This window comes from Argentina anserina, chromosome 3, assembly GCF_933775445.1.
Source record: "Argentina anserina chromosome 3, drPotAnse1.1, whole genome shotgun sequence".
Classification (NCBI taxonomy): domain Eukaryota; kingdom Viridiplantae; phylum Streptophyta; class Magnoliopsida; order Rosales; family Rosaceae; genus Argentina; species Argentina anserina.
The window spans coordinates 16,638,229-16,780,934 of NC_065874.1; the positions used below are offsets into that span (position 1 = coordinate 16,638,229).

The window sequence follows — 142,706 nt, forward strand, 5'->3', positions numbered from 1 at the left end:
GGTTTGTTTGATAAAACTCAAGGTAGATTAGTTAGTTGGAAAAGTAAGACTCTTAGCCTTGCTGGTAGACTCACTTTGATCCAATCTGTTACTTCTGCCATCCCAACTTATGTCATGCAGACTACTAGATTTCGCATCAGGTTTTGTGAGAAGATGAATAAGTTAAATCGAGATTTCCTATGGGGGGACACTGAGGCTAAGAAGAAAGTTCACTTAGTCAATTCGGATATTGTTTGTCAACCTAAGTCCATTGGGGGCCTTGGTATTAAGAAAACTTCTCAGATGAATCAAGCTATGTTGGCTAAGGTCAGTTGGAGATTTCTATAAAAGGATGTTGGTCTGTGGGCTAATATGTTTCAGGAGAAATATTTAAAGGATATGGACATCACTGATCATGATTTTTGTGCTCCTTCTGATTGCTCTTCAGTTTGGAGAAGTATTTCTCATGGTGCTCATTTATTTAGGAAAAATCTTAAGTGGAGAGTGGAGAATGGTAAAAAGATCAATTTCTGGTATAATGTGTGGGTTGGTTCTCTACTTCTTATTGTATGTGCTCTTTCTTATGCTCATATTCATCATAATGCTCTGGTGTGTGACTTCTGGTTTGATTATGGGTGGAATATTCAGCTTTTAAACTCTGTGCTGCCTTCTTATGTTGTTCTTCAAATTGTTAATTTTCCAATTGGTTTTTGTGATAATGCTGTTGATCGACTTATTTGGGGGTCTACTCCTAATGGTTGTTTCTTTTTTAAGTATGCTTACAACTCTCTTTTTGAGATAAATGGGGCTCAAAACCCTCTGTGGAGATTTGTTTAGAAGGTGAGTTGTCCTCCCAAGTTGAAAACTTTTCTTTGGTATGTGATTCACAAGAAAATTCTAACTAATGTCCAGATTTGAGGGGCTATGATATCCTCTAAAATTGATCTGAGATCCGGTTACCATCAACTCAAGGTGAAGAAGTTACAGGAATGCTAACTGGTTTGAGTAAACAGATTTCCATTAGGGTAGAGACTAACTGCATTGAGGGATAATGAGTGTTCCAATGCTGAGCACTGGATTTTAGTTATGCAACTAATCCAAGTTGAGGCACAATGAGGTTGAAGTATTGTTTTCAAGGTAAGGGATGTGAACACCATATGTTGGAGGTGGTTTAACGAAAATTTTCGTGACAAACATTTCTAACATTATTGGTAATGGAATGGTAGGGTGTGTGATAGATCCTTAAAGTAGTAATGTAATTATTGAGTTAAGATTCACATTATGTCGTCGTAGCATTTCAACTTGTTTTGGTTAGGCCATAGACTTGATGTTACTCATTGTTCTTAGCTGACCAAGAAATCTAAGGTGTTGGGAAAATTTCATTTATGTCGTCATGATTTAATTATTTGCTAGATGAGAATTTAATTGTGAATGCTAATCTGTCGTGAAATTAATCATTTGTTTGGTGTTGAGAATTAGAACGTAGTTATGCCACTGATCCAAATGAAACACAGTGGCGGTGAAGTAATTCTATTGAAGGTAAGGAATGAGATGACCTTAGGAGTTCTTGATGAAAGTAAAGAAACAATTATTTAGAGTGGTAGTGCATCGATAATTTTGGGTGAGTCTAGAAGTGATGGGAGACCCAATATCATGTTTCTGTTGAAGTGGTTACTGAACTTATTAGTACTACAACTGTGGGGAAACCAATACTTTAGATGGTGTCACTGGGGCATTTGTGTGGGGTCATGTGTCATGCCTTTGAGGCATGCATGAAGCATGAGGTAGGGTATGTCTCAGTTGTGGTCGTGATGGGATTTGTGTTGTAAAGTCCACCTAATTTTCATGTTCCACCTATTCTTTGTTTGTCCTGCAAATTGTGGCATACCGCTCATAGAAGCATGTAGCTGTAATTGATTTCCGACTGTAAGAATTAGTGAGGGTGGTAGGATGCGTGATCCGTCTCTCTTGTGGTGGTGGTAGAGGTTCTCTACTGCCTTGTGCCTGTGTTAGTCGATTCTCTGGTGAATTGTTCGAGAGTAATTCTTAGTCCAATGTGGTGTTCTTTTGTGGTCGTGGACTCATTGAGTTAGGATTCTTATCGTGTTGCCTTTGTGAATAAGGTGTTTATGTGGGCAACATGCACAACTTTTGTGACTTTATAATGAGAGGATCATGAAAGGAGATTATTTTGTTGATTTGAAACAAGGGTAGGTTCGTGGTTCTAGCGACGCATTTTGGTGAAGTCATGAAGGTACTGTTGTGGATAAAGTACGATTTCTTTGACAACCATTGTTGGTGATGTAAGTAGTAGGCATGTGTTAATCATTGATTTGACTCATGTTAGATGTCGAGAGTTTGCGACCATGCTTAGTGGTAGGGGCTAGCTTCTGATGTGAGTATAGCCTGTTAATCGCAAGGGATTGGTGAATTAGACAAAAGGGTATGTTGACGTCTCTATATCATCAATTATTAAATCAATGGTGAACTTTTCTAAAATTTCTTTCTCAATATATCATCGCGTCGATAAGAAAGTCATTATCCATTCAGTTACGTAGCCTTGTTTTGACTATATGCATAAAAAATGATATATATATATATATATAGAGAGAGAGAGAGAGAGAGAGAGAGTTTGTGGCTACTTTAACTCTAAACCCATTTACATAAGGATTATAATTTTCTTTTTACTAATATTATGTTACTTATTTTCCTATCTCTAAACTGATTAGTACTCATGAGGAGATCTAGTAAAAAAACATATAGTGTAATTAATAGTGTAACAAAAAATGAGGCATTTTGAAATATTAAAACCTCATTGACTGGGTCTTTGTCAAATGAGTTTCCTCGGTGCGACCGTGCATGATCGGTGTCAAAAATTAGATGATTTCATATATGCAAACGGCTTTTGACGTTCGTATCCTGGTAATGGGTCCTCCCTTAGGACATATTAGTGGTGTTTTCGGTTTATCGGAAATTCTGACGGTCAGACGAGGTCCGAATTAGATAAAGTTTTAACAAGGTCCCTAATAATTAGTACCGATAACATCAACTGGTGTTGATTAATCCCGATAAGTTTACTTCATATACTTCATATAGTTGTTTCATAATACTATAATTTTATTTTAAATCTAGTATAAAATTATAATATAAAGAAATATAAAATTTTAAATATAGTATTATTAACATATATAATATTTTATGTATAATTATTACCAAAAAAGACATATAATTGATATATGTATAATATATTATATGCATATATAATATTTTATTTTATTCGCAGGCTTTTACGGCCCGAGTTTCACATATCTAAACTAAGCCCGGCACTCTACCCACGGAAGCGGGATTTGGCGGGGTTTCTCATAGGTCGGGCCGGGTAAAAGCCCATTATGCTTGCGGGGCTCCACAGACTTTTAGAATCCGTAGGCTAAATGATGAGGCCTACATTCATATATACTCTATTGTTAACCCGATCAAGTGGCGATCATGACTCATGAGATTTAACTTCGATATTGGTACAAAATCTGTATCAAGAAGGCTAATAAAATCGCATATTGCCTGTTGGTAAGGGCAAATGTATATGAGGTCAAGTTTTAGTAAGGGAAAATGTAGAGTATCGTACCCAAGGGATTGGGAAAAACTTAACTCTAACTAAATTTCCGCAAGAAAAACTAGAAAAATATGATTTCTAAATTTTTACAAGTTTACAACCTTAGTCCTTTAGAAGCTAAGAGTCATGGAGATGGTATTAACAAGTGGTAGTGAATTGGCTTGGTTGATTTTAGAATTAAGCTAAGCAAACTAATTCTTGCACAAAAACAACAAAGAAAGGTAAATGTAGAGGTAGAATCAAAATAGGGGTAGAGACTTAGGCATTGCACCTAGCATTACTCATGCACAAATGTAACTCAAGATTAATGCATAAACATATTTGACAAACTTCCTCCTAGTGCTTTGGTGAAGCTACCCAGAAACAAACTAATCATGCAATTTAACAAGTCTTTTGGAGCCAAATTAAATCACACAATCTTAGTCCCAATTATATTACCTTATAATACAAGTGGGCTATGTACCACAAACATAACACCCCCTTAGAGCAATTACATTCATGACACAAGCATTAAGTTTAAGGTAAGAAATTCAAGCAACTTAATATTTCCCGTAAGAAACACTAAGCCACCACCTAAAGGTTACCCATGCTCACGGATTCAAGAAGTTGTCAAGTTCTAATTCATTAATTACCTAAATATGTTTCTAGGTGACAAAACTAGCAACACATTTAGTAAGTATTTTAAGTGTATAACCCATAGATTCAACATGCATCAACATTTATTAAGAGTAAAATGAATTCATTAGCACATGAGTTTGGCTAGGGCTAGCCTAGCCTCAAATCCAACTACTCACAACCCACTAAATACAACAAACTCTTGAAATTGAAATACATCAAAAGAGAAGTAGAGTAAAGAGAGAAGAGATTACCAAGGGTTTGGTACAAATGATACTAATGGGTTCTAACAAAGGAAGAACTCCATGAACACCATACTTATGGACACAATGTAGGAACAAAGACCAAGGGTTGAGGATGACTATGAGTAGAGGACGAAGAGAGTGAAGTGAGTATGGCTTTGGTAAAACCCACACACTATCACAACTCTTTACTCCAACCCAAATCTATGAAACAAGTTTGTGATTGATCAAAAGTGTAAATGATCTTTGGTTTTTGGTGAAAACCAAAGACACTTTACACTTCTCTCTACAAAACTTGATATCAATGACTTAGGCTTAAGAAAACTATGTTAAAATTATGGAAAATATGAAGTTTTGATGGAGTTTTAGTGTTGTAAAGGGTGCATTCTGTTTTTGGGGAGAATGAATGTATTTAAAGGTCTTAGGGTTACAAATGAAGGGTGCAGATGTAAGAGGATGAATGACTAGATATGGTGGACAAAGGTGGAAGCACAAATTGTGGATCTTGTTCTTGAAATGCTCCCATTCATTTGTCTTTTTCTATTATAAATTTGAATTTAAATTTAAATCCACCATCAATGCTATATTGACTTATTGACTTCAGCCACCACCATTTTCGGTAACCACATTCTCATCGTCGGAGTTTGACCAGTATTTTCCGGCGTTGACTTTTGTCTTCTTGTGAAATTTTCACATTTGCTCCTTTTTGGCTTGAAACTTTCACATAATCAGAATGTGAGCTAAAACCACTCATGTTGACATGTTTCCGATCATTTGCACATTTTCCTAGTATGAGTAGAAAACGTAATAAGAAATAATAAATATATAAAAGATAAAATAAAAGAATAAGAATAAGGCAAACATTACTAGGTTAATATTAACCAAACATTGCTTCTTTTGAATTCTTTTTTTAGGTCGAAAGTCATGCGTTGCTTAGTTAGGCACACAATATTGTTCAATTAACTCTTGCCATGCAGACTCCATCATTGCAATATTCAGTTCATCGATCAATACATACAAGCTTCTTTTATTTAATTTTTCCGACAAAACCGAACTAACTTATGAGAAGCGATATCATGAAGTGGTATAAAAACAAGCAATCTCGATTGTATATAGTACGGAGTGGAATTAGAAGACTTGCATCCCTGTTAAATTGTACAAACTATCAAACGTATATTGAAATGTACAAATGCAACATGTGTCATTTGTGTAAAGAACAAACAAAAATTAGGAATAGAAGTCGAGAACCCATGCTGAAAGCAAAAACAAAGAATCTTATGAGGAAAAAATTTCGCATCAGATCCTAAACTATTGTGGTAAGTCCAATGTAGTACTAAACCTCAAAGTTGTACTAGTGTAGTACCAAACTTGTAATTTGATATCAACAAAGGGTCTGAGCTTAATTTCCATTACGGCTCCGTTTTCTCAGTTACGTGTCCCGCACGTGACCACAAAAAAAATTCGACATTGGTACCCAAATTCTTGTGGCAAGGTTAATGTAGTATCCCAACTCTGATTTGTACCAATGTAATATCCAAACTTGTTTTTCGCTATCAATGAGGGATCTGAAGCCAATTTTCGTCATGGCTCTTTCTTGAGGGTCAAATAAAAAGGGTATTTACCTAAATAATCATATGTGCATTCTAATGCCCCAAATAAGAAACTCTTATTATAAATATCTGGAATTTAGAAACAACTTACAGTAATTGGGTAAAACACAAACTCATTCTCATTACACTCTGGACACCTCACCACAATGGTGCGGCATCCTCCTCCTCCACCTTCTCTCATCCTCACTACCTCTTTCTTCACCACCAACACCATCTTCGAGCTTTTCCACCTCTTTAGAACCCCCGATCTATCGTCACATCACACTCGTAGACCTTCACTATGAGATTCTTAACCGCCGACTGCACTACATTACATGCCTCGAATGTCGTAGGTAGAGTGAGAGAATGTCGTAGGTGGATGAGGTGAGGGAGACAATGTGGTGGCTCAAGGCGGAGCTGGGAGAAGTCGTCTTCGTCATGGTTGAAGAGATTGGAAGAAACATAACCCGTAGTGTTGCTTTGTCTCGAAATCTAAGTTTATAAATAAAGTGTGGAAGGACTGAGAGTGAAGGAGAAAAAGAAGAAAAGGGGAAGAGACAAGAGGTTACAACACATGACCCATAAGACCGAGTTGTGATAGAAATTGACTTCAGACCCCACGTTGATAGCGAAAAATGAGTTTGGGTACTACATTTGTACAACTCAGAGTTTGAGTACTACATTGACCTTGCCAACAAGAGTTTATGTACGAATGTTGAATTTTTTTTTGTGGCTACGTGAGGGACACGTGACCGAGAAAACGGAGTCCTAACGGAAATTGGGCTCAGATCCTTTGTTGATAGTGAATTACAAGTTGAGGTATTACGCTGTATAACTTTGAGGTTGTGTACTACATTAGCCTTGCCACAATAGTTTAGGACCTAATAGGGAAATTTTTTCATCTTATAACTCCTCCGGCAACCGCCACGTACGCCGTGCGCAAATCAAAGAGCAGCCATCATTTGGAGTCGGATTCGGAGACGGAGTTCTAGTTGCAGTGTTGGACTGGGAAGTCGACTAGGGTTAGAAACGGAATGTCAGTGTGTTCCAAAAGCATCAAATATCCTCGCGAAAAAAAAGAGAAAACATTTATCCATAAAAATAGGTGTCCCCCCTGCCTCTCTCTTTGATCTCTCAATTTCACCTCGTTTCCTCTCAATCGCCTCCAATTTCTCCCCAATTCTCTCAAAACCCAATTCCCCAATCCCCTCACTTAGGGCTCCCCCGCCCCCGATTCAATCCACCTCCCGCCGCCGCCAACCGGTAAGTAAAAATGCGACAGTTGCTTATTACCATTAGCTGATTATGATTCCCGTAAATTCATTACTTCTAAGCTCCAGGGGTTTTCGGTCTTGCTAGATTTTCGGCTCTTGATTTCGTCGTAGATTCTAGAAAGTCTTGAAATCTATATATTGAGCTCAGCACTTGACTATTTATTTATTTTACTGTTGATGTTTACTGTTTAGAGAAGTGATTCAGTCGGCGGTGGAGCTCGATTTGTAGTGGCTAGTGTAGTTTGATTATAGCTACTTTTCGATGACGATATGTGTTTAGTGTAGTTGAAAGGTTATGATGTTTTATGTTGTTTTTTGTATCGTGGAAGCAGGTAGAGGCGAAATCGAGTTGAATTTTTTTCGGAGTGGGCGATCGGTGAGTTGAGGAGGTAGGGAGTTGAGATACTGATGTTAAGCCCCGGGAGTAATGTAAGACGGGGTAATGCAGCACAGTCATCAGCGATGCCTCCCTTGCCGCAGTGTTTGCCGTTGGAGCCGATTATGTTAGGGAATCAGAAGTGCACGCGGTCGGGGGAGCTGAGGCGAGTTCTTGGATTCCCGCTTGGGAGTGCGTCGGAGGACCATTCTTTTGGAGCTTCGAATCCTAAGCCTACGCCTTCCGTGGCGACGGAGGAGCTGAAGAGCTTTAAAGAAAGCGTGCAAGATGCCTCCAGGAAGTCCAGGTTCAGTACATTTTCCGTATCGCTACCTATTTATTGTGATAAAATTACACATTAACGATGGTTTTGTTGTCTCAAAAGTAATTGTTATCGTTGGTCGTTTAAATCGCTAATGCATATTTTTAAAATCCTTGTAGCATTTCGTAAGTGATCAAAGTTCGCCTACCTTATCCTAAAATGAAAACATTGCTGTTTTGGTGACTGAGGATTGCTAGTTTTAATTTGGGAATTGTCCCTATATGATGTACAGGCTTAATAAATGGTCCCCATAATCTTCTCCTAGTGGAACACAGACAAGAACTTATGTTCCGTATGCTAACATGGTTTTTGATTACCAGGGACAGAGCAAAAATGCTGCGGGAATCCATATTCAAATTGGATAAGTTTAGAGATGCTTTGACCTCAAAGAAGCGACAACGGAGTGATCTTTCATCAAGTGAGAGGTCGAATGGAGTAGGTTTAGTGAAACTGGGAAGTCAAATACCTAAAAATCCTCATGGAGTTATGACTCAAAGACTAGAAGACAGATCCAAGGGTGCTGGCCTTAGTAAACGCGTTCGTACATCAGTGGCTGATGTGCAGGTTCGCATTTAAAAGTAACTCTGAATTTTTGTATTGAAAAAAATGCATGTTATCCCAACTTTTCTCCCAAAGTTTGATCTCGTAATCTCTGTGGTCCATGTATGCTCACCACATCATTTATAGAACTTGTTTGAACCGATGTGAACTTACTGAGTGTGTTGGGGAAAACAGTTGGGTCCCTTATCATCATCCTTGGCAGATTCCAAACATGCAGTAGAAATACATGTTATGTTTCCTTTCAACAACTATTTAACTAAGGTTACTATCTCTAGAATACTTATGTAATATAAATAATCCCAGTTTGGTCTTTATAGAAGGAATAGAGAATGAAACAAATACATAAAAAAAGAAGTTTCCTGTCCCTGTCTACTTTTCAGAACAGAAACAAATTACTGAATTGATTGGAGAGTTTGATGCCTTTAAGGTTGCAAGCAGCTTTCTTTCCATTCACTATGCTTCATGCCTTTGAGTTGATGAGTACAATGCTTCTTCCTCATTCAGCTCTTTAAGATGTAAACTCTTTCTAAATTCTGCAGGGAGAAGCTAGGTCAGCTGCCACCTCAAGGCAGAAGGTGGTCACAGACAAGGACGAAAACATGCTTCATGCTGTTGGTGGGGCTTCTGTTCGGATTGAAGAAAAGACCCATGGATTGCCTTCTGGAGGTGAAGGGTTAGATCAAAAAACAAAAAAGAAACGGTCTGTGGGATCAGTGAGCAATAGGGTTATGGGTAATGAACAGGATGTAACAAGAGCTACTCACCCAAAACTGAATGGTGATTCTAAGTTACGATCTTGTGATTCTAATATTTTCAGGTATCATGTTAATTTGATAATTATCTTCCACCCGAGGTTCCCATTATCTTAGTGCTTATCAAGTCTCTACCATGAGTATTTCTTGAGAATAGATATACTTCTACTGTATCTTGCAGTTATTCTATATGATGATATGAACATGTACAATTAAAAAGAGTATGAGGGAAAATGAACTGTTTTATAATGTAAAGATTATCATTTTTTTAGCAGATTAAAATCCTCTCCTGGAGTTAGCGGAAACAACAAGTCCGACGGGTCTGTAGAATCTATGACTTTTAGTACCTCTACAGTACTCAAGAACGGGCTGGAAAGTGCTGCTATGAAAGACCGTTCAACTGTATTAGAGCAGAAGGTTGTCTTGAAAGCAAACCATAGGTATGTATTTCGTTCTGATATTTCCTTATTTATAAGTTCATTTTGACAGTGCATTCATTTGGACAGTTAGTAAACTCTTATTTGATTAAAAGCCGATTTGATTGCCGATAATCTAGGTTTCGATTTGTTAATATGAGGTTAATGATTTCTTCATGGCTCTGCACATCAGGATAAAAGTACAAGAGGATAACTCCACAGGCAGTCCTAGTACTGTGATAAAGGGAAAGGTCTCCAGGGCACCACGAACAGGTTCCAGCATGAGTGTAGACTCACCTACTGTTCCTCCTTTATGTGGAGTTCTTCAGGCCTGGGAGCAGCATACTAGTCAAAACAAAATCCAAGCAGCAAGTGGGATTAATAATCAGAAGCACACAATGCCTAACGGTTCTTCTATAGCTATGGCCCAGTGGGTTGGTCAGAGAACACATAAAACCTCCCGCGCAAGGAGGACAAATCTAGTCTCTCCTGTATCAAACAATGGCGAGGCACAGATTTGCAATCAAGGCGTTGCAACTTCTGATTTCCATGCTAGAACTTCCTCTGTTGGGACTGGTGGAGCACAACTTGCCAGCAGTTTAGATAATCATACCCCCAAATTTAAAAAGGAACTTCAGAATCCTTCGTCTCCTTATGGGTTGTCTGGAAGTGAAGAACTGGGAGCTGGTGAAAACAAGTGGAGAGATAAGGGGACAAACAACAGTGACATTGCCATAGCCACAGAGCAAAAGGCTGGGGCATATTTATCACCCATGAAGAGGAGTAAATTACCAAATAATGAATCAGGAGATGGTGTGCGAAGACAAGGAAGAAGTGGAAGGGGTCCGACTACATTGTTGACCAGGCCTGGCATTCCTCCAATGAGGGTGAAATCAGAGAACATACCAACCAAAAAGCATCTTGAAGACATGAAGCCTGTGACTGATAACAATAAAAGGTGTCTAAACTATTCTGTTTTTTTTTTCCTCGTGGAGGTCTTGGTTTAATGATTTTATTATAAATACTGACTGGTATCTTTATATTGATGGAATATAGTAAAATAGGCCGGCTACCTCCAAAAAAGCAGAAAGATCGCAAAGCCTTAACTCGTGTTCAGTCAATAAGTTCATCAGATATTACAGGTAATGTTGACATAATATATGTAGTTTCAGCTATGTTGATTTTCAAACTTTTAGTGTGGTCTATAGTTATTCAATGTAAATTATTCCATGGGTGTGATTGCAAATATAAAATCAGTATTCCGACAGCATGGACAACACTGGATTTTCTCATATGTTCTTGATACTCAACTGAACATTTTGTATTTACTAGCAATTTCATGTAGTTAGAATCATATATGCAACAGATTCTCCATCTCCTTTTCTCTTTTCTCTCTTCTATTCAGAAAAGAGGACAATGATAAACCTGTGTCTAGTGTAAAAAGATCTGTTACTTGCTTCTTATGCTATACATCTTTATATTTTCAGGAAGAAGTTTATTGTTACTCCTTTTGATCATGAGTTTACAGTATCCATTTGTTTGTCATTTGCAGTGTTTGTTTTAACTTGTTCTATCTGAAATATATTGCAGAGAACTGTATTAATAGACCTTCGTTGTGTTACCTTTTAATTTGTATTGGATTGTCCTTTCCAGGTGAATCTGATGATGATCATGAAGAACTGTATTTGGCTGCCAATTCAGCTCGTGATGCTAATAGTATGCATTTTACTCTTTCAGTACATGCACACGCAATTCAACAGTTTGCTGCAAAATCAGCTTGGTTATGTTAGATATCTGTACCAGTCACTAACAATGTAGTTGGTTTCTGTAGGTCTTGCATGCTCTGGTCCATTTTGGAAAAAAATGGAATCCATTTTTGGTTCTCTAACCTCAGAGGACATATCCTACCTGAAGCGGCAGGTAATGAATTGTATACCCTGATGCATCTAAAATTGTATAAGGTCTTGTCGCATACACTTAAATATTCCTTTCTTCATTTTTGGACAGCTAAGTCTTGCTGAGGAGCTTGATGAGAGTTTGTCTTGGATTCTTGGTGATGAAAAAAATGTTACGGTATACATCTGGCCATGATTCAATAAACTTTATCTGTTTATTAACTTTGAGATCTTCAATCTTTATATTCACTGAAAACATGCAATAGGAAACAAGTCTATCTCTTTCATGAATATTGAATTTTGTTTCGTTATACAAGTAGCCATGATTCTGTAAGTTTCATCTGCTGATAAACTTTGAGATCTTCACTCTTTATGTTCAACTGAAAACATGTAATAGGAAACAAGTCTATCTCTTTCATGAATATTGATTAGTTGTAAACTTGTCATTCAGGGTGCTATTAGGCATAGAGAAGTGCCTAATTGTTCAGGGGAAAGACAAGGGAACAATTTTAATCAAGACTCTTCGAAGACTGAATCTTTATGTGATAAATTTGGCATCAGAAGGTTGGATAAAGTTACTCCACTATACCAAAGAGTTCTTTCTGCTTTGATTCAAGAAGATGAAAGTGAAGAACTGTACAACCTCAGGGAAGGCAAAAGTATGCACCTACAGTGTGCAAGTGATGATTCTCATTGTGGTTCATGTAACCAGAGCGATGTTGGACCCAAAGATTGGGACAGAATGGAATCAGAAGTTGAGTCGAAAGTGGACATTCAGAATCAGAAAAGTTGTTTGTTGGACAGAGTTTCTTTTGATCTAAGTGGTGGAACTAATACATTCAGGAATAGAAATCGGGAACAGTGGCACGGAGATGACGAATTTTCTCATTCTGATGCGGCTCATACCTATGAAATATATCCTGGTCAATTACAACATAGGGATGCAAGTACTCCTAGCTATCCATCTGATTTCCAATATCAGTCTATGTGCCTGGATGATAAGCTTCTTCTGGAATTGCAGAGTATTGGGTTATATCCAGAGACACCGGTAAGATCTTATTTTGCACATGGTTTCAATATGAAGCTTTTTGGCAAGTAATGTGCCTTTATTGTTGTTAAATATGTTATCTATGGTTCTCACATTCGTCATTGTAAATTAACCATTTCTGTAGCCGGATCTAACAAGTGGAGAAGAAGTTATTAATCAAGATATAATGGAACTCGAGCAAGGACTACATCAACAGGTTATATTTTCTCAGATAGTAGGCTATATGAATCACAAACCTGTACTGAATTTTACAGTGAATTTAATGACCCTCTCTAGATTCTGTGGTTTCCATTCGAACTTCTCTTTCTGTATAAATTTCTTTTCTCCCCTGTTTCTCATTATTTACATTTTCTTATAACTGATAGATTGGGCGGAAGAAGAAAAGCTTAGCAAAAATTGATAAAACCATTCAAAAAGAAGCATCTGCAGAAAAACGGTATGTTCCACATTGTGGGAGTTGTCTTACTGATTGGATCTTTTTCTCTCTTTTGGTGTTGTTCACTCGTGAAGTTTTAAATTAATGTGGTTGTATATACAGGAGAATTGAACTAGTTGCAATGGACCAGCTTATTGCAATGGCTTACAGAAAACGAATGGTAATTTGTTTAATCCTGTTTATCAGAATTTATGCTTGGTAATTTTGCAATGTCCAGATGTCTTCTTGATCCAGACATCTTATGGGAACTTAAACACATATGCTATGTCAAATCTCTTTAGGCGTAACTCTAGTGTGGTTAACTTTGCTATCAAGAGGTCATTCTGTGAGTTAAATTTATCCTGGACAGAGTGGTGCTATCTTCATCCACTCATCTATGTCCCAACAGCTGATTACTTCTAGAAATCCTGGGACAGAGATGTGGCAACATGGCACTTTTTACACCACTTCCGTTTTTCGTACCCCAGTTTAGTAATGATTTGAATCTTTCCATGCACAAAATAATGTAAAATGAATTATGAAACTTGAAAAAGAAAAAGAAAAAAAATCATTTCCAAAAAAAAAAAAAAAATTATTGTGAACAATGCCTTTGCTTATTGCTATCATCAGGTAGAAGGTGACAGGGTGGCAAACTCCCTAGGCGCACCGGAACCTTCAATATTTAATCATATGAACCACTGACACTTTTGTCACTCCCATTTTTCAGGCATGCCGTGGGTATAATGGTTCAAAAAGCGCTGTCCGCAAGGTTTTGAAACACGTTGCAATGGCTTTTCTCAAACGCACACTTGCTCATTGTCGGAAATTTGAAGAGAGGGGCATAAGTTGCTTTAATGATCCCGCTCTGCAGAATGTCTTCTTCTCTTTGCCAACAGGCAACAATCTTGGAAAATCTGTTGACTGTGTTGGCTCCGGGACTGCTAGTAATACGTGCAATGAAGTTCATCAAACCGAAGTCAGAGGATCAGGTATGTTGAGTTGGACTTGATTGTATGATGTCAATGGAGCATTTATACAAGCAGGGATCAGATATTACTCATTGAGGAGATTACTTTTTTTTTGGCACGCTTTCTTCTCCAGCTCATTTTGGAGTCGGATTTTTTTATTACTTACAATATGGGATTGCCTTTTCAATTTCATCCTACATGTGCAGTTTCCAGCGGGTTGGGCAGATATGATTCCCACAGTGATAATGTTTACAAGGGTTCATCAGAGGCTCTACACGTTATCGTTGACTCATCTGCAGAAGATTCTTCCAAACAGGGATCCATACAGACCTTGAATAAGGACAAGGGCAAGAAGAGGGAAGTGCTGCTTAGTGATATTCTTGGGAGTGCTTCCTCAAGGATAACTTCAACCGTTGACTCCAATGAAATAAAAGAAAAGAGAAGCGAGAGAGAAAAAGACCAGAGTAGAGATAATTTGAGAACCAGTGCTCAGGGTGGAGCCGGTGAACGCAAAATGACAGGGATGCCCCAGCAGAACAGCAATAACTTATCAAGTCACCCAGTGCCTAATTCGAGTAATAGAAGAGGGAGAGTAGGGCCACCATTACCTGGTCATACTCCTGTACATTCATCTAAAGAGCCAGAGGAACCCATCGATTATGCAAATTTGCAACTAGATGAATTTAATACGATGGAGGAGTTAGGCCCTTCTCTTGAAATCAATGAAAATCAAGATCTTGGTTCATGGCTGAACTTTGATGACGATGGACTGCAAGACCATGACTGCATTGGTCTTGAAATACCAATGGATGATCTCACAGGCTTGAGTATGCTTATCTAAGATGGTACTATCTACCACCCCATTGCCTGTGGTTGCAGACAAGGATGTAACTTTCATATCAGGCTCGGTGCACACTGATGATCTAATTTGGTTGCTGCATGTGTCGAAAGTGATTAGTCTCCACTGCTTGTCAAGATTTCTGGTCATGCAGTAGCTTCTGCTGTAGACAAGGAGTCGATAGTGTAATTGCTAGAATTGTAACTGCAATTGAAGACAGTATTTGTTACTTGACCAGAGATGGTCCAAGCTTGAATTCTGGAGCATACCCAAGGTTTTAAACATCTCCGCAATTGCTGAAACTCTTGTAATTGTTCAATGCACCAATATTTACCAAACTCCCAGAATTTGTGTAAGTTTGTTTACAAAAGTAACATATAATCGAAATTATTTTAACCGACATTTCTGTACAGTATTCATTTTCCAAAATTCTATGTACTCCAGTTTGCTCCAGGTTCGGCACATACCGCACAGAAGTATGGCACAGCCGTCAAAAGCAAACTAGTAGAGTTCAACACCCGACTGTAGCCACTGTTGCTGGTACCTATAAGGCTATGGAACATGCATCAGCATTTCTTGTGGAAGACAACAGTGTCATTTTTGTGATGACTTCGTGAGTGTGCCATGCGATAGTTCAAATGAAAAACAATAGTATGAAATGAGTAATTGAATCATTCTTAAGTTGGTTGAGATTCATCTCTAACATTTCTTAGAAATGGTACAAACTAGATTATCAACTATCGATCAAGATAATCATAGAGCTAATTACTTTATTGGCCATACATGCAAGTTAATCATATCAATTATCATAGATCACGGTTGGTTTGGTTAGTAATTTGTATTATTGTGTGCGTTTTTACTGAAAACTATACGACAAACAGATGTATGCTTGTTCTTATCACCAACTAAAACAGTTGACCACAAATCTGTACTATGGTTTATGTATTACTCAAATCACCATCTACCAACAAAAAGTCAATACGAATTAAGTTTAGATGATAATGTCAAATTGTCAATCAATTGGAAGCACTGGATTTGTTCTGTTAGCTACTACTTGTCCCTCTCGCTATATATGTTTATAGGAAGATCAGGTCGGCTAGCTTTAGCAATCATGCTAGTCAATGTCAAGAATAATCTCTTGTATAATCACAAAGGATATTGTTTAAAAACAATAGTGATATACAATTCAAGTCCATGAGAATGAAAATGAGTTTCTCTTCATAGATCAATATGAAGAAATATTTGACAATAATAGTAATAAAGAAGATCAACTACGTAAAATGCATGAAATGATGAACATATGAAAATTAGATAATTGAGAAAGGTTAATGCCTCACGGACCCATTAATGATTTATCAAGGCAATTGAGCTAGACAGGTTTTGGATATATATATATATATATATATAATGAGTTTTTCAGGTGCGAAGGTCTGTATCTTAAGTTAAGGTACGGATTTTCATTTTTATCAACTTTTCGATCGATTTTTCACATCTGCACCGTCCAATATCTAGGTTATAATGTATAGATCATCTCCATAAAATTTCAGCCGATTTCATGATCGTTAAGATATCAAACTAATCAAAACCAATGGACGTATTGAATTTGCCGAACCTGAACCGTTCGTATTTTGAGTAGAAAATCGAAGTTATGAGTACCTTAACGGTGATGGAATCTGGTGAAATTTTTTGAAGATGATCTATATGTTATAACCTAGATATTTGACGGTGGAGATGTGAAAATTAGATCGAAAGGTTGGTCACAAATGAAAATCCGTACCTTAAGCTAAGATAAGGGTCTCGTTACCTTAAAAACCCCGCATATATATATATATATGTATATATATATATACTCGAACATCAGGATGATCGACTTTCGTCAACTCTACGATCGAGTCTCGACTTAATTGTTGCATGAATTATGTGTAGCATTGGTTAATTTGATTGGACTTTGCATGTTTTCTTTGCTATTGTACAGCAACTAATTCGACCGTGCTCAGTTCGGAGATGCAAATGGACCATAAACTATATTTTAGTACCATTTATTTAGCCATTTTATTTCCTATGTGGGTAGTAGTGTAATGATATTGTGTTTCACACATGGGACATAGCATGATTAGCAAGTTTACCTGAAATTGGTTCTAAATTAACATATGCATACTTTGCCTTCCACTTTCTTTCACTGAAAAGTAATGACGAATGCACCATTAACCTTTGATAAAACAAACCTGATAAAAAAAGACATACTTTAGAGTAAAGGAAGATAGGATTATTAATTTGTAGCCTCTTGATACTAACGGGGATAAGAAAGTTATACTGATAGTGATCGATATATTGGCCTACCCTAGCCTGCTTGTCTGCTTATATATTCTATATTTATCGTAATGGAACAAAAAGTGAAGTGTTCAATCAACAAATAAATTAAAGCAGTATCATCAATAAACAATCCAATGTGTGAGAGTAATTTAATCAACTACAGAAACATGTCATACTCGTCGTAAATATTCTAGCTTCTGCTCAAAGTTATGCAGCAAAATCTTCACAAAAAGATTCTTTATCAATCCGCAGCTATTTTAGTGATTAATTAAACTCGTCGATTATTTTACAAGCAAGGCATATAGATATTGGACGGTTCTAGCTTGTATCTATATGCATGCATGTAAGCATGTTTCAAACTTTAAATTGTGAGGTGTATATATAAATAGTAGCTATCCAGAGTGAAGCTTCACTATGAAATTACAGAGTGAAGTTCCAATTTTGACACACTTTTCGGTCAAATTTTTTCACGATAAGTGATTCAATATTTAGGTATGTTATTCAAGATCATCTCTACAAAGTTTCATCCAATTTAACAATGGTTTGAGCTTTCAAAATTGAGATTTACACGAACGGTTCATGTTGAACAGTTTTAATTCATTCATTGATTTAATCTAATTTTAATACCTTAACGATGTCCGAATTAGATGAAATTTTGTATAGATGATCTTGAATAACATACCTAAATATTGAATCACTTATGGTAAAAACAATTGATCGAAAAATGTGTCAAAACTAGAACTTCACTCTAGTTAGAGACTGTATATTATATATATATTCCGATCCAGTCAATCAGAAAGTAAACCTCATCGATCCTGGATGAAGGCTAGGGCAGGCAAACTATAAACTCGTTTGTTGAATTGCTAACTTTTATATCAAATTTTAAGCTATCCATTCATATTTATGAGGAAATAGGAGTAATAACGAATTACGTCAAAGTATCGAATCGAACAGGTCTGTTGAACTGCCCAATATGTCAGCCGTTTTTTTTTTCGAATTTTTGTACGTATGATGAAAGCTAAAGATAACGGTATATATATAACACCCTTATTATATCTGTACTGATCATAGTCTAATTGAAAGAGAGTAACAAGATCAATTCAGGGAGAAGTTTTGTCCATTTAAATAATTCTAGTATTAGACTTGAAGTACGTACGTGAAGTGTAATGATTTTAGTATTGACTTGTTGTTTCTTAATCTTTGTTCTTGTGTCACGAAGTTGTTTTTGATGAAAAAGATGATACGTATGCTGCAGCCTTCAGGCATGAAACTTATCGACAACAACAAATAAAACTAATTGTAATGTACGTAGCCAAGTGCTATAAAGCTAGTTCAACCAATTGTAACATTATCAGTTATTCAGTCAGCAGCGAAACGAGCTAACGAGTAACAGAGTAACAGGCTGCTTAAAGAAATGTGCAATTAATGTGGGGTTGAAACCATTACCGAAAGTTGATGTTATGGCCAAAATCCGACCGACCATCCGATTGTAAAAATTTATTCAAACTTTAACTTGGTCAAAATTGCAACTATATAAATCATGAATATTGACATCCTAAATGCTTTTGAGACGGTGCCAGAATTTTTAGGGTCGTCTATGATATCTTGATGTATTTAATACTCTTATTTACAACTAATAATACAAAAATTACAAATAATTTGAAATAGAATTTGCAACATTAACAACGAAGATACACTTAGCTGAAAAAAAAAGAAGCAAAGGCGCCATCTAGGGTTTCTCTCTAGATTTTCCTTCTGTTTAGCATCCTTTGTTGTCGTCGACCATCTCGGAGGGTTTTAATGCTCGATTTTCTGCCGCTCTTGCCATCAAAGAGAAAGGCAATGTGGCTTTTGCAGGGGCTGCTGGCAACACTACGATTTCACGACAACCTTTTGCCATGGGACGTTTGCTCGCTGTGAAGAAGAAGCCGGCTCTGAAAGCGGTGATCGGTGCTCTGATGTCTGTTTGGGGATACAAGCATTGTCTTCAGATGCGTGTGCATGGGGATATATACGTGATGAAGTTCAGGGAGGCTAAGAGGGACTATGTGGTTGCTAACGGGCCATGGTATATAACAGGGTTATGTTTGTTGCTGCGGCTTTCGACGGACTTTGTGATCCGGCTAAGGTTCCGATTTGGAGCTTCTTCGTCACGGTGGAGGTTTTTGGACTGCCGCCGACTCTTATGACTCCGGAGGCGCTTGAGTTGATTGGAGAATCACTGGGAGTGGTCGAGGAAGTGTTTGGGAAGGAGATAAACACTTTGACTTTCCATTAGTAGATCTTTTAATATATATTGTCTTACCATGTGTAGATCTTTTTACTTTCCTTTAATTCGAATCGAGAAATTCATCCCAATCTATAGGCAAAAGTTTAAAACCGGGTTTTCACTAAGAAACCAGTCCTCATTTCCGGATAAATCTATCTCCCCTACCGGGAAAAGTTGTAAACCGGCTTTCTGCCCCAAGTAAATCGGATTCTTCTTCTTCTTCTTCTTCTTCTTCTTCTTCTTCCTTTCCAATAGTGACAGTCTGATTCATAAAGCCCAACAGCTGCTTCAATCTAGATTGGATTCGGGTTTGGGAAACCTGTAAACGCCTTTTTGCTAATAAAGCGGGTTTCTTTTGACACGGAATCTGTTTGCATGTAGCGTTAACGGTACGGCGCTGCAACCAGTAAGCCAAGAGGTGGAATACCACAAAGAGAAAGTGTACCTAATAAAAAAGAAGTTTTTGTAATTGGTACATGTTTTCTTAAACCGCCCATAAGAACCATATTCTGACTTTTATCTGGAGAATATCCAACAATAGCTTCCATTGAGTGAATAATAGATCCAGATCCTAAAAACTATTTATTAGCTAATGCAATTATGCAAGGAAATAAACATTTTCATAAATAATGTAAATTTTCAATAATATATTATATTATTCACATATTCGAATAAATATGCATTCAAAAGGTATACATATTTTTTAAACGATTTTATTTTTGGGAGTTTATTTGGTTTATTTTTTAATTTTTTAAAATCGAAGAAAATAAAATTAAAGAACAAATATTTGAGAAAAATATATTGAGGAAACAAATATCAAATGTAGGGAATAATTCACAACCATTAGATATTTAAAAAATAATAATAACCATTAAATTTGAAAATGATTTGATAGTCTTTTTTCTTAACAATGATATTGCATAAATTTAGAAAAAATATGATGTGTTTATGTGACTGGACTTGACACACAAGATTAAGGCCTTTAAGACCTAAAATATTAAGGACCTATATCACTTCCTACTCATAAAAATTGATGTTTTTTCTCTATAATATAAATTATTTATGTTTTACAGGAGTTGTTGAGATGCTGAGTATCATATACATTGAACTACGGTGGAATATTTCGGATTTTTTTGTTCCAATTTCCCGCCCCATATTGTAATGTAGAACGGACTTCCACCATTTACGCAAATTACTACGTTTTATACTTATATTCAGGTCAAGTAGAAACACTAGCTGCTTCTCTCGAACACATGAATGCATGCACACCCATTTTTCGTCGTCCTTTACTGGATTAAATAATCTGCACTTGCAAATTAAGTTGTAACCACTTGATATAAATGAAGACCGAGTACGTAACAGCAACCCCCCTATTTTCGCTATATACATACAACATTTGTACCCTAACCATTAGGAAAAAGACAATTCATTGAGTCTATATCCCTTCCCCACGATCAATATAATACTCTTCTAGAGCAACCACCTCTTATAAATGAATGAAACCATTTTTCCTCTCTTCTCTGATAAATTATTAGAGACCATGACAGCATCCTCCCTCTCTCTCTCTCTCTCTCTCTCTCTCTCTCTCTCTCATCCTGTATCGTATAAGTCGCATTGTTTTCTCGATTGCTTCTTCGCTCTTTGTTGAAGCAAGAGGAACTGGAAACTTCGGCATGCATACATACTTAAATGGAACTACGTACACTTACGTACAGGATAAACATAGAAGTTCACATGAATTTAGATACTAGTTAATAAGGCGGAAAATTGAGAGAAGAAGAGAGAAATATGTCCTATATATCTCTTTAAATCAAGAGACTTAGTTCATTCATTAATATAGAGAGGCAGCTAGCTCTCTTTATCTCTCTAGCTGGCTAGCTACTAGTACTACGTACGTACGTACATCAATTCATCGATCCTGAATTATAATCAATAGCTAATTGATCAGAAGGATGGGAAATGATTTTGAGAAGGTTGAACCATTTGCAAGTCCGTCGTCGTTTGGCACGAGTTATCATCACTCATCATGCTCCTGCACAGATACTTATCGGTGTTAATTATCAGAAATGTTCGGGCTGAGTAAGCCTAATAATTTAAGTCATTTATGTAATTATTGGATAATGATATCCATTAAATGTTTACAAAAACAGGAAAAATAGTAAGTACTAAGATGCTATGCATTGAGGTCTTACTCTCGTGGTCTTGATGCCCAAAGAGAACTAAGTGCTCTCAATCTTCCATAGTACTCGCCGATTACCAGAAAGCACCGTGCTGCTTGGCGAACAGTCAATATCCGACGCAACTGGTGAAGGGTTTGTTGTCTCAAATTGTCAGCCTAAGTAAAAATTAGAACAAGGGAATTATCAGTAATTATCTACTGTTAAAACGAACAAATGCAAAAAGAATCTAATTGTTTATTAATTGGGAAATTAAACAAGAAGCATAATGTAAAAGTTGCAATGCATGGGGCCCTAGTGAAAGGGCCATGGGCAACAAACCTTTAAACATTTCAAAGGATTTGAAACTGGGAAGGAAAAAAAGAAATGTGTTCCATCAAAGGATTTGGATTATTCCATTGCAATCATAGATTAGAAAAATAATAAATTAGATAAATTAATAAATTAATAAATTTAAATCATTAGATAGACCTAGCTACGGTTTTCATTTCAACAAACATCACACTCAAACCTACCTCTGAAAGAAACATTTAGGATGGAAAAACCACACCAGAAACCCTAGCTAGCTTTCAGCAGATTTATTGACACCTTAGCTAAAAAGAAAAACCAATCCAAACCCAAAATTATGGGTGCCAAATTGATAGTGAAAAATAAATTATATATGTCGAGCATGTAGAAGATCTGATAAATCTAAGCTGGTTGCATGATATATATGGCATCTGTCTCATAGTTTTGACCAAAGCATGCATGACTGTGACAACCCAATCGACCATCAATAGAGATATTCATGATCATCAAGACCCTAATTGTTAGATATTTACGTATTGGGATGAGCTTGAAGAGAAACGCTGAAAATAGATACGTTAGTATAGTGTCTAGTTGACTATACTATAGTTTTGTAGATGCTTTTATCTGCATTTGTTTATAAAGTAGTAGAGCTTCCGGCCAAGTACTAGAAGTCAATTAAAATTTTAAATCAAGGGTGATGTAAGAAAATGAAAGCCCCTTTAGATTGTTAGGCTTCATATATCAAGTGTAGGTTTTCCTTCAAAACAAAAAAATTCAAGTGTAGGTTAGAGAATATGGCGGCGCAAAACAAGACATGAGGCATGTATAGGATCAAATAATAGACTACAAAGAATCAGATCAACCACCATGCATGTCTCTGTGAAATTACCTAACCAAAATTTATCTTAGTATTCTTAATTTGTATTCTTGACCACATATATGAGGATGACCGACAACTGTTGATATGTGAACACTGAACCTAAAAAATATTTGCATATTCGTCAAGCAAGATCATTTATAAATTTGAAAGGTGGATTAATCTAAGTAAGACTAATTACGTAGCTTGACCATCAACATGTACGTGTTAGTCAATTCTTGTCTGCACCATGGATTAGAACGTACAACTTCCAACACTATTGAAAAACCACCTGAACTTTGATCATGACCGGCTTTTATTTGTCAAGCTTGAAATAGACACCAATGAATTATCTCTACACACTTTTTTGTTTTAAAAAACACCAGTAAAGTTGGCCAGTTATCACCTCTCAGTGTTCTATAAAAGAAAATAAAGATATTATAACGTATTATATCTTCTGCATGTATGAAATTGGATGAGGCATGCAAAATGGCTTTTAGTTGGAAAAAATTTCAAGGTGATAGTAACAATATAATGCTATACTATGATGCTCTACTGGTTTAAATTTACCTGGCGAACAAAGCCTTCAAGATTACTGAGCTTTCCCAGAGCCACAGCCATCTGTTGCATGCCGTCTACGACTGGTCCACCGGCGATGGTGTCGATGAGAGACTGATGAAGCTGGTCTAAACCTTGGGTGAGAGCCTCTTCAGCTTGTTGTGATGAATGTTGGAGGCTGCATATCCCCATCACTTGCTGTTCAGTTATTGGATCCAACTGTTGTGTCAACATCTGTTTGCATACATGAAACAAAAAAGAAGAAAGAAGAAAACAAAAATTCAATCGCTCTTAATGGATTAATAACATCAAATCATCTCTATGCGATGTGTATATACAATAGGTTTTCGATGCTAGATGAATCACATTTTCGGACCACGTTAATGTTGTGAAGACAGATACTAAGTAGCGGTGGAACCTACCATGTATCTGATGTGGTCCGCTTTTAATTTTTTTTTAACTAAAAAAAAGTTTGTATGACACTATTATAGCAGTACAGTTTATTAGGATGAAGGACATCAAATTGGAATGGTTTTGAAATGATTTAAGCTATCAATAAGTTCAAAAACTTGGAAATATACCTTGATGAGGTCAGAGGGTCTAAAGCCACCCATCCAGAGGAAGCAACGCTCAGCTTGAGAAGCCCACATCCCAGTTATGAGATGGAACACATCAGATTTAGCAGCCACTCCTTTGAGCTGAAAAATCTCATCATAATGAGAAATGTATCCATCTACAACAATTCGGAGATCGTTATCCGACAAATGTGCTTGCAGTCCGGTTCGCAGCTCCGACATGTGACGGTGGTCATCTTCTAGCCATCTTGCATATTCCATATCAAATATAGCAGCAGCTGCAAATCATAAAAGCAAAACAAATATTTCAAAAGTATTTAAAAAATGATAATAGAAAATGACCTCATGTACTGGACCGTTTTTATTGCTGGTGCAGGAAATCAATTACATGATTTCAGAGTACGTTTTGTATTAACATGGTGAAAAAGAGAGAGAGAGAGAGAGTACAGTAACTTGCTGAAAGAATACGGGAAACGAATAATGCATTCCGCAGAAAGAAAGTTAAAACCCAGTATGGCTTTTATGTTTAGAAAAAGCCAAATACGAATAGTCAAATTTGTATGCAGGACAAAAACCAAATTATATAAATAACATGGTCAATTTTCTCATTGTCTACCAAATTGAATTAAATTTCTACAAAATACGCTGAAAAATGATAGCAAGAACCAATTATCTGTAGCTAAAACAATTGAAAAAAAAAAAAGTGTTGATGTTGTCAACTTTGGTTTTTGTTTACTGATTCTATTTTAACAAAATAAATAGCTTTCAAATTTCAAGCTCTCATTTTTGTAGCCTAAGTTTGACTGATTCCATACATTTATTGAATAAAATTACCTGAGCTGATATTGCCAAATCCACCTCCACAGCCACCCATCAACAACCCCTTGTAAAATACAATGTTCATGATAATTAAAAAAGTAGTTTTGGAAAGATAACAAAAAAAAAAATACCAGTGTAATCAGATGAAAATTACCTGAGCACGCGCTCTTTGAAGATCTTGTTCAAGCTGAGTGAGCTTGATCCTACTTGACTCTAGCTGTTGCACATAAGCCTGTATATTGATATTGACAAGGAGAGAGAGAACGAAACATTTACGTTAGTGGGCGTATACTGGGAGACAAAAGGCCGGAAAACAAATAGTGTAAGCTATATGTGCTTGAAAATGAAATATTTTGAGTCTGGAAAATGACACTACCTTTTTCCTCAGTCGGCTTTTTCTCGCAGCTTCTCGATTTTGGGCTAAGCGCCTCAGTGTCTGCACAAATACGCAACTTAGTTAGTTTAAACATTGATGCATCAGATAAAAAGAAGAACAGTGAAAAATTAACCTTAGCATCAAGCTGTTTGTTCTCGGAGGTAGAACCAGCTCCCTTCCTCTGGAACAACAAGAAAGAATGAATAAGAAACACAAATATCTTTGATAAATTAGTGGGGGCTTACAATGTAAAATTAACTAATGTATACAAAGGTCGGCTGGCATCTATATTTGGTTGCATGCAGAAAAAAATTGGATTTAGTTTAAATTATTTTAAAAAGTAGGAAGGACGAGAAAAATAATTATTTTGCTTAGTTTGTTAGCAATGATTTGAGTTGGGAAAGAAAGAATAAGAAAACTGATCTATTACTATGCTATTATTCCCTACTGTTGATGCTGTGGAATAGACAAGCATAGCAGGTATCCTTAAGGGAGATTCTAAGCTTTCTCAGAATTCAAAACACAATGATTAGTGAAGAGAGAGGGCTCACAGAATTTTGGGAAACATTCCAATATTGTAAATTTTCAAAAAAGCTGAGTCAAGTAAGAGCTAAATAACAAGAAGTCTTGATAGAGTTATAGGGAGGGGTGAGTAAGGTGAAGTGAGTCATTATGATTATAAAAAAAAAAAAAACTACTGTGAAGATTCTCCTCTCACTTTGGCTTTTATTTTTTGTGTACAAGGACTCATTCTCTCTCTCTCTCTCTCTCTCTCTCTCTCTCTCTTTGTGTCAGACATTTTTTTATCAGAAAATTACTCAGAAATCAGGTAAACTCTGGCTTTGCTTGATTTTCTGAGCAGTTGGGATCTGTGCCCTTTAATGTCATGAAGATATGCCACAGAGAAAAGAGAGGTAGATGAAACAGTACCAGAAAGATGCCAACTTTCCTCCCCAGTTTTGGGTTCTTACAAAAATAAAAATTAAAGAAATTTATAAACTTAAAGAAATTAAACAGTAGAGGTTAGAACCTTTTCATGATTTGATTTTGGAGCTGACTGGCCTTTTGATGCTTCTGTTGCTCCTGTTGCTACTGTAGTAGCTCTTGAGGTGTCACTAATTGGCATGTCTTTCTGTAGTTGCTGGTTCTGCTGCTGAAACTGTAAATGATTCTGATCCAAAGCCTGGTGCTGCTGATGATGATGGTTTGAAGAAGATGCTATTTTACTCATGGGGGATTCTGGCTCCAACTGGGTCTGATCTCCTTTGCTTGCAAGAGTGGTGGTGTTCATCTGTGATCCTGAGTCTGTGCTCTCCCCTCCTGCTGACTTTGAACTCCCCTGCATTACAAAACAAAATGAAACAGATAAGAGCTCATGATCACAATAATTCTGAGGAAGAAATCAAAGGACTTTAGAGGATATGGTCAAAGATTAGAGGGAGTACTACTCTTGGGGTTTGGTGGTATCTCATTGGCCAAGAAGGGAACATTTCCAGAGTTGCTGCAGGTCTTCCTGTGAATAAAGCTGCAGGGAATCACAGGATATCAAAATCTCTCAGAACATCATCACCAAAAGGATAAAGATTGCTTCTTCATATCTTTTGGTTTTTACATATTTGCCTCAAAGCCTGAAAAGAGGGAGCGACCTAATCCTACTTTTGTGCAGTTATGGAGTCAGTAAGCAAAATCATCATCATCATCATCATCATGCTAAAGGAGAAGCTTTCCATGTTTGTGTATCTCTACTTTTCAGAATCATTACTACTGTAACCCCCATAAGGCTAGACATATTCAAACTGCTTTTATTTTTTTCTCAAAGACTTGGTTTATCAAACGTCACATAAATCAGAGAAATGATGCTAGAATAGTTAATAGGAGAAAGCATACGTGCTTGAGCTTCATCATTTCTAACTTGACGAGTAATTGCTTCTTCTAGCTCTCCAAAATCAAAAGTAGATCCCTCTTGATGTCTACCAGACAAAGAACAAATACTTTGTTAAACCCCATATCAGAAATTAATGGAAAATAGTCTAACAGATTTTTTTTTTGTTTTGAAAAAAATGAGAAATCATCAAAAAGAGTAGAACAGAGACGTACAAAGATTTTGAAAATGAATGGAGATTTTGGAAAATGAATGGAGTTATGGAGAATGAAAGAAACCCAAGTGGGAATTGGTCTCAAAAATTGAAGCTGTGGAAGAAAGTTTAGAACTTGAGGATGAATCGTACAGGAAACTTGTGGACGGAGCATTAATTCCATGAAGAACAGTAGCATAAGGAACATGGTGAGTGGAAGAAGAAGGACCCGAGTCTGAAAGCCCTGTATCTCCAACGACTCTGTGACTCGCAGCCATGCAAGACTTTCTCAGCAGACCATTTTCATCTTTGTACTCCAAGAAGAAGCTGGAATCGGGACATGTAGCAGAAATGAAAGCCATGAATAACAAGAACACAAAGCTAGCTTTATTAGTTAACCTTTTTTTTTCAGTTAACTAGAAGAAACAGAGGAATTTCACTTCTTCTCTGTTTACCTCAAATCTCTTTGGCTTTGAGATTCCTATGCCAAGGTCTATATGGAGAAAAGAGAGAGCTTGGAAACAGAAAGAGACATGAACCCCAAAGAAAAGAGCAGCAAAGATCAAAAGGGCTTTGAACTTGAGAGAGCTAGCTAGCTTTCTTGTCAAAGTATATAATCTCAGGGGATCCAGTCCTTCTCTCTCATTTATATCTCTCTTTCCCTGAGGTCTCTATCTCTTTATTTGACTGCTTCTCTATGAAGAAAGCTAAATGATTATAAGTCTATTTGGGTCTGTGTCCCTAGTAAATGTTTATCAAATTTTCCTTCCTATAGGTACAAAAAATCTTGTCCTTGCAGACTTGTCTCTCAGGCCTCTCTTGGCTGTAGCCTGTGGGGTTTGAAACAGTAAAATCAAAGTTTTTTTAATTAAAACCAATAAATTCCCAGAAAATGAAAAATTGAAATGGGTAGGGTCTTTCCTTTGGCAGGAACCCACTGGAATCACTGACTCCTACTCCACTCTCTCTCTCTCTCTCTCTCTCTCTCTCTCTTCTAACCACCTGTGCTTTCCCATTGGCTCTTTCCTATTGTGCTCTTCAAGGATGCAAGTACTTGCTGCATAAAACTAAATAGCAATCAATTTCAAATATTGTGTGTAGAAGATGAGACAAGGTTTTCTTTCACATACAGATGGTAAAAGAGGGAGGACTGAGGACTTGGGAGATGAGAAAGGAGAAAGCTGCAATGGGATTTTCTTTGATTCTTCACAAAAGATGGATTGGTTTTAATTTTTGACTAGGAGCCTTTGGAAGGAAGTAGAGGTAGATTTTCATATCCTAATAGGTTTATTGTAAATTTTTCTCTGCTTTTACCATTTCAACTAAAACATTAGAATAAGTATAATAATAACAACAATCCAGAAGCAGATTAAGGCCACTTATGTATATTTAATCCAGGTTTCTGATATGGATTTGTTTGGAATTATCAGCTTTGTTGATGGGTCAACATCCCTTCCCTGTCATTACCAAAAACCATGGCACCTTAAGATTCCATACTATTAATAGAAATATAAATCTGTTTTTCTCTGAGGGATTGGCTATGAGGTAGAATGTCATGGAAGATTGATCTCATTTATTATGTTTGCTTCATGTCTAGAGCACTCCTAATTCCAACATTATGTGTTTTTGGTTTGTTTCATTGTGTACCAACCCGAGTTTGTTTCAGAAGGAACTCAATTAGCAGCATTTGTAAAATGTCGACAGGTTCAAATAGTGGATTAAGCAAAGGAAAAAAGAAGAAGCTCAAAGTCTGCATGCATCTCGTTCTCCTGAGTCAAGGCATTTCAGTTCTTTAAGATATTTATAAAAATAAGAATATGTACAATTGATACACTAAGAATATTTTAGCAGAAAAACGTATCAACTGAAAGAAATGAAGGGGATTAATAATGATGTTCACATTTGACACCCCCACCAAAAATTGTCTTTTAAAAATATGAATTTGTCGGTACAATGCATAATAATGAAAGTTTTGGCATAAAATATAAAATTTTAGAAAAATATATCAACTGGGAAAGAAAAGGAGGGGGATTTAGATCACACTAGCTAGCTAAGTTAAGGGATACATATGTTTTGAGTAACATTATTGAGAGTATCATATATATTATAGCAGACACATAGACAGAGAAAGACGGAGAGAGGAAGAGTTTGTAATAGACCCTTTGGGTCTTTATAATAACTTAATTAATCATCATGAGATTAATATGCAGTACGTTATATGTATTTTAAGTTCTGCTCATCTACTACCTTTGCAGGTAATATATGCTTCCTACCAATTATTTCTTTATGCAAAATACACCAATGATTGGCTCTTAAAAAAAAGTGGGTTTGGTTCAAATTAACAAGTAGTTTTGATCATGGATTAGGTAAACCATGTATATTAAGTCATGCTTTTGTTCCCAGTAAACCTACAACATCTTCTTCTTATGAAAGATTTCTGGGATTTCTTACATTCCTTCAAAATCTGTAGTTCTTGATGTATTCTTTTTTGCCTGTGTAGAAAGGTGATTGGCCGGGTTAGCTCAAATCCTAGTAATAATTGTTCATCATGCTCCCTCCCTAACTCTGAAGCTAGTTTTAACTAATCATGATTGAGTCATAATTGCTTGTCACCTAAGCAATGACTAGATTAACAGATAAATAGTAGATAACTATGCAAAAGACCAACTAGGTTTTAATTATTAACCCACAATTGCATGCGTGGCCAAATTCGTAAGGATTGGTAACAAATTTAGTAGGGCAATCCATGAAGCTTAGATATATGGATGATGGGGTTGACCTTCCACCAATGAGAATATATAATCCAGTCAAATGATTTATTGATTTGCAGGAATGAAACACTTGATTAGTAAATTTGATCTCAAATCTAAGAAGCAGGATCACATGAGCTCCATTTCTATTTCTGATATTCATGTAATTTTGATGCAGATATGGTGCTGGTTTGGGAGACTTGGAAGAGTTGAAGTCCAAATGGGATGTCAGGGAGTGCAGCGGTGGCATCTGCATAAGCCAAAATTGCATACCAGAAAAGAGAGAGAAAAGAAGCGAAACTGATTTTGTATTTAATGGTTAGGGGGAAGCATGCATGTAGCCTTGAATCGACTACAAAATCTTTGTTGCTTCCCAATATGAATATCTGTTGCTTTGGAGGTGAATGTTATCCTTTTATACCGGCATTCTCAAATATCAATAATACAATGTAATCGACATAAGATATATACAAGAAAAAAAGGTGAGTACTTAATTTTTTTTTTCTAGAAACATAACTATTTCATATCAAATTATATTAAGGATTTGAATGATGAAACTGATAAAATGACTTATCATGTCTCTCCACTATAGTTCCGACGATTAGAGTTTGTACCATGCTAGACTGCTTTAGCCACATGTAACAACCATCATTAAGCATAGTATATTGTAATACATTTGTATGAGATTTTAACCACTAGCCACCCCACCAAAGGCCACAAAAGATTTGTGGTTTTTGCTCAAATTTTTTTGTAATAAATTTAAGGTCATCTCTAACACGCCCAAATTAATAATTAAAAAGTTCTCAAGTAACACTCTATTTATAACTCTCTTAGATTAAGAGATAAAAGGCAATAAGTAAGGGCTAAAAGACATTACTAATAGGCTAAAAATAACTCTTAACAATACATTTTAGTCTTTTGAGTTGAGAGTAAATATCATTTATTTATAGAGAAATGATAATTTGCAAAAAAACAAAAGTGCTGAAAACATGACCGGTCCAATTTTCTGCGTCCAATTCAATATTTAATATGGAAAAGACCGTTTTATCCCCGATTACCTTCACCTCGCATCTCTCCTCTCCGATCTGAAAAACACACACTGTCTCTCTCTCTCTCACACAACTGGCGGAGTCAAATGGCATGAACTGAAATCCAAATGAATTCAAGTTAATCGGACCTCCGATGGTCGATTTGTATAACCGACGAGATTCAACAATCACCGGCAAACAATCTCGAAGATTCGCAATCTATTCCTGCCAGCCGCATTGGAACTCAAATCTCATGGATGACTTCACTTCGTCTTCGGGTTCATGACAAGGTTCTTCAATTGAGATTTGATTCCGGCTGCCGGTTCAAGAATCAAGCTTCGAACGATGACGGCGAGATCTTGAAATTTCCATCACTGAGATCTCAAAGATTTCGGTATCAAATTTATAGTATATGAATGTGGAGAAGCAGGTAAAGATTAAGGTTATGTATAGCTTAAAATATGGTGGTGGTACAGGTGGGGTCGGTTGTTGTAGCCATGCCAATAGTCATTTCACCAGTTCATTCTTTTCGATGGTGATCATGTTGTAATAAGGGAGAAGAAACAGTAATGGTGGCTCAGATCTATAAGGAAATGAAGGTTAGCAAATTGATTTAATAAGGGCTTGAATAGAATATAACATTGATGGAAATCAACCTTCTCATGCTCTGGGTTCTGCCGGCACCTTCCTCGGCTTTAGTTTTCAGTTTAGCGTTCTGTAACATCTTAGAACTGTTTTCTGCCAGTTTGCTGGTACTTGACACTGCTTCATATGATCAGTGATAGCGGTCCAACTATTGATTGGTGGCTCTGTATCGGATATTATTCTTGTGAAGTATAGTTTGGTGTTCTGTAATGTGTAGGGTTGTTGTGCATTTGGTTCCAATTTCCAAAGCTGCAGTTGATGTCTCGGTTTGTGAATTGATTTATTTGTATCAATATATGAAGTGGTGTACTAGATGGGATGCGCAGTGCCACCCATGCATTACTGGGTTAGTAATACAATACTTGGTGTCAGTAATTGAGTAATGCCATTAATGGAGGTTAGTAACATAATTATTAGGGGTCAGTAATTTATTTTGGCGACTGCGGTCAGAGTTTGTTAAACATTGTTTTAAGGGTTACTGAGTGTCAATAGTTTAATATTAGAGGGTTAATGGGTGTTAATAATTTGTTATTTGGGGGTATATTAGGTGTTAGTAATTTGTTATTGGGGAATTACTGAGTATTAGTAATTTTTTCCGACAATTGGTGACGAATGATCGGAGTCCGGCAAGATTTCGGCCAAGTGTCATTGCTCGTCAACTTTCTTTATATATGAGTGTTTAGATTGATGAGGCTAAAATAGTCTTAAAAGAATGATTTTTGTACTAATTGGGTAAATGTTAGTTTATCTTGTGTTGAAATTGTCACATTTTCAACTTATCATTGAAATTGGCAATTAGAAGGTTAAATTAGTATGAAATTGTCATTTTCTTTTTGTTTATTCAATAGTTTCTCACAATTTATCAACTACATCTAATTTTAATTGTATTTTTTTGTTAATGTAATTAATTTACATTTTGATGATTAATACAAGAAATTTAATTTTGATGATTTGTACAATTAATTTTAATTTTTATTAATTGGTATAATTAATTTTAATTTTTAATGATTAATATAATACATTTAATTATGACGGCTGATACAATAATTTTTATTTTTAATTCATTAATACAATAAATTTTAATTTTGAGGATTAAAATTAGGAATGGATTAAAATAATAATCTATATGTATATATATAATTACATATTAATGCGATAGTACGAATCTTTGTCTTTGATAAGTCTCCAATTACATGTAATATGACAACACACTTGATTGATCATTATTGCTTTCAAGTTATTCGATATAATAAGATGTAGATGAATTCGCAATGTCATTCATTTTTTTTTTGTTAAATATATACTATCACGTCAAATATGATTGAATTTTAGAAGTGAGAGACAATAATAATTTCAATTTAAATATATACTAAAATGTCTGAACTAATTTCTTGATTATGAAAATAATATATTTACTTGAAAGACAAATCTAATACAAAATTATAATACTTAAACATATAATAACAACCTTAAATCTTAAAATTTAGTCTTATTTGTTAGAAGCGGTTGATGTCACATCGATAAATAATTCAATTTTTCAAGGTTAAAATTTTAACCTTAAGGCTATTTTAGCATTTTGGGTTGGAGATGACCTAACTCCCTAGATAGTGGCAGATCCAGGAAATTTTGCCAGCCAAGGCAAGAATTGCATCACTTGGAAATGTAATTTTCTTCAATTAAAAAAAATCAGTACAACCATGCTATCAACAACGATACGGTAATTGTCCACAACGTGATTTCATGTTTTGAAAACGCTGCATTATAGCATCATTACTAACACTATTGAATACATCTTTCTCAATATAAATAAGCAAACTATCATTCAACCATTGACCTCTCATTCTATTATGAAGTGGATTCTTCACAATGTTCATAGCTGAGAATACTATTTCCACTGAAGCAGTCGCAATTGGTAGAACTAAAGCCAAAGTTAGAAGCTTGTACACTGATACATGTGTTTTCTTGTCTCCACTAATTTTTTTTCAAGACTACTGATCCCTTTTAGTTGAGAAAAATTATTGTTGGATCGCATATCATTAACATAAATATCAAGCTTGTCTTCAAGTGATAACACATCTATTTCAGAAAAATCTCTTGGATAAATTTTAGCAAGACGAAGGAACTTTTGATTGTCAAAAACAACAAATAAATCATCTGGACTTAAACTTGAAACACAAATCAGAAGCTCAGAATTTATCTCATTAAATCGATCATTCAAGTCTGAAAGTTGTCTATCAATCACAAAATTAAAAGACATCCACTCGATAATGATGAATGACCGTTAACTTTTCAGCCCTACGCTGTGATTTCCCTTGAGCAACAAAAAGATCATCCATATTTGGAATCTTGATACCATGCTTGTCACAAAATGAATAGACCTTGTGAAGGAAATTATCCCATTCACATTCTTCCTCCCTCATTCTTTGTAGTTGTTGCTTTCTTGCTTGCCTTCACCAAATCCATAGCATTGACAATATCTTGATCATTTCTCTATAATGCTTGTCATAAATCATTTGTCACCACCCAACACTTCTCATTAAAAACAAAAAAAAAATATAAAGTCAAATGGTTGCATTTGTGTTACCAACATATTGCATTCCCCTCTTTGATCAACCTATGTCCCATCTTCACTAATCATTTCAATCACATTAATATGCAATGGAAGAAAACATAGAGATAATTCTTAGTAAGGTACCATAATGTGATCCCCAACGTGTATCACCCGCACGTTTAAGAGTAGTTTCTTGATTCAATCCTCTTCCAATTGGAAGCTCATTATTTTGAAGAGCTTTTGTGAGTTCATTTTGTTACTGCTCCCGAAGAAGATCATGACATTTACATGATACTCCAACAAGGTTAACCACTCTTGTCACTAAGAAAAAAATGAGGCAACTACAACATGATTTTAGCTAGAGCAACAAGAGCAAGTTGAAGTTGATGTGCAAAACAATGAACATAAAAGGCACAATCATTTTCTTTCAAGGTAAGTTTCATAAGACCATTGAACTCACCTTGCATACTACTAGCCCTATCATAGCTTTGTCCTCGCAAATTGGATATGCTCAACCCATTTCTGGAAAATTGCTCATCTATTGCAAGTTTTAAGGACCGTGCATCAATACATTTAACATGTATTATGCCAACAAAATTCTCAATTACTTCACCTTTATTATTTACATATCGAAGAACAACTGTCATTTGCTCTTTTACTGAACTATCCCGAGTTTCATCAACCAAAATAGAAAATGGTGCATTACCCATGTCAAACATGATTGCATTAAGAGTTTTAACAACAGCTGCATTTATAATATCTTTTTGTATAGCAGGTGATTTCAATTGTAGATTTTCAGAAGCATTATGAAAGGCGACAACCTTCACACTATCATTATGTTCAGCAAGAAATTATAGAAGCCCAAGAAAGTTTTATTTGTTGCTTGAAGATTCAGATTCATCATGACCACGAAAAACAAGACCTTGCCAAAAAAAGAAATGAACATAATCAATTGAAGCATTCAAAAGAGTGTAATAGTTCTGCTTAGAGGCTTCAACTTGACAACTAATAACTGACTCCAAATGCTGTTTTTGATTCATAAGAGCCTGTAAATTCAGTATAGCTTGGTTATGAACACTACCAACAGTTTTAACATGCTCTTTAAGTCCCTATTTTTTTCTTCCAATTGTTGTAACCTTTAGTAGTAAATGTATCATTGCCTCCTTGATCACCATATTCTAGTCTAAAAAGATAACAACTGAGGCAAAACAAAGCATATTTCTCTATGTTATTCTCTAACCAGTCAAGATGATCATCAAACTAAAAAGCGTTAAACTTCCATTTAGTTCCATATATCTCTCTTTGGGGAAACTTATCGTTTTGAGGTTGACAAGGACCCTTGAACAAATAATGCCACCTAACTTGATCACGAATAGGATCATAATCCAAGATGCGCTTTCGACGTGCAGGGTCTGAAGGAAATTTTCTAAAATTTCTTCTAGTTCAGTTCTCTTTGAACTTTCACCTCTTTTTCGTAGATGATAAAGGATTTGAAGGTTCCTCTATTCTTGGAAATTTATGAAAGTATATCTCCATCACTGATATCACTATAATCAACAATTGAATTCCAAAATCACAATAGGCCAATATCAATTTGATTCTATAAACTGTAAACTCTTTACATAATAAATTAAACCAAAATATATGTAATCAAATAGCTATTATTGATCATATCAATTTAGGGTTTCATACATCTAAACTATAAGACTAAATTCAACCAATTCAATCAAACTCATTAATCATTCGATCAATTAGGCACTGAGGCAACAAGTAATCTGATAATCAAACATTCAAATAATTCTTGATTCATTAAACAACGAATGAACAAATCAGAAAAAATGAAAGAATGATGAATATGATTGATCGATTAATAGATTTGATTCAAATAAAGTGTATTGATTCAATACTTCAATGATTAAGGGGCTGCCTTTGCGAAGAGAAAAAAAGTTAGGGATGATGTATTGTGTTTTGGATTTGGGGTCTGGGAAACAGAAAAGGTGAGAAGTGCAAGATACACATAAACCAAAATGAGATATGAGGAGTCGACGTGACATCAACCTTTTTAAGATAAAAAAATTGAATTATTTATCGATGTGACATCAACCTTTTTTTTTCAGAGAACTATCGTTTTTTTTTGGAGAAGACAGAGAAAAAAAATTCAAAAGAGGTGTAGCTGTATGCGGTCGTTTTCCACCTTCATCTTTGGATGGATTCTGGCCTTCTTCATCACATTTTTTCCATAAAAAATTCGTATAATATGCCAGCCTCTTAAACCCAGCCTAGGCAGCTGTCTAGTCTCGCCCACACATGGATCCGCCCCTGCCCCTAGAGTCACTATATATATATATATATATATATATTCTAAACATCATGCCTCATTTAGGAAAATACTACATTAGTACCACAATTGTTTACCTCAGCCAAGTTTTGGCTCTTTCAGCCCATTAATACCATTCAATGGTTTCATTTCTCACCAATTTTAAGAGTTAGTTTTGTCCCTTCATTTTCCTCCAATTTTACGTGTTATGCTTAATGTTTTGGTAAGTCATTTGACGCAAAAAAAAACCTTGTTTATCTCAAAATTAGTTATATTATTGCATTTAAATGGTAACTCCCCCATGAAGTCTGCAAAACAACTCCCTTTGATTGGTAACTCAATTTTGAAGTTTAGATATGTAGCGTATACGAACGCTCTTCACAAACTTCAAAAGTAGCAATAGATCAATGATTTGAATATCAAATCTCGCCAAACATTCTTAAATCAAATATGTACACTTATCCGTACATGGATCAAAAGAAAGATAATTACATAACAACTCAAAACAAGAGTTTGTAATGAAAAACAGATTCACCTGTGGTATGACATGCATGCACTTAAATAGTCATAACTTATTCGATACAATAGGTATGGACGGACCGTAATAATTTTTGAAAAGTAGATACCCGTTGTTTTCCATTGATATATGCTTCATAACCCAGTTCATTCTGAGCTGATCACAAAGCTCGGTCGAAATTGACTCAGCTGCAGTTTCCGGACAGGTCTGTCATATTTTACTAAAACAGCTATAACGTACTAAATATAGCAGATATGATCGAATGGTTGATGTTCCTGAAAAATAGATACATAGATATTTCCAATGGTGCCAAATTCACAATTTTCCAACGAGTGAGCTGCCATATAGGTCACATGGAAGTTGACCTACGAATCTAGGCAGATTTAGACATCGCTTCATTAAAGTGTCTTTTGTGTTGGGATTGAGGATTTGATATTATAACATCATGTGATCAAGCATTGACATATGTGTGGGCGCACTCAGCCATCATGTTGGCCTTACGAGTTTAAACTGAATGAGATGTCGAGTCAAGTATATTACAACAAGTACATGCATACATATCGTACTTATATATGGAGAGTTTCATCTCTTAAGACTTATCGTCGCTCATACGGTGGAAACATGTCTTCTCATAACTTCGATTGATTCATGAAATACTAGTTTAACGTCCTTATTGCCTTTAGCCAATCGATGAACAACATCATGAATAATCTTCATCACTTTCGAGACCTAGTATTATCAAGATCATTTCATTCTCAATACAACTGCATGCAATATTGCATATCCCCAAACAGTTATGAGTAAATTACTTACGCGTAACGAGGGCCCTAGCTATAAGCTTTAACTACTTAATTGTCGCTCCTGCTCATCCATTCATGCAGAATAAAAATGGGGTTACGGGGATGTTCAATCCCCTCTAAGCAATAAAAAGTCTTCGAAGTGAATTCTCATGCATTGTCAGGGTGGTGAGCCCTGAGTTTTGAGCAACGAGCTTCGAAAAGTAGCATTTGGCTCTTAGTTCATCAAGAGTCCATCACACTTCATTTTACTATCCCTACCTTAATCAAGTCATCGCACTCCGTGGTCTGGAGGCACTTGAATTAGGTGAAAACCAATCCGTTTTAGGATCTGTATCTACATCTCTTAACTTAGTCCCAACAGAGATGATATGTGACCATAAGCTGCAAATTCAGTTGTTTTGGAAACCACCTAAATGACAAGGTATTATGAGGACAAACCGTCTCATATTTGATTCCTGGACGTTTTGACATTACCTTATAAATGACCAATCTCTTTGTTAAAACTGAATACTACGGCTTTCCAAGAGGCTGTGGCGGTGACATGGGTCGATCATCACCATTAATTCTCACCGGATAACACTTTCCATGTAGGACAATCTACAATGTTGGAATTTTACTTCAACAGAGTATGTATAGTTTGACATCAAACTCATTCAACATTGTCATTCTTCAAGATCTCTCATTTGGATTAGTATTGACATTGAGGCGTCCTCCAATGATAACCATCATCCAAGAAAACAGACAACTGAGTATCATTGATCATAGATCAAGTTGTGCCATAACTCGCATTCAGTAAGTATTATCGAACCAAGTGGTCTATCTACACTTTCGTAAGAGTCATGGCCTACTGACATCATCTACGACATTTGTGGAGTCACCACGTCACCAACAAAGAGTGACTACATGTCAATCTATCGGACATCAATCCTTACAGGCATAGTTGCATCATGTATCTCTAATCTCGTCACTTCCATTTGTAGGACTATTAGGAATATGATGAGGCACAGTAGGACAAACACGCAAAAAACAAGTCGTTAAACTTGAACAAACTTGTTCTTATCTCCCCCTAACGATGGATAGACTGGCTCATTAAGGTCTTTATATAAGTGGGCATAGATTGGAAGTTCATGTCTTATTTAAAGACGAAATTCAACATCAAATAACTCATCATTGTGTGCTTGTGGAGGCGCAATTTGGCACATAAAATATGTGGACAAAAAACCATTAACATAATTCGTTAACAAACATGCATATTGTTAGACTTGAAACACTAATATGCGAATCGTTACAACTATAACATCAATGATGGTGGTATAGATGGATACCGTAAAACAAAACACGCTACAAGCCATAACTTATGGTTCAAATTGTTGGTTGCCTAGGCACATCTGATAGGAGCACAAAGTGTGACGTTCTTAATGTGATTATGCCATATTCTTACTCTTTGTTACCTCTTATTTAGTATGTTTTAGTTTTTTTGTATGAATAAGTGTCTAGGTAGAGCTTATATCAATTATAAGTAAATTGATGATGAAATCGTGCTAAGTGTTAATAATCCTTGTTGAGATATGATTCCTTGTTCGAGTAGGATTCATCCTTTCGTATTTCTTTGTTTCTAATATACTTATTCTTATTAGGAAATACAAATCCATGTTGGAGAAGGAAAGCAATCCTAGTTCCACAAGGAAAGAGAAGAATATACACTTAAAAGCCCAATCCATGCATGAATGAAAATGCTGTCAAGATTTGTAGTTCAACTTCGACGGGCTCCCTTGGATAGCTCAGATTGCATTAGAAGATGTACCTTATATGGATAAAAAGGATTTTGAGTCTAGTTTCTGTAGGATTTGGAATCAAATCAATATCTTATTCCTACAGGGAGATATGACCAAATCATTACTCGGAGGTCAGGTGAGCTCGGCGGAATTATCTCAGCCATTGATTTGCTTTTGATCAAAGGGTTATGAGGGAAACTTGGGACCTTGTTTGTCCTGCATATAGAGCACAAATATGATTAGAATCTCCATAAATCTCTGCACCAAAAAATGTCAAAGAAGGCATGCAGCAAATTAAATGAGAAGAGGCAAGAAAGTCAAAGAAGGCATGCAGCAAATTTAATGAGGAGAGCTAAGAAAAATCAAACATGGCTGCAACAATTAAGACTTTTTCTGCCTCCCTAATTCAAAGGAAGAAACTTGTGCAAAAGAAATCAGCATTAAAGGAGAAAGAAGATATACAATTAATGCAAAAGATATGCAATCTTTATAGAAATCAGAATTCTGGCACTGCAGATCATCCAACTTTGACGAGCTCCCCTGGACAGCTCAGAATGATTGAGAAAGTGCATGATATATGGATGAAAAGCCACGGAAGTCTAGTTGAAATTGCCAGTTGGAATCATCTCAATATCTATTTTCTAGAGAAAGTTATGGCCACAACAAGGGACAAAGGTCAGATCTGCCGAATCTAGGAAACCTCAACCAATTTGGTTTCAACTTTGTGGACTTTGTGGCCATCCTCCCTTGGGTTTCTTCCTCTATATATAGCACCTCAATTCCACATAAGAAGATCATCAACCTTGCTCACAAGACTAGCCAAAGCTCTGCCTTAAACACTACTCAACATTCTCAAAGCCATTCAAGGCGAAAACACCATCTTCCCTTCATTCCATTCGATCCAAAGCGCTACGCCTAGGATTGTCATTCAAGTTGAAGCCGTACTACCTTGTTTTGATACCGCTAAGGAGATTTACAAAGTGTAACTCGTTACTTCTTCACTTATGTTTTCGGTTTGGATTCTTTGTTTGATGTTGTGTTTATGTTTTTGGCTAGTTCCGAATTTGTGGAATACTCTCATGTAGTTTACGATTTTGCAAGATGTTATAAAGTAGTTCTGATTTTGTTGTCTATGATTTCTATGTAGATATCGTGAGTTTATAATTCAATGATTTAATGATTCTCTTTCTTGGGCGATAACTATATGTGATTCAAGGCGCTAAGTTAGTTTTTCATATAGGATTCTTAAGTGTTTTTGATAACTTGTTAAAGTAAGTGACATGCTTGACTTGTTAGTAATCACTAGGAATTAACCATGATCCGTTTGTTATCTAAGATGCGCTAAGTAATTAGATAAGAGATGAATCAATGAAGTGGTAAGATTGAGAATGACATGTTACCTTGTAATTTCTAAGCGCTAAGATAGGATTATCAGGCCATGTTTCGAGTTAGGGATGCGCTAAGTAACCTAGTTCGGCATTAGGTTGTTGTTTGTTCACTCAATACTTGTTCGCTAAGGCTCGGTGTTTGCATAGGATGAGATTATGATTTTGAAGCTACTTTTGACGATTTGTTTGGTGATGTTTATGTGTTGGTTGGTTGATCACATGTATATATTAGTTTAGGATTTATTTTTATGTTCTTGATACGATCCTATATCAAATCTTTATATCTCTTATGAATTCGTTGTTAAATGTTTGTATATACAATGACTTCCTAATTGTTATTCTCTAACTTTTGCATTGCATCTTCATTATTTATTCTAAATGCATTCATTTTGCATCTCATTCATGTTGCATTTTAAAGTCCACGGAATATCATATGACTAAAGGAACATAGTCTCTTAAGGACCTCGTGTCCTATGTTATGTTCGGTAGGTTCTCACTTTCTCTAATGATTTTAATTGAGATTCTACATATTTATAGTGAAGTGACCAGCAATGAGTTCGAGAATATACTACAAGGTTGGACAACAAAATGGTGGAGGAGAAACCCCATAATGTGTCACCTACAAAATGATTGAAAGGAAAACTCGGTCTAAGCTTTTAGACTTTAAACTTAAGCGCTTGTTGGGAGACAACCCAATTAATCTTCTTTTATATTTATTGTTTTTGTTTATTTTTGTTCTTTTTGATTTATTTTGTGCGTGTGTAGCTTAGTTTTCGAGAAAACGTGAAGAGGAGCAAAACATTTTCGTTCAACATAATTTGGCAGAAACAGTCCGTCGACTTCGGAAGACTGTATCTCCCAGATCAGGGGGAGTTGGAATATTTGCTTTATATGGAAACAAAGGTCTTTGAGTCTAGTTTCTGAATCTTTTTACAGAACCGAATTTAGAGGTCTACATCATTCACAGTTGCAATTTGAAGGCAGCAAGGTCGTGTCAGAAATTCAGAACTCGTGCAGTTATAGTCCGAAAACGGCAAAACAGGGAGTACTTCCGGCCTAACTGGGCGGTCGTGCCATACATGGATTGAAAGCTTGTTGTGTTATCTTCAACTTTCATTCAGGACATTTTTTCATTCCGGATCGTTAAATCAACGGAAATGAGGTATAAGGAGGTAAAGGTCATTCCAGTTTTTGATTCTATGAACCTGTTTTTCATGACAAATTTGCAGGGGCATAACTTTCTCCTCATTTGGAGTTAGCGGACGTACTTCATATGCTTGGAAAGCTAGAAACATCAGCTTTCTATTCCCACTGCTATCTTACTGATCGAAGATTATTTTCAAACGTTACGAAGCATGGAATGCAGGCTGTTGGACCGCGCCATGGGGGAGCTTTTCTCATCATTTTCTCAACTTTTTCTCCTGTTTTTATTTTTGTGTTTTTTTTTCTTTCCACTATGCTTTTGTCTTTCATTGTATTATTTATTTTGACATTCATTGAGGACAATGCATGATTCGAGTGTGGGGGAAGGTTTACATGTTAGAGTCATAAAATAAAAAAAATAAAATTTTATTTGTATTTTTTGTTTTGTTTTGAGTCTTAGGTATGCCTTTAACTGTCTAGGATGAGTTGATCTTTGAATGATTGGTTGAAAGATGATCACAAGATTGGAAATTGAACTTAATTGTTATTTGATGGTTAATCGATATGTAGAAATTGTACGAACATGTAGTAGATGAGGATTTTGAAACTTAGGTACATAATGAGCATGTTCCTTGTTTAAATTCATGTAACCTTTGTAAGTTTCGAGCCATATATGTGCTTTCTTTTTGAGTGATATTCTATCGTTTCTTGGCTATATAACCTCATTACATCTATTTTGATCAATTCATATGCCATAGAATTGCAATGAACTAGAGAATGCTAGAACTTACTTTCTGAAACTTTCAAAACTTTTATCATAATATACTCTGATTTTGAAAAGGATTGTTGGATTTTTTTAGGATTCCACCACTTAAACGAAAAAGCCGTATGCCTTATTTGTGCCCTGATTGGGACACCTTAGTATTAACCCATTTGAGCCTACGTTAAACCTTTTCTTTCATCACCAACATGTTAATATCCTTGCTTAGTATAGTTATATCTCTACCCTTGGCTTTGAAAGCTTGGCAGAGCCAATTTCTTGGTGTTAATACGGAGTAATGATTCGATTTAAGTGTGGGGTTATGCTATGTATGTATTTGTGCCGTATAAAAAAAAAGAAATATAGAAAGATGCCGTGAGAAAAAAAGAGAGAAAAATACATGAACACGGCTTGAAAAAAAAAATATAAAGAAGTTATGGCATAGCTATGTTTGATGTGAATTTGGAGTTGTGATGTATTTGTTGAAGGCTCAATAATGTTGTACTTTAGCCTTTGTTCGTTTTCACAATGTTTAGAGTGAAGAATGGGTCCAACATAATAAAATTGGCCCTTGTTTTATGGAGTATGGCGACATAAGGTGAATGATTCTTTGTCTGCTAAGTCTTGAGGATGACCTTTGTGATTCCTTTTACCTAAGAAAATGATATCCTTACCGAGCCTAAGCCTACCTTTTATAAAGATCCGCATGATTCTTAAAATGAGTAGCTCTTGATATGTGGAGTTTGTTTCATGAGTAAGCATATGGTTTTGGTTCATTTGTGCATATGATTGGTATCTTTCATGAGGTTTTCGAATTCACTATGTGTTCATAACTCTTATGTGTGAAAAGCTTTTAAGTTTATGCCATGTTCTTGAGAGAAAATATTCGGAGTGCATATCCCTCGTGAGTTGAATTTGAACTTGTTTTGAACATGAGCTTAATATCGCCTATGTTTCTGCCATGTCTTACTTGTTATGTGAGACCTCATGTTTATTAACCATTGATTCATTCTTTCTATTTCGATTAAGTGTTATTCTTGATGCTATGAGTTTGAATATCTCTGAGACAGAATGTTGAAGGCATTATAGTTGAGTCATTAGTTTAGTTGTATTGATTTTTGTTTTATGTTTTTGTTTCCCTTTTCTAGTGTTTGCTAAGGGACTAGCAAAGTTTAAGTGTGGGGTTGTTGATAGGAGCACAAAGTGTGACGTTCTTAATGTGATTATGTCCTATTCTTACTCTTTGTTACCTCTTATTTAGTATGTTTTAGTTTCTTTTGTATGAATAAGTGTCTAGGTAGAGCTTATATCAATTATAAGTAAATTGATGATGAAATCGTGCTAAGTGTTAATAATCCTTGTTGAGATATGATTCCTTGTTCGAGTAGGATTCATCCTTTCGTATTTCTTTGTTTCTAATATACTTATTCTTATTAGGAAATACAAATCCATGTTGGAGAAGGAAAGCAATCCTAGTTCCACAAGGAAAGAGAAGAATATACACTTAAAAGCCCAATCCATGCAAGAATGAAAATGCTGTCAAGATTTGTAGTCCAACTTCGACGGGCTCCCCTGGATAGCTCCGATTGCATTAGAAGATGTACCTTATATGAATAAAAAGGATTTTTAGTCTAGTTTCTGTAGGATTTGGAATCAAATCAATATCTTATTCCTACAGGGAGATATGACCAAATCATTACTCGGAGGTCAGGTGAGCTCGGCGGAATTATCTCAGCCATTGATTTGCTTTTGATCAAAGGGTTATGAGGGAAACTTGGGACCTTGTTTGTCCTGCATATAGAGCACAAATATGATCAGAATCTCCATAAATCTCTGCACCAAAGAATGTCAAAGAAGGCATGCAGCAAATTAAATGAGAAGAGGCAAGAAAGTCAAAGAAGGCATGCAGCAAATTTAATGAGGAGAGCTAAGAAAAATCAAACGTGGCTGCAACAATTAAGACTTTTTCTGCCTCCCTAATTCAAAGGAAGAAACTTGTGCAAAAGAAATCAGCATTAAAGGAGGAAGAAGATATACAATTAATGCAAAAGATATGCAATCTTTATAGAAATCAGAATTATGGCACTGCAGATCATCCAACTTTGACGAGCTCCCCTGGACAGCTCAGAATGATTGAGAAAGTGCATGATATATGGATGAAAAGCCACGGAAGTCTAGTTGAAATTGCCAGTTGGAATCATCTCAATATCTATTTTCTAGAGAAAGTTATGGCCACAACAAGGGACAAAGGTCAGATCTGCCGAATCTAGGAAACCTCAACCAATTTGGTTTCAACTTTGTGGACTTTGTGGCCATCCTCCCTTGGGTTTCTTCCTCTATATATAGCACCTCAATTCCACATAAGAAGATCATCAACCTTGCTCACAAGACTAGCCAAAGCTCTTCCTTAAACACTACTCATCATCCTCAAAGCCATTCAAGGCGAAAACACCATCTTCCCTTCATTCCATTCGATCCAAAGCGCTACGCCTAGGATTGTCATTCAAGTTGAAGCCGTACTACCTTGTTTTGATACCGCTAAGGAGATTTACAAAGTGTAACTCGTTACTTCTTCACTTATGTTTTCGGTTTGGATTCTTTGTTTGATGTTGTGTTTATGTTTTTGGCTAGTTCCGAATTTGTGGAATACTCTCATGTAGTTTACGATTTTGCAAGATGTTATAAAGTAGTTCTGATTTTGTTGTCTATGATTTCTATGTAGATATCGTGAGTTTATAATTCAATGATTTAATGATTCTCTTTCTTGGGCGATAACTATATGTGATTCAAGGCGCTAAGTTAGTTTTTCATATAGGATTCTTAAGTGTTTTTGATAACTTGTTAAAGTAAGTGACATGCTTGACTTGTTAGTAATCACTAGGAATTAACCATGATCCGTTTGTTATCTAAGATGCGCTAAGTAATTAGATAAGAGATGAATCAATGAAGTGGTAAGATTGAGAATGACATGTTACCTTGTAATTTCTAAGCGCTAAGATAGGATTATCAGGCCATGTTTCGAGTTAGGGATGCGCTAAGTAACCTAGTTCGGCATTAGGTTGTTGTTTGTTCACTCAATACTTGTCCGCTAAGGCTCGGTGTTTGCATAGGATGAGATTATGATTTTGAAGCTACTTTTGACGATTTGTTTGGTGATGTTTATGTGTTGGTTGGTTGATCACATGTATATATTAGTTTAGGATTTATTTTTATGTTCTTGATACGATCCTATATCAAATCTTTATATCTCTTATGAATTCGTTGTTAAATGTTTGTGATTCTTTACCCTGGTTGGATCCCCGGTTTATGAACGATACCCTCTTGCTTTATACTTCTAACGATGCTTACAGGGTTAATATTGATCTCGAGTAATCGAACCGTTTTAGGATCTGTATCTACATCTCTTAACTTAGTCCCAACAGAGATGATATGTGACCATAAACTGCAAATTCAGTTGTTTTGGAAACCACCTAAATGACAAGGTATTATGAGGACAAACCGTCTCATATTTGATTCCTGGGCGTTTCGAGTCAAGTATATTACAACAAGTACATGCATACATATCGTACTTATATATGGAGAGTTTCATCTCTTAAGACTTATCGTCGCTCATACGGTGGAAACATGTCTTCTCATAACTTCGATTGATTCATGAAATACTAGTTTAACGTCCTTATTGCCTTTAGCCAATCGATGAACAACATCATGAATAATCTTCATCACTTTCGAGACCTAGTATTATCAAGATCATTTCATTCTCAATACAACTGCATGCAATATTGCATATCCCCAAACAGTTATGAGTAAATTACTTACGCGTAACGAGGGCCCTAGCTATAAGCTTTAACTACTTAATTGTCGCTCCTGCTCATCCATTCATGCAGAATAAAAATGGGGTTACGGGGATGTTCAATCCCCTCTAAGCAATAAAAAGTCTTCGAAGTGAATTCTCATGCATTGTCAGGGTGGTGAGCCCTGAGTTTTGAGCAACGAGCTTCGAAAAGTAGCATTTGGCTCTTAGTTCATCAAGAGTCCATCACACTTCATTTTACTATCCCTACCTTAATCAAGTCATCGCACTCCGTGGTCTGGAGGCACTTGAATTAGGTGAAAACCAATCCGTTTTAGGATCTGTATCTACATCTCTTAACTTAGTCCCAACAGAGATGATATGTGACCATAAGCTGCAAATTCAGTTGTTTTGGAAACCACCTAAATGACAAGGTATTATGAGGACAAACCGTCTCATATTTGATTCCTGGACGTTTTGACATTACCTTATAAATGACCAATCTCTTTGTTAAAACTGAATACTACGGCTTTCCAAGAGGCTGTGGCGGTGACATGGGTCGATCATCACCATTAATTCTCACCGGATAACACTTTCCATGTAGGACAATCTACAATGTTGGAATTTTACTTCAACAGAGTATGTATAGTTTGACATCAAACTCATTCAACATTGTCATTCTTCAAGATCTCTCATTTGGATTAGTATTGACATTGAGGCGTCCTCCAATGATAACCATCATCCAAGAAAACAGACAACTGAGTATCATTGATCATAGATCAAGTTGTGCCATAACTCGCATTCAGTAAGTATTATCGAACCAAGTGGTCTATCTACACTTTCGTAAGAGTCATGGCCTACTGACATCATCTACGACATTTGTGGAGTCACCACGTCACCAACAAAGAGTGACTACATGTCAATCTATCGGACATCAATCCTTACAGGCATAGTTGCATCATGTATCTCTAATCTCGTCACTTCCATTTGTAGGACTATTAGGAATATGATGAGGCACAGTAGGACAAACACGCAAAAAACAAGTCGTTAAACTTGAACAAACTTGTTCTTATCTCCCCCTAACGATGGATAGACTGGCTCATTAAGGTCTTTATATAAGTGGGCATAGATTGGAAGTTCATGTCTTATTTAAAGACGAAATTCAACATCAAATAACTCATCATTGTGTGCTTGTGGAGGCGCAATTTGGCACATAAAATATGTGGACAAAAAACCATTAACATAATTCGTTAACAAACATGCATATTGTTAGACTTGAAACACTAATATGCGAATCGTTACAACTATAACATCAATGATGGTGGTATAGATGGATACCGTAAAACAAAACACGCTACAAGCCATAACTTATGGTTCAAATTGTTGGTTGCCTAGGCACATCAACAACCAATATTGAACCTCTGTTTTACACTTCCTTAAATGGTTCACTGACTTTCCGAACCCCGAATGCTACGAAATATTAGGAGCAAGTAAAGAAGGGTGTTAGGAATTCAATGCCACTAGACTCACTGCCGGAACCGGTCTGAAAGGTACCAAACCGGCCGAAATACTCATCGGAGGTCAGTGACAACTTGTGTCGAGAGGTCACAATGTTCCAGATATCCAAATAGGCTCACATTTTTTTAGTAGTAGCCTTAGATGTTAGAAATCAGTGGCCGCAAGTAGCACCTCAATAGCCCACCTAAAATTAGGTGAACCGGTCCTCACCATGACAAGTCCGCAATCTGTGAATTCTGAAATGTTAGTCGTTTTCGACTTTTGTCATTGTTTTGGTTGCTCCATATCATCTAAGTGTTATGGTTTGAGTTTAACCATGATATATGTATCATCACAACATATTTTTATCCTCAAAGTGAATCATGATAAGCCAATTTCGACTTTCATCTTATGTCTCATACTCTTTAGCGTATGAGGGTATATGTTACTCCTAAATTTTAATTTTGCTAAACAATAGGCTTGGAGATTGAGCATAGTCAATGAAGGATCATAGAGGGGGCTTCTTCAAATGATAATGCATAGATTACATCTCCATTACTTTGGAAGAATTTTATTGATCTGTTGAACTTCTTTGCCCAAAAGAATAGCATAAACGAGTCATCGATTCATTATTTTGAATCAGAGTATCGTGAAAGAATACAATGCACACTATTTCGACTCATGAAATGCGCTACATCATTAGAAGCGATACATACGAACTCATTTGTAAGTGATAAATAATGTTTGCACAAGGATTGTCTTCAAGTAGCTTATCGTCTCACCAATTTTTATATATGCTATCATTGTGAATTCATCAACATAGATAACTATTATGACAAAAACCATTTCATAGGTTCAATTGCTCTCTTGATGCATAAAAGCATGTGACTTGAATCATAATGTTGTAAGGCATTTAAACTTGAGCACCTAAAACGCTCTTGATTCTATGTGTGATGATCTCGTCATCATAGTCACAATGAATTAAAACTAAAATCCATTAATAGTTTTCATTTAGCTATGCACTTAACATCTTTTTAACATATTCATAAACAAGAATATAGAGACAAGTAGTCTTATGTTAAGACATAAATATTACAAAACAAAGCTCGACAAGTGCATTGATATAGTCTCGAATGGCCGTTTAACGTTACTTAAGGGTTGTAGACCCTCAAACGTCATTCATGAGTGATTTTGACATGCAAATATCATCCATATACACTATAGATCCAAATACAAAGATCAGTGTTGTCTAAACATACCCAAAAAAAGTATTTTCGGCGTCAAAAAATTAGAGCAAAAAAGGCTAAGAGTTCGTGAGGAGGCCGTGAGTGGGAGGCTGCGGAGACCGTGCGGGGGGCTGTGTAAGGGCTGCAGGGGGGGCTTGCAGGGGGCTGCCAATGGCCCTTGGCTCAGCCAATTTTTTTGTGATGCCATTAGGGGTAAAAAGGGGCAGCCGAAGAAACATCTTGGGAATACTGCCAAGGTCGTTGCTCGCGAACCTGTTATCGTTTGCCACTCCCATAATCTTGTACGAGCGTTAGTTCAATTCGAACTTTGTGAAAACATCACCATATTTTGAAACGGTGGAATATATAGTGCATTACATGGCGTGTAACACTACAAATCATCACCAAAACAAGGTGGAAACATGTCATAACAAGACATCAATCAAGGCTTCATCATGTCAATGAGGCATAAATATGCTACAACAAGCATTGTCGGTTCAAAATAAAGCCAAGAGCAAATGCTCATGGCTCGGAGTCCTTCGGCGTTTTGCAATGCTAGTTTACAAAATGTTGATCAAAATCAATAAATGATGACCTAATCCGCCAAAGATTATGGAGAACCGAAACATATGTATAATAACAACATCAAATATCATTTAAGTGTGCATTGCGCCACACAAAGATCATGTAAGCCGGACTTATGCCACAATTAAACCATGGACTTATGTAGGTAGTGTCATATAGTATGTAATGCGTTACATTGCATTAACATATTGCTTTTGATAATGAAACTATAAATGCATCGAGACATTTTCGTATGTTCGTTTACTTGAACTAGATGAGAATTTTTAGCCAACAATTGGATTGAGATCTTGACCATGAACCAATTTAAAGTGTAATGACTAAGTAACTATAGTCACACTTGTGTGGTGAATACATTCATAAAAACTTTGGAAAATACACGGATTTATAGTCATTCAGACTATTAACCGAAGCATTTATGCCTCATTATTTTCTTTTAATAACCGCAATGTATAATTGCTTTAAAAATCCGTAATAGTGAGAATATATTCTCATGGTCTTCCATATAATAAGTATCTTGTTTCAAGAACTTCTCATATCTAGCTCTTGTATATTTTGACCATTATGTTTCTGCCTTTCAATAAACGATGTTGCATCAAATGAAATTAATTCGGACTAGGTGCATAAACACATCCAACATGAAAATGTTAAATTTAAGGCGCATGTTGCAGTCAATAAGAGGGAAGATTAATTAGTATCAATAAGATACAACTCCCAAGTACTGAATTGAAGGTCAAGTCTCAAATTATGGTAACTCAATTCAATAAACCATGACAATTTCCGTCACAATGGTATAAGTGACAATTTCAGTCACAAACCGGTGGTATAAGCGACAATTTTCGTCGCAAACCAATGTTTGTCCCATTTTTTTCAAACTTGTAGCTACACACAACGGCTACGGATGGTAACAGCGGCATTCCTAGCCGCTTCGAAAACTCAGTACCAAGAGAATCATATCCCTGTATACCGCCTGAGAAGCGAAAAAATCGGGTTAAAAATGAAAAAGGAGGTTGAAAGTCCCCGATGAAAGACAAAATTCAGAGGAATTTAAATTTACATGAAAGCAGCAATGTTAAATAAAACATACTTGGTTGTTTACCAAATGAACAGCGTATACGTGTTTCTATTGCTTGATTCCACGATCATGGTATAAGCGACGCGCACAAGACAAGACGTTGTCGGCACGATCTTCTGGAGGGGACCAATACATGCTAAAAGACGCCGGTGGTTTGGAGAAGAGACGTCGGGGCTAGAAAACCTGGTTAGGGGCTCCGACGACATGCTCTGATTGATGCAGTGGGTGCCAAAGCAATTTTCTGGGTGCCCAAAGCAAGAAACGAAAATCTGGTTTTCTTTTATTTTTCTTTCTACGATTTTTTTCAGCAAATGAATTTCTTCATGATATTTCTTCTTCTTGTGTCGAATTTTTTCATGACATAATGAATTTATGTCTTCTTCTGTCAAATTATTTTCATGACAGAAGGAATTTTTTTTCAAAAATTAGGGTTTTAGACCTAGAAACTCAGGGTTAGAACTACGTGCTGATAACGTGTTACAGAAGAATGTAATACACATCAAATAGGGAGAAATATCATCTTTATTCATTGATAAGGATGCCTTATATATATGCATTACATTGAGTATCCCGTTGAATAAGAGATTATATATCATTCCTTATCTAGACTAACTTATACTAATTAGGACAAGATATACCAGAAGATTACGGAGAGTAATTCTCCTACCACAAGGTATTCGATCACGATTTTAAATTATCCTTTCTTTATTCAGAAGTTTGTCAACTTTTAAATTAAGATTTCAATTCCCGGCCAATTGATCGATCAAATTTATAAGTTTTTCATGTGTTTTTTTTTTGGACATGCAAAAGATAGTTAGTTTCATTAACTAGGCCAGAAGACACATATATTATAAGTTGTCTTGAACCTAAGTGAATATTGGTGGTAACACTACCACCCTCAACAAGCATCCAAACATATAACAGGTAATTTTCATTATAAGATAAACACAAATAAATCTAAACTACTGAGGACAAATAGAGCATTCCATTAAACCCCTGTATAAAATATTATTATCACTTAAAGACGTCAATTGGTGCATGTGCAACAAATACTATCTAGAGTAAAACAACTAAGATTCATCCGCGTATAGCTTAGATAAAAGACAAAGGAATCTAGCAACCCGTTACCCTTGTTGAGGCTAATCAAATTTTTTTTGAGGGCCTGATAAAGACCAAATTCCCAAACTAAACCCACTTGAGTTTGAGCCTAGATTCATGCTTATGAACACGAGCCCACACTCAAACCCTAGAAGATTTATGCCTCTGCCAAACAGCGGTCACCTTCCTATCCAGTAGCGAAATTCGACTAGCCGCCGCTACCTGCTTTGGCGAAACACCTGCATCACGTGACCAAACCTCCCATGGCAGCGCTGACATCAATTTTGATGCCATTGTCACCATCTCCAACAAACCCGCAACTGCTAAAACCTTATTTGATGAGAGTTTCCGGCCTTCCTCCTTTCCTAAGTTAAACCTGGTTCTTTGATCCACTTGGAATCCTTGTAGCAATTCCGGATCCATGTGGCTTCGCTGGAGAAGCCATCACCTATCCTAGCTCAAGTCACCACAAATTCGCTATGTCTTGACCAGAAGAGCTGGAAGCTCATCACTCGTGATGCGAAACCTTGTTTCACCTCTCGAAAACACACCTAAATACCCAGAGCATTTAAGCAATAATTGTTATTTTATGTGTTTAATTACTTCTAGGTCTTGATTGAAGTATGAAGCTATGAACCAATCCTAAGTATTTCAGGCACTTGGTATGAATACCAAACTTATCTATTACAAATATGGTTTGAAAAGTACGTTGACTCCATCTGTTTTTTTTTTCCTCTCTTCAAGAGTGCTACTGAATCTAATATTATACTACATGACTTTTTCCTCAAAACTGAGTTGGTTTGCAGCACTCCCTAGCCCTACCCTTGTTCTCTGCTTGCTCTTGGTTAGATGCATTTGGTGGAATTTTGGCGAGCTGATTGGGTATGTAGGGGATCTTGGTGTTGAACTGTTGATGGTTGAGTGGTGGAAACCACAAGGCCTTCTTGGCTAGTCCTGGTCTCCGACCACAACAACGGCAGGATAGGCGGCGGTATGGCCGACGACTGCTCTCTCCACAATTCCCTTTGATGGGGCTTTGGGCCTCTTCTAGGTGTACATTACTTTAGGCCTATGTTCTTTTGTTTGGCTAGACTCGGAAAAAAACAAATATGCACGACTCCAATGGAACGATTATGTTAAGTTTTGTCTCCTCTGCCCTTACATTAAAAATGTAATTGATCAAGAGACTTCACTTTAAGGTTTGCATCGTAGAGACGACTTAGGTTTTTTAAGGTTGTTTCGCATATTTCAATTTTTTCTGGTCCATGAAGTCGTTATATGTACATGTAACCTACCTTACATTTGATCAATAAATCTATAAATACGAAAAGTATAAACATTCCAAATTAAAGAAACTATAAATACAACTGGGCTGTCTGGGCATCAGTTTGACTAAACTTTCACAGACCAGATTCCCCGCACTCTCTAAGATAGCAGTTTGAAGCTTTTGAAATGAGCCTTTGTTTGGTGCTTCTGATGATCCTTACATTCTCAGCAACATCTTCAGCAACCGATCATATCTACAATGTCGGAGATAATGTTTCCTTGTTCGTCAACAAAATTGGTCCTTTGAACAACCCCAGGTACCTTCATCAGATTCCATTCCATTCCATTTGATTTACTTTATTGCTTCTCTGTGACCCTTTCTATTCAATAAGAAAGCGCTGCCTCTCATGGGTCTTTCTCGATATTGTATCTGAAGTAACCAGATTCATTTTTCTTCATATATTGACAAGCTGAGATTATAAAAATGAATGCGAAGCCCATTTCAAATTGAGTTAAAGAACTGAGTTTTAAACCGTGTTTCGTGTATATTTGGAAATTGTGATGGGTCATTTAGAATTTGATCATCTGTTTGATAAGTAAAGTGGTTTCATTGAGACTAATGGGAATAACAGCTATATAAAGAGGGTTTTGTAAACCTAAAAGGTTTGGGAAAGACAGTAGATACATTGTTAGTGAAAAGCTGTTCGTGAATGTGTGATGAAATTGTAGGTCTACGAGCTGTATTTTAATTCCCACTCTTTAGTAAGAAGATTATGCACGCACATGATTTCTTATTGATTTGCATGAAGATTGACTCTTTGAATCAGATTTTATCATTTCAAGAAGACTGCTTTAAAAGGATTTGCTTACTTAATGTAAGGTTTGGAAAAAAAGGTAACACAAGGTTAGTAAGAAGAACGAAACTGTAATTCTATCCTTATCTCAGTTCTCACTTGTTGTAAGACAATAATAAATCTTGTTATCTTATTGAACAGTATAGAAATTGACCCTTTAAATCAGATTTCAAGAGGGTTTCTAAACTGTAACCGTGTTATGACTTCAGAATTGTGTAGAGTTTGGTTTTAGATCCAGATACCAGTGTGTGGCTGTATGCGGCATGCTAAGAGCTAAAGATGAATAAAATTGAATATAGTAATTTCATTTTCCTTGGTAAACTTTTCATATTTAATATTGTTTCCACTTGTTATTATCTTGCAGTGAGACCTATCAGTACTATGATTTGCCTTTCTGCCACCCAGGTTAGCAGAAACCATAGTGACATTTCTTTTGTGCAGTAGTAATGGAAGATCCAATTGTATTAAAACCATCGACTGCTGTATGGATACATAAGATGCCAGTTCAAAACAATGAGTAATATTACTTGTATTAAAATCATCGACTTGTATTATCTCAATGTTGGAAGCTGATCTTAACATAAGCTTAGTGCTAAAAAGTTCAACAACAAATAATCAAGTTCTATGTATTTCAACTTTGTTTTTGTTTTTTCAGAAGCTATTGCACATTAGCTTCGTGATCATGAATGTTTGATTTGTTTATACTTCTAGAATGATATTATTTTCAAATATCTGTAAGAATATGTAATGATGGCCATGATGGATTCATGACTTGCAGATCCAGTAATTCAAAAGAAAGAATCCATCGGGGAAATTTTGTGTGGTGACCGTTTGTCCAACAGCTTATATCAATTGAATTTCCGGCTGAACAAAAATGAGGAGAGACTCTGCCAGAAGAAGTTTAGAGTTTCTGAAGTACGGAAGTTCAGGGATGCTATACTTCGTGATTTTTACTTCCAGATGTATTATGATGATCTTCCACTGTGGGGATTCATTGGAAAGGTTGAAGTTGAGAGTATGAGTCTCAGTGAGAAGGGAACTAAGTATTATCTATTCACTCACTTGCAGTTTGATGCTCTCTACAATGGAAACCAAGTAATAGAAATACGTGCTTTTAGTGATCCAAAGCATGTTTTTGATATAACAGAAGATGTGGATATTGACATTGGGTTCACTTATTCAGTTAGCTGGAATGCAACATCAACTTAATATCAGAACAGGATGGATAAATACTCAAAGGCTTCACTATTGCCAGTCCGCCAAAAAGTTCATTGGTTCTTATTCATTAACTCGGTCGTCATCATTGTGCTTTTGATGGGATTACTTACCTTGCTTATTATGCGACGCCTTAAAAATGACCTGAGAAAGTAATACGTTGTTTACAATCTCTCAACTGCATTTATTTATTTTATTTTTATCAGCTTAATTGTAAGCATATTTCTTGTAGGTGTTCAAATGGTGATGAAGAAGAAGACAAGGAAGTTGGTTGGAAATACCTTCATGGTGATGTTTTCAGACACCCATCAAACATGCCACTGTTTTGTGCCATTTTGGGCTTGGGTACCCAGCTGCTCACAATGTAAAGTACTTTATCTTTCTTCATATCTTTTCATATCTATATATTCTATAATAGCACGAGTGTGGACATTCTATTTCTTATTTTTACTCTACGTAAACCTATAGAGGGAGATCATACCCTCTTCTAACTGCCTTGTTGAATAGTTTTAGTCCGCCTCCTCCCCCATATGTGCTTGAACCGCAATTTCATAGATTTATACAAATGTTCAGATTTTGTTGCATAAAGTATATTTGACATACACAGACTGTACAAGTGTTTACTTTAAAATATACTCATTATTTCTATCTTCTCTTCAGGGTGTGCATCTTATTTCTGTTGGCATGTTTTGGAGTCCTCTATCCCTACAATCGTGGAGCACTACTCACTTCTCTTGTCTTCATTTATACTCTTACATCTATGGTTGCGGGGTACAGTGCTGCTGCCTTTCACAATCAATTTTCTGTGACTGGATGGGTAATTCTTTCTACATTATATTTAAATCATATATTTTCCATGGTCACCATTTCTTTTGACATGTTATCCGTATTTTTGACATTACTGATGTTAATTTCCAGGAAAGGAGTGTTATTCTAACAGGGATTCTTTACTTGGGCCCATTCTTTGTGACAGTGTCTTTCCTTAATTCAGTAGCTATATCCTATGGAGCCACAGCTGCACTTCCTTTTGGAACCATCGTAGTGATTATCCTCATTTATGCATTTCTTGCCGTTCCATTGCTTGGTTTGGGCGGGCTGATTGGATATTGTATAAGGTCTGAATTTCAAGCGTCTTGTGCTACAAAGAATTTTCCAAGAGAGATTCCATCATTAGCTTGGTATAGAAGAGCATCTTGTCAAATGTTTGTTGGCGGTCTCTTGCCTTTTAGTGCAATTGCTCTGCAGTTACACCACTTGTTTGCAAGCATGTGGGGATACAAAATCTACACTCTTCCTGGAATACTGTTTGTTACATTTATTGTCCTCATCATACTGACTGCAATCTTGACAATTGGTTTGACCTACATTCAACTTTCAGCTGAAGACCATGAGTGGTGGTGGAGGTACGTTCTCTTTTCCATCGTATTACAGACACATATTGCATGTATCTATGCCTTTTCCGATTCACATGTTCTTCTCTTTCTATTTTTTTCCCTTCTGTCTTCAGTATGATCTTGAAGTCCTTGACAACCTCAAGGATAGGGAAAATACTGTATGAGGAGATGTAGTATTAAGCTCTTCTTTATTTTATTTGTGTGGTTACGGAACAGGATGGCTAATACATATTTAGCTTTGGCATATATTTTTGTCAGTGAAAGCTGGTATTTGCTAATTAGTTGGCTAAATTGTCAATATTCCCTAGAGTTTCAGTTATCTGTTTATTTCTATGTTCTTTATCTGTAGAGGGGCAAGGGTGTGGGGAAGTCACTGAGAACATAGTTATGTGACCATTCAGTTTTCTCTTCCTTGAAAAGGTTCAACAATTTTTAAAAGAAAACAAAAACTTAAGCCTTATTTTAAACAATTACTCCCGACGCTGCCTTGCAATTATGAACAGAAAAAATATTACATCATGTTCTAGTAGGATTGGACTTCAGTCCATTCGGTTCGGTTTTGGACCTGAACTGAATTTGAACCTCGGTTCGGTTTGGTTCGGTTCACGGTTTTTTAACATGCAAAACCGAAAAGGGTAGATCATAAAAAAGTCCATTTGGACATTGGTAATTAGAAAAAAGTTAGGCAAAGATTGAAAATTAGAATAAAGTCACTCATGTGAAATTGCTAAAGTGTTGCCCATCAACTTCGTACAATTTACGAAAAATGCCACTGCTGAAACTAATACACAGACCTTTCTTCATTTTATCTGATCATCCACTCATCCAAATCCGAATTCCAATCTCGTCATCCAGTACCACCACCGCCCATCGCCGCCGATCTTAAACCTCCCCATCGTCGATTTCTGACAGCCAAAACCCTCGTGCGATGACGTCGATCTTCCCCGGCAGACCTCACCGAGCTCACACCTTCTAAGATGAGCACGGCGTCGACCCCACTGGACGCTACGAGGATGACGGCTCCTCCGATCTACAGCTCGATGGTGCATACAACCATCACATTAGGTTTTGATTTCGCCTCCTAAGAGAAGAGATGACTTGTTCTGCATCTCCACCGTGAACTAAAGTCATCTTCTGCGATCCCGTCGTCCTCAATAGGGTCAACGACAAGCACAACATCAATGGTCATATTCTCTGTTCAGTTTATCGGAAATCATCACCCTGGTCTCGATTTTTGTTCTAGACTCTTCGCTTCTCTGCAACTTCAAATTCACGACGTCTCCGCCTAGTCATTTACCATGCATGTCGACTGCAACACCGCCGGTGTCGGATACTCCTGGTTGTTGTTGCAGCAGAGCAGAGCCTTCGTTGGGTAGAGGTCCATATGCGAGAGTGGTAGGTCGGCGTGGTCGTTCGAATCGTGCAGGTGGTTGTCGTCCTTGGTTGCTTTGATATCCTTGGGTTCTGTCAGTTTTTTTTTGGTAGTGTGAGTATCAGTTTACCTGTCACATTACCCGTCACACTACCTGTCACACTAACTTTGTGTTGTGACATGTACTGTGATAGGTAGTATGACATGTACTGTGATAGATAGTGTGATAGGCAGTGTGATAGCTAGTGTGATAAGTAGTGTGACAGACAATCTGATTGGCGATGTCTGTACTACAACATAAAGTGTCAATATGTATTAGGTCAAGATCACAAAAGTTTGTTATTTCTAGTTATTTTCTTCATCATCATCTTCTTCTTTTCTTTTTTATTCTTTTCACAACATAGTCACACAAAAACGGTGTGACAGATAGTGTGATAGGTATTGTGACAAGATTTGTGACAGGTAGTGTGACATGGGTTGTGACAGATTGTGTGACAGGGGTTGTGATAGATAGTATGACATGGGGTGTGATAATGAGTGATAGTTAGTATGACAGAGGTTGTGACAAGTAGTGTGACAGGGGGTGTGAAAGTGGGTGTGATAGGGGTTGTGACAGATAGTGTGACAGAGGTGCTGACAGTAGTTGTGACAGTGGTTGTGACCAATGTTCAAAATATCGGTATCGGGGGATATATCGTTTTTTTGAAAAAAAGAGATATCGGATATATCGGAGATATATCGGGGATATTGGAAAAAAAAATATCGTTCCTCTTCCGAAATTATTTATTTATTTATTATTAAATTACATACAAACAAATACAATTATTAATTTTATCTAGTACCAGAAAGAGGCTCTAGGTGCTTGAAAAGATGCACGTCGGTCAACAAAACTACAATACTTTGCCCAAGACATACGAGCCATATAATACGAATTGTAATGGTTAACATGATAGTCATATATCTCTTTTGAGCTACTAACAGTTTCTCCGAGAATGAGATAGTAAGGATGAACCCAACCCGATAATTGATCATAAACGTCTCCAAACTGACCATAATTGTAAATAGGATGACCAGATTGATAGTTGACTTCATGTGATTCGTTTGACATCCCACTGTGTTATGTGTCTAAACTGATAGAATCAAAACTTAAGGCAACTGAACTAACATCAGATGAAATATTTTGATCATCAATGGCTCCTCTTGTCATCTTCCTGCACCTAGATCCATGATTCTCATCTTGGGTAGCATGATCAAAATTATTTTCACAAGTAAACTGCTCAAATTCTCCACCTACATAAAATTGTCCATATTTAAACCTTGTATCTCTACCACCTTGTCGACTTCCACCATTGTCATCACCATTACCACCACCACCACCATCATCATCACTATCTGAACTATCTAGAGTTCCTACACCGCCCCACACACTAGCATTATCATAATCATCTCCCGGGTCTCCAACTTCATCAGATAATACCTTGTTTACATCAATTCAAAAATCAGTTGCATTTTCTACGACATGTGCAGGACGGTTGTCATTTTCATCATCGAGGTGTGCATGCATAATCCAATCATGAAGATGATCAATGTCATTCTGAAGTGGTTCACTAGCAACATGAAGTAGATCGATATAGTTATTTTCATTAATCACATTATCATTTGCTTGTTTATCACGTAGTCGTAACTTCATGTTGTAGTAGTAGTATACGAGTTTTTCCAACTTCTGATATGCAAGACAGTTCTTTTGCTTTGTATGAATAAGAGCAAAAATACTCCACTTTCTTTCACAAGCAGAAGAGAAAGCCGTTTGTGCTAAAATACGCATGGCAAATTTCAATATTATCATCCTTCCATGATGGGTTCATGGGTTGCTAGCAAACTACGAAGGTATGATGGAACTTCTAGGAGACAAAGACTATAATGTGACTCATGTTTTCTTACTTTCCCTAATAGTGCTCGAGGAGAACACTATTTATCTAAATATCATTTTTGAGAGAACGTCAATGAGATAAAGATTACTACTCTTTCTATATTCCTCGAGGAGAACACTTGTTACTAAAATTCTGGATATTCTCTTATGACTTTCATGCGAGTGTGAGACTACATTGTGACCTTTTATTTTGGATTCCCTCAAGGTTAAGGAGAGCATTGGTCACTGATATGGCTTGATTTTTAAGAGTTAAGACTTGAACTTTCACTCCTCATCTCGATATCTTTTACGAAAAATTTAAAATTAGCCGATTGAATGACTACTCTTCTAGTCTTATTTTTTTATATTCCTCGAGGTTCGAGGTGATTAATTAAATAAAAACTCCATATCAAGGAGAGTCTGAGGCATCCTCAAATTGAGTTAAAAAAATTTAAGTGAAAATTTTCAAATATTTCTCTAAAATATCGAAAATATATCGGATATATCGTAAATATCAGAGCAATATCGGAGATATTTTATGTTATCGGAGAAATATCGCAGATACGGGAAAAAATAAGATATTTACCTCTAAGATATATCGTTTTTTTGAAAAAGAGAGATAACAGAGGATATATCAGAAATATCGGGGAGATTTTGTTCCTTAGTTGTGACAGTATGTGTGACATGCCGAGAGGAAATGTGGAAATATGCGAAATTTTGTTAAAATTCAAATGAGATTGGTATGAGTATGCTCAGAATGAAGAGAATAGCTAGAATTAAGGAACCTTGAGCTTCGGTTTCGTCGGAATTGCTTGGAGCACCGCCATCGATGGCAGCAACTCTTTGCGATGGTTGTTGCGTATTATACGGTTGGTCGATTTGGAGTGGGTAGTATATCAAATGAAAGAGGCGAGTGAGATCTTTCTAACGGTATCAATTTCGTCAAAATCTAGCGCTGGACAGGAAAGTTATGGCCGAAATTAAAAAGAAAAAAAAAGAAATGGCAAAACAATCCAGAAAATATTTTTAAAATGAATTTTTTCTAATTTTGTTGACTTTTTTCTAATTTCCACTAAAATGTATTGATTTTTTATAATTAATTCATAAGTAATAACATTTTTCTAATATAAGTCGGGAGTTGATACTTTTTTATAATTTGCCCAACCGAAAACTGAACTGATCGGTTCGGTTTTTTTATTTCTGAAAAAAAAAACTGAATTAAACTAAAATTGGCATATTGAATGTTTTGGGGTTTTCCCTTTTTTTTACTTATTTGAAAAAAATTGTAAATATGAATATATAACTACAATACGACCGAAAAAAATGAGGGCTAAAATTTAATTATGTAGGCAACATACCATGCTCAATCATTTATTTACACGACATCTTGAAATTTTATAGATGCATATATATATATATAACCAGTCCCTATCCAGAGTGAAGGTTCACTCTGAAGTTTCAGAGTGAAGTTCCAATTTTGGCACACTTTTTGGTCAAATTTTTTCAGTATAAGCGATTCAATATTTAGGTATATTATTCAAGATCATCTTTACAAAATTTCATCTAATTCGGACATCGTTAAGGTATTGAAATTAGATTAAATTAATGAATGAATTAAAATTGTTCAACGTGAACCGTTCGTGTAAATCTCAATTTTGAAAGCTCAAATCATTGTCAAATTGGATAAAACTTTATAGAGATGATCTTGAATAGCATATCTAAATATTGAATCGCTTATGGTGAAAAAATTTGACCGAAAAGTGTGCTAAAATTGGAACTTCACTCTGAAACTTCAGAGTGAACCTTCACTCTGGATAGAGACTATATATATAACTATGTATATAAATATATTTATATATGTATATTTATATATTTGCATATATATTATTTTATATATATATACTAGCCTTTTCAGGTGTAGACGTCCTGATTCTGACGACAGCAGGCTGCGACGACGCGGCGGATCAGCACAGTCGCACTGCCCACCTTCCGGCGATCCCGTCTGTGCCAGCCGGAGCTTCATCGCCGACCTATGGCGGCCGGAATCTGTAAAAATCAAGTTTCTGGGCAGATTTCTGCGATTTCGCAATTCCGTTCGCCGTGAGTTGCAGATTGAGCTCTGACCGACATAGACGGGACCGCCGGGAGGTGGGGAGTGCAGCTGTCGTGGTCCGCCTTGCCGTTGCGGTCTGCCGTCGCCGGAATCGGCGAATCCGTACCCTTATATAAGGTACGAACGTCCGCACCTGAAAATCCTCCTACATATATATATTTTTTTTAAACATATATTCTTATATTATATTGAGGCGGATTTAGTAATTACACATCCGCTTATATATATATATATATGTTTGTTTTAGCAAACTTATTTGAAACATACATATATGGACATGCATATATATACACAGATGATTATATATACATATATAATATTGCAAAAGAAAAACATATAATTATATACAACATAAAATCACATTAATCAAATCAAATATTCGGTAAGATAAACGTAAAACGGCATTGTTTTATGAATATTTCGGTTTTTCTGTTCTGTTCGGTTCGGTTTCTTATGTGCCCAAATCAAACCAAATTGATTTGGTTCAGTTCGGTTTGTGTTTGGTTCAGTTTTTTTTTTTTCAGTTCGGTTTTCGATTTTTCGGTTCGGAAGTGCCACCCCTATGTTCTAGCTGCTGAGATGAGGATATTGTTAAATAACAGGTGCTTTTATGTTGGGAAAGAGAAACACCTTTCTTGGCTGATGGTTTTCCATGTTGATAATGGCTTTGGTTTGTCTGTTGCAGGTCCGTTTTGTGTGGGGGCTCTACGGCTATATTCATGTTTGCCTATAGCATCTATTTCTACATCAAATCAAATATGACTGGTTTCATGCAGCTATCCTTCTTTATTTACGGTGCTGTTAAAAGTGAATGAGAGTGTCTTGCTATATACCATTCTGTTTCTCATGCCCAGACACAGGAGTCGTGTAGTATGTTTGTAACATCTGTGATCGAAGAAATTGGAACTTTGATACAGAAGAAACCACACAACTGTGACAAGGGTCGTCCCAGTTCTCATTACATTCTTACAAACCCATGTTGTAAAGTCGGTTGGCTGTCACAATGTCATTAAGGATTTATGATGTGATCGAATACTATGTCTTGACTGATGACAAGATTGGGGCCTTTCCTCGCCATTGATCCACAATTATTGCCAAAACAACAATACACATGTCAAATGGACATGCATCCAAGTGCGATGAGAACTTGCACTAGGATCAAGCTCAAAAGCGTCAAATTTGCTCAATACATCTGGGAAAGATGAGAATGTTTCAATTGGTATGAATGTGGTGCCGCCAGAACTATAGCCAAGTTAGTTTTCGAAACCAAGTGTTCAAGCTACATGCACCAATACGAATGATGTTTCAATAAAATTCTTAAGAGTCCACAAGCCATTCACACCATTATCACCTCGAGAGTTTCCATTTCTGCTTAGCTGCCCCTCCAAATTTGAACAGTGTGGAGTTGATTCTGTCATTGGCATTGTTTTATGTTTATTAGACGTCTAAAAGATTTAATCACTACCCAAAAGTTTGGAAAGCAACTCATCATAGACGGTAATCTGGAAAGCCATAAGAAATTTGATGACAGAAAATCATGCATTGAAGCAGTTTCATGTATTAATAATGACAACAAATACTTCTTCTGCCCAGATGCCATAGTTTTTTGTGTAGAGAAGAATGGCTAGAGAAGCCCCAAAGTAATTTAGTTTTGGTATGTTCATTATGATTTATGATCATTCAGTAGTCTCGGTTTTAATTTATCAGGTAAGTATTTGTAGCGTGTATGTGGTAACTTGTTCTTGCCAATTAGTTTCATAACTGATTACGTTTGTTTTATTCAGATGACAATAGTCTGTAAAATTGAGCTTCCCAGTAATTCAGATGGGTTCTCTCTAAGCCTTTGGAAATCTTTTGCTCCAAATCGCTTCAGCTTTCCAGACTTGTGGATACTAGACAGTTCAAGCCATGGAGCTAGTTACCTGAAGTTTATAGGAAAATAGATTAGTGTCGAGTTCGTAAAAGGACATACAATGATACAAAGTTCCATTAAAAACTCGAATTATATATGTTAACTCGAACTAAGTCATTCTAATTCTACACCATCGAGCTTCAATGGTCAGAGTCGATACAAATGACATTGCTTCTAGTCAAGAGGATGGGGATATTTGATGGAAGTGTCACGAAGGGAATATGAGACTCTTCAAGTCCTCCTAACTAAAATGCTGGAGAGTTGAATGAGAGGTGTGGAGTTTTGGATACATAACACATTAACACAAGTAACAGATTGATCGATGAGCAACTAACCAGGGGTCTGGGAGAAAGGTGGGACGCCAATTTTTCGCTTGAAATCTGCCAATGAGAGAAAACGGGTGATAGAGGAGGCAATTCATGATGCAGATATGGTCTTTGTAGCAGTATGTTTATGTTCCCAACTCACTCACTACATATTGTAGGAAAATAAGAGCAAGAACTAAAAACTCTCTAATTGTTCTTTGATGATGTGTTTGAGTATGGATAAAACTTAGACTGACCATACTGAGGATAAATATGTAGAGCTTATATTTGGAAATTTATTTTTAATTGTCTTCATATCAATACGTTGATCAGCGTTGAAGTGATGGAACATCAATTGACAGCCATGGATGTAAACGTTGTGGCACCTCTAAAAGGCTTTTCGAATTTATTATAGAAGTTATCCTCCCTTTATCTGTTGCCCTTCTTTCTGCTATGTCTGCAGAAGTTACAATAGAAACTCTACTCGAATATTGGATGACTTTTCATACATTTATATCACTATCTCTGCTAGGTTCTTCCAATCTCATGAAAAACTGAGAACCAACATAATTTAAAAATTTGTGACAATTGCTGGTTCGTTCTATACTAATCAGTTGTATGCCAACATGACAGTATATTGAAAGCAGCTGTAAGTGACATCCAAAACATTTTACAGCTAAAACAGAGAAATTCGAAAACCAACCAAAGCCAGAATAGAATACCCGGCCAAAACGTAGGGGGAAATATTGGGTTTTGCAACCAGGAAGCCGGTGCAGGCTCTCTTCATATACAATCATTGCAGGTTTAACCAACCTCTTCGACATATTCACAACCTGTTGCTCATTTTCCGGTTCAATCCTCACCATCTCCATCGTTGAGTGTTGGAAAAATAATTCAGAATTGCTATACTTTGCTTAATATATATAAGAATCAGTACGTATATGATCATTCTTAACAAACAAAATATAAATATACCTGTGTAGAAATGCAGTATATCCTTGATAGATCGAGGCTAGAATTTAATTCTTTAGCCTTAAAGACAAATTGTAATAACCCGAATTTTTAGAAACTAAATGTCGAATATTTTCAAAGTGTTAAACTTGTGAAATTAATTCAAGACGAGAATTGGAGGTTTGTGACATTTCGAAATGAAAACGGAAACGTTCTCGGATCGTTTAATTAGAAAACGTAACGTTACCGCAACGTATAGATCGACTTTTATTCCGTCGCTCGGTTGCGAAAACTTCCTTCACGAAAGTCGTAGAGCTCATCGATACGAGTTCGTGGACACATCACGCGTTCGAATCGGACGTCGGACGCGAAAGTTATTAACGTCGGAAGTTCGTTTCCGATTTTGAAAATAGTATAAAAGGAAGGAGAGGAGATTAAAAATCAGAAAATCAGTTTTTTTTTTCAAAAATCAGCTCGGGTACTGTTCACCCGACCCAAAAATCTTCTCCGGCCGATTTCTCCACCATCCAACGTCGCCTCGTGTCGTGCCACCTATCAAACTGACGGGCTCGACGATCTCCATCTTTTGGGCTACGCCTTGCACTCCGGTGACAACCACACACGGTGAAGCAACCGCCGGAAGTTACTGCTGTAGCGGCGCCGCCTCCTCCGGCCACCATAGCTCGAGATTCTTGGGGGGGTTTTGCTTGTCTCAGTCCCAGCAACATTCCCACAAAAGGAATCGAGCCAAATCGAAGTGTAAGTACCCGAATCAAAATTTCAATTTCTAGGGTTTATGAATAGTGCCGAATTTATGTTCTTCGTTGTTTGGACTGTTTAGGCTCGGATTTAGACCTTGGTGTCAACTAGAAAGTTGTTGGAAATGTTATTTAGGTTGTGGTGGTGAAATTTGGTGATGATTGGTGGCGGTCGGTGAACAGTAACGCCGCATGAATAGTAACTGTGAATAGTGATCTGTAACAGTAAATGTGGACAGTGGCATGGTAAAACAGTAACTGTGAACAGTGTTTTGGCAAAACGGTAACTGTGAACAGTGGTTTAGTAAAAACAGTGATTAGTAAACATGAACAGTTTTCCGTGAACAATGTTTTATGAACAACATTTAGCTGTGCTGAAATCGTCACCTGATATTTTAAGTATCATTTTCTAAGCATTTATCGTGCTATTAGGTGACTGACGAAATGAGTGAAGAAATTACTTTCAGGGACGTGGAAGTTGCACGCAGGAAAGAAGGTGAGTAAAATCTCACTTATTTACGAATTGAGCATATTGATGCGATTGGTACAATAATGAGTAGATTATTGTACGTGGTTTTGACGTGGAGAATTGTTAAAACGTTTTGTCTTCGGACGTGTTTATGAAATATGACATGTATATGATATAATGGATTATATATATTGTATAAATGGTAAATAAGTACATATATATATATAGTTTGCTATATTATATACTGTTAGGATTTCGTTGTGAAAATGATCACGGTGGTGATGAGGATTATATGTTGAGCATATTGATGCGATTGGTACAATAATGAGTAGATTATTGTACGTTGTTTTGACGTGGAGAATTGTTAAAACGTTTTGTCTTCGGACGTGTTTATGAAATATGACATGTATATAATAAAGTTGATTATATATATATATATATTGTATAAATGGTAAATATGTACATATATATATATATATGTAGTTTGATATATTATATACTGTTAGGATTTCGGTTGTGAATTATGATCACAGTGGTGATGAGAATTATATATTGAGTGTGTGATGAAATTTGTACAATAATGAGTAGATTATTGTACGTGTTTATGTCTTCAGACCAGTCTTCGAACGTGTGTGGCATGTCGGAACCTAGCCTTTGGCCGGGCGAAAGTTACGATACAGTTAGAGCTCTAGTCTGTCTGCCAGACATCGGGTAGCGAGGAGGTTGCTCGATGTCGGACTTCGGGTAGCGAGGAGGTTGCCCGAAGTCGGACTTAGGGTAGCGAGGAGGTTGCCCGAAGTCGGACGTTGGGTAGCGAGGAGGTTACCCAATGTCGGGCGTTGGGTAGCGAGGAGGTTGCCCAATGCCAGAGGTTGCCTAATGCCGGCGGTGTACTACGTGAGGGGTAACAGAGGTGTACCAGCGCTCATTAGTACCCGTATTATAAATGCATTTGGGTAAACAGAGGGGTTACCCAATTGCTCATGAGTACTTTCATTTTCATATTTTCGGGACAACCAGATGGGCCGTCCATTTACTCATGGGTGCATTTATATTTGTTGATTTGTGGATTTCTGTATATACTGATATGCGAGTTATGTTTTTATTTTACTCATACGAGCTGTAAAGCTTACCGGGTTTGTGTTTACAATCTCGGTGCACCAATTCGATGGTGTAGTGGATAACTCCGCAGGTGTGGATTAGCGGGAATTGACGGACTGCTCAGAGAACTTGAAGTTATTTATTTCCAGCTGGAGCGAGGATTTTGTGTGATTATCTTGTGAGGTTGTTGTGAGGATTATACATTTCCATTTGTTATAATGTTGAATTATAATTTGGTTTGTAATAATCGGTTTGACTGAGTTGTATTTTGAACTCAGAGATGATCCGCTGTGGCATTTTAAATGATTTCGATTCGTTGAGATTGTTTGGTGTTTAACGACTTTGAAATTTTGAGTTTTTATGCTCGAAATTTTGGGGTCGTTACACAAATTGCCCCTCACTGGTCCTTGAAGGTTGAATTAGCAAATGCCTCTCAGGATAAAACGATCTTTCTTCTTGTTGATGAAGCACTTCAAACAGCAAGAAACAACGAACCAAAATTGTGTTGAACTTCTCTCTCAGAACTGTACTAATCTATATGTATGATATCTCTTAATAGCTATCTCAAATTCTCTGTATAAAGACTAGAGGACATGCTTATGTATAAATAGAGATCAGACACCTGTTGGGAAGAGATGTTTCTATTTGTTTATCAGAGTTTGCAACCTTTGAAACAAACAGAATAACTCAACCATCGTATCCTTTAATTTGCAACTGTCAAAGTTGAAACCTTGACTTAACTGCTAGTGCTAGACTCCCAATTAATATCAAACTCTTTTAACATTGCAATTGCTCCTAAATAAGCCAGTGATATCTGGTATATCACAGTACAGTTGGCACAGTCCAACTTAATAATTCTAACTAACATATTTTCATTCATATCAAATAAAACAAATAATTTTCCTACATTGAGTACTTCCTGTCAACTTTTGCCACAACTCCCCACAGCCAAAAACGGTTGCAGAAACATGTACTTCCTAGGCTCATTGGTTATTCTCAACTTAAACACTTCCCTCCAAGACTCACCATCACCATACTCCAACATAATCCACAACTCCATAACATCACAATCGATCAGCAGCCGGATACCGAAACACATGTAGCCTTCCTCCCAAGGAAGCCACACAATGTACATAATCCTTATCATATCTCTGCCCCAAACTCGGCGGCGCCCCCATCTTCCTAAACTTCTCCATCTCCAAATCAAACGCTATAATCGCCGAGCATTTCGAAACCAATGCAGTGTCTCCCCTACCACAACCGCCGCAGGGTACAATGTGTAAGACAACAAACTATGCATTTCAATACTTCTCCACACACCAATCTCCACAACAACACCTTGACCTCCCTTACATTCTTGCCGTAGTCAAATACATTTTTGGCAGCTACCACGACTTTATAGTCGTCGGCGGCCGACAAGTACCCGAAGCCGCCGAACAGAACAGTGTGTGTCGCCGAGGAGAAACCTGGGCGCGGAAGATTACGCATGAACCCAGTTGATGGGTTCCAGATGAAAAGATGACAATAACTCAAACTATGATCCTTACAGAGACATACCAGACCGTTGCAGGAGCCGAGGAGCTTGATCGAGCCGGGTGGCTTGTTCAGTTACAGGTGAGGTTCCGGATTGGAGAAGACGGCGTCGTTTCCAAGTCAACGGATTGGACTTGGGAGGAGGCTGCGGGTCAGGGTGTTGCCACAAAGGACTTGAAGCCACGGAGGTCTTCAATGGTGCCACGGAAGTCTTCAATGGTGCCACAAGGGTCTTGAAGCCACGGAGGTATTTAATGGAGCCACGAATGTCTCTTACCACTAAGGACGATCTAGGATGTCTCTCTGACTGTGCTAGAACTCACACTCACCAAAATACACTTTTCTTTCTCTCTCGGTTTCTCTGTGCATTCGGTCCCAAACCCTAGCACCCTCTATCACATATAAACTAGCCTCTGCGCACGCGCGCAAGTGCGATTTTGGCAGAACTACGATACACATGTGGAATCAAATATATACTTGGTTTATGAGATGTTAAAACAGCTAGTTGATTAAATGAGAATTGGAACAAATGCAAAACTGATGATAGCTTACAAAGTTTTTTTGACATTTATGTCTACAAAGAGAGTAGCCTACATATGCTAAATAAAAACAATGCCCTGAAGTTTTACTCTCATCCATCATCAATTGAATTAAGATCTTCTCCATAAATAAAAATTAATTAAATGAATTACTTTTCAGTAGCTCTAGTAATGGCAAAGTGATGATAAATCAACAATTCTCCTAGAAATGTTGTTTTTTGTTAAATTTTTTCTCTTGCATGATGAAGGAAATTTTAGCAGCCAAAAAACTGATAAAATAAACCAAATGAAACAAATGTATTGGCGTACAAGTTATCATTCCAAAGAAATTGGTTGGTAACACATCACTGACCCTAAGAATTACTGACCGACCCTAAGCGTTTTGTGGTGAAATCATCGAGCAGGGTCTCTCTCTCTCTCTCTCTCTCTCTCTCTCTCTCTCTCTCTCTCTCTCTCTCTCTCTGTTTGTAGTCAATAAAACTCAATTTCTTATCTCTATTTTTGGTGTTTGATTTCTCTTGAGGAAGGAAGATAGAGTCGGAAAGCCAACCACTTAATAGATGTACAATGACAGCATAAAAATAGCAAGAGATAAGATACATGATCCCAGCGCAGCCCCAACAAACCTGCAAATAGAAAAAACAACCAACAATCAGCAAATCAATCAGTAAATTTAGTCCAGAGAAGGTACCAGATACAAAACATATGAATAATAAAAAAGCAAAGTCAAAAATCAAAAGAAAGAAAACCTAGCTCATAAATGAGCCAAGAGTGCAAGCACTCCACCCACATATACCTTTAAATGATTACAAATGCATTCATAAGAACCAACCAAATAAAGATAATTAACAAACTGCATATCAGAACAACCCAATAGGATACAGAATCACTAACCAACCAAACAAAACGGACCCAAAAAAACAAAAACCAACAACACCAACAGCCAAAACCAAAGCCAAGCAATAACACAACAACACCAAACGAACAACCCAAACAGCACAGAAGGCTATACAAAGATCTAAAACCAAATTATATGAAGCCAAGAAACAACAAAAGCACATAACAAAAGAAACAAATCAGAATTAAGAACCCAATATAAACACACATCATCTGCATATCATGGATACATAAACGAACACATACCAACCAAACCATGATTTCGAGAGGAACAAAAAGCGCAACAGTAATAGGACAAACAAATTACTAAACCCAGAGTATTTAGGAATTAGGGTTAAAAGGGGGAAGCAGAACCTGGGTCACAACGACATAATTTCCCACATAAACGAACAGATTGGAGAAGAAGATCTGCAAGCTACCAATTAATGGTAGAAATCACTTTCCTTCTCTGCCGAGTTTGGATTTATATCTCTATATAACTATCCAAACACAACCGTCGAAAGAAACCGAATCCCCACGCACCTCGTAGAAGAAGAATCGTACAGAAGAAGCTTGAAACTCACCATCTGGGTTCTGCACCGCAAGCAAGAGGAATGTCGTTGCAGGCTTGCAGCAAACTAAAGCAACACCTGTAGTGCTTCAATGACCACACTGACCCTCTTTCTCAGTCCAACATCAGCAAAAAGAAGGGGTAAAACAGGCATCAAACTGTAGCGTGTGAACAGTACCGATATGTGAACAGTACCAACATGTGAACAGTAATGGCGCTTCGCTTTATTAATAGAGAAGAGACTAGTCACCTCGCTGCGCTCTGCTGCAGCATTAGTGTACATACTGTAATACAAAATGTAAAACTTTATTACAATGAAACGAAAAATTCTATGGTGCAGCGCTGCATGCGTGCAGCACATCTAATTCATTTTTCATACATTTCACGGACTCCACGTGCATTTTAAGACACCCTCTATCCACCGTTAGATTCGGTATGTATGGTATGCAGCGCTGCACCATAGACGAATCCATAATGAAACAGCGTACAAATGAAAAAAAAAAGATTGGTTTGTGCTCCAAATTGTTCCAAAACCTTTACCTAAGGCCATGAAAGCTCACGTTTTCTTATATACTTGGTTATGTTCTTTAACTAATGAAGATTTGTGCTTACTTAAAAGGTAATTATATAACACTGTTATTAAAGCCATATACAATGACATCAACTTCTAAACCCTTTCTAATGGCCACTGATGTCTTCATTATTACTCCAAAAAGAATGCTCATACTTGCAGACTCAATCCAATCATCTTTTCCAAATCATTCATCAATACTTGAACTGAATTTCCCTCCTTTTTACTGTCTGCAAAACATATAGGTCCAATCATATAAATTTGTATAGTAATACAAAGATTGTTTTAGGAAAACATCATAAAATAGTAATAATAACAGTCAACTGTGTAATACCTACCTTCTTGCTCTCATACCCTCATTCTCAGTAGATATCAACTTAACTGTTGTTCCAGCTGCCCTCTTCCTTTCTATAACCTTAGTTAATATGATTGGATCTGAATTCCAACAGCTTATAGATGGCCTATCATCAAAGTTGCATGAGTTCTCTTTGGCTGATTAATTGACTGCTTTCAACATATCTTGCAATACCAACATAAAAAATATAATTAAAACTCTAATATGTAGTTATCGGCATATGTATATAACTATACATCACATATATAATGGCACAAATATTTCCTTTTTCCTAACCTGCCAATAGGACTGGCTTTTTTTTCTTTGTTCATCCTCTGCTTCTCTCGTTGAACTCTATCTGTAAATCTCTGCCTATACTGCTACTGGCTTTCACATTGATGTGGAAGATGTCATCAAGACAACCCTCCTTCATCTTAGATTTATGCGGAAAATCATGCACATCGACAATGACATGAATATCATCACGTTGAAACATATTTGAATAAATAAACCCAAAACAACAGTATGTAAAAGAAAAAGTTCACATTCAAATTGCATCAACAAACGGGATGCAGTAAGTCACATATCTTTCAGCATGAGTTCTCTTTGGCTGATTAATTGAACTGCTTTCATATCTTACAATACCAACATAGAACATTTAATTATAACTCTATAATATGTAGCTATAGGCATATATATATATATATATATATATATATATATCACATCAGGCCCGGCTCTTAACATGTGCAAAAGGAGCACACGCACAGGGCCCCAAATCTTAATACGTTGTTAATTATGGGGTAAATTACGTGATAACATGATGCAAAATGATAAATACGAGAGTAATTCGGATGATAACTGTCACTTTATTGAATGATATCCCGTAAGATTCGGAGTCCTAATCTATTTCAGAGATGTGAATCTATCTCTAACATGAAACCTAATAAAACTAAAACACACATAAGAGTAGAATAATAATTCTCCCAAAACATAAGTTACATTCCGTAATTTGCGGCGGACATTCAAATGTGTTTTTTTATTGGTGTATCTCATGAAATAAGATTAAATGAAAAATCAAATGCACCTAACAAAAAACAAAAAGACCAATTGTGCGAGACTAACAGAGAATAACATTCTAGTGTTCGCTGGAACTACACGTATGGGTGTTAATCGGTGTGAATGGTGCGGTTTATAGGTGATACCGAACACCAAACTGTTCTATTTATTCGGTTTGGTTCGGTTTGGTTTTTCACTTTTTTTTTCAAAAACCAATTGTGTTCGGTTTGGTTCGGTTTGGTTTTTCTCTGGTTTATATCGGTTTTTCTTTCGCTTATTTTGTAAAAAAAATCGGAGTTTCTTTCCTTGTCTATCTACTTGATTCTTAACGAAATAAAAAGAATATGCGGACAGATTTGCAAAATTCTATTTACAAGATATAGTTGCTTCACAAATGCATACAATTGTAAAAAGCCACTAAACAACTTATACCACATTAGTAGGCATGTTGTGGTTCCAATGTCTAAAATTCAAAATATTAAATTTTGACCGTCAGATGTGATCAGCATATTTAAATACGGATATGGTAAAAAAATTCATCTAATTTTGATAAAATTTGGGTCTCGATCGATGTGGTCAACATTAACTTAATTTCATCTAATTAAGTGTGAATTCGTTCTTACCCCCTCCTTCTTGACTAGTTTTGGTGGATTCTTTCACGCACACACTCTCATATATATGTGATGTAGCAGCTCGTGTAAAATTTTCAAAAATTTGACCTTCCAGGGATATGGCTACCCATAGGCCCATAGGGAATAATAAGCGTAAAAAGGGTTGACCGCCTCGATCGGGACACAAACGTTATCGAAAATATGTGATTTTTTTACCATAACCATATTTCACAATACGTAACGCATCATGCGGACATATTTGCAAAATTATATTTATAATATATAGTTGCTTCACAAATGCATACATTTGCAAAAAGACCACTAAACAAGTTATACCACATTAGTAGGCATGTTGTGGTTCCAATGTCTAAAATTCAAAAATATTAAATTTTGACCGTCATATGTGATCAACATATTTAAATAAGGATATGGTAAAAAATTCATCTAATGTTTATAATATTTGGGTCTCGATCGATGTGGTCAACATTAACTTAATTTCATCTAATTAAGTGAATTTGTTCTTACCCCCTCCTTCTTGACTAGTTTTGGTGGATTTTTTCATGCACACACTCTCACATATATGTGATGTAGCAGCTCGTGTAAAATTTTCAAAATTTTTACGTTCAAGGGATAAGGCTACCCATAGGGGATAATAAGCGTAAAAAGGGTTGACTGCCTCGATCGGGACACAAACGTTATCTAAAATATGTGATTTTTTTACCATAACCATATTTCACAATACGTAACGCATCATGCGGACATATTTGCAAAATTATATTTATAATATATAGTTGCTTCACAAATGCATACATTTGCAAAAAGACCACTAAACAAGTTATACCACATTAGTAGGCATGTTGTGGTTCCAATGTCTAAAATTTAAAATATTAAATTTTGACCGTCAGATGTGATTAGCATATTTAAATAAGGATATGGTAAAAAATTCATCTAATGTTGATAATATTTGGGTCTCGATCGATGTGGTCAACATTAACTTAATTTCATCTAATTAAGTGAATTTGTTCTTACCCCCTCCTTTTTGACTAGTTTTGGTGGATTTTTTCATGCACACACTCTCACATATATGTGATGTAGCAGCTCGTGTAAAATTTTCAAAAATTTTACGTTCCAGGGATAAGGCTACCTATAAGGGATAATAAGCGTAAAAAGGGTTGACTGCCTCGATCGGGACACAAACGTTATCGAAAATATGTGATTTTTTTACCATAACCATATTTCACTATACGTAACGCATCATGCGGACAGATTTGCAAAATTCTATTTATAAGATATAGTTGCTTCACAACTGCATACATTTGCAAAAAGACCACTAAACAAGTTATACCACATTAGTAGACATGTTGTGGTTCCAATATCTAAAATTCAAATTATTAAATTTCGACTGTCGGATGTGATCAGCATATATAAATACAGATATGGTAAAAAATTCACCGAATTTTGATAAAGTTTGGGTCTCGATCGATAACATATTTAATTATGTATATTAAATATATCTATAAATAATATAATTTTTTAATAATATATATATATATATATATATTCGGTTTTTCGGTTCGGTTTCGGTTTTCAAACATCCAAAACCAAAACCACACCAAATCTTTCGGTTTGGTGCGGTTTTTTTTTCTTCGGTTTTTTTCAGTTATGGTTCGGTTTTTTTTCGGTTTTCGATTTTCAATTAACACCCCTAACTACACGTACATGTAAATTCCAAGAACATCATTGAAAAACAAAACATTCACGGTCATCAAATAACAAATATCAAAGCTTGCCTGAAGTAGATCTACAAAATGTCAACTTTTTTGAAAATTAAATACTGATATTAATAATTTTCATTTTTTTATAGAATTAATAATCTTCATTTATATTCTCTGATCATAAAATCGAAAATTTAATGGGAGTCTTTCTAATTTCTATATTAAAAATCACTAAATTGAAATGGAAAACGGGTACCGAGTCGGGTCAGACATCAGATTCAGGTCAAAGCGGACTCTTAAAAACCCTCGACCCGCTTTAACCTTCTAGGTTTTAAAAGGGTTTTAGACCGACCAAACACCAAGAGGAAGGCGCCTGAGCACAAGAAGCTCCCGACATCGTCTTTAGCATTGTGTTTCAGTTCAAGTTTTGTGATGGGGAAACTGGGGAAGAAGGCCAGGAAGTTCTCCAAGAAGAATCTTCAGTCTGTGGAGAGAAGAAACCGCAAGTCCAAGCCCACCTTCAAAAAGAGAGGTCCCAAAAGTAAGCTCCTTCTCTCAATACCCTTTTGTTTTTCAATGCTTTGGGAGTTTGTGGGTTTCGTTCAAAGCCGTGGCTTTAACTATTAAACTGCTGTTTGGTGTTTCGTTTTGTACTGGGAGAGTGTTTTGTTTTTAGTTTTGTGATTTGGGCTCATGGGAATATGGTCATTCTATTTGTTGTAGGAAATGAGCAGGATGGTGGGAAAGAGTTGAAGAAGAAGGACGCCGTAGAGCTGTCGAAAGAGAGGTAAGGACATGAGATATGGTCCCTTTTGATGGTCTGGAAAGTTATTTGTAGACATGTTGATGTGAAAAAGTGTTTGCAGAAATACTGGAGTGGAATACATTGACAACACTCCTCTCGACGCAATATTCCGTGAAGATGACAGTGATGCATTTGGGGATGAATCAGACAGTGATGGGTATCTTTCAGAGGTATTGGATGATACCTATATGGATAAACTAGAGTTAACTGCAGTCACTTGGTTGTGCTTTCTGGCTTTTGATTTTTGTTGTTGTTTATGATTAGGACACTAGTGAAATGCATCTTGCTGATAGTGAAATTGAGAATAAACAAGAAGGTGAGTCCGCAATGCTGTTTTGTTGTTTTAATTATTCTTGTGTCAATTTGTGTTTTTGTCAACTCTTTATGTTAGATTTTGATGAAATTTTGTGCGCAGGGATCCTTGATGGTAGTGGTAGTGCCTTATCTATTCAGAATGCGGAAATTCAAATAGAACTTGTGAAGACAACAAAAAAACTAAACAAGTTGAAGGAGAAGGTAATAGCAGCTGCTATCTGGTTTATCTTAAACATTATGTGCTGAGCCTTTAGTATATTTGTTGTGTTCTTCTTAAACATGTTTGCTTGGAAACATACCAGGACCCCGAATTCGCTAACTTTCTTGATAGCTATCATAAGGAGCATGAACAGTTCAGAAACAAAGATGTAAGTATTATCTCTCATGACAATTGACATTTAGTTGATATCTTGGAATGTTAGTAAGAGCAAGTCTACAATGTGTTGCCCCCGGCCGTTGTGATATCTAGTTAACTTATACTGATGTTTACTAATAATCCCATTTGATATGATAATATAAAGGTGTAACTATCATCAAAAGGATTCTCAACTATTTTTGCAGCTTCACATGAGTAATGTGAACGCAAGGTGTATAAGATTAGTACAGTAAAAGCATCAATTTGTTCTTCTGTGTTTCTTGATTTGTAACTTTGGATACTTGATAGTTGAGTCTATATGATTTTAATACATCACATGTTCAGAATGATGACTGATGCATGTTATGGAAGATGGGGTTTCCCCACAAGAAATGCTCTCTTTCACCTCCATGAAAAATTCACTTTGTCTCTGATGTTGAATAGTTAGTTGCAACTTTCTTCACTTTGCTCCCATATTATTGTTTCCATATTGTGGATTTAATGGTTTTTTATTTGTTTGAAGACAGTGTTGAACGTATGGGTTAATGTTATTCGACTTTTGAGTTTTTAGCCGTAGAAACCAGATATCTGTATCAAGTTAATTATGTATGTCACGTGGTTTGGCTGTCTACTGTGCTGTTTCCTTTTCCTTATAATCCACTTCTGTGTGACAGTATGCGGACGAGGATGAGGATGGGATGAGTGATGATAATTCGCAGCCAGAGAATGTAGATGGTGTAAATTTTAATTGGGGCAAGTTGCTGACAAGCTCCTCTATTGATTCCTTGTGTGAACTAGTCACAGAGCAACAAAATGTGTCTGCACTTACTATTCTATTGAATGGGTATCGGGCTGGATGCCACTATGGAGCAGAATCAAATAAATTCTTTGATGCGTATACAAGCCATGGAATTCAGAATAGTGAAACCCTTAGCAAGATATTGATTTTCGTGCTTAACGAAGCTGATAGCACATTTAGGGGACTAATGGGCATAGCAAGCTCAAATTCCAAAAAAGAAAAGAGTGTGGATTTGAAGAAGAATACCAAATGGGGTACTTTTAAGCCATTAATAAAATCTTACCTGAGGAGTACCCTTTTCCTCCTAAATCAGGTGGATGACTCTGAGATATTGGCCTTCTCCTTGGCACGGATCAGAGCTTCTATGACCTTTTTTATTGTTTTTCCTTCTTTGCTCCACAGACTGATCAAGGTATTTTGACAACCTATTATAATCTTACATTTTGTGTGACGTTAATCTACATATAAACCATTTTACTTGAATGTAGTATTGACATAAAAATATATGTACATACTAATAACCTTCATGGTATATTAGTATTCATTCATTTGATTATGATGTTCTGTTGACATCAGCATTCACATCCAAAACATGTTATAACTGTTTTTACTTTTATACAATTTTTTCTAGATATGTACATACTAGAGAATTGTTTGTTTCTCTTCCACACAGAGGTACGTGGATGGTAAATAAATAAATTATAGCCGGGACTCATGAAATCCTATAAATTTTCAGTGACCTTAAAGTTCTTGTTACTATCACATTCATACTGCATGGCTAAATCAATGTTTTATGTAAATATCGTGCCATTTCTTGTGCTATGACTGATGCCCAACACTTTAATGAAAATGTAGATTACTGTTCATTTGTGGGCAACTGGGAGAGGAACTCTATCATCTCTATCCTTTCTCATCATACAGGATGTGGCATCTTTGTGTCGCTCTGATTACTTCGACACCTGCTTTGTTAAGACATATAAAGCGTTCTTGGGTCATTGCCAATTTGTGGAGCCTAGTTTGTTCCAACACATAGAATTTTTAAGAAATTCCATTATTGACCTATGCTCCGTTGATGTTCAGAAAGCATCTAGCAAAGTGTTGGTGTGTATCCAACAACTTTCTAAAATAATGCAGCAGGGTCTACGGACAAAGTCGAAGGTATGATGTCCTACATATTTTTGTTGCTTCATCCTTATTTTCAGACAGATAAAGCTGTTACTGTTTCAATTTAGGTTTAAGTAATTATGGTTCTCTCAATGCGTAGTTGACATTCCTTGAACTTGTGCTAATTGTGCTTGTTCTTCTGTGGGCAGGAAGCAGTCAAGAAAATATGCAGTTGGCAATACACTAGTTGCATTGATCTCTGGGTAATGTTTGTATCAGCTAACGTACAGGACTATGATCTTCAGCAATCACTCTATATGCTCATTCAGATTATAAATGGAGTGGCTGTGTTGTTTTCTGGACCAAGATATTTGCCTCTGAGGATCAAATGCATTCAATGGTTGAATCATCTATCCTTTTCCAGTGGCATTTTCATTCCTGTTGTCTCTTTTGTGTTGGACATCTTAGAATATAAAATAAGCAAGGATGGCGCGAAACCTGAGAAAGCTTTGAACCAGCTATCTTCCGTCAAGGTTAGGAATTTCAGCAAAAGAAAATTGTATTTTAATCTGGCTTTGCAATCCTTGCCAATCCACTGATAGTATCAACTGCAATCAACACTTTCGATTTTTTTTTGGATATTATTCTCATTGAGCATGTGGAACAGCTTCCAAAGCATTGGCTAAAGTCAAGGAACTTCCAAGAACAGTGTGCTCTGTCTGCTATCGAATTGCTTTCAGCGCACTTGTCTCAGTGGAGCCATCATATATCTTTTCCGGATCTTGCAACTATTCCACTCATTTGCCTGAAGAAGTTTCATGATACAACTACTATAGAAAGTTCCAAACGTGTAGTGAAGCGGTTCATTGACCAGGTACATTTGTCATAGAACAATTTACTGTCTACATGCAATCTCCTTCGTTGATGTTAAGACATAGCTTCCTCATGTGTTAAATAGTACCGGGGTTGACGATATGCTTATTGATCATAGTTCATTAAAGCTTTAGGGAAGCCTGTGCAATCCAGTACTCTATATTGAAGTGCTAATATTTAAATAGAGGCGGTACTATCCATATTATTTTGCACACCTCAGGCCCTCAGCACATTCAACCGTCTAGACTCGATCATGATATCTAAATTGTGGGGGTGGACACGCAGACCCGAAAATCGAAAAAAACCATATCTGAACCCAAACCGAATCCGAAAAAACTGAAAACTGAAAAAAATCGAACTGAACCGATTATGTTTGGGTTGGGTTTTGGTTTAGTCCCTCATAAACCAAACGAAACCGAACCGACCCAAATACCTGAAGTCAACGGTCAACGTCATCATTTTGGTATATTTTTACTTTTATCATTTAAAAAAAAGTAAAACTAAAGCCAGCATAAATTTTAATTGATCTAATCAATCTTGCGGTCTCTCATCTCTCAGACAAAAAAAAAATTTGACCCTCTCTTTCTAAATTTTCACTCAATTTAGCGCTATTCACTTTATTCCGCAAAACCAGTCCATATAACTCCTCCCTCCCTCTTCTCTCCTCCCTTCTCCTTCGATCTCCATTTCCCGTCGTTTTTTTGTTCCGTGACTCTAAAAATTGAACTCTTTAATCAATGATTCTATTAATATTTTATATCCTCAGCTAATAAGTATCAATCACGGCTCACATGAGACGTGAAAGAAGGCTTGGACAGACCAGGTGACCTATATGACGGGTTTAGTGAGGTTTAATTACCTAAACCCACAAGGAGTGCGAACATTTTTGTTCCTTTCTGATTTTAATGTTGTAAAGTTTTTTGTACTTGAGTTAAATATGCATTGTGGAGATGTTAGAGTCAATTAGGTATGCAATAATCATTAGACCATTTGTTTTTCATCTTTATGTTAAATTTGTACTTTAAAATTAATATATAATATTGCGTATTTTACATAGGGTAAAACTGAAGAAAAAAAACCGAACCGAACCGAGCCGTGCGAGTTGGGTTGTGGGTCACAGTCTCTAAAATAGAAAAACCGAACCGAATTTAAAATTTAGGTTGAGTTATGGGTTTTGTCCAAAACCGAACCGTATTGACCCGTGTCTACCCCTACCAAATTGTGTGACAGAAATTTGAACAACATTTGTCAAAGAATGATGCACTTTGTTTTTCATAACTGTTTGTTTTGCCTCTTGGCTAGTAATGTAGGTACTGGCTTAATGTTATCTGTGTTGTGACATAAAGTCTCCGATTCTTGGACTGCAGGTGGAGCAGAACATTGAATTTGTTCGGAAGAAGAGAGATGAGTCAGCCTTTTCACCAACAGATCAGCAATCTGCAGATTTATTTCTTCAGGTTTGCGTTCTTAGTTAACATTTTTGTATATCTGATTATCGTTTCATGTCTATTAATTTCTTAAATGATTAACATGCAGCATGAAAAGCAAATTGGCAATACTCCATTTACACAATATTACAAAAGCATCATGGACAAGGCTGCTTCTAGAAACTTTACTCTGAATGAAAAGGTGTGTTATACTAAACTCCTGTTTGCTCTGGCCAATTTTTATACTGGCTATGTCTTCTATGATATTCTGGGTGTAGTTAGTGGTTGCATTGTGGCATGAAAGTGATAATGCTTTGGTCCCTTGAATGTTAAATATGACTGTATTCCACCAATTGCATAATGATTTGGGCAAGTGTAAGGCAAGCAGAAGCATCAAAGAAGCTTTTGCCTTTAATCACATCTTCTGGTCATTCCGCTGATTTATTGGGCATGTAAAGTATCCCCGACTTTGCATCGTTTGTAGTCGAAATTGTAGTGATTGTTAAAAGGAGAATGGCGTTGATGCATATTAGTTCTGTTTAAAAATGAGACGTATTTAGCACATTTGTTTATATTTTTTAACTGTTGCAGTTCTCTGAAGCAAAGGAACTAAAGAAAATGAAAAGGAAAATGCAAGTGCCTCAAAATAACAGTTTACCAGGAGATAAAAGCAAACATCCAGAGAAAAGAAAAGGCATGGCTGATATCAATGCTGGGAGAAAAAGAAAGATGAAGAAGGAAGCTACTGAAGGCCAAGTCGTCTGATTATCTAAGAATTGTTGTCCTATTAGTATTAAATTACAAGTTTTGGTGTGCTCATTTAATCTTATAGAAACCTCCAGAACAGAAAGGCCCAATTTCTCAATTTTGCTTGTAATATTAGAGAATTGGTTCACATACATGCGATGTTTAAGAAGAATTATTGTCTTCTTTTTCAGCTTTGAACTAATGGCAGACCTCAATGTCTTCCCCCAACCCCCCCCCCCCCCCCCCCCCCCCCCCCCCCGACCCCCATGAAATGATGGCCTCTTCTCCATTTTCATCTCGGGAGGCTTAACAAAACACAATCGACGCGAAAAGAAATTAGAAGACAATAGAAGACACATATCCCCTCCAAGATGGCGAAATATAGAAGCAACAACTTGCTAGCGAAAACAGCAAAACACGATGGCAAGTTGGCAACTTGTATATATTTGCACAATTTCGCCAAATGGACAGTATTTGTTCTACCCACGCTTAATATATAGAAAATATAGTAAATAATAAATAGTACCATCTGCTATCGATTACAAATTATAAAAAGATCCAATTTATTTCTTAATTATAAAATGGTCATTTTCCTTTATAGTAACTAGCAACCGGTCCGTGCATTCGTTTTTGGCTCTATTTGTGTTGTGATAGTGGGTTTAGGCCGTTTTTCTTCTTTTGTTATTATTTTTTGTTAATTTACGTTATTAACTCTTGTAGATTTCCTTTATTGATGTAAATTTTAAACATGTCATGGGTGATGTTGGAAATTCAAAAAATTAGTGAAACTGTTGACAACAAATGAGGGATTTGGGTTATAGTAATTGACTCTTTTATTTGAACCAAGAAAACAATCACATCTTTGTTTTATATGACTATTTTACCCTTCATTTTTTTTATTTAATTCATCTTATTCTTATTTTTTTTCTTATTCTTGCCATAACTTGATCGTCCAGTGACAGATTTGGGCGTGGTTGGTATTGTTGGAAAGATCTATCTATGCTCATTCATTTGATACTATATCCACTCTAAACCAACCACTATACAAGGCGCATGAACCCTCGCAAGAGGCTGCTGCCGTCCATTGCGGAGCTCCAAACTATTCCAGAGAAACCAGAGCTCAATACTCGATAACTCTTGTTGTTCTCTTCTATTTGAGCACAACCATATCAACTTCCTTCAAATTCTGATATGATTTCGCCATATTTAGTTTTTGCTCTCGACTACTACAATATTGGCATTGTGATTGCTATTTTGACTGTCATTGTGACTGCACTTGTGACTAGTTTTATGACTATATTGTGACAAGGAGAAAGTGTGACAAAATGGGAGAAGAAAAGGATGAACGAAAATAACTAAGTTGTATTTGCTATTTTTTATTAATATTTCTCAAATCAACTAAAACCGATTCAAATATCCACACTGACGTCGTCAGACAAAGTACTAGTTAGTCACACAACCAATCACACAGAAAAACAATCAGCTATACTACCAGTCACACAATTTTAAGACAAGCATAACCCTGGTTACAACAAGATAAGCTAGCCATTGAACCACAGTGATTGTGTTCTTCTTTAGCTTCTCTTTCCTTCTTTGGGTTTCTTGCCTTTTATTTTTTCTGATCTCCAATTAGAAAACAACATCAAGTCATTGACTACTTAGCTATGTTGCACGGACAAGACACTTAAAGGCGTGTCGCTGTGTCTGACACGTCCTGACATTGCGATACGACACGATATGCATTTTTTCCGTATCTGACACATAATGTGGCGTATCTGAAAATATTGACTTTCTGATGCATTGACTGACGTGCCATATCAGCATCAGACAATAGTCAACGACGGAGGAACGGTGGCGATGACAAGCAAAGAAGAGGAAATCCAATCATGCTCCAATTTGAAGAGTTGAGAGTATAATCGAACTAGAAATTGAAGGAGAAGACTGAGTTTACCAATTTGGGGCTAAGAACCTTATCGGAGCTTGAGAACTAGCCGGAGCTCCAAGGATGCTCCACTGTGCTAAGTCTGATTTGTCTAATATCGGGGTTGTTGGAGAAGTTTCTGGTATGGATAGATAAATAATGAGATGGTGAATAAAGTGATTTGGCTGCATGTGTTTGGAATCGCCGGACGACGGCGGTATGAGGAGGAGAAGGGGGTGGCGTTTAGTGGTGAAGAGGTGAGGGCAGTGCTCTCTGTTGCCTTGTTGCACAAGTGAAGAAGAAGAGAATGCATCATTCTTCTTTTAGGCTTAAGGAAAATGGGCTCGGGTCATGGGTTTTAAGAGGAGAGGTTGGGTTGACCCTTAAGCCCTAAATAAAAAACCCAAAATGTTTTTAGAAATTTGTAAAAACAAATTCAAGCGTTGGAAAAATATTCCGAATACATTCTGAACAATTGGCGACGTAGAGTTTAATGTTAACGTATTAAACTACATTTTTCGACATTTAAAGAAAATGTCAATTAATTAGTCATAATGTGTCAGTAATCGAGATTAAAAATCTTAGGTATTACAGTTTTGATGGATTGTTGAGTATTGATTATTGAAGTAGAAGTAGTTAGGTATTAAAATATATAATTATTTTTTATTTTACCGTGTCGGAGCCGTGTTGAAATATGAGTTTTGAGATTTGCTGTGTCGCCGTGTCCGTGTCCGTGCAACATAGTACTTAGTTGAAACATCAAAGATTGCAAGTCTCTTTGCAAAAATTGAGAATTTGGGAAACACAATCAGAGAATCAAAATTAGACCCAGAATCTGAAGCACACCACGTCCGATCTAGTTTACAACACCATGTCACCATTCTCCAATTTTTTTTCAAAATGCCTACGTCACCATTTAGATTTAGATTTAGATCAGAGAAGTTTTTTCCCGGCAAACCTTGCATCAGAAGTAGCAGTACCCGCCCTTGTTTAATCGTCATCGTCTTCTCCTCAATGCCTTCACATTAATAAATCCATATCTTAGCTTCCTTGCAGTTGCAAATCTGAGCCTCCTCCCTACGCCTCCAGCTCCTACCTCGATGAACCCCACACCTCCACCCTACACCATCTATAGACACCCACGCGTATTTTCCAAACTGGCTCAAGGACCCAACTGTGTTTCCAGATGAAAATTTCCATCAGTGGCAACCTTTAAGAGATTTTAAAAAAATTGAAACAATAGATTTATTGAAATACCATAATGGCCTGTTGTAAAACTGCAATAATAGACAATAAGTTGTTTAAAATTACAATTTATTTTGTTTACTTTACAAAACACACATATTATTTTTGTAAGTAATAAAAAGATTGAAACACTTATTATGTATTAAGATGAATTCTTCTTCAGTCTTTCTCGAATTACGTAACACATTAATGGAGACTGAAAACATTTTCTCGAAATCTGAAGATGAGGTAAGACTTTGTATCTCTTAGTACATATTTTATCCCAAGTTTCTAACTACAACAATTTAGGAGTTTGGTGATTATTAAACTAGCAACTCAAGTTCTCGAATCGTAACTTATGAAGCCTACGTACGATTGGGTATCAGCATCCTAACTTCAAGTTGTTTTATTCAACAAATCACAAGTGAAAATTCTAATGATTCATAGAAGTATATAAATTGCACCATCTACATGAAATTATAGTGTTCACTTTAACTGTGATCACTTGCATTGCATGCATGCTATAGATTATCAATTTTATCTTGAACACAATTTAGCTTTCTTTTGTTTGATCTTTTGTATCTTCATATGACATCAGGGGCATGTTTGCCATATCAAATTTGAGGCTTTAGTTAAATCCTAAGTAAGGTTAATTGGGCGAAGTATTATTGAAAAAGGGCAATTTAGGTATCGAAATTGGGTGAACAAAGTAATTTGAAAATATAGTAAAACCTCTATAAATTAATAAGTTCGGGATTGACAAAATTTATTATTTTAGTGAGATATTAATATTCCGATAAATTAATAATGTATTAATTTATCGATTAAATAAGTTATTAATAATTTATCAAGGTATAATAATATTTTCTTTAACTTTTCCAAAAAACAAAGTTTTACTTTGTTCATGCACAACATTGTTTAATTTATCACGGATACCTTGTTAAATATACTATTTTTCTGATGTATTATATTGTTTAAAATATTATGTTGTTCGATGAATTATATTATCTTATTTGATGATAATTAAATCAACAATTTTTTAATCAAATAAATGTAAAAATTTATCATATAAATTATGCCATTATCAATTTATATATTTGATGGTGTCTAAATGAATTTCCGAATTTCTATTATCTTATAAATTTAACAAATTATTAATTTAGCACGTTAGACCCAAGTCGGGACCAGTAAAACATATTATTTTAACGAGATTATTAATTAATCGAGTATTAATTTAATGTGATTTTTGAAAAGAGCACGGGGAGATGAATAAAGTGAATTGTGGGGTAACAATAGTTTCATCTCCTCTATAAAACAAACTATGAGTGCCTAAAAAGTAGGAATATGGGCGACTGGAATTTAGAAGTGAGGAGTGTGGGCGACTGGATTGTAGAAGTGATGAGTTCTTTACAGCCTTTTTAGGTGGAGATCTTCTTTGTGCTTCTCTGGGCAGTTTGGGTTGAAAAGAATAATGTGGTTTTTTTTTTGGTCAATGAATAATGTGGTTTAGAAAGGGGCAGTGTTTGATCCGGTACGCACCGTGCAGTGGTCTATGAAGTTGCTAATTGAGTATAAACAGTTCCATCCTTCTAAGTTGTGACATGTCGGTTAGGGGTCGGGGTAGCTCTATAGCAGGGTTGGCAGGATCTAGACGTGGAGAGTGATTGCAGCATCTTGGTGGCAGCTCTCAATAATGAATGTAGAGACATGGCAGAGGTGAGTGTGGTTCTTGAGGACTGTCGTGTCTTATTAGCTTCGTTTACTTTTGTTTATGTTAGTCATGCTCGTCGTGAAACAAATAATGTAGCCCGTAGATTGACTAATCTTGCTAGATTATTAGGGAGGTGGTGTTTAGTTCTCCAGAGGCTCCAGATTTTCTCGAGGATGTCCTTTATGAGTATGAGTGTAATGCTCGTATCCGAGGTCAAGGTTCAGGTGTTATGTCCCCCTCGATTCTAGCTTCGCCTAGAAAAAATAATAATAACGGAATGGAGCCTCGCTAGTACATGTCCGTGGCCGCTGTTTTGTGCTTAGTAGCTACCACCTTACGTAGTCCGGTCTCCACCTCACGCACTCTCTCTCCGTTCCGATAGCCCACCAACCTCATTGGAACTCATTCTCAAAACCAAACACATGTCCACCTCACAAACCCTAATAGACGACTGACTATTCTTCCAAATCTTTTCCTCTCTTATCATAGCTTCACCACACAAATACCAACCTCAAAGCCAAACATGAGACGTAGATATCTCACTTACCATACAAACCCTATATTACACGACGTGTAATCCAAACCCCCACCCAATATTCCTTCTCCTTCTGCTGCTTGTGCTCCATATATTCTCTCTCTCTCCCCCCCCCTACACAACCAGATCTAGTAACAAGCTCAAGAAATCCTCATCAAAAGAAACAACAAGCTCAAGCAACCCTGTCAATATGAAGAGAACCCATTACTCATTCATGGAGGAAAATCTCAACAGCAATGTTAACAACACCGCCAACCAGATCAATCTTCCTGCCTTCCCCGGGAAAAGAAGCAAACACTGCGGCCGCGGCCACAACGAGCTTGTGGGTTCACAGAACATGTCTACGGCAGAGTGCTCGGGACGCGAGAGGCTGAAGAGACACCAGGACGAGGTGGCCGGGCATGTGATGATACCGGATTCATGGGGGAAGGAGGAGCTGCTCAAGGATTGGATCGATTACTCTCAGTTTGATGCGCTGCTAGTTCCGACAGGGCTCAGCTCGGCTCGGGAAGCACTTGCTATAGAAGGACGTCGTCGAGCAAGTAAATTAGCCTCTCAAAGAGTCATGAGGATAGAGGGTAGGTGTTGAAGATAGTGAAAGTCTTTGCATTAATTTCTATTGATATTTAGATAGTAAATCAAACTTTTCATTTTGTTTAATTATTTTGAAGTTTGATTTAATTATTATCTGGTAACTCAATCATATTAATTCTCTCCGGATATCATTCCAGTACATGGTGCATTAGCTGCAAGATATATATGTATATTTAACTGAAAATAATGAAAATTGTATTCCGTGAGATTATGATCCAACTGCATGTATTTCTATGATCCAAGAATTATATATGACATCAGCAATGAAGAAATGAACTTAATTGGTTTGGCTCTATGACATGAGATTTGCTATATTAACTTAATTATTTGATTCTGCTCTATTACATACATGAAGTTCAATGTTTATATATTCTGAACAGATCGATTTGCTTGTACATACGTACTATGTAGAACATTTGACATATCACATATAGTTGATTTGACAAGCTAGAGATCACCTTCGATCGATCATGAAATGAGGAAATTAAATTATCAATCGATCTGATTATTGTCGAGTTAAGTTTTTTAGAAAAATTATTAATAGATCTATCTAATTCACAGCTCTAAATCTAAATTATTCAAAGAATCGGATAAGATCGACAGAGAAGTAAAGAAAGAATCATTTAAGCATAGTAAAAAAAACGAGCTATATATGAACTTGCACTAGTTCATTTCAAGATATATCATCGAAGTTAAAATATGCGCTAATTTTCAATACAAGTTAAGTACGTCAAACTTCATACGAGTATTGGTTGGTTAATTACTTCATACGTTTATAAACTAGCTAGCTAGCAAGGTTGTCAGGTGATCAATTTGCAGAATCATCATGGAAGTCCAAATAGCTCGCTGTGTATATATATATGAACATCATCGATCAGAAGGCTCTGATATCGATGGGGATTGCTGAGGATAAAAAAAAACTTATCCAGTTATCCTCGTTTCTCTCTCTCTCTATCTAGTTCTCTAGAATCTCTACCTCGTTATATATATAGATTAAAATCATTAAATCAAACCACTGTTCATCGATGGAGGCCGAGGTTAGTGAAATGGTGGTACGCATGATCGATCGATGCATATGTTTGTCGTGGTTGGCGTCATGGCAACGGAGTCTGGCACTAGGGCTTCATGGTCAAGTGTTGGATGATGAGATCGATCTGGGTTCTCACGACTCACGCTAAGGCTGAGACCGAATGGCTACTGAGATGCAACTTCTACAAATTATCACCATGCATAATGGGATTACGCGCGTACGGAATTAGTAATTGGAACTGTCGTTGGAATCAAGCTAAGGTACGTACGTAGTAGCTATACCTACACACAATTCTTAGCTGGATCCATTGGCTGGGACATCAAACATATCTTCCAGGAGTGCAGTGAACCTGGTGATTAATGATTGGAAGGTTAAGCAGAGTTTGGAGTGGAGTGATCAATAATAAGGCACCTTATTCCTTCATCGAACATCTTCCTAGGTCAAGCCATGCACTCCTATATATCATGTGGCTTCTTTACTCTGAGAGCTACAATACTACGTAAATAATGGCCCGACTCATAAATGGTCCGACAATAAGGACATACGCTACTTCACAAATAATTTGTTGTACATGATGAGATTGAAACGTGCGCACATTGCTATATATATACCCTTTACCATTTGTGATCTACCGTAGTTTCACTAGATGGAGTTGTATAAGTTGTACCTCCTCCTTCACACACAACCCCACAAGCATTCACGCACCGTTTGCTGCATGTATTGAAGAAGGTGCCCTAACTAGCTAGTTGGAAATTTCAAAAGGAAATCTTCTACCTCATATGTGCTATGTGTCTACACCATGGTCTGAAAAATCGAAAATATCCCTGACATTTCGGCGATATTTTCGTTTTTCTCACTAGGCGATATATCTTTAAACACCTAATAACTTTTCGTCCGATGTATTCGATATTTCGCGATATTTTTCGAAATTTCGTGAAATCACTGATATCTCGTGATATTTCATATGTCACGTCACCATTTCCTTTCAGATTTGAAAATTCAACTAAAAAAACCACATACTCTTATTCGAATCTTAGCCACCTCATTTCAAACCCAATATGTTTGTCACTGGACTAACCACATATCTTGTCATATATGACAACTTTAATTACTATAACATCTTCCACAAATCTAAATCCCAATTACTTCTATTTTTTACTTGCCTTTCTATTTACCAATAAATTCAAATTTTGTAAACCTTTAAATAATTTTTTATATAATTAGACAAAATTTAATATTTACATCTCCTATTAATTATATTTCAATTCACTTTACATCATATTAGATCATGCATTAGATGTCTAAACTAATATTTTGAGAATACTTAATGATTTAGATTTTGTTTTTTCACCTTGAGTGATACACTCAATATAGATTAATGGTTATACCAGGCTATCTTATTGAATATGATAATTAAGCAAACAAACATCTTTCCAAGCTTCATTTAAATTTTTCATGTTTATCTTCATCGAAATTTTACATTAATCGATATTTTCATCGAAATTTCTATTTTCGGACCGTCAATATTTCTATAATCGTCAATATTTTAGTCCTTGGTCTACACTATATACACGTACAGTTTGTAGTCTGTAGTCAAGGAGAACGTACATTCCATTCTCCTCTTACATGAATCGCAACTCAATTCTCCGCTCTATGCATCGTACCACGGGGGCATAATCGCATTTCTGAGGATGATAATGGTACAATAGCTCTGAAGCGCTTCATTGACCGTTAAAAGTAGTGCTCATATTCATGTGCCAGTAAGATATGCTCTCAGCTCTCCTCGATCTCGTTTTCCCACAAATTAACAGATCGGTGCACATTAGTCGATCATATCGTGCTACACTTCAGGATTGTAGCCTTGTAGATAACTGTGGACGCTAGGCAGCCCCAGCCATGGTGGCAAGGTGAAGCATAAATGCATAGTTGTCCAAATTTTTAGGAAAAAAAAATAAAAACAAAACCTGTCAATTAGAGAAAAGCTTCGCCTAAAATTTTGGTATAATTGTTTCCTCGCATGTTTTCTGTAAAGCTGAAGCGAAAAATTTGAATGCTTTATATCACACCGGTAGCTCTGTGGTTCTCTGTTATTCACATTTATTTGGTTAAAAATAGCCACTGTATGTACCACAGTTAAATGCATTGACATGTGATAACCAAATTTGAATGTATGCGCGCAATATAATTGGTTGCCAAGTGCAGTATTTCGTCTCATATCATATACTTTAAATATTGATGTTGGTAACAAGTTTTGAAATCTCGTATAAAATAACAAGTTTTTGAAATCTCTACATACACATGCAGTTCTTGTTTTGAAAATCCTATTTCTTAAATTCATTTCAAATGAACATCGACGGAGTCAATGTGGTGGTGTGGGGTAGTGGTGCGGGATTTTAATGGTGTGAGAATTGCTGCGCTTGCGAAGCCTGTTGTACATGCACACTCAGTTCTTAGAATGGAAGTGGAGGCGTGTAGAGCGGGCTTACTCCTTGGTATTCACCAAGGTTGGTCTGAAATTGATATTGAGAGTGATTCAGCCATCCTGATTGCTGCCCTTACTAGTTCAAATGAGAACTTTCGGAGGTGAGTCGTATTTTGGATGATTGTAAGCATTATTTTACTGTTTTTCAATCGGTCAGAATTCGACATGTCTTCCGTGAAACAAATGGTGTGGCGGATATATTTGCTCACCTTGCTTGTAAGTCTTATTTTGATGGTGTTTGGTTAGAGGAGATTCATACTATCATTCAAGACATTCTCTACGAGGATAAATATAGTGGTGCTTTTGTATATCGGAATTTATGCTCTATGTCCCTCCCGTCGTGAAATTTTATCATTATTAAATAAATTGGGTCCCTGAGGGGCTTATTAAAAAAAATGAATTCATTTCAAATGATGGCCGGGGAAGCTACCTAATTTAGGTTGAATGAAAAAAAAAATTGTGATGGATGCATTGCAGAACTGCAGAAGCCAGAAGCCCACATAGACAGAGAACCCAGGCCCAAACTGTGCAGCTTTGATGATTAGGTCAGTCATCACCTCACAATCTTCAGCTCCATATATAAACCTGCTTCGCCGCCTGAAACCCTAACGAGGCCTCTTCTTCTACGGTAAAACCCCTCTCTGCTCCTCCTTCTCCTCCATTGCACGTTCCGATTCCCTAATTCAGTTCACAGATCCTTAATTACTCTAATTATTTTCCGAGAAAACAACAAATCCATTTTCGTTTTGCAGGTGAGAACTCGTTGGTGGATCGGACACACCTTAAGTTTCGATCATGAGGTATGCTATTTACACTCCTCTGTTTTTGATTTGGGGTTAAAAGTTGACTGCTTTAGTGTAATTATATCACTTGAACTATTGTTAGTATTTTCTTCAGTTTGTGGAATTGAATTTGTATGATTTATAATTTTAGCTTCGAAACAGAAATTGAATAATTAGTTAAGTTTCTGAGGGAATGAGGTATTTAATTCTGGTGGTTTTCGATTTGCGGTTTTTGGCTTCATTGTGATAATGTTTAGAATTGGCAGTGTTGTACGTGTCTCGGAGATTGAAAAGTTTCAGGATAGTGATTTTGAAGTTATTTGATCTGTTTTTCTGTGAACCCATAAATTTGTTAGTTTGATTTGGATTTGTAAAAGCTCTGTGGTAATGTAGTTTCTGTTGTGCCTAGCAGCATTTGTTGAATATTTCTAATTGTGTATGTGTTCCTACAGTAAGCTTCAGAGCGATACCCTCAGGGAGGCCATTTCTGTCATCATGGCCGGGTCCAAGGAAAAGAATCGTAAGTTCACAGAAACGATAGAGCTTCAGATTGGGCTGAAGAATTATGACCCCCAGAAGGACAAGCGTTTCAGTGGTTCTGTTAAGTTGCCACACATTCCCCGTCCAAAGATGAAGGTCTGCATGCTTGGAGATGCTCAGCATGTTGAAGAGGTAATGCTTCTCTTACTTTGTCAAAGCATTGATCTCGTTTTCTGATTATCTAGCGATGCCTGTAGCTGTCTTCTTCTTTTTTTTCTTTTCAGAATTTCAAATTTTAATGTTTAATGGTTGTCTAAAGTGGTGGCTGTGTTTTGTTTTAATTATAGGCTCAGAAGATCGGTTTGGAGTACATGGATGTTGAAGCGCTGAAGAAGTTGAACAAGAACAAGAAATTGGTCAAGAAACTGGCTAAGAAGCACCATGCCTTCTTAGCATCAGAAGCTGTTATCAAGCAGATTCCCCGTCTTCTGGGTCCTGGTCTCAACAAGGCAGGTTGGTACAAAAGCCATGTTTTTAGTCATAGGCGTAGCTAGCCTGGGGTGATTTACCATCTGAACTATCATTGATTTTTTTTGGAATGAAATATACATTGAAACTTCTCAATTTTGGAATATCATGAAATGAAATAAGAATTTATGCTTGTATCAATTTAGATTAAATTATCTGAAGGTTTCTTACGTTATTGATATGTTTTTTAGTGGTGGTTGTTTTGTTGGTTTCTGGCTTAAGTTATTGATCTTGTTTTTCTTTTTGTATAAATCACTTTCCTATTGTTCAAAGTTTTTTTTAACTTCCCTTGGAAGTTTAAATTAATCAGTAGGTTGAATGCTTTGCATTGGGATTCTTGTAATCTTTGTTAACCTTGTTCAATACATATTCAATGCAGGAAAGTTCCCAACCCTTGTTTCTCACCAAGAATCCCTTGAGTCTAAAATTGCGGAGACAAAAGCAACAATTAAGTTCCAACTGAAGAAGGTTCTTTGCATGGGAGTTGCTGTAGGAAATGTCTCAATGGAGGAGAAGCAAATTTTCCAAAATGTGCAATTGAGTGTGAACTTCCTTGTTTCACTATTGAAAAAGAATTGGCAAAATGTAAGTGAGATATTTGAAGTTTTTATTTTTATATAAGTGATTTTTTTAAAACAAAGCCTATTTTAAAATCCTTCACTTTTTGATAATCTTCTGATGCGCTGATTTTGTTTTATATTTTATCTAATCAGGTAAGGTGCTTGAACCTGAAGACCACCATGGGGAAGCCATACCGTGTTTATTAGTGTCTTCACTTAGCTTGGAGATTTGTAGCTGCAGGTTGTAAGGAGCCTGCTACTTCATAGGAAGTGTGTTTAATTGGATGGTCCAGCTTTTTTCTTATACGCCTATTTTACTTTGCTCGGTAATTGTCAGACCTTGGTTTGTTATACATTATGTTATTATTATTGGAGAGTAAACTGGATTTCATTTGTGGCACATGGTATGATGACTGCTAAATCTCCATGCACCAACATATTCAGAAGGATTTAACCATTCGCCTTCCCAGCCATTAACTTTGTGCGCCTGTGGTTTTGAGTTGTTTCGCTTGTGCTTTCATATACACATCTTCGGCCCTTCCAATTCTCTTTCAGTTTAATTGTCAACTGATGGGGTTTCAAGAAAGCTTGTTAACTTTCTCTTTACTTGGTCTCTAGATTCAATTCTTCCGATCACTAAATCCTGCTTTGTTAACGAATTTGATTCCCGAGAAAACATAGATTCACAAAGGCAAGACTTGCAGAGCAGCTGCACGCGGTACATCACTTATATACATGAAGACACTTTCGGTGATAGTTTCTCGTGTGATGGTCTTTTAATTTCATGAAGAAACAGGACTATCAGAGGCAAACCTTTTGTGGGCAAATGCAGAAAAATAAAAACTAATATCCCTGTGAGCAAGTAATTGAAATTCCACTTGGCTGTGTTTATAGGGGATTAACATTTAGATTGGCACCGGATTGTGAGGGTGTAAATGAGCCGAGCCGAATATTAGGTTGTTCATTTTTGATTCATTTTCATTTGATCAAGCTCTGGCTAAAATTTGATTTTTGTGATTCATGTTCAAGCTCGGCTCGGCTTGAAAAAGTTCGAGCTGGGCTTGGGTCGGCTCATTTTATTAGACGAGCTCGAACTCGAATCGAGCCGGCTTGAATTATATGAAATTAAAATTTTAAAATTAAGAAATTAAAAATAAAATTCAAAATTTGATGTTATAGCATTACACAAAATCCATTTTATTTGTAATAAACTAAAAATAACAAATCAAACTCATTATTGAACTTAAAAGTCTTTAACTAATTATTCTAAAGAGAAACTTTTAAGCTATTTCGAACTAATATTATATTTTTAATATTATTTTTCATATAAAAATTATTCTTTATATACACTATAAAAACTAATAAGTCAAGTTTAATTAGTAAATGAGTTGAGCTATTCTCGAGCCTGAGCTTGCTCGTGAGTCAAACGAGTCGAATACTTGTTGTTCAAGCTCGACTTATTTTCAAGGTCGGGCTTAATATTGAGCTCAAGCTCGGCTCATTTAACTCTACGAGCTCGAGCCAGACGGGCTAAAAAATGAGCCGAACACGAGCAACTCAAACATACTTACAGCCCTAATTGTGACTCAATTTTCATCTTGGTTTGGTTCTATTTTAGGGGAACCCAACTCTTTGCTACCCAATTTTCTCACATCTCTTCATCAGCCCGAAAGAAACACTATGCTAAAAAGTTTTGACATCACATTACAAATACACTTAATTTCTCAGCAGCAAACTTGCATCTCACGGCAGCCTTTTAAATTAGAGCAGTGGCGTTGCAAGCTGATTCCTTGATTTTCCAGGACTAGAAAGTTGAAATCTAGATAAACATTACAAAGTGTGATTACAATAAAAGCATGTATAGAAGCGTGGATCATTTGCATTAACAATTTCAATACATAATGCTGACAGTGAAAACAGAACACTTATTCTCTTGGCGGGAATGTATTCAAATTAGTTAATTGTCGAAACAAAAGGCTTCAATAGATACCTGTGCTTCTTCTCTCATCCTGAAGAAAAAAAAAATCAGAAAATGGTCACATAATTTCATGTACAAATTCCACATTGCAGTTTGTCTGAAAGCATAGGCAGTCACAGACTCACAATCCCACTCATTTAAAGGATTATATTATCACTTTCCAAACGACAGGAAAACTTTTATCAATATATCACTACAATTTTTCATTCTGTCAACGGGTCCATATAATAACACGAAGGCTTTTAAGAAAAAAATTTGTTATAGATACATGAAACCTGCTGGCACCAACTCAAAGGACACCTTAAGATTAATAAGCAAAATTGTGAAACCAAGTTGAAAACAGACTGGTGGAACAAAGATAAGAGTTTGCAAAAGGATTTATCACACCACCATCTACAAGCAAACCTTAAAGCAAACAAGAACATATAAGTAGATTCCATTTTTATGGTAACCAAACACCAGTAATTCCAAAGAATGATCAAATTTGCAAACATTTTAACCAATCTTACCATCTTACTCTGTCAAAAAGGTCACACATGCTATATCACTCAAATAATGTAACCACGTTAACAAGGTAGAATGTCTAAGCACTAAGTGGGCATTAACCTTGCCAGTAATTGCTGACAGCATACCTCTGTATATCCCCAACAGCTTGTTTACGCCGTTTCATCTGCATGTTTCTAGGATGTGAATTAATGTTGCCCTACCCTGCATAATCAAGACATAACAATATAAAGTAGTCCCCTTAAACCCAACAGCTCATAATATAAGACCCAATATATCTTACCTGATGGGCCCGCAATGAGTTAAGAAGATGATGCAAGTTTTTGAGTATAAGTTATTTCTTTCACTCTCCTTGCATATTGTGATGGTCTCTCCACAAGAATATCAGCGAGTTCCAAAATGTGTAGCTGCAATTCTCAGTTTAGGGAACGTAGTTCCTTCTTAAAATCTGAATCATAGCACAATTTTTCTCAGAGTGGAAATGCGGGGGAGAGCACAGAATAGAAAAAATAATGGCAGAAACTATCAAGTACTAATTTGCATTGCAGATAAAACTAGAATAAACACCAATGTAAAAACTTGCAGTTCCCAACTTCCTGTCTATTTCTTGCAGAGAATTATCTCACATAACAGTTTGACTAACCCAGAAAAAATAACTATAGCAATACCCCCAAGTAGTCAAAGAATTTAAACATTCCCCAGAGGTTTCTTCGTTCTGGTTGAATTATAGTTTGGCCCATCAAGACAGAATCTATCAGGATAACCATACTAGCCATTGATGCAAGCATGCATTTTCAAAAGCTAGAAAAATAGCCGAATAGGTAAAATATTTGAAGATGAGGATGAGCAAATCCTAAAGGTTGCTACTTTTCTTGCCTTAACATTCAATAGTTATAGCCAGGAATTTTCTGTATATGTAACATCATTATTGCCCATCAGCCTTGTACCACGTAAAGGAGTATCCGTGTCCTAGCCTAGAGACGAGTCCAATTTACTTCTCCACAAACAAAGAAACTGTTATATAGATGACTGAAATCAAACATAAGAAAAGTTAAACATTTTTATAATAAGTACTTGATTTGCAAAAACTGGAACCAACGTTGATTCATCCGGGATATGTTCCCCGTCAATCATTATGTGACGAATGTGAGCAATTTTGGGCCAGTCCTCACCTTTCTCTCTGAACTGGGTAGTCCTTCGTCTGGCAAGCGCTGGATCTCATGGCATCTCCGAACTGGCAAGCTCTGAAGAGAAGTGAGCTCTCTGAAAACTTTGCCTTCCATTGTTGTAACACAAGTGGAAATGAAGAGTGGAGTAAGACTGGCAGGTAGCAGGCCCCCCTCTGGAACTGAACATACTTCTTCACAGTCTCCAAAGTTGGCAAGCAAGTATTGGAGAGACTCAGGAGTCTCTGCAGCCCCTGAGCCCCCACAGCATGAGGCTTGCAATGAGCGTTTTGCATGAAATCAACATGAAAAGATTTCAATCTTGATGACAATTCCCTTTCTGGAAATGACCCTAATTATGGTACACATTAATGCTTCTCGAGTTTCTCAATGAAAAGGATAACAGTGAACAGCTTAGCCCGGTTAAGCTCAGCTAACTGCTTGGATAAAGCTAAATATAAAATATCTACCGGCCTCTTCATTTTAGATACTAATGTGTGCCCCTATGCAGTAAAGACAGATATGCACTCGCACTTTCAAGTAGAATTACCAGAGGAGTGAGACTGAGCTTGGTGCTGAAAGTACTGCTGTTATATCTTTTGGTGACTGCTTCATATATGTACATGTTCTGATTTGGTCTACAATGAAGACACAAGGGAGAAAATTCTGCCAAAACTGAAAGAAAGGAAGTTGAAGGCTTGAAGCAACCTTGTCCAACATCAGCGGGAAATCTGACCAAGGAATGACAAAGAATATGGATCGATATCCTACAAAAATTTCAAAGGACGAGTTTAAAGAAAAAGCGATAATGTTGGAAGCGAAAAGGAACAAATGCGAGCAGAACAGAGGTGATTAACCAACTAAACCAAAGACAACAGAGATAGATAATTACCATGCCATATTAAGTATGTTTTGCAAATCATTAGTATGTGCTCTTGATGTGTGCAATCTTGGTCAGCTTTCAACTGTCTCTTTATGGCAACATTTTCCCAGCAAAGCAAGGTGCAGCATCTGCAGTTAATTCTTTCAAATCTCACTCTAATTTGGTACACAATTTTTCATGCAAAGAACCCTACTCTAACTCGCTTTGACTTTGACCTGAATAAGCTGTCAAATTTGATGCAAGTGTATACATAAGGGATTGTGTTTTAAACGTATTAACATTTATAATCCATCGAAGTTGATCAATGTGCAGACATGGATAAATCGAGGATTACCAGAAAGTCCTTTGGCACACATCTTGATTGTGACAGTTTTATTAGAAAAATCAACAGCCTATAAACATGATTCGTCTATGGTGCAGCGCTGCATACCATACATACTGAATCAGACGGTAGATGGAGGGTGCCTTAAAATGCACGTGAGTTGTGTGGGGTGTCTGGATGATGGATTAGGGGCGCTGCACCAAAGAATTTTCCCACAGCCAATCATCAAAAGAGAGAATCCTGCAGATTGAAAAGAACTCTGTAAAGAAGGTAGCGCAGTGCGGAGTCTCTATGACTAATCAACACAGGAAACTTAAGGAAAATAAATAATCTCCAGCAGCATAAAAACCACATGTGATCTAATAATCACTGATGCAAAAAATTTCAAAAGAAAGTTGAGCTATGTAGCCAACCTTATGCAACAGCGCAAAGGAACCACATCAGTTCAAGTGATTACTGATGCATAAGTTCAGAAAAGAAGTTAAAGTAATCTTGTCCAATGTCAGCGGAAATTTTGTATCCAATACATCAGCCGTGGATCTTTAGATTAGGGAATTACAAGGCATATGAGACACTGCAGATAGAGGTTTCCTACCGAGGTCAGAGAGTTTATAAGAAGCAGCCAATTCAGGTGAGAGAGAATTGGATAATTACCATTGCACGTCATATATATTTGCCATTGATTTCAATGCTCCTGATATGCAAAATCTTGGGCCAATCTTCCCCGGTCTCTCTCTGGCAACGTTGTTCTAGTGATGGACAACCACTGATCCACAGATAACTAAGGGAAGTGGGTAGCCCTTCATCTGGCAAGCACCATAGTTTAGGGCAATCGGTAATAGTCAATTGTTTAAGAGAGGTGAGTTGTGTAAACCCCTTGCCGCCCAGCTTCGATATACCGCGGACGTGGAGATTTGAGAGAGTAATGGGCAGCAGCCCCTCGTCTGGAAATGAATCAACGAATTGTTCACATCCAAAATAGTCGATGCTGAACAGTACTAGAGAGGTGAGTGTCTGTAGACCCCACTGCATACGGTTTTCAATGAGTTTCTTGCAGCGACTGATGTCCAAGCGTTCAAGCTTAGACGGCAATCCCCCTTCAGGTAATGATTCCAGTTCAGGACACTCTCTCAGACACAATGATGTGAGAGATGGGAGAAGGTTGTGCATGTCTTGTGGCAATGACCTCAGTTTCCGACATCTTTTGACTGCGAGGTACCTCAAGTTGGGCGCATCCAGTCCTCCATCGGGAAAACAAACAAAGTTTGCGCAATTAGTCATTTCAAGACTGACTAGGGTGAGGAGTGTAGAAGATTCAAGAGATTCTACATTGACATCACTCAACCAGAGGCTTTCAAGCTTTGGGAAGTTTCCAAACATAAATGTACCGGTTACCTCGGGACAAGAAAACAGCCAAAGCGTTTGAAGATTAGGAATAGGCTTAGAACCAGTGTTTTAAAACGCTAAGGCGTACCTCAAGGCGTTTTTCCGAGAGTATAGAGTCTTAAGGCGTAAAGCGTAAAAGACGTAAGTCTTGCAACATAAAAATAATAAATAAACTTATTTAAGTGTAACTATTATTCTTATACATATTACTTGAAAAATAGCTTATAAAACACAACAATTGTCATGCATACATATATTAAGTAAAGTAGCAAAAGTCTAGAACCATACAATTCAAAAAGTTTACCAGCATAACTTGATCTACTGTAAGTCCCGAAATTATTGACGAGCTAAGTTGAGATCGTATGGTGATTATTTTATAATCTCGGTGATTAATTCAGTAAATGCTCGAAAATATTATTTGTGAGTTTCGATTAAGTGAATCTGTTGATCGAAGAGCATGATATTAAAGTATACGTTACGACGAGAACGTATAAATTTTCGGAGAATTTTCTAGGTTCCAGAGTTAATATAATAAAGTTTGGAAATATAAGGAATGTATTTGGAAAATGGGAATTAGTTACGGTGCGATCTTAGCCGTAGAAATTGATCAATTAAATCCTAGCCATTAGATCAGTAAATTGGCTATGATTAATATTGGAAAGAAAAACAAGAAGCTTCATTTTATCCCAAAAATAGATTGAGCTCCCGAGTCCCGACCTTATTCCTCTGCAACCCAACGACCGCGCGACTTCCCGACATGATTCCGCCGCCGTCAGGCCGTCTCCGACCAGCGCACCAGTCCGTTGTGACCTCGTCCTCTCTGTCGTCCTCCCCATGTCATGCCTCGACCTACCGTCGCCAGAGAAGGGAGAATCGAAGAGGGGAAGCACCGACTGTTCTGGGTTTTCTTCTGGCGAATTTGCAGCGTTTTCCGACGTCTCTGACTACCGATTGGGTTGTTCATGGTAAAGATTCTCATCTCCACTTCGTGATCTACGTGTTTGTGTTCTTAGTTTATAGAATTGATGAAGTTTTGATCTCTTTGGGTTCTGTGATGCGGCTCCTCTTCTGTTTTTTGCGCATTGGTGCGCGTTTTTTGCGCTTTTTGTGCCTTAGTGGAACGCTTTTTGCGCCTGTACACCTTTTTCAGAAATGCGAGGCGTTTTCGACTAGGTGTTGAGCTTTTTAAGCCTCAGGCGAGCCTTGAGGCGAGTTTTTTAAAACATTGCTTAGAACCCACAGTCACCTCTCCATTAAATCCTTCAATCTCAAGCACTTGGAGGGAGTGTAGCTGCTCGAATGATGGCATGCACCAACAATTTCCGCAATCCAGAAGTTCAAGACCAACCAAATTAGAATGATCTTCCATCCAACCTGGAAATCTTGTGCCACCATAAGATCGAACAGTCAGTTTCTTAAGGTTTGTATGAGGTTGGAGTTTCTCCAGCACATTTCTCTCTTATTGTGTATCGTCCGCCTCACCAGACCTGCCTCCCCAGTCCAGAACTAGTTCTTCCAGATGCTTCTTATTTCTCAGATTGGCCTCCAAGGCATCTGGGACGTGCATAATGTTGCGAAGCCCTGAGATCCAAAGTGTTCCTCTTAACTGCTGAAGCTCTTTAATCTCCACAATATTACCACCAGTATGTTTGTCCAGGACAAATTCACCTCTCAGTGTTCGGAGATCTTTCATTTTCCCCATTCTTGTTGGCATCTGCTTAATGTTTGCGTATTGAATATCAAGATGACGCAAGTTTACTAATCTTCCCAATTCAGTTGGCAGCTCAATAAGAGATTTGCAGCACCACAACAATAACGTCTGTAAATTATATAAAGTACAAATCTCATCGGGTAACTTTTTAATCTCTGTGAAAGACAAGTCAAAGTGCCTTAGATGCTTCAACTTGCCAATCGAACTAGGCAGCTCAACAATACCGTCACCATTTAAATTGAGCATTCTTAAACACTGGAGCTTCAGGAATAGAGAATCTAAGTCGGGACTTATCGGGTGCTTATACCGGGACCGCTTATACCATGATGAAATCAAGGTCCTCAAATACTTGGCTTCATACAAACTGTCCCATTGATCAAAACTGCCAGTTAAACACGAAAAGTGGCGAGTCTTGCCGACACTTTCCAGTACTGAGTCATCGCCCTCCCACCTAACAGTAAACTCCCCCGAGACAAAGTTTGCCAAGTCGTGGATGAGATCATGCATTAGAAAAATAGAATCATCATAACCAGGTTGAAGAAAAGACCTTGACACTAGTTCATCAAAGTATTGATCTCCGACTTCTTCAACCGCAGTCTTCGATTTCAAGGGTAAGAGATCTTCAGCCATCCATAACAAAATCAGTTTCGGCTTGCGTATTTCATAATCCTGAGGAAATATCGAACAGTAAGCAAAACAACGTTTCAGATGTGGAGGTAGATAATGGTAGCTCAACCACAGAGCAGGCAAAATGTCTTTCTCTTTTAACTCCCATATGCCACTGGCCAATATCTCTTTCCATTTCTCAATACTTGGTTCACACCGTAAAAGACTCCCAAGTGATTTTGCAGCTAAGGGAACACCTTTACACTTCTGAGCAATCTGCTTCCCAATCACTTCAAGTGATGGATTTGCGTTTTTGAATGCGTATTTTGAGAACACCATCCAGCAGCTTTCCTCAGATAACTGCAAAAGATGTTGACTTTGCAGGGTACCAATAGTGGACGCCACACCTTCAATCCGTGTTGTCACAATGATCTTACTTCCAATAGCTCCACTAGCAAAGGGTTGGCTGAATAGATCCCACTCCATATCAGTCACAGTCCAAACATCGTCAAGAACAATGAGAAATTTCTTTCCTGCCAATGAAGTCTTTAGTTTCCTTTGAAGAATGTCGAGGTCGGTCATATCCCAAGCCTCTGAACTCACCGACCGGAAAATGGACTGTGTGATTTTGGTGATATCAAATCCTTCCAACACACACACCCATGAGTGATGGTCAAAATGTTTTTCGACTCTGTCATTGTTGTATACGAGTTGGGCAAGAGTGGTCTTGCCCATCCCACCCATGCCCACAATTGGAAGAACATCCGTCTTATTTCCAGATACATCATCCGCAAGCAAAAACTTGATAATGGCCTCCTTTTCTTCATTCCTTCCATAAACACTAGACTCTTCAACCAAAGAAGTTGTAGGCAGTCTTGCATGTGTTCTCCCTTTTACACCCTCTTTCAAATTAAGCACCTCTTTTTCGTTGACAATAAGTTCTAATCTGTTAAGAATCTCTAGTATCCTGGTTTCCAGACTTTTCTCAAATTCATTAACAGAAAAGGAACGGAAGTACTTGAGTACCTGACTTTTCTTGCTACTGCTTCCAGCATCTTCTTGTTCCAGCTTGCAACACAGAGCTTCAGACTTGATGTCATCCAGAAGGTCATCGGTATGATAGAGAACATCTTTAAGCTCATCAAGCCACTCCCTGACTCTAGGGTCTGTGATTAGCCTCTCCCCTGCATCATCAAGCCACTTATTAACCGACAGCAACTTCATCTTCAACTTGTAGAGCAGCTCAGTGGTGTTCTTCTTTCCTTGAATGAAATCAACAACCGGCCGGGAAGCCATTCTATGAAACAGAACAGCAAGAGCAGAAGAGAGAAAAGCTTCACCCACTACTTCCAGAGCCATGATTTTCTGATCAGACAGAACACCAAAACCAAGAGATTGGCACCACTACGTGAGTACTTGATGGACACGGGCTCCGTGAAGCGTCGAAAGCCACGTGAGGCTAGAATCCACCAATAAATAATACAGAGCCTTCTCTAATAATAGGATTTTTATTGATATAAAAGATCATCTTAATACATAATACATAATACACTTATATAGGCATCAAAACTTAAATAAAATCAAAAACTTAATTAATATAAAATCTTAAAATTTCAAATTAAAAATGAAAATTAAAACTTAAGTCAAATCAAAAACCTAATTAAATATAAAATCCTAAGAATTCAATTTAAAAATGAAACAAATGACCCTAGATAGAAGAATCCTAAAACGAAAATGATGTTATTCTAAATAAAATCAAAACTCAAATCTAATAATTAAAACGATATATTCTGGACAAACTCTGGCATCAAATCTCGTCCTACATCAGACTCCTCCACTTAAAAAGATGTAATAACCCCATTTTTCTCCCCCTCTCTCCGCACCCACGCCTTTAGAGACGAAAATTTCCTTCCGACCCGACTTTTCCGGCCGACTCCGGCGGTTTCAGGCGACCGGGCCAACCCAAATAGTTTCGTCTCCTCCTTACACGCCTCCTTGTGGTGGTGGATTGTGGAGTAGCACGCCGGTTTCCACGCATCGAAGCCCGCAAGTCGACTCGGAAACCCATCGGTGACCCGGTTGTGTTCTTTAATTTTCCGGCGAGTTTAGGCTTCACCACCGGTCTCAAACTCCTTGCCTCAACGTCGTCAACAACCCCTGCAAAGGTTTTGAGTTAAATCGAAGGATAAGAACTCCAATCAAGAAATTTCAATTATAGGGTTCTTAATGTGGGATTTCTCGGAAATTCCAAAATTGAAGGTTTTAAGCTTTGATTTAGACTTTGTTGTGAACTAGAAAGTTGTCAGGAATGTCATTTAGATTATGGTGGTGAAATTTGGTAGTCATTGGTGGTGGTCGAAAAATGGTGGCGGCGCGTGAACAGTTACTGTGAACAGTGTTCATGAACAGTAATTATGGACAATGTTTAGTAAACAGTACCTATGAACAATGTTCAGTGAAAATAGTGAAACCCGAACAGTGTTTTTATGAACAATGTTTAGCTGTAATAAAATTGTCACCTTATATTTTACGTATCGTTTTCTAAATATTTTATCGTGCTATTAGGTGACCGACGAAATGAGTGAGTGAATCGCTTTCGGTGTCGTGAAAGTTGCACGCGGGAAATAATGTGAGTAAACTTCACAATGATCATCATGATCGAAGTAGTGTTATAATTACTGAATTTAGTTTGAGTTGTCACCACACCATAGTTGATACATCACTAGTCTATAAAAATTATTTTAAAAATATGTTATGGTTTAAATTACGTGAACTTGATCGTCTACGGTTTATGGGTAAGTGAAACGCTATTTTAATAAATGATTTAAAAAAGATTTTAGTGATTATGAATTATGGTGAATATGAGTAAATCTCATTATGACGAGTCTACCCTTGGCGGTGACTCATATTTACGTTTTCTTAAAAAAATCAAACTATGACAGGTATATAATATAGTGGGTTGTGTATGTTTATAAATGGTAAATACAATACATATATATGTGTTGCTATATTATATATTGTTACGTTCTTATTTTCAAATGAATTATATTGTGGCAACTATATTTATTTTATTTGAGCAAGAGTCGCTTGTTGTAGTACAATAACATGGGTGGATTGTTATTGTACGTTGTTTTAACATTGAGTTTTGTTAAAACGTTTTCTGTCTTCGGACGTGTTTTTCTGTGTTCGGACGTGTTTTATGTCTCCGGACGTGTTTTTCTGTCTTCGGACGTGTTTTATGTCTTCGAACGTGTTTTTCTGTCTTCGGACGTGTTTTATGTCTTCGAACGTGTATTTCTGTCTTCGGACGTGTTTTTCTGTCTTCGAACCTGTCTTCGGATGTGTTGGCATGTCGGAACCTAACCTTGGCCGGGCGACAGTTACGATTCAGTTAGAGCTCTAGTCTGTTTGCCGGTGTACTGCATGAGGAGTAACAAATGAGTTACCTGCTTATGAGTACCCATATTTTTGGATATTGGATAACAGATGGGTTGCCCAATGTCTGACGTCGTACTGCATGAGGGGTAACAGATGAGTACTTGAGTCTCATGAGTACTCGTATTATAAATGTAATTTGGGTAAACAGATGAGTTGCCCAATGTCTCATGAACACTTATATTTTCAGATATTATTAGACATCCATATGGGCCGTCATGTGACTTATGAGTGCATTTATAATTAAATGTTTTCAGTATTTTTCTCTTGTATACTATGTGTGTTATACTGTTGGTTTACTCATACAAGCTGCAAAGCTTACCGGGATTGTAACACAAACCCGGTGCACCTATTTGATGGTGTAGGAGATAGTTCTGCAGGTGTGGATTAGCAGAATTAGAGGGCTTTCTCTGAAGATTGTCGGAGATTTCTTTCTGCTGTTCGTGGTAAGGATTGAGTAAATTTTACATTTTCATTGGTTGTGTATTTTACATTTCCATTTTATATTTGAGATTGTTTTAGAGTTTTCATAGCTTCGAAATCGAATTTTTATCATTCGAATTTCGGGGTTGTGACAAAAGAACTCGACCTCGAGTTCATCTTGATTGTAGCTCGATCATAGGAATAAACATGATTAGCCATCAAATCCATCGTCTTGAGAAAACCAATGCTCTATTTTTTTCTTTTGATAGGATTGATGAGGTTAACCGAGGGCGAATTCCCTTGACATGTTCCTCATCATTTTGAATTGATGAGATTAACCAAGGGCGAAATCCCTTATATATGTGTTCCCGTCAATTTGGATAGATACTCTATGACCAATGTCGTTGAGGTTGGCGGGATGAACTACTCTCATGGACCATCGTTTGCTAAAAAGCGGCAAACCCGCTCTGATACCAAATGATGCGGGAAGCATGGACACGATAGTAGAGGGCTCCGTCAAGCGTCGAAAGCCATGTGAGATAGGCTAGAATCTACTAATAAATAATAGAGAAACTTATCTAATAATAAGGTTTTTATTGATATAAAAGATTATCCTAATACATAGAATGGTGATGCTTATATAGACATCAAAACCTAAACAAAATCAAAAAGCTAATTGAATATAAAATCTTAAGAATTCAATTTAAAAAGGAAACAAATAACTCTAGATAGAAGAATTCTAAAATGAAAATAATATTATTCTAAATAAAATTAAAACTCAAATCTAATAATTTAAATGATATATTCTATACATACTGTGGCATCAAATCTCATCATACATCACAAATATTAAGAGATCAACCAAACTTAGAAAAAGCTTTTGAACTAGACTTAAGAATATGAACACCATAAGAAGTTCCTGTCTGAAAAGCTTTCAGATCCGATCGCCTCTGCAAGCTTCCTGTGATCAATGTTACTTTGTTTACGCCAAACTTCCTATCTCTCTTTTATGGTTGGAATGAGAATCCAGTCAACAAGAGGAATTATATAGAACCAAGGAGTAAAATATCGATAATATCGACGATATTATTGCGATATTTTCATTTTTTTTGAACTATGGAAACTTTCCTCACATACCAAGTAAATATCGCACGATATTTAGGAAATTTCGTCAAATATCGCGACTTTATCGAAATTTCCACGATATGCTCGATATTTTGCCAATAAATTGCCTTAAACTCATCTCAAATGTTGAAAATTGAGATAAAATAATGGCGCTGGTGGGGTGAATTGAACATTGCATCCCTAAAATGTATCAAATCATCCCAACCATCCCCACTAGGATGGGTTTTGTGTTATATTTGTACATAATTATATATAAGTGATTTCGAATAATTTCAAAATATTTTAATTATTTTGATCGATATTTTAACAAAAATCGATATTTTCCGATATTTCTTTCGAAATATCCATTTTTCAGAAGGTCGATATTTCTAATTTCTCCAATATTTTAGTCCTTGCATAGAACTAATTGAGCAAAGTCCGGACTGTAGGTCCATGTATGAATGTTGAACTGTCGAACTGTGATTAATGGACATTATTGCATGAGACTACTACAAATCTCCCCAATAGCACTCATTGACTTGCAACCAATGTGACATTAGTGGCAATATACTACCATTCTACACTGATATTAATTATCAGTGGGTTTTGTTTGCATGTGACTGATGATACACACTACGTGAAAAATAATACTATCTTAAGAGTTACAAACTCGTAAACTATGCATGTTGTGGAGCTGACACACATGCTTTTATTAGCTTTGTTGATGATACCTTCTGGCCGTCGGATCAATGAAGAGTTGATCCAACGCTTTAGACACAATCCCCTTTTCCTCTTCTCTTTCTAAACTGATAACTCATCTACTTTAATTACAAAATTCTTCCAAACCAAAGAAGCCTCCAATCTAAAATGAAAATTCAGATTGCATGGGCTCCAGCCTCCTCGTCTTCTATTAGCTTCAATTTTTTTTTTATTTTTTTTATTTCCAGTTCCAAGACAATTCCTATGTGGAGCCCGAAGACAAATTCAGCGGAGGAAAACCCCCCAATGGTTCACGGTGGTACACCGTTGCATACTGAAGCGGAGGAGCTAGTTCAGAAACCAAGCATCAGGGTATTCCCACGACCGAAGGTAATTCTTTCGACATGAGACTAATCCTTGACGGGGCCCATGTGAAATGGTTCTAACCCGATAGTCTAGAAACCGGGTTCCATGTCCACAGTAATGTCCTCAATCTCCCAACTTAGGCCCATTTTTGACACAGTTAGAAACAAAGAGGTGTGTAATGCCTCGCCAACGATCGAACCCTTGACCATTGCCATGTTTAAACCCTAGTCAAAGAGTTTCCGCGATCAGAACCCACTACACCACACCCCGTGGTTCTACTAGCTTCAAACTTTCAAGCTTCCATGTTAGAGATCTTTATTTTTTACCGGAGCTCGAGGTATTTTCTCTTTAGACTGTTTTAGATTCAGATATGATGAATACGTTCTTTCTTCATTTTCATATGAGAAAAATTTAATAACAACACATGAAGTATTGCCCACTAAGAGTTATGATTATTCAACTTCTAAAACCATCACAATTGTTCATGAACTAACAAATTCGACTTAGATTATATACATGCCGTTAACCAAGGAGTTACAGAGTATGCCATTATGGTATAAATGAAGGGTAAAAACATATTACCCTTATTCCTAATCTTTTACAATGCTCCGACCAAGAAACTCTCTCAAGTTGAGTTCAAGATCATATCCTCCGACACCAGATCTGTGATCCTCTTTTAAACTCTGGCCTCACCAGTTTTCGCACCGACCACGTACGATTCACATCTTCATCACCTCCAAGGTCACTGACGCCAACCCTCGCCTCAGCTCCTTGATGTGCTCGTATTATCCTATATTTCTATGCATCATATTCTTGGTTTATTTATTTAGTTCTCTAACTTATGATTGATTTATGCTATTTTAGTGTGTGTTATAGGTTTGTGTTAAAAATAGAAGAAAAGAGGCTAAAATGAGCTAATAAAGATTAAATGATGATTATGTTCTTCATTGTCATAATCTGCCTGTGCAAAACGTCCAACTTTGTTGAGCTACTGTGAGAGTTCCAGATCGAATTAGACCGTGAGCTTTATACAATTGGAAAGATAAAAATGTCTATTTTATGTAGGATTTTACGGATCTTAATTGCGATATTTTAAGAGGAAGTTATGATCGTTTGAGTGACGAGAGGTCAGAGCTGAAATCTACCCGGGTTTGCTAACATTTATGGAGGTTGCAAAGTTCATTCAATTTCAGTACATCAAGGTCAATGATTCAGATGGATATGCAAATATTATATGGATTCCTACTTTACAAAAGATATTTCAAGGTTTTCTTATTCCATATCAAGATAGGAGTCTGAAACCAAGTCTTACAAGAAAACTGAAGTCAAAGATGAGCAATAATCTTCCCTATATAAAGGAGCATGAATTTCATATGAGGGGAGGTCTCGAGAGTACAATGTAGACGCCTAAGGAGCAGAGACCATCCATCCATCTTCCCCATTCCATTATGTTATTATTTTTGTTATATTTTTCTTAGTCGTAATTTGTTAAACATTTCTCTAGGGTTAAGATAATGCCCTATCATGAGTGTTTGTGTAGTTTAATGTTTTAATTGATGGTTTATAGTTTCTTTATGATGAATTCTTAGTCACTACTTGAATTAATGTTTTATGTTTAAGTTTTTTGATTGATCACCTTAGGGCTTTGCATATAGTAATTAGAAGAAGAATTTGAGGCGTACCTGCAATATAATTCAATTTAGATTTTTGTGATTAAGAGTTGTGAATTACATTATTGTCATACCTGAAGTAATGGTTTGCATTCTTGTTTTCTAGAACGGAATGAGTCTTTCATGTTAAATTTATGACGTACCTGGATAGACTGCATGTTAGGATATACGACATTTGCTGTACCTAGAGAGTATCATACACTTAAGGAAAACTATGGTTTAAGTGTCGTACATGGACTTAGATACGGGAATTGTCATCTAGAGATACAAAAGAATCCATTAGTTGCATTGATACATAAATATGATTGTTAGTGGTTGATTCTAATATCCTAGGTTCTATCTTATTTGTTTCTTTTATAATTTGTTATTTGAAAACTTAAAATCTATGTTCTTAGTTTAGATATACTAAAGGCGATTCGTGCGCTTACAAGTTTTAATCAAAATTTCACAACACTACTCCTTCATATCCTCATCCGCTTCATGATCAATCTTTAGAATCTCTGATCTCTCTTCATTGTTGTGTTGTTGTGTTTTATATATTGGGGATCGGGAAGAGTTAACACCCATTGACTGGAGTTGGACTTTATGTTACTGTTACCTTTTCAATTGTGGTTTGGAAGCTTAAAGCATACTTCAATATTTCAATCTATATTTCTGAATCTTGATGGAGTTGTATGTGGATTGTATAGGTGGTAATGTAGGTCAGTTCCATCCCTCTTATTATCCTTCCATGCTTTCGATCTTTGTCTTCAATTCAAAACCGATGGAGAGCATTGCAAAAGAAAATAAGAAATTACTAGAAAATCTGATGAAGTGCCTCATTATTCAATTTTATCGAAATCCAGGTCTGATATACTCTCGGCAACAAATCCACATACCGAGTCCAGATTGGTGTCTTCCTACTTGAGACGATCTCGCATGTTTTGTTTTTTTGGCAATCATCATCATTGAACCCATCGGGAAAAAAAATCATCATAATTGAAGAGACGAGCTCGCCCCTAGAAATATGATGGAAACATAGAAACTAACGGAGTAGATAACGGAATGTACTCATATTAGATCTAGTTTTCAACTTCATGTACCATTCTTATTATTTCAAAAGTTGAGTAACCTTAGTTCTTAGTGGGAATTGCTTCATGTATTGTTCTTAAAATTTAGCCTTTCCATATTTGTCTGGGATTTGTGATACTGATTTTGGTCTCTCTCTCTCTCTCTGTTTTCATCAGTGACATTCGGAATTGCCCCAACAAAGAGCAGGAGCGCCTTCGCGTCAATAAGGAGCTCGGCAATGTTCGTACTCGCTTCAAGAACGAAAAAGGTACGCTCTGCTTCCCCCACCACCGCCTTAGGGTTTTGCATTTTCTTTATTGTATTCTTGTTGCAATTTGGATCTTAATTCCTTCATTGCTTTGAAATTTGGGGGATTGTTTGGGTGTTAGGTTTTGGCTGCTGAGATAGTTGGGAATTTCAACTTGTTCAAATTTCAATTTAGTTTTAAAGCTGATGATATAAGCTTAGTTTTTAGGTATATATGAGCTCTGCGGCTATACGAGCACAGCTTAGTGATACCTGCATTGCATTGTGATTTTGCATTCCAGGACTAGTTGGAAATGTTGGAGAGGCTGTATGAATTTTCATTAAGTAGACTTGTTGTTGTCGTAACGAATCATCGAACTTAAAGTGTCAGTTGGTTATTTTATTCGGTAGCAGAACATACATATAGTTTCCTGATCATTTGTACCGTTGCCGATCTTTTGCTTATATTGATTTGTTATCTGCGAAGTGCAACACATAGATTCTTGGTGTCATAGGCCCTTTTGGTTGGATAATGACTTTATAGATGGGAGCTCTTGTATAATGCCAAGAGTTGCACAATGATGGAGATGAATTACCTTATGTTTATTTGCTTCAGATTTAGGTTAAAAATTGTATGCCTTCACTGTGTTCTCATTTTTTGGCCAACATTAACGAAATGATAGAGCTAGCTAGACTACTGGATGGTAATTTAGTTGCGTGAAAAAATATTATTCAAGGTACTACTTTCTTTCAGATTATATTTTCATAATGTCTATATAGATTACTCTAAACCAGCCTAGTAAATATCGTTGGGTATGCTATGCTGCAACAATTCATAGTAGAAGAGCGATTATACTACTTAAAATTAACCAATGCAATTTTGGATTTGGAGTATCTATATTGCGCTTTTGGTGGCTATAAACTCATTCTTCTATTAAGAACGATTAATTAGATGTCTTCTTCATTTGTGTTCTTAATTATATAAATCAGCTTTTGGGAAGAAAAAAAATTTAATTTTGTTCATATATTTGTCCTTTCAAATTAATCATGTTTCTACTTCTACATCATACTTAAGTCTTTATGATCTGGTTTAAGTTTTCATCTGATGAACTATCAATGGTACGGATGCCAATTTGCAGTAGGAGATTATGGGAACAACATAATAGCTTTTGTCATAGGTCCAAGGCTAGGAAGCACGGAAACGTGCATACACCTACGTTTCCCGCTTCCGAAGCGGAACCACTCCGGAAACGTCCGGAAACGCCCGGAAACGTGTCTCATTTTGGAAACGCGGTGGAAACGCGAGTTTCTAAATTTGAAACGCTAAATTGGAAACGCGAGTTTCCAAAAAATAAATGTTTTTATATGTTTTTTTTATTTGAGATTTTGAGTTACTTAAACTAAAAATTTGTTATTATATTTATTTTTTTGTATAATTTATATATATTTATAATTCTTTTTTATTTCGACGTTTCTAAAACATACCCGCTTCCTAAAATTTTTGAAAAACACGCTTCTGCATTTCCAAACGTTTCGTTTCCACGTACCCGTAGCCGATTCCGTGCAGCCCAGGTCCAAGGTACTTTTGTAGTTTTTTTTTAGCATTTATAGCTATACATGAGTAAAGATAAGTATGTATCAGGTTGTTTTAAAAAAAAAACAACATGAACTAGATGAATAATGACAGATGAAATTCGTAGTTACTGACTATAGCTAGAATTCCATTTGGTTTTTTCTCTTGGTGGTGATGTCACATGTTATTGAAATTCGTAGTCAAAGGATTTCAACACTCGCGACACTTTGATTGTGTCTTTCATGTTTTAGTTCATATACTAAAGGCAGAAACAACCAACGTTAAACTCTAACCAAAACATTACCGTTGTTGCACAAACCAAGCAACATAAACAGTCTCACCAGATTTAAAACATCAGCGAATCACACTCGTCTTAGGGAAAACCAAACATATTAGTCGAGATGCAACTGCAAGACATAGAATTGCAACTTCTTCCAATCATAGGCCATCTCAGTACTCTTCCCCTTCATCATCATCGCCCTCAGCAGACTCGGCACCAACCTCTTCATAATCCTTCTCAAGGGCAGCAAGATCCACACGGGCCTCCGAGAACTCACCTTCCTCCATACTCTCACCCACATACCAGTGCACAAAAGCACGCTTGGCACACATGAGATCAAACTTGTGGTCAATCCTTAAGAAGACCTCAGCAACACTGGTAGAGTTGGAGATTATGCAAACAGCCCTCTGCCCCTTGGCAAGGTCACCTCCAGGGACAACAGTCGGTGGCTGGTAGTTGATACCGCACTTGAATCCGGTAGGGCACCAGTCAACAAATTGGATTGTGCACTTGGTCTTAATGGTGGCAACAGCAGCATTTACATCCTTGGGCACAACATCACCACAGTACATCAAACAGCAAACCATGTACTTCCCATGGGGAGGATCGCACTTAACCATCATAGATGAGGGCTCAAAAGCACTGTTGGTAATCTCAGCCACTGAGATCTGTTCATGGTAAGCCTTCTCAGCAGAGATGACGGGCGCATAGGAAGAAAGCATAAAGTGGATTCTGGGGTAGGGAACCAAGTTGGTCTGGAATTCAGTAACATCCACATTGAGAGCACCATCAAACCTCAAGGATGCAGTCAAAGAGGAAATGACCTGAAAACCAAAGAGAATCACATCAATAACAAAAGAATTCAGTCACATAATCTATACATTTAGAATATATTTGAATGTAAACAACTAGATTCAAGTTTGAATAAGGTTAAAGTAGTTTTTTTTCAGACTCTAGTAACTTAGATAATATGCATTTAAATAGTCAAATACTCACCAAAATGACCAAATGATACATTCGGAACATCTCAACAGATTTGGAAATGATACATTAGTCGCTAGATCACTGATTATTAAAATCTACATCCCTCCATTTCCTTTAAAGAAAATCCGTAGTCTAATTTCTAATACATACTATCCTATTAAAACTTTTAATTTCAAACTTACAAACAAAATTGCAGTACCTGAGATACAAGTCGGTTGAGGTTTGTGTAGGTAGGTCGCTCAATGTCAAGAGAGCGCCTGCAGATATCATAGATGGCCTCATTGTCAAGAAGAACAGCAACATCTGTGTGCTCAAGGAGGGAGTGGGTTGAGAGAACACTGTTGTAGGGCTCAACCACAGAGGTAGAAACCTGTGGCGATGGATACAGTGAACCCAAGCTTTGACTTCTTCCCATAGTCAACAGAAGGGATCCAAGCCCAGAGCCAGTGCCTCCACCAACAGCATTGAATACAAGGAACCCTTGCAGACCAGGTGCAGTAGTCAGCAAGTTTCCTGATTCGGTCCAAGCAGAGATCAACAATCTCCTTGCCAATGGTATAGTGACCCCTGGCAAAGTTGTTGGCAGCATCTTCCTTGCCGCTGATGAGCTGCTCAGGGTGAAAGAGCTGGCGGTAGGTTCCAGTCCTCACTTCATCAATAACAGTGGGCTCCAGATCAACAAAGATAGCACGAGGGACATGCTTTCCGGCACCAGTTTCACTGAAAAAAGTGTTGAAGGCATTGTCTCCTCCGCCAACGGTCTTGTCACTTGGCATATGGCCATCAGGCTGCAAGAACACGCAAAATTTGTCAGTCCAATACTCCAATCAATAAACAGCAATTTAACATATATACATAAATCTGCAAAACTCTCAGTTTACAAGCAAGCACACATAATTAATCCAAAGAAAAAACAACATATGAAATGATTCATTCCACCAATTCCACGCCACATTTTGATATATTTTCTGTTCTGATCGATTTCCAAATTAACAATATTTAAGCTAATTATAATTTGTATCCCTTTCAGGAATCAAAATAATGGCGACAATTCCATCAAATTTCATCTTACTTGTTATATCTCATTTTGAGATGATTCAGTCGATCATATGTGTCTGCAAGTCAATAGGTCCATAAATATTTACAGCACTAAGAACATTCAACTTCGCAAGCAACTCCGGAATTCAAGTTCCTACTTCTGCTTAAATTGAATCGTTTATCGCATAATCAACTCGATCTTATACTATAGTCCATAACAATATCTACAGCAAGAGTAACATTCAACTTGGCAAGCAACTCCGAATTTCGAACTACTAGTCATAATTGATTCAATTTGGAATCACATTTTCATATAACTAAGCCGATCTATACGTATGAGTTCATAAATAACTTAAAACACTAACAAACTTCAGAATTCAAATATCTATTCATAACCGAATCATAAACCACACACAGATCGAATCAAAATCACGCAAAAGTCACAGATCTGAAAAAAAAAAACGATCAACAAACGCAGATACGACGAAAACGAAGTAAAGCGGAGACGAATGAGAGATCGGAAACCGTACCTGGATACCGTGCTCAAGGCAGTAAAGCTCCCAGCAAGCATTGCCGACCTGAATACCGGCCTGGCCGATGTGGATGGAAATGCACTCTCTCATTTTCGAAACGACCAAGAAGAGAGAAAGAAGCGAAGGCGTTTATTCGGCGCACGGCCCGTGTAGATGTACGGGTCAAAAAAATCGACGTGGCAGTTAAAATATGTGGAAACGGTGGAAAAGATGGTCGTTAGTCCTGTGGTCCAAATTTTGGTTAATTATGCTTTTACCATGATCACGCCTAACTCACGTAGAGCTCTATGTTAGAATCCCAAATCTCCCATCAGCCACAATATCTTCACTCAACCTCATCAGATTTCTTTTCTCTAAGCCTAATGGCCTCTGCCGAGATCGAGTTCCGTTGCTTCATCGAGGGATCGCCTGGGCTACCGACAATGAAGCACTCAAAATGGTCTTCAGTCCGGTGATATCATCGAATCAAAAGTCCGAAGATGCAGTGATTTGGAACAGAAAACATTTCTCTCTTGTGATATGTGATACTACTACTATTACTATATTTCACCATGACTCTCTTGTGTTTTTCCCATCTCAAATTGGGGTACGTTCATCTTCGTCTTTCTATATTGAAGATCGATCGACTCCTTTGATATTGGTGTAATGTTGTTTATGCTCAGATGTGATTCGATTTTGGCTCTTTATTCAAACCATCATCGACCGTGAGACCGAATGGGCGGTGGTGGTTACAGCCGCGGAAGTATGGTGGTGGCCGTGTCCGTGGATCTGGCGGCGGCAACTGGAGGAGTTAGATTGATAGATGCTCTGGTACTGGTTTAGTTGTTATGTGTTATGTTTAGGGTTAGTGGATCTTGTTCTCTCTTGATTGATGGTTGTGATGTTCTTTTATTTTGATCTATGAAAAATGGTCACTGTTTTGCTTTTCGGTGTACTCGGTCGTTTAGAACATGTGCCTGGGAATCGAAGTATGAATTCTTGTTCTTTACTGATCTTTGATTCGAAGGATATATTAGATCTCTTGGATTTTCTTGGGTGTTTATGAAGAGCATGAAGTTTTTGGTGTTTTTTTATTTTTATACGGAAATTCGAGTTTAATTTCTGATAACGATCAACAGCGCAACCCAGGTTCATGAATATGGAGGTTGAACTGATGCCTGAACTGCTGCTTTCTCCATATAATTTCAAAGCTTCTGTTGCACTCCGCATGCATGTATTAGGCTTAATCTATTCTAATTTTGTATTTGATCAAGTAGACAATGAATTACTTGTGTATGATTGCTACTTGCTCATACAATTGCAATTTCTTCAAGGAACAAGGAACATTGGACATGTGAACCTCATTCGGCCATCACCTCCCGGAGATGGGTCTACCCATAGGGAATGTTCATAGCGTTTTCAGTTAACTTGATTTACGAACGATCAAACGAGGTCAAAATTTCACAATATTTCTACGAGGTACGTAAATAAATGTCTCAATTGTATCGTATGGTGTCGATTGAGCATAATATATTTTCTTCATACACTATGCTAATAATATTGCAAGTTTAATTCAACTAAAGAAAATGTTATACTACATTAGTACACACTTTAGTGATCACATACTTGAGCTCTAGAAATGTTCAATCGACACCAGCCAATATGATCAGTATATATAACTACACACATGATAATAATTTCATTGAATCTCGGGCTTGTTTAACCATCCATATCTCGGGTCAACTAAAAAACACCTATATTTAAAAAACTGTGACCCTTTAACCGGAGCCGTATGATATTATTTATTTTATTCGACCGCATACACTCACTCGCGAATATTATATGGTTATGGACATGTGAACCTCATTCGGCCATCAACTCTAGAAGATGGGTCTACCCATAGGGAATGTTAATAGTGTTTTCGGTTGACTTGAATTACGGAGGGTCAAACGAAGTTGAAATTTCACAAATTTTCTACGAGGTATGTAAATCTCAATTATATCGTATGGTATCGATTGATCAGAATATATTTTCTTCATATAGTATACTAATAATATTGCAACTTTAATTCAACTAAAGTAAAATGTTATACTACTTTAGTGGACACTTTGGTGATCGCATACCTGAGCTCTACGAATGTTCAATCAACACTAGTCGATATGATCTGTATATATAAATATGAACGTGATAAAAACTTCATCGAATTTCGGGCTCGTTTAACCATCCATATCTCAGGTCAACCGAAAAACACCTATATTTTAAAAACGGTGACCCTTTGACCGGAGTTGTCTGATATTTTTTTTCTTTCAACTGGATACACTCACTCGTGAATATTTTATGGTTATGGACATGTGAGCCTCATTCGGCCATCACCTCCCGGGTATGGGTTTACCCATAGGGAATATCAATAGCGTTTTTGGTTGACTTGAATTACGGACGGTCAAACGAGGTCGAAATTTTATAAAATTTCTATGAGGTGCGTAAATAAATGCTCCAATCATATTTTATGGTGTCGATTGAGCATAATATATTTTCTTCATACAATATGCTAATAATGTTGTAAGTTTAATTCAACTAAAGTAAAATGTTATACTACATTAGTGGACACTTTGTTGATCGCATACTTGAGCTCTACGAATGGTCAATCGACACCTGCCGATATGATCAGTATATATAACTATGCACGTGATAAAAATTTCATTTAGTTTCGGGCTCGTTTAACCATCCATATCTCGAGTCAACCAAAAAATGTTTATATTTAAAAAACGGTGACCCTTTGACCGGAGTCGTCTGATATTATTTAATTTTATTCGATAGTACACACACACTCGGGAATATTATATTGTTATGGACATGTGAACCTCATTCGGCCATCACTTCCCGAGGATGGGTCTACCCATAGGGAATGTTAATAACGTTTTTTGTTGACTTAAATTACGAACGGTCAAACGAAGTCGAAATTTCACAAATTTTCTACGAGGTGCGTAAATAAATGTCCCAATCATATCTTATGGTATCGATTGAGAAGAATATATTTTATTCATATAGTCTGCTAATAATATTGCAAGTTTAATTCAAGTAAAATGTTATACTACATTAGTTCACACATTGGGTCACGAGATCTCGATGACTTGATATGGTTGATCGGCACCGTCCGATGTGTCCAACATATATATTACTGACCCTTGGCGAAATTTTGTAGGGTTTGGATGTCATTGGACTGTCCGATGAATCAGTCAATACTAATATCATGTTTATATCCATATTTGATTGCATTTGACTGCGGCATCCGCCTTAAGGGTTCTGCAAGGTGCCACCGCACGTTGTACGGGAAAACGTAGGTCATTCCAAGTGTGCCAGGCGTGGCCCTTCGCCCCCCTTAGGGGGGTTTAGTGTTGACCGAAGAGTCCAACGGCCGAACGAGGCCATTTTTAGACCAAACTTTTAAACGTCGCTCATGTAATATCAAGGAAGACATCGGTTGGACACGATCGTCGACCTCTATCCCATAATAAAAAAGTATTTGAAGATCCCACAATTTTCTACTAAGCAAGCTATATATGTTAGTAAACATTAGTTCACACCTTGGCCCTCGCGATCCCGACGGCCGTATACGGTCGATCAACACCGTTCATTATGTCCACTTTATATATTAAGGACCCTCAGAAAAAATTCGTAGGATCTGGATGTCGTTGGACCGTCCGATATATCGGACTATGGTAATATCATGTTAATATCCATATTTGACCACGAGGGTTCCGCGAGACGTGCCGCATGTTGTACGAAAAAAAAAGGCATTTCTAAATGTGACGACCGCATCCCTCTGCCCCCCTCCGGGCACGTTGCCCACCTTAGGTCAGTTTAAGGTGGTTTAGCGTTGACTGAAGAGTCTGACAGCCAAATCAGACTCAATTGGGACATAATTTTTACACGTGCCCACATAATATCAACAACAACATCGGCTGGACACGATCGTCGACCTTCGTCCCGTAATCGAAAGGTTTTTGAACATCCCCCAATTTTGTACTAAGCAAGCTATCTAGGTTAATAAACGTTAGTTCACACCTTGGCCCTCATGATCCCGATGACCGGATACGATCGATCGACACCATTTGATGCTTCCAGCGTATATATTAAGGAGGGGGTAGTCTAATTAGAAAATAATAGGTCTAGCAAGACGACAACAATACCGGGGTAATCTAAACCATATGTGGTTAATCACTTGCAAGATTTTGCATTCTATTGAAGTGTACACTGGTTAATAGATTTTGCATTCCCGGAGAACCATGGTATTCAAGAAGAAATGGAAACTTGTGAACTTGTTGCTTATATGGAATTGTGCTCAAGGGGCCATCTTCATTGGCTTGTGGGATGTCACATTCGCCTCTACCTTCACCATCATCCTCTATTGATGCATGTGTTTTTTTATGCAATAAAAGTTTAGGTTCAAAGATGTATCTACATGTGTTCTTTGAATACCTTCGCTACTGCTGAATACTTCATAAGGGGGAGGTGGGGATTCAGATTGAGATTGTTTTCCGGAAAGTAGCAGATTTTTTTTAAACAAATTAGTAACATAACATTGACACAATAGAGAACTCTCACATTTCGCACAAACCTTGATGTCAATTAATCCAGTAACACATTGTTCAAAAACTGCTCTAAAGGCCTACAGTTCAAGAACTACAATTGGTAGATTATGCGAGCCCATTGAATACCACCATCATGCTAATTACATCACCATATACTTCATATTACACAAACATTTCTAGAAAATGTTACGGTGAACCTGCATAAACAAAAAAGTACAATAAGATGGTGAAGATGCAAATTAATTAGCATTGCATTCTATAATTTATACAATAATAGGTAAGTGAGGCAATAAGAACTTATTTCCCGATCTCTCCACAACATATGATTGTATTGTGATGCAAATTTTTCACATGGTACACAAAGTAAATACAAAAGTGATCTTTCTATCTCCTGACGAAATTAACTGCGAGTTGAATTCTATGTTTCATAGAGGACATTTCTTAGTAATCAACCAAAAACCTTAATTAAGACCAAGTCATAGGCAACTATCAACCATATGTTCACTGTATTATTTTCTCATTCTCATGGTTAAAAGCTGACCTAAAACCATTCCATAAAAAAGTTTAGGGTGTAAACGTATCATTCTATTACCACTATTTGGTAAATGATACAGGTGAACCGATAACCCATCTTGCTTTGATTACAATTTTGATTATTAAAATACTTACTACCATAACTTTCTATTTTAAATGTCCAGCCCTAGGCTTCATCATTTAGCCCGCGGACCCGAAAAGCCCGTGGAGGCCCGCAAGCCCGACGGGCTTTTACCCGGCCCGGCCCACGAGAAAACCCGCCAAAACCCGCTTCCGTGGGTAGAGGGCCGGGCTTAAATTAGAGGTGTGAAACCCGGCCCGGCCCGTCAAAAGCCCGCAAGGCCCGTGAGGTCCGGCCCGCCAAAAACCCGCAAGGCCCGGCCTGTAAAAACCCACCAAATAATAAAATATTATACATACATATTTTATTAGGTTTAGAATAAAACTATTGCATTATGAAGCAACTATATTAAGGAAACTTCTTGGGATCGATCGACACCAGTAGATATGATCGGTATATATATTTAGTGACCCTGTAAAAATTTCATCCAATTCGGAACTCGTTTGACCGTCGGAATTTCCGGTAAACCGAAAACAACACTAATATGTCATAAGGGGAGACCCATTATCAAAATGCGAACACCAAAATTCGTTTGCATATCTGAAATCACCTAATTTTTGTCACCGATTTTGTGTGGTCGCACCAAGGAAACCAACTTGGCAAAGCCCCGGTCAATGAGGATTTTAATCTGTCAAAACGTCTTTTTCTTTGTTGACCGTAGGTACGGACGGTTAAACAATATCCAAAACGGAAGAAATTTTTACGGGTTCTCTAAATATATATACCGATCACATCTACTGGTGTCGATCGACCATATTTCGAACTAGAGTTATTGATCGCCGAAGCGTGTACTAATGTATCCTAACCTTTATATTACGTTTATATTAAAACTAACGCATTATGAAGCGACTATATGAAAGAAACTTGTCGGGATCGATCGACACCAGCCAATGTATATATATTTAGTGACCCTGTAAAAATTTCATCCAATTCGGACTTCGTTTGACCGTCGGAATTTTTGGTAAATCGAAAACACCACTATTATGCCATAAAGGAGGACCTATTACAAATATGTGAATGCTAAAAGCCGTTTGCATATATGAAATCACATAATTTTTGTTACCTATAATGCGCGGTCGAACTAAAGAAATCTATTTGGCAAAGCCCCGGTCAATGAGGTTTAAATATGTCAAAACGCCTATTTTTTAGTTGACCGTTGGTACAAACGGTCAAACCATGTCCAAAACTGATGAAATTTTTACGGGTTCCCTAAATATATATACCGATCACATCTACTGGTGTTGATCGACCATATTTTGAATTTGAGTTGTCGATCGCCGGAGTGTCCACTAATGTATTATAACCTTATATTAGGTTTATAATAAAACTATCACATTATAAAGCGACTATATGAAGGAAACTTGTCGGAATCGATCGACACCATCCGATGTGATCAATATATATATTTAATGATCATTTTAAAAGTTCATCTAATTCGGACCTCGTTTAACCGTCGGAATTTCCGGTAAACCAAAAACAACACTAATATGCCCTAAGGGGGGACCAATTACCAAGATGCGAATGTGGAAATTTGTTTACATATTTGAAATCACCTAATTTTTGTTACCTATCGTGCGCGGTCGAACTGAGAAATCTATTTGGCAAAGCCCCGGTCAATGAGGTTTAAATATGTCAAAACGCCTCTTTTTTAGTTGACCGTTGGTACGAACGGTCAACCATGTCCAAAACGGACAAAATTTTTACGGGTTCCCTAAATATATATACCGATCACATCTACTGGTGTCGATCGACCATATTTCGAACTAGAGTTATTGATCGCCGAAGCGTGTACTAATGTATCCTAACCTTTATATTACGTTTATATTAAAACTAACGCATTATGAAGCGACTATATGAAAGAAACTTGTCGGGATCGATCGACACCAGCCAATGTATATATATTTAGTGACCCTGTAAAAATTTCATCCAATTCGGACTTCGTTTGACCGTCGGAATTTTTGGTAAATCGAAAACACCACTATTATGCCATAAAGGAGGACCTATTACAAATATGCGAATGCTAAAAGCCGTTTGCATATATGAAATCACATAATTTTTGTTACCTATAATGCGCGGTCGAACTAAAGAAATCTATTTGGCAAAGCCCCGGTCAATGAGGTTTAAATATGTCAAAACGCCTATTTTTTAGTTGACCGTTGGTACAAACGGTCAAACCATGTCCAAAACGGATGAAATTTTTACGGGTTCCCTAAATATATATACCGATCACATCTACTGGTGTTGATCGACCATATTTTGAATTTGAGTTGTCGATCGCCGGAGTGTCCACTAATGTATTATAACCTTATATTAGGTTTATAATAAAACTATCACATTATAAAGCGACTATATGAAGGAAACTTGTCGGAATCGATCGACACCATCCGATGTGATCAATATATATATTTAATGATCATTTTAAAAGTTCATCTAATTCGGACCTCGTTTAACCGTCGGAATTTCCGGTAAACCAAAAACAACACTAATATGCCCTAAGGGGGGACCAATTACCAAGATGCGAATGTGGAAATTTGTTTACATATTTGAAATCACCTAATTTTTGTTACCTATCGTGCGCGGTCGAACTGAGAAATCTATTTGGTAAAGCCCCGGTCAATGAGGTTTAAATATGTCAAAACGCCTCTTTTTTAGTTGACCGTTGGTACGAACGGTCAACCATGTCCAAAACGGACAAAATTTTTACGGGTTCCCTAAATATATATACCGATCACATCTACGGGTGTCGATCGACCATATTTTGAATTTGAGTTGTCGATCGCCGAAGTGTCCACTAATGTATTATAACCTTATATTAGGTTTATAATAAAACTATCACATTATGAAGCGACTATATGAAGGAAACTTCTCGAAATCGATCGACACCATCCGATGTGATCAATATATATATTTAATGATCATTTTCAAATTTCATCAAATTCGGACCTCGTTTAACCGTCGGAATTTCCGGTAAACTAAAAACAACACTAATATGCCCTAAGAGGGGACCAATTACCAAGATGCGAATGTGGAAATTTGTTTACATATTTGAAATCACCTAATTTTTGTTACCTATCGTGCGCGGTCGAACTAAAGAAATCTATTTGGCAAAGCCCCGGTCAATGAGGTTTAAATATGTCAAAACGCCTATTTTTTAGTTGACCGTTGGTACGAACGGTAAAACCATGTCCAAAACGGACGAATTTTTTACGGGTTCCCTAAATATATATACTGATCACATCTACTGGTGTCGATCGACCATATTTTGAATTGGAGTTGTCGATCGCCAAAGTGTCCACTAATGTATTATGACCTTTATATTAGGTTTATAATAAAACTATCACATTATGAAGCGATTATATGAAGGAAACTTCTCGGAATCGATCGACACCATCCGATGTGATCAATATATATATTTAATGATCATTTTAAAAGTTCATCAAATTCGGACCTCGTTTAACCGTCGGAATTTCCGGTGGAAATATGTTTACATATTTGAAATCACCTAATTTTTTTCACCGATCGTGCGTTGTCGCAACGAGAAAATTATTTGGCAAAGCCCCGGTCAATGAGATTTTATTATGTGAAAACGCCTCTTTTTTTTGTTGAGCGAAAATTCCGACGGTTAAACGAGGTCCGAATTGGATGAAATTTTTACACGGTCCCTAAATATATATATCGATCACATCTATTGGTGTCGATCGACAATATTTCGAAACTAGAATTTATTTGTGACTTTTGTTTTAGAATGTTTTCTAATAATTCTTTTATTGTTTCAAACCCTTAAATTAGAGTATTATATTGTTTTTCTAATACAAGCCCGTAAGGCCCGGCCCGGCCCACAAAAGCCCGCAAGGCACGCCTTAGGTGGGCGGGCTTGGATCTTCGTATTTTTTAAAATACCCGGCCCGCCACTTATTTAAATTTATTAAGGCTCGGCTCGGCCCGGCCCGGGCCGGGTCCGTCACTCATGGCCGGGCCGGGCCGAACCCGGCCCGTTGACGAGCCATATCCAGCCCTTTAACAACCAATGACCAATCATGCTTAGGTAAATGATACTCTAACCGTCGTGCGCCTTAAAAAAAAAAGAGGTCACTATTCAAGTGTCCTGATATCTTAGCAGCTAAAGCAGCACCAAACAAAAAAATTGATTATTACCCGATATAATTGACCAGGGCTGTAGGGTGTAAGTAAAACAGCAGAGCCGAAGCAGCACCTACCCACACCAACCAAAGCACCTACAAAACAAAAGGAAAACAAAATCAAATTGAACGGTGACACACCCAGAACTGAGAAAATATCGTGAAAAGCAGATGATCATCCGAACTAATAGTCGCCAACAACATTGCAGATCATTACCTCAGCAAGAATTTGATGAATGAAATGCCCTTCTTCTGAGATTTGCTCCGGAGTTACCATGATCTCCACCTTCGTAGCGGGACAATTGAGGTCGGCATCTCGAGTAACTTGAATCTTGGCTCATCCAGACTGAGCATGAAGATAGTAAATAGTCTCTCCCAGCCCATCAATACTCATATGAACCCTGCCAATCCAAACCCATACAAAACCAGTCCGGCTTGGCATCTGTATCACACAAAAACATTGATCAATCAAAACTATCATATTGTATCGAATCGAATATCAACCAAAAGAGTCAAGAATCATAGAAAGACAAACCAGCCGAAGCATCTGTCACCCAGAATTCTACAGATCATGAACAAGAAAGCCTCATACTCTTGTCTTCCTAAACAACTAAATTCAAAGATCCACATGCCACCACCCTTAAACTAATCAAAACCATTAAAAAGGAAAAGAAAAAGAAACTACCCAATTTCCACAACTCCAATCCCTAATTTAAACTTCCTATCAAAAAAGAATCCCTAATTTAAACTACTCAAATACCTAAATTCAACCAGCCCAGTACTAATTCCTGCCCAAGATTTCAAACACAATGCATGAACCTCACACCCAAGTGAAAATCCACTTCAGAACCAAGACATCACAGCAAAGAATGACAGCGGCAAAGCTATGAAACACCAGAGAAAGAAAATTAATAAGAATGGAAAAAAAGGTAAGGATGCGGAACAAATTGCACAACCAATCCACCATCTTATTAACAACTTATCTCTTTCTGGTCAGATTCCCGACTAATTTCCAACTTCAAATTTGTCTGTCGGGCCGCTGCATTTCAATGGAGAGGCAAATCCCTAATCCGATCCCAGCAATCTCAACCCAGATCGGTCGTCTGCTTTGCCTCTAAATATATTCTCTCAAAACGCTCGATCTGATGAGGGCAAACAGACGACGAAAACAACGACTTGATCAAGGCGCTGCAAGGTTGCGTTCCGTGTCAGAAATGGGTGGAGCTAGAATTCCAATCACACCATTATCGATTTACCTCCGACAATATTGAGATATATTCCCCACTCTATAACAAATATCCCTCTCCTATCTACTCTATCTTCATCTTTATCAAATCTACTTTTTCCCTTTTTCTACCTTCAGTTTTCACCATAATGGACACTGATGACGTTCAATTTCGTCCAGACAATTTAATGATACATGACCAATTTTTTTTGCCACGAGGCGGAATGAACGGCCACGATGACCTGTGAATCTATACGGCTCGTGCACTGAATAATTTCGTCTGATGAAACCCTATTTTATCTATTGGTGAGAAATCTGAGACCCTTCGGGTGCATATTTATAGGTCTAGTTGCGTGTTTAACCCGGGTTAGGAATATTTTTGAGACGGAAGTAGCCTGGATGGGTTAATATTTAACCGCGGCTAGCTTTAACGTTGTTTTATTTTTGTTTTAAAATAAATTTTGCCTCCCGAGGAGAGTAGAGAGTTTTTATTTCTTTTTTCGTCTTTCTAATCTCTCTTCTTTTCTTTTCTTTTTTTTTGTTTTTTTTTTGAAAAATTTGTGTTTGTAATCTTTAGAATTTGAAATAAAGTCTTTGAAAAAATGGACAAGATTCGATATCACCAGATTCAAATTCGTTGTATACAATCTAGATATGTCAATATGTTCATTAATTAAGTCAAAATGAATTAAATTTCAAATTTGCAACCGAGAGTTTTGATAATGTGATTATAAATGATTCGAAAGTATGAGCATAGATAGGAGATTAATACAAGCAAAATTTTAATTTGGTGACGACACTAAATAATAGACCATTCTTTAAATTGATAAATCATTACGAATTAGCGGGCACACTTTACCATTACACATATTTTGTTAAATAGAACAGAATTCTAACAACTATGAATGTAATAGATACTAGTCTATAGGGGCCGCGTTTTGCGCTGGCCTTTGTAAAAGTGCTAGTGCTATTACTGAGTTTCAATAAGTGCAGTTCCAATTTGTCCACTGCAGGTTCACAGACCTAGAGGCTTTGCATACATCTGATCTTTTACACTGAATTTAGCTACAAAGGAACCATTGATATAAAATAATCAAGAAACCTTTTGATTTCAATAATGTATTGGATTCAAAGAGGTCACTTCATCTTGCACAATTCAGAGGCTTTCCAGGAACCACAAAGATATATGAATCCCAATAAGAATGGAACCAGTAATAACACTAAATAACAAACGAACAAAATTATAGTAACTAACAAACATCATCAAGTTATACAATCACTGTATGGATACAACATATATAGTTGTTTTCACACTAAGAGTGTGCTAAACATTTTAATTTATGTTGCATTGATAAGCCACTTGACATCAGATGATCTTATTGTCATATTTCAAAAGTGCAATTGTAATTGTTATGCAACTCCATATATACAAAAGCACCATCTAATACATAGGAACATATATCTGACTTTACTCCACCTTTTCTTTTCCAATGTAAGATAATACATTTATTCACACAACATGCACAGTGACTGATTAAATGTAAAAGTAATTTTTATCTCTTTTTTCTAAAGAGGGAAAACTCCTTCTAAAGGGTTTAGCTCTACAGTCTCACCTCAAATTTCTAAAGGGTTTTAGGAAAAAACAGTAGAAGGAGCTCACCTCAAATTTCTAAAAGGAACATTTGTTTTAGGTGGGGTAATTGTTTCAACTCACCTCAAGTGTTATGGGTAAATGAGTTCAAAACCAGTAACCTTCTTAACTCCTACTCCAAAACCTCACCTCATGTCTGTAGTGTCTCAAATCTCAAGGTCTGAGGCATTCTTGATGCCCACACAGAAAAAGATAACTCATCCATCATATAGAGCTGCTCATATAAACCATTGATCAGTTTTGTCTCTAACCGATACTCACATATATCTATCCTATTTATTATCATAAAATTTAACTTGATCAAAGATTTATGAATTATAACTCTAATCCCCATCATATATATATATATATATAAACATTTTTTAACTCAACTTTATTTTACAGTCACCACCACATGATAATGATCTTAAATTGAATCCCCTTCATAAAATCTTAAGCCATGCACCTCAGCAAGGGCCAAACAATATTGTCTAACATTGAATAATAACTTGATTAAAAAATTAACAATGGGACACAACATGTAGCTAAAAATAGAACAACTCACCAAGCAACCAGCCACCACTACTCCAAGCAGTCTTAATTCGACAGATTAACAATACACTTAGGTCCACTGCAAAAAAAAAAAAAACAGGGATTAAGTAAGGGAAGCACAAAACAACTAAAGATCATTGGCCACTTTAACTCTAACCGAGTTCCACCGGATAAAATAGTAGCAAGATACATAAACAATGTAAAGATTACCGAACATAAATAAGCCAATTAAAAGAAGATTTACAATCAAATCACATTACCATACCATAAGTTGTTTTACCAATACTGTCCTTCATAGTAAACATAATTACAGAAATGATTACCATACCTTTTAAGAAAACACTTCAAACAAAGCTAGGAAAATACGTGCATCGCACGGGTACGAGGCTAATACTAGAATAAACACACACCCGATGGGTGTGGTGGAAATCGTGGAATGTTTATAAATTTTTAAAAGAAAAAATTTCACCATCGGTACCCCAACTTTGAATTGTACAACTAGGGCTAATCGTCCACCACACCCAGAACGACTAGTTTGCTAAGGCCTCTCATACAACGGCTATTAACGAAGGGTCTGAGCCCAATTTCCGTTACGGCTCCGTTTCGGGACACATGACAAAAAAAATTCAACATTGGTACCCAAACTCTTGTGCTAAGGTCAATGTAGTACATCAACTCTGAGTTGTACCAATGTAGTACTTAAACTCGTTTTTCACTATCAACGAGGGGTCTGAGGCCAATTTTTGTCACGGCTCCGTCTTATGGGTAAAAATAAAAATGGTATTTACCTAAATAACCCTATGTGCGTTCTAAGGCCCCAAATAAAAATCTCTTATTGTAAATATCTAGAATTCAGAAACAACTTACAAATTGGGCAAAACACCAACCCATCTCATTACACTCCAGACACCTCACCACCACGATGCGGCATCCTCCTCCTCCACCTCCTCTCATCCCTACCGACTCCTCATTTACCATCAACACCATCTTCGAGCTCCTCCATCTCTTCTCGGAACCCCCAATCCATCGACACGTCATGCTCGTAGACCTTCACTCTGAGATTCTCAACCGCTGACTGCACCACATTACACCACTACCAGAAATAAGCACTTAGCTGACAACACCAAAAAAATTTTGTCGCCTAAGTCGAACAAAGACAACGAAATAAATTTTTATCACTTAAGTAATTGTTTTGTCGTCTTAGTGCCAATTTAGACGACAAACACATTTTTTAGTCATCATAGTGAGTACTTAGATGACAAATCATAAATTTGTCACCTAAGTTAGAGCTTGGATGACGAAATAACATTTCGTTGTTTAAGTGTTCACTAAAGTCACGAAAATTGTAGTTTAGATGACGAAACAAAATTTAAATATATATTGAAAAGAAAACAAAAGTGACACAAAATGTAATAGGGAACATATTATTGCATTCCATTGATGTTCAAAGACAATTAAGATAAAGTATGATAAATTTATATGGTAAATTTTGAAATTTAAGATTAATCTCAGATCCATATCCCCTATAAAAAAAGACTATTTCTATTACTTCTTAAATTTAAGGCTATTAATAGAAAATCCTAAATATGCATCAATTGATAAGGAAATTTACGTTATAAATGTATTTGATAGATACCTATAGAGTATTATTAGGGAACATTTTATTGCATTCCCATTAACACTGATTTAGATATTTTTATATATTAAGAAGGTCAATTTTATATCTTTCCATTAGTATTCGATTTAGCATATTTAAACACATATATAAGTTAGAAAATTTTGCAAATAGTCATAGTAATTGGATATATATATATATATATACATAGTATATTCATTAAATGTGAAGTCCCTGCCGTTATTTTATTCCATTGATGTTCAAAGAAAATTAAGATAAATTATGATAAATTTATACGGTAAACTTTTAAATTTAAGATTAATCTCATATCCATATCCCCTATAAAAAAGACTATTTCTATTAATTCTTAAATTTAAGGCTATTAAAAGAAAATCCTACATATGCATCAATTAATAAGGAAATTTACATTGTAAATGTATTTGATTGACGTATAGCGTTATTATTTCGGAACATTTTATTGCTTTCCCACTAACACTGATTTAGACATTTGGATATATTAAGAATGTCAATTTTATTTCTTTCCGTTAGTATTCAATTTAGTATATTTAAACACATATATAAGGTAGGAAATTTTGAAAATAGTCGTAGTAATTGGATATATATATACATACATATATACTATATTCATTATACGTGAAGTCCCTGCTTTCCCCAATCGATCAGAATATATGAAAACAAAATGAAACTGAAATCTTAGTGTAGAAATCAAATAAAGGTCTTTTAATCGAAAAATAAAATAAAACAAAGGTGCAGATTGCTCTCCAATTAAAAGACATGGTGTGGATCAATAATGTAAGCCGTTGGATGATCCCAAATCTAACGTTCCATACTCACCCATACAACCAAATTCCATCTCCTTCCTCCTCCATTATAATTGACATAAACTAGATCTATCTCATTAATCTCCTCTCTTCTTTACTCCTCCATTATAATCACAGAAACACACAGATCTCCTCTTCTTCCTCCTTCTTTCCCAATCTTTTCTCCATTTAGATCCCAAAACCCACTATTCCGAATCAAGAGCTTCCGGCACCGCCACAATCAACACATATTTGTCACCATTCATCGCCCCACTCATCGTATTCATCGACTAATCCTAATACCCAGGTAAGGAATCAAGGAGTTTCAAAAACTTGGGGTTTTGGATGGGCTTTTGGTGGCTCTAAAATTAATTGGTGTATTTGGGATCTAGGTTATCGTCGAGCTTGGATAGTTAGTGGTGGTGTTGGTAATCTAGTGTGAGCTCCGCTGTGTAAATGGTGGTCGTTTTAGGATTTTGAAGAAGAAGGGGAGGGAGGCAGTAGGCCGTTTTGCCATTGCTTGGTTGTGGTGGTGGCGCGGTGGTGGTAGTAATGGTTTCAATGGTGGGAAGTCGATGTGGTGGTGAGTTGTGACAGTTTAGGTGGCGGTTGATTAAGGCAATTAAGACTAATGAAACTTAATTAATGTACCAAATAATTTGATTAACCACATATTAATATTTACTAATTAATATTTAAAAAACAGTATAAAGCAATAATAGAAAAAAAACAAAATCATTCATATAACAATTAAATTCAGATATTAATAAAATTCATTAACTAAGGCGACGAATTATATTCGTCGTTTAACTATTTACATTTGTCGTTTTATTTATCAGGCGACAAGAGTAATTTTGTCGTCTTACGTTGTACTTAGGTGACGAAAGACAAAATGTTGTCATCTAAGTACTTGAGTGACAGCGCTAAGTTGACGGAACTTAGATGACAACATTTTTGTCGCCTAATGACTTAAGACGACAATAATAGAGTTTTAGGTGACAAAATGTTATCGTCGTCTAAGTCATTATTTCTGGTAGTGCACACCTCAAATGTCATAGCTGGAGGGAGAGAAAGTCATGGGTGAAGGAGGTGAGGGAGACGATGTGGTGGCTCAAGGCGGAGTTGTCGAGATAGGAGAAGTTGTCGTCGTGGTTGAAGAGATTAGAAGAAACACAACCCATAGTGTTGCTTTGCCTTGAAATCTGAGCTCAGAAATAAAAGTGTGGAACGAGTGAAAGTGAAGGAGAAGGAGAATGAAAGGGAAGAGACAAAAGGTTATGTTACGTGACCCAAAAGACGGAGCTATGATAGAAATTGGCTTCAGAGCCCTCGTTGATAAAGAAAAACGAGTTTGGGTATTACATTGGTACAACTCAGAGTTGGGGTATTATATTGACCTTGCCACAAGAATTTGGGTATTGATGTTGAAATTTTTTTTGTGGTGACATGTCCTGCACGTGACCGAAGAAACGGAGCCGTAGAAAAATATAATAATTCATAATTGAGTTACTACATTTATAGCGAATTATAAGTTTTGGTACTACATTGAAATTGCCACAAAAGTTGAGGTACCGATAGTGAAATTTGTTCTTCTCTTAATTGTGCAATTTTACATAATTTTAAAATATAATAAAGGTAAAAATTAAATATTATTATGGGATGAAGAAAGTAAAATATATGATAGTAACCCAAAAAGAAACATCAGCCCAAAGCCCACATCTGCTTTTAGACCCGACCCAGCCACCTGATCCTCAACTATATATATAACCCCAAAGCGAGTCTTTTTTGGATCGAAATAACAAGGAAAAAATTATGAATAGTACATGAACTTTGATTTACTACTAACATATATACACCACATTAAAAAAAAATTAGGTACATCATATATTAGTCCCGACCCCAAATAAGTACAAGACATTACTCACCCCGTTAAAGGGTGTGCCATTATGAATTTAAAGAATTATATAATCGGTTTTTTACAGAAAACCCTTGCCCTCAAACCTAATTGGTACCCTATATAACGATAAAGACTCTTATAACAATTCATTTCTCTCAGCCTTATCCTAACAACAACCACAACTTTGTAAAAAGTAGATCTCATATTTGTAAGATCTACTAGAACAGATAAGGCAGAGAAAATACGAAACTTACCATTGTTCCTTTACCCCTCTTAACCCGAAACTGTAGGAGCATATGGCAACCTACTGGAGATATTTTAGGTTGGATGGAGATCCTGCTGGATTTGGAGGTATCATATAAAATATTCCTTCCCATTTATATATCTCATTATTGTTGGTTGTTTTCATGCAAATCATGTCTTGACTGTGGTCCAACATATTTGTTTGTTTATCTTAGTCTTTTTAGGATTTGTAGTTACTGTTTATTTATGTATTTTCCTTTTGTCGTCATCTCAAATTTGATAAAAGAAAAACTCTATTGTCGGTGATATTAAATAGAAAATTTGTTGAGAATTAAATATACATGTGATTAAGATTTTTATTTCGTGGCTGTGAACTGGTATTGAAGTTAATGAATTTGTTCACCAACCTAAATCGGTGAAAAGACCTGGCACAATTAATAGAAGTCTTAATGACAACCGAAAAATGAATTGAAGTTTTTATCATGTTTGATGTGATTTTTTTTTGACTTGCTCTTTGGTGTATTTATAGTAGCTAACATACAACCTCTTTTGTTTGACATATCCAAATCTGTTTACCGTGAGGATTCATCACGGAGGGAGATTTTACAGTGATGGGGAGTTAATAGACAGTACAGAGGTGGTCAAGGAGTTGTGTATGTGGATGAGATCGATCTTTTGATAGACTTTATGTTACATGGTTTAACCAATGGGCTCATGATTTGGGATACACTCATGCACTTGTCACGTATTGGTATCTAATTCCTGGGAGTGAAGAGGGAAGTGGGTACCTACCAGTAGTTACAGATCTTGATGTTATGGATATGGTGGTTTGCTCCCCGTACAACAAGGACACTTGATGTGTACATTGTTTGTGTAAGTGGAAGGAAAGAGTTTCAAGAGTGGGAGTTGTATGTATATGATGATGAAGTGGACCACCAACTTTACTCTGGGCATATCATTGATGACTTGCCATTATCACCACTAGAGAACAACCAAAAGAAGCAGATGGGGTACACCATCCTATCGAGAGGGCTGTTGTGCCAAGTGGACCAGTTCTTGCAAGCTTTGGGCCTAGAGTTACTCACAGCAATGGAACAAGGGTGGATGCAAGTAATGGGCCCAGAAGCATGTCAAATAATCATATGAGAAGGCAGGCAAGATTTTGGAGACCAACAGTTGGGATTTCAATTAGAGAGCCTATTGCTACTCAGGGTTCTCAAGTTCATTCACGACAAACCTTCAACTCTGTAAAAGATAAAGGCAAGTAAAAGGTGGATGAGGCACCAAAGAAGAAGGCTGGAAAACCTAAGAAGAGTATTCCAAGGAGGTATCAAACAAAAGGGAATGGAGAGAGCTCACATCCTGTCACCAATGATTGTTGGAGCTCTGAGACTTCAAATTCTAATGATCCTGATTTCGATGGCTTTGTTGATAGTAACTATGAGTTATTTGATCAAGATGATGAAATTGAGTTTGAAAGACATGTGGATGTTGATCCTAGTTTGGTAGTTGAGTTTGATCAAATGGTTATGGAGGCAACATAAGAGATGGAGCATCTGATGGATCAGATGGTTTTGCAAGTTATCATGGTTCTGATAGCAATGGTGAAGATCTGGGGTCATTTAGAGTTGGAGGCAAAAAGAGATTTTATGAATTGGAAGATTTTAACTCGAAGACTGACATGAGTAATCCGAAATTGGTGTTTCCAAACTCTGTGGGTTTTTTAAAACGTTGTTCGAAAACATGATGTATTGACAAGAAAAGAGCTGAGGTTTGAAAGAAACACAAAGCACGAGGTTCTCGTTAGATGCAGGACGTCAACAAAATGTCCCTTTTGGCTTTACACAAGTTCACTTGATGAAGAGACTGCTTCATTAATGATCAAGGTTTACAAACCAGAGCATAATGTTCATCGATCAAGGGAAGGGTTTATCACTACCATGCTCCATTTATTGCTGAAAAGTACATGGATCAATTTATGGCAGATGGAAATTGGTCAAGGGAAGGAATTCAAAATGCTGTTAATAGAAGGATGGATATTGGATACCAAATGGCTTACAAGGCTAGGAAAATGGCAAAGCTAAAAGCTCAAGGGACTTATAAAGATCAATACAACTTGTTAGAGAGTTATGCAAGGGAGCTGAAGAAGATGAATCCATGAACTTATATTTGGACTTAGACTAAGTTAGATGGCGATGTTGTTGTGTTTAAACATTTTACATTTGCTTCGATGCTTTAAAGAAGGGTTGGAAGGCAGGATGCCGACCCATAATAGGTCTGGATGGATGTCATCTGAAGGGGGTACACAAGGGGCAGTTGTTGTCTGCTATTGGTATTGATGGAAATAATGGTATGTACACTATTTTTTGGGCAATTGTTGAAACAAAAAATAGGGATTCCTGGACTTGGTTTCTTACAAATCTGAGAGAGGACTTAGACATTTGGGCATCTGTGCATTATGCCTTCATTTCTGACAAGCAAAAAGGTTTAGACCAGGCAATCAAGGACATGTTCCCTTACGCTGAGCATAGGCATTGTGTAAGGCACTTGCACAATAATTTCAAGGGTGATGGCCACACCGGATTGGCATTGAAGTAGCTTTTATGGGCAGTGGCAAGGGCTAATACTATAGCTCCGTACAACAAGGCAATGGAGAATTTGCAAAGGCTTCTTACAATGCATAGAAGTGGTGTGTTGACAGGCCAACTTCCCATTGGTCTAGGTCACACTTTAATGACAAGTTCAAGTGTGACATTCTCCTTAATAACCACTGAGTCATGGGACAAGAGTGCGTTAAACGCAAGAAAAAAAACCCATTTTGCCATGTTTTGAGGACCTTAGGATTGCAACAATGGTGAGGATAAACCAAAGGAAGAACTCTACTGCCAATTGGAAATGCAAAGTAGGGCCTAGAATTGAGAAGTTGTTGAAGAAAAATGCTAGTTGGAGCCATGATTACAGAGCACTTGAGTCAGATTCCATGACTTTTGAGTTACAAAGAAGGGGTGCAGCTTGTGAAAGTGGAGTTGCAAGTCAACAGTCTGTGCGTCTAGACGCTATGTCATGCATGCTGAAGAGGGGATTTATGTGGACTACCTTGTGGGATAAGTTATCTTTTAGGAAAATCAATGCAAACATGTATGATGGCCATCAATAATATCCAGTCAGTGGTGACCAATCCTAACGACTTGTAGCAGAACTATTAAGTCAAGGTCAATTTCCTTTGTTGCAATAACAAAAGAGTGAGAGTGTCCATTTAATGGAATGCCCTTAATAATACTGTAAGGTATGGATCCATGAATAAACAGGGAATTGCCCCTCTGAAGATTTACGGTTATCGACACCGAGGGGTTACCGGAATACCGGGCCCCATTCACTCTCAGGTCTACTCACTCATGAAGTATCTGTCTATCATCGGGTTTTAGCATTTCTAAAGTAATATTGCATTTCATTTAACATTTTAATCAATCAACTGAGGCATCGACAATGAATTTAAGGGCACGAAATACACAAAGGGGGTTAGCTCACTCTACCTGGATTGAAGTGAAGAATCCATGTTGTTCATCCAATTCCAAAGTATGCTGCTATTGTTGCTCCAGCTTTGTACGATCTCATTGCATCAACTCTGAATCCATTTTATCAAAGAGTCAATACGAATTTCTGAGTATCGACTCGATTCAATATTCCTAGTTTGACCAGGAAAGTCAAAGGTTGACTTTATATTCACTAAGTATTCCTGGGTTGACCAGGAATTGACCATGTTGACCAATTATCAACTAAATCTCAGAAAACCCAAAAATAGTCTAACTTCAAATGTCGAGCGATAAAAAACATACTTTAATAATATTAAAGCTACTCAGAATTGTATCGACGACTTTATATTTACCAACACATTTCTAATTAAATGTAATTCTCGATTCCCGAACCGGGCGAGAATCGAAAATGACTTAAGTCGTAACTAAATGTTACATGAATCGTTGTCATTTTAGAATAAATCAGGTTTTCACTAAGTTACCATAGGTAAAAGTAAAACCGTAAAATCACTTGATAAATAGTAAAAAAGAAACTTAGGATAAAACTTTCAATAGTAAAAGTCAAACAGTCAAACAGTAACTTCTTGTAAAGGGCAAATTAGTAATTTCACCTCATGGTAAAACAGTAAAAAGGTAACTGTAAAAGGGTAAAAACCAGTGGATTTACCCCTTCCTCTTCCGATCGGTCTCCGATCAAAATCATGTCTCTAAACTACTCCTAATTCCAACCAAATCGACATACAAGAACACAAGAAGCATCTCAACAACAACAACAACAACAACAACGCAAAACAATAAAGATCAAAGGTTGAAGAGGTCAATCTCTACCTCTGCGACTTAAACGTAGAAACCAGGCAAGTTACTTCTCTTCATCTTATTAATCTCTGCCTCCAATTCCCTTGTTAGCCCCTGAAGCTCGTAATTGCTTTAACAAAACTCCCAAACGTCTCCATAGCTTGTTGCACTGTCTGACCCCATGGTGAGGCTCGGCAGAGAGAAGAAGAAAAAAAAGAAGAAGATCAGGGCTAGAACACAAGAAATCAAAGGCTGGGTAATCTCATAATCAAATAGTGAGAAGGAAATTACCAAAAGAAGGTTAGAGAGCTCGCCGGAGCCAATGAGTCTTGCCGGAGACAAGGATTGCGGCAGTGGCACGGCGATGACAAAAACCCAGAAAAATAAGAATTTGAGTTTAGCTTCAAATCGATGAAAATCAAACGTAGAGATGGATTGGGAAATAAGATTAGAGGCTAGACTTACCAACTGGAATCAAGGAGGTTCATCGGAGATCAAGGTTTCGTCAACTATCCACCGGCTGTATTTCTCTGCCTTGATTTCGATCTGTTGAGAAACGAAGACGTTTATGTGATCGACGAGCATGGTTTTGTAGAGATTGATGAGGAGAATCTGATGGTGAAGATGCATGTGTGATTCATGGTCGGACATCCACAATAAAAGGCCAAGAAAGAGGTGATAGTGTGTTCGGTGGAGGAGGAGAACATGGAGGTTCTCTTTGTATCGAGCTCGAGAGAGAACAAAAGGTGAAAGAGTGGGGTGTTTTGCTCGGTCTTGGGCCCCTGTTTAAGGCTTTAGAGAGAATGAGAGTAAGGCCCTAAACTTAGAAACCCAAACCGAAAATATTTTTAAAACAAGTAAAACCTTTAGAAATTCGTAAAATTAAAATTGAGCATCGGAAAATATTTCGAAGACATTTCTGAGCTCATGGCGACGTGTAGTTTAATGTCGATATATTAAACTACGTTTTAGATATTTAAGATAAACATCGATTGATTAGTCATAATGTGTCGGTAATCGAGATTAGAAATCTCGGGTATTACACAGTGAATTAATTGATATTAGAGTTATGTTATTTAACTTGTTTTCAATTAATTTTTGTATCAACCACATTTTTATGATAGGTGAAGAACCCCCAGTAGCTCGAAGTGCTAGGCTTCCTAAGAGCTATTATACTCAGATCACATGTGGTTTATGTCACAACAAAGGGCATAACAAGAGAACTTGTCTTAGAAGAAACCAAGTATAGTAGCTAAGTCTAAAAAAATGTATTTTAAGGAAGTTTTTTGAGACTATTGGTGTACTAATTTTTTGTATGTAATAAAATTGTTTGTATAATGGAATGCAGGTCGTGAATGAAGAGGGTGACCATGCCCAAGCTCAACCTCAAGCTATTGTGCCTCAAGCTGTTGTGAATCAAGAGGTTGCACCTCCAACTGATGCTTTTGCACTAGACCCTCAAGCTGTGCATGAAACAATTGAGAACATTGCCAACTCTCAAGCATCATCTATTCACCCTAACATGGTTCATGAAATACCAACTAAAATGTGAATTTGAGGTTTAATGTTGCTGAAGGGATTGAAACTCTTCTTGAAAAAAATACCAATCTAGTGCATAATGCTTTAGAGGTAACTTTTACTAGTTCAACTGCATATGTGATTAATAATTAAGATGAGTTGTTTGCATCATGAATTTTATACATGCCACCACTAACACACGATCTATTCAATTAATTGCTAGTGATTCACTTCTACAATTATGTGATTAATAATTAAGATGAGTTGTTTGCATCATGCATTTTATACATGCCACCACTAACACACTATCTATTTAATTGATTGCTATGTTGAACCAATACATGAGACAACATCTGGAAGTGAAAAAGGTTCAAGGAAGAGATCAAAGAAGCCTACTGGAAATGACCTTAGGAAATTACCCAGACTTGCCGTAACATCTGGAACTTCATCTGCATCTGTTCAGGGTCCCAAATGTTAGAAAGAGAACAATGCTAATGAACTCAAATGAAACAATCTTGATTTGAATGACTTAATTAATCTTATTCAACAATCTTGGCTTTATATAGCCTTACAACTAAAACCGAACTCCTACTTATCTGCTTTTGAATAGCAGCATAACTAACCAACTTGAATGAATCTACTCTATTAAATAGACTCCTAAAGTCTAGTGATTATTGACTAATGACCAAGTAAACAAGGACTCAGTAAATCATAAGCCCTAAAAACAAGAAACCAACTCCTTCATTCCCTCCCTTAAACTAACCTGAGTTAACAGTTAGTTTACTTGATGCTGCACAAATACCGAGTTCAGCTCGAAGCTTCTGAAAACGAACCATCTTTAAAGGCTTTGTAAAAATATCAGAAACTTGTTCTTCCGTTCCACAATGTTCCAGCGCGATCACTCCATCTTTAACCAAGTCTCTCACAAAATGGAAACGCACTTCAATGTGCTTGCATCTTCCATGAAACACAGGATTTCTTGACAACTTGAATGCTGAAGCATTGTCACACAAGAGTGTTGTGCCTCCATCCAGCTTGTATCCCAGCTCCTCTAGAACTCTTCTCATCCAAATAGCCTGACATGCACATGATGCAGCTGCAATGTATTCAGCCTCTGTTGTTGATAAAGTAACAATGGCTTGTTTTTTAGATGACCAAGCTACTGCTCCATGCTTAGCAGAAACAAATAACCAGAAGTGTTCTTTCTTCTATCAACATCGCCAGCATAATCACTGTCAGTATAAACTCCTAATCATGTAGCTCCAACACTTGCATCTTCCCCAAGAACCTTTTGTCCTCCAGTTTCACCTTGAATGTACCATATACCGTAATCCAGTGTTCCTTTCAAATACCTCAAAACTCTCTCGGCTGCCTTGAGGTGCATTTGTGTAGGTCTGGACATATAACGACTTAACAAGCTAACCACAAACTGCAAATCTGGTCTATTAGAAGTAAGATACATCAAGCTTCCGACCAATTGCTTGTAGAGTGTCTCATCCATCCTCTTGCCTTCATCACTGCTCAATTTACTGCCCGGAACCATCAGATTATGAACTGGATTACAATCTTCCATCCCAAAGCGTCGTAAAACTTCCACTGCATACTTGTACTGACAAATATGAATTCCATCTTGCTTATGCATTACTTCTATACCAAGAAAGAATCTCATCTTTCCTAGATCAGTCATATCAAACTCCTTTTGCATTGAGCTCTTAAACTCTTCCATCATTAAAGAATCATTACCAATATATATAAGATCATCAACATAAAAACTGATAATGAGAACTTTACCTCCATTGCCTCTCTTGACAAACAAAGTTTGCTCATTTTGACTTCTCTGAAAACCTTCCTCGACAAAGTAAGACTCAATATGAAGCTCTAGGTGCTTGTTTTAGCCCATATAATGCCTTGTGAAGCTTGTACACCTTGTGTTCACTTCCTTTGATCACATAACCCTTAGGTTGTTCAACATAGACATCATTAAGTTTACCTCTCTTAGCTTCTGGTATGTGAACATGACCTATGCAGCCCCAAACTCGAAAGTGTTCCACAGAAGGCTTGACTCCATTCCATGCCTCTCCTGGTGTTACATCCTTGACAGCTAAGGTAGGGCATCTGTCCAGAACATAAAACGTCCAATTCACAGCCTCGGGCCAGAAACTTTTAGGAACCTTCTTTGCTGACAACATGGATCTCACCATATTCATGACTATCCGATTCTTGCGCTCAGCGACACCGTTTTTTTGTGGTGTGTAAGCAGTTGTAAGTTGTCTCTGGATTCCATGCTCTTTGCAAAAATCTTTGAAAGCATTAGAGTTGAATTCTCCTCCTCTATCTATTCTCAAGCATTTAATCAGCTTCCCTGTTTCTTTCTCAACAAGACTCTTGAACAACTTGAAACAACTTAGGGCTTCTGACTTCTCAATAAGTAGATACACCCATACTTTAAGACTAAAATCATCTATAAAGCACAAAGTATACCTTCTACCGCTGTTAGAGGCAGGCTTGATCAGACCACATATGTCTGAGTGAATAAGCTCCAAATCTTCTCTTGCTCTCCACGAACTCTGCTTAGGAATTGCATTCCTGTGTTGCTTGCCAACCAAGCAATCTGTGTAGGTGATGTTTGATGCTTCAAACTGAGGTAAGCCACGTACCATCTTCTTATCTTAGAGTGTCTTCAAACCTTTATAGCTCAAATGACCATATCGTTCATGCCAAAGCTGTGACAAATTCATGGAACTCATATGCAAACACTTGTGACAAATCCACAAGTGCGTACTCGAGGAAGATTGAACTTGTGCTATCAAGACAAACATCCTGTTAGCACTTATCACACTTTGAACTAGTAATCCTCTTGCTGGATGAAAGATTTTACACACTCCACCTCAAATTAGAATGGCCAAACCCTTCTCTTGAAGTGTTACTGCTCAATATATAGCAGCAACCAAACTAGTATAAAATTTTAGGAGCTAGTTCAAACAATAAACACAAAGGCATCCTTTGAAATGAATTCGAGTTTAAGAACTTAAAACCATATTAACATCACCAAGGAATATGATGAACACTTGAAAATATCCACTAAACTTGAGAATACCCATAACAATGGGATAGGAGATAATAAGCGAAATATGTAACCAAGTGAGCCAAAGACTAGTGCATTTTAGTGCCTAACATAGCAACAAAAAGAGGCACGCTAGACTAGGCTGAATCTCTCATTTTGCAATTCAAAAGCTAAAAAAACCACAATCGCAACCACAACCTCTCGCACACCACAAAATTAGCAAGGTGAGGTCCAAAACCTCCAAACCAGAACAGCACCTCGATCCCACACATCACAGAAAAAGTATGATGTGCACAAAATGAAAGACTGATTTTGGTTTTTGATCATATACACCCACTATTCTAAATATCCCGATATATCATAGATATATACTCGACATTAAGAAAACGATACGATAAGTTGCTTATCGGTTTATTATATCGGTCAACCCGAAAAATCAAGTCAAATTACGATATATCGGTGTTTTTTAAAAAACCCACATCGTTTTGAAAAAATAATTTAAAGAAAATGAAAATTTGTCAATAGAATTCGATAACGAGAGAGTTTATGATGAATGATTACCTTTATTTTTATTAATTAATAATATTTATGTATTTTAATTGTCAAAACAATTAAATATTTTTTGTTTATGAAGTTTATATGG

At 36.8% G+C, this 142,706-nt stretch overlaps 8 protein-coding genes, 2 long non-coding RNA genes and 1 pseudogene across 15 annotated transcripts; 5 read left to right on the plus strand and 6 right to left on the minus strand.

The window, feature by feature from the left end:
- Positions 1–6,945: 6,945 nt before the first annotated feature.
- On the plus strand, positions 6,946–15,294 carry LOC126787743 (uncharacterized). Of its 3 annotated transcripts, none has more exons than XM_050513644.1 (16): positions 6,946–7,298; positions 7,639–7,992; positions 8,328–8,571; positions 9,108–9,385; positions 9,593–9,760; positions 9,930–10,694; positions 10,793–10,878; positions 11,390–11,452; positions 11,568–11,656; positions 11,744–11,809; positions 12,083–12,679; positions 12,804–12,875; positions 13,045–13,115; positions 13,218–13,275; positions 13,822–14,083; positions 14,269–15,294. In XM_050513644.1, the coding sequence occupies exons 2-16, from the start codon at positions 7,718–7,720 to the stop codon at positions 14,901–14,903; spliced, it is 3,729 nt and encodes a 1,242-aa protein (XP_050369601.1). In that variant the 5' UTR covers positions 6,946–7,298; positions 7,639–7,717; the 3' UTR covers positions 14,904–15,294. The 3 variants fall into 3 exon arrangements, with proteins under 3 accessions (XP_050369601.1, XP_050369600.1, XP_050369602.1); XM_050513643.1 differs by having other exon boundaries at positions 7,642–7,992; XM_050513645.1 differs by having other exon boundaries at positions 7,642–7,992; positions 9,596–9,760.
- Positions 15,295–21,192: 5,898 nt separating this feature from the next.
- On the minus strand, positions 21,193–27,848 carry LOC126786445 (transcription factor TGA9-like). 3 transcript variants are annotated; one of them, XM_050512279.1, is made up of 13 exons: positions 27,662–27,846; positions 27,360–27,533; positions 27,019–27,101; positions 26,577–26,656; positions 26,162–26,470; positions 25,265–25,312; positions 25,132–25,191; positions 24,910–24,987; positions 24,771–24,819; positions 23,943–24,214; positions 23,374–23,595; positions 21,675–21,817; positions 21,193–21,514 (listed from the first exon to the last, which is right to left on the minus strand). In XM_050512279.1, exons 2-13 carry the CDS (start codon positions 27,482–27,484, stop codon positions 21,427–21,429), a joined length of 1,557 nt encoding a protein of 518 aa, XP_050368236.1. In that variant the 5' UTR covers positions 27,485–27,533; positions 27,662–27,846; the 3' UTR covers positions 21,193–21,426. The 3 variants fall into 3 exon arrangements, with proteins under 3 accessions (XP_050368236.1, XP_050368234.1, XP_050368235.1); XM_050512277.1 differs by having other exon boundaries at positions 27,360–27,848; XM_050512278.1 differs by having other exon boundaries at positions 26,580–26,656; positions 27,360–27,844.
- Positions 27,849–34,521: 6,673 nt separating this feature from the next.
- On the minus strand, positions 34,522–52,571 carry LOC126787177 (uncharacterized). Its single transcript, XM_050513099.1, is given in 3 exon segments — positions 34,522–35,226; positions 37,627–37,743; positions 52,296–52,571. Coding segments are annotated over 3 exon segments (1,098 nt in total).
- A 1,017-nt stretch (positions 52,572–53,588) lies between these two features.
- LOC126787178 (transmembrane 9 superfamily member 5) lies at positions 53,589–63,086 on the plus strand. Its single transcript, XM_050513100.1, is given in 7 exon segments — positions 53,589–53,731; positions 54,633–54,673; positions 55,047–55,635; positions 55,716–55,847; positions 56,144–56,300; positions 56,402–56,886; positions 62,957–63,086. Coding segments are annotated over 7 exon segments (1,665 nt in total). The 5' UTR covers positions 53,589–53,600.
- Positions 63,087–75,954: 12,868 nt separating this feature from the next.
- LOC126788974 (protein REBELOTE) lies at positions 75,955–82,200 on the plus strand. Its single transcript, XM_050515011.1, has 13 exons — positions 75,955–76,117; positions 76,300–76,363; positions 76,443–76,551; positions 76,646–76,697; positions 76,797–76,897; positions 76,999–77,064; positions 77,726–78,262; positions 78,706–79,008; positions 79,164–79,487; positions 79,622–79,828; positions 81,195–81,284; positions 81,364–81,456; positions 81,846–82,200. Exons 1-13 carry the CDS (start codon positions 76,009–76,011, stop codon positions 82,017–82,019), a joined length of 2,229 nt encoding a protein of 742 aa, XP_050370968.1. The 5' UTR covers positions 75,955–76,008; the 3' UTR covers positions 82,020–82,200.
- A 5,223-nt stretch (positions 82,201–87,423) lies between these two features.
- On the plus strand, positions 87,424–88,044 carry LOC126789009 (protein BIC2-like). Its single transcript, XM_050515052.1, has one exon. The coding sequence runs from the start codon at positions 87,583–87,585 to the stop codon at positions 87,979–87,981; it is 399 nt and encodes a 132-aa protein (XP_050371009.1). The 5' UTR covers positions 87,424–87,582; the 3' UTR covers positions 87,982–88,044.
- A 4,044-nt stretch (positions 88,045–92,088) lies between these two features.
- LOC126789000 (60S ribosomal protein L10a) lies at positions 92,089–94,242 on the plus strand. Its single transcript, XM_050515043.1, has 6 exons — positions 92,089–92,126; positions 92,251–92,298; positions 92,733–92,952; positions 93,108–93,273; positions 93,668–93,873; positions 94,002–94,242. The coding sequence occupies exons 2-6, from the start codon at positions 92,294–92,296 to the stop codon at positions 94,053–94,055; spliced, it is 651 nt and encodes a 216-aa protein (XP_050371000.1). The 5' UTR covers positions 92,089–92,126; positions 92,251–92,293; the 3' UTR covers positions 94,056–94,242.
- A 3,640-nt stretch (positions 94,243–97,882) lies between these two features.
- On the minus strand, positions 97,883–98,806 carry LOC126789018 (uncharacterized). Of its 2 annotated transcripts, none has more exons than XR_007671462.1 (3): positions 98,714–98,806; positions 98,389–98,507; positions 97,883–98,263 (listed from the first exon to the last, which is right to left on the minus strand). It is a non-coding gene; the product is annotated as an uncharacterized LOC126789018 (long non-coding RNA). The 2 variants fall into 2 exon arrangements; XR_007671463.1 differs by having other exon boundaries at positions 98,389–98,603; positions 98,714–98,780.
- A 2,514-nt stretch (positions 98,807–101,320) lies between these two features.
- On the minus strand, positions 101,321–103,764 carry LOC126788975 (putative disease resistance RPP13-like protein 1). The gene has a single exon (XM_050515012.1). The coding sequence runs from the start codon at positions 103,761–103,763 to the stop codon at positions 101,547–101,549; it is 2,217 nt and encodes a 738-aa protein (XP_050370969.1). The 5' UTR covers position 103,764; the 3' UTR covers positions 101,321–101,546.
- Positions 103,765–113,158: 9,394 nt separating this feature from the next.
- On the minus strand, positions 113,159–115,941 carry LOC126788982 (tubulin alpha chain-like; annotated as a pseudogene).
- An 11,424-nt stretch (positions 115,942–127,365) lies between these two features.
- On the minus strand, positions 127,366–137,663 carry LOC126789020 (uncharacterized). The gene is made up of 4 exons (XR_007671465.1): positions 137,515–137,663; positions 136,687–136,778; positions 128,591–128,656; positions 127,366–128,260 (listed from the first exon to the last, which is right to left on the minus strand). It is a non-coding gene; the product is annotated as an uncharacterized LOC126789020 (long non-coding RNA).
- Positions 137,664–142,706: the final 5,043 nt, after the last annotated feature.

Excerpts from the sequence above, each read along its gene's own strand:
- LOC126788974 (XM_050515011.1), top strand. The coding sequence starts at position 76,009 with ATGGGGAAACTGGGGAAGAAGGCCAGGAAGTTCTCCAAGAAGAATCTT. Across the intron at positions 76,364-76,442 it reads GTAGAGCTGTCGAAAGAGAG|AAATACTGGAGTGGAATACA; the intron begins GTAAGGACATGA and ends AAGTGTTTGCAG. Across the intron at positions 76,898-76,998 it reads TAAACAAGTTGAAGGAGAAG|GACCCCGAATTCGCTAACTT; the intron begins GTAATAGCAGCT and ends GAAACATACCAG.
- LOC126788975 (XM_050515012.1), bottom strand. The coding sequence starts at position 103,763 with ATGGCTCTGGAAGTAGTGGGTGAAGCTTTTCTCTCTTCTGCTCTTGCT.
- LOC126789000 (XM_050515043.1), top strand. Across the intron at positions 92,953-93,107 it reads ATGCTCAGCATGTTGAAGAG|GCTCAGAAGATCGGTTTGGA; the intron begins GTAATGCTTCTC and ends TTTTAATTATAG. Across the intron at positions 93,274-93,667 it reads TCCTGGTCTCAACAAGGCAG|GAAAGTTCCCAACCCTTGTT; the intron begins GTTGGTACAAAA and ends TATTCAATGCAG.
- LOC126787743 (XM_050513644.1), top strand. The coding sequence starts at position 7,718 with ATGTTAAGCCCCGGGAGTAATGTAAGACGGGGTAATGCAGCACAGTCA. Across the intron at positions 8,572-9,107 it reads CATCAGTGGCTGATGTGCAG|GGAGAAGCTAGGTCAGCTGC; the intron begins GTTCGCATTTAA and ends TAAATTCTGCAG. Across the intron at positions 10,879-11,389 it reads AAGTTCATCAGATATTACAG|GTGAATCTGATGATGATCAT; the intron begins GTAATGTTGACA and ends TGTCCTTTCCAG.
- LOC126786445 (XM_050512277.1), bottom strand. The coding sequence starts at position 27,568 with ATGGCTTTCATTTCTGCTACATGTCCCGATTCCAGCTTCTTCTTGGAG. Across the intron at positions 25,313-26,161 it reads CAAAATCAAATCATGAAAAG|AGGAAGGGAGCTGGTTCTAC; the intron begins GTTCTAACCTCT and ends TTGTTGTTCCAG. Across the intron at positions 21,818-23,373 it reads TTGAAGGCTTTGTTCGCCAG|GCTGACAATTTGAGACAACA; the intron begins GTAAATTTAAAC and ends ATTTTTACTTAG.
- LOC126789009 (XM_050515052.1), top strand. The coding sequence starts at position 87,583 with ATGAAGAGAACCCATTACTCATTCATGGAGGAAAATCTCAACAGCAAT.